The sequence below is a fragment of the Salmo salar genome, chromosome 04 (genome assembly GCF_965601325.2).
Source record: "Salmo salar chromosome 04, fSalSal1, whole genome shotgun sequence".
Lineage (NCBI taxonomy): Eukaryota > Metazoa > Chordata > Actinopteri > Salmoniformes > Salmonidae > Salmo > Salmo salar.
Genome location: NC_138294.1, coordinates 6,675,136 through 6,819,314, shown reverse-complemented (window position 1 = coordinate 6,819,314; position 144,179 = coordinate 6,675,136). Strand labels below are relative to the sequence as shown.

The 144,179-nt window shown below is 42.0% G+C and overlaps 2 protein-coding genes and 1 long non-coding RNA gene across 6 annotated transcripts; 2 read left to right on the top strand and 1 right to left on the bottom strand.

The window, feature by feature from the left end:
• The first annotated feature begins 33,759 nt into the window (after positions 1-33,759).
• Positions 33,760-55,237, top strand: LOC106570622 (CD5 antigen-like). Its single transcript, XM_014143087.3, has 8 exons — positions 33,760-34,200; positions 45,017-45,046; positions 45,278-45,586; positions 46,045-46,074; positions 46,306-46,608; positions 47,036-47,341; positions 47,467-47,745; positions 54,463-55,237. The coding sequence occupies exons 1-8, from the start codon at positions 33,894-33,896 to the stop codon at positions 54,480-54,482; spliced, it is 1,584 nt and encodes a 527-aa protein (XP_013998562.3). The 5' UTR covers positions 33,760-33,893; the 3' UTR covers positions 54,483-55,237.
• A 12,127-nt stretch (positions 55,238-67,364) lies between these two features.
• On the top strand, positions 67,365-125,340 carry LOC106594469 (uncharacterized). 4 transcript variants are annotated; one of them, XR_014392048.1, is made up of 6 exons: positions 67,365-67,689; positions 71,815-71,890; positions 72,837-72,951; positions 73,048-73,157; positions 73,733-73,795; positions 125,311-125,340. It is a non-coding gene; the product is annotated as an uncharacterized LOC106594469 (long non-coding RNA). The 4 variants fall into 4 exon arrangements; XR_006762888.2 differs by lacking the exon at positions 125,311-125,340 and adding an exon at positions 74,047-77,983 and having other exon boundaries at positions 67,366-67,689; XR_014392049.1 differs by lacking the exon at positions 125,311-125,340 and having other exon boundaries at positions 67,366-67,689; positions 71,815-71,913; positions 73,733-74,035.
• Positions 125,341-130,875: 5,535 nt separating this feature from the next.
• LOC123731870 (cysteine-rich protein 1) lies at positions 130,876-135,798 on the bottom strand. Its single transcript, XM_045711260.2, has 4 exons — positions 135,580-135,798; positions 131,859-131,953; positions 131,397-131,451; positions 130,876-131,211 (listed from the first exon to the last, which is right to left on the bottom strand). Exons 1-4 carry the CDS (start codon positions 135,620-135,622, stop codon positions 131,147-131,149), a joined length of 258 nt encoding a protein of 85 aa, XP_045567216.1. The 5' UTR covers positions 135,623-135,798; the 3' UTR covers positions 130,876-131,146.
• Between the last annotated feature and the right edge of the window lie 8,381 nt (positions 135,799-144,179).

Here is a 144,179-nt window from a genome sequence, read left to right as displayed (position 1 = left end):
TTTACTTTCCTCTGTTTAGCTAAATGGACATTCCCGGTCGGAATATTATCGCTTTTTTACGAGAAAAATGGCATAAAAATGGATTTTAAACAGCGTTTGACATGCTTCGAAGTACGGTAATGGAATATTTAGATTTTTTTTGTCACGAATTGCGCCATGCGCACGACCCTTATTTACCCTTTCAGATAGTGTCTGGAACGCACGAACAAAACGCCGCAATTTGGATATAACGATGGATTATTTTGGACCAAACCAACATTTGTTATTGAAGTAGCAGTCCTGGGAGTGCATTCTGACGAAGACAACAAAAGGTAATCAAACTTTTATAATAGTAAATCTGATATTGGTGAGTGCTAAACTTGCCGTGTGTCTAAATAGCTAGCCCTGTGATGCCGGGCTATGTACTTAGAATATTGCAAAATGTGCTTTCACCAAAAAGCTATTTTAAAATCGGACATATCGAGTGCATAGAGGAGTTCTGTATCTATAATTCTTAAAATAATTGTTATGCTTTTTGTGAACGTTTATCGTGAGTAATTTAGTAAATTGTTAGCAAATTCCTCCGGAAGTTTGCGGGGGGTATGCTAGTTCTGAACGTCACATGCTAATGTAAAAAGCTGTTTTTTGATATAAATATGAACTTGATTGAACAAAACATGCATGTATTGTATAACATAATGTCCTAGGTGTGTCATCTGATGAAGATCATAAAAGGTTAGTGCTGCATTTAGCTGTCTTCTGGGTTTATGTGACATTATATGCTAGCTTGAAAAATGGGTGTCTGATTATTTCTGGCTTTTTGAAATCGGACAGTGTGGTTAGATAAAGGAGAGTCTTGTCTTTGAAATGCTGTGAAATAGTCATATGTTTGAAAAATTGAAGTTTTTGTATTTTTGAGGAATTTGTAATTCGCGCCACGCCTATCATTGGATATTGGAGCAGGTGTTCCGCTAGCGGAACGTCTAGATGTAAGAGGTTAAACTGGTACCAGGAGACCTTCAGACGAGTCTTGTAAAGCTTGTTGATGTCCTAGATCATAACAACCTGTACGTGTTCCTGAGAGACTCACCTTTCCATAGTGGGGTCATGTTAGTGTGTCCTAGATCATAACAACCTGTACGTGTTCCTGAGAGACTCACCTGCTGTGGTCTACATTTTGTTCATCATCAAGCAGACCAGATCATTAGAGATGGTGGGAGAGCCTGTTAGGCTGTTTAAAATGGAAGAATATCATTTATATACTGTAGCATGAGACTAATACCTCTATATACATTTTAACAGGATTTGAGTGACGTTTTCTAAATTGTTTTCATAATTAAAATATAAATATATATATAATACATTTTTCACTGAGACATCATGGTGTGTACATCAATTTAAATCCCAACTTGTAAGGAAAGTATGAATAATAAAAAATCAACAATGTATTGGACAGGCCTATGAGGTCTAAAGGTCTGTCTTTCCAAGAGATTCTGTTAATCTGCAAGCAGACCTGGTGATTCTAGATGGTGGGAGAGCCTGTTATTTATTCTGTTGTTTTTCCACTGAAAACCTATCGACCATATAAGTGGATAGGACCCAGATTGCAGTTCCTATGGCTTCCACTAGATGTCAACAGTCTTTAGACATTGTTTCAGGCTTGTATTCTGAGAAATGAAGAAGAATGAGAGCCTTTCATGAGGGTCGGTCGAATGAACCAGAGCTTTTTGGCGCGCGACCGGGAGTGTGCCCTCCGTTCTTTTTCCTTTGTATTGAATACTCTATTGTCTGGTTGAAATATTATCGATTATAAAGACAATAGACAATCTGAGGATTAATAAAAAAGATTGTTTGACGTTTCCACGAACTTTACCGGTACTATTAGGATGTATTCTACTGTTGTAACCGCCTTTGAGCCAGTGGATTACTGAACAAAACACGCCAACAAAACTGAGTTTTTTGGACATAAAGAGGGACTTTATCGAACAAAACAAACATTTATTGTGTAACAGGGACTCTTGTGAGTGCAACCAAATGAAGTTCATCAAAGGTAAGTTATTCATTTTATCGCTATTTCTGACTTTCGTTACTCCTCTACTTGGCTTGAAATTGTTTGTATGCTTTTGTAGTCGGGGCGCTGTCCTCAGATAATCGCATGGTATGCTTTCGCCGTAAAGCCTTTTTGAAATCTGATACAGCGGCTGGATTAACAAGAAGTTAATGTCAAACGCTGTTTAAAATCAATTTTTATGCGATTTTCCTCGTAAAACAGCGATAATATTCCAACCGGACAACCTTGTATTCATTCAAACAGGTGAAGAAAAACATGGTGGTCTCTCGTGCCCGTGCATCTCCTGTCTCTGAGCCACTAGGCTGACCACTCACAAACAGAGTTTCTGGACCTTGCCCAGAGACAGCAGAGATCCCATTACACTTTCTGGCGCCTCCAAAGAGCCAATGGAATCCTTAGAAATTGTCACGTAACAGCAGAGATACTGTAATTTCGATAGAGAGGCAACAGAAGGACCAGAAATTGTCAGACAGGCCACTTCCTGTATGGAATCTTCTCAGGTTTTGGCCTGCCATATGAGTTCTGTTATACTCACAGACATCATGCAAACAGTTTTAGAAACTTTCGAGTGTTTTCTATCCAAATATACTAATTGTATGCATATTCTAGTTTCTGGGCAGGAGTAGTAACCAGATTAAATCGGGTACGTTTTTCATCCAGATGTGAAAATACTGCCCCCTACCCAAGAGAGGTTAAAATGACTGTTGACATCTAGTGGAAGCCTTAGGAAGTGCAAGTTGACCCCACAGACACTGTAGTTTCAATAGAACATAATTTGAAATGACTACAACCCTCAGAGTGCCCACTTCCTGACTGGATACCTCTCAGGTTGTTGCCTGCCATATGAGTTCTGTTATACTCACAGACATCATGCAAACAGTTTTAGAAACTTCAGAGTGTTTTCTATCCAAATCTACTAATAATATGCAAATATTTGACTCTGGGCCCGAGTAGTAGGCTGTTTAATTTGGGTACGTTTTTTATCCAAACTACTCAATACTGCCCCCGGTCCCAGAAAGGTTAACAAGAAGTTAATCTTTATTTGATGTATAACACTTGTATCTTCATGAAAGTTTATTGTGACTATTTCTGTAATTTGTATTTCGCGCTCTGCAATTTCGCCGGATGTTGGCCAGATGGGACGCTAAAAGGTTAAATGTTAAAACAAATCAGGATGCTTGGTGGATGGATTCAGTGTAGATGTTCTGCTGTGTATCGAGGGGTTCATATGAAAGTGGTAGATTTGTAATTCTTTACAAGAGAAAGTTCTGGATTACTTTTCTGTGGGTGACCTCAGGCTTCGGTCTTGGACAATTCAGCTACTTTGTTAACAGTCCTACAACTGTCACCTTATGTAACAACTGATTTACTCTGATTGGACTAGATCCATGTTGAGGTGAGACACATCTGATTGGACTAGATCCATGTTGAGGAGAGGGAGAGAGAGGAGAAGACAGGGTGAGAGAAGAGGAGAGGAGAGGGAGAGAAGAGGAGTAGAGAGGGGAGAGGAGGAGAGGAGGAGAGGGAGAGAAGAGGAGAAGAGTAGAGGAGAGGGGGAGGAGAGGAGAGGGGAGAAGAAGGGTGGGAGAGGAGAGGGGGAGAAGAGGGTGAGAAGAGGAGAGGAGAGGGGGAGAAGAGAAGAGGAGAGGGGTAGAAGAGGAAAGGGGAGAGAGAAGAGAGGAGAGAAGGGGGAGAAGAGTAGAGGAGAGGGGGAGAAGAGGAGAAGAGAGGGAGAAGAGGAGAGGGGGAGAAGGGGAGAAGAGAGGAGAAGAGGGGGGAAGAGGAGTGGAGAGGGGGAGAACAGGAGAGGGGCGGAGGGAGAGAAGGGTAGATGAGAGGGGGAGAAGAGATTGAGAGAAGAGGAGAGGGGGAGAAGAGGAGAGGAGAGGGAGAGAAGAAGAGAGAGGGAGAAGAGAGAGGAGAGGGGAGAAGAAGGGTGGAGAGAGAGGGGAGAAGAGGGTTAGAGAGGAGAGGAGAGGTGGAGAAGAAGAGAAGAGAGGAGAGGAGAGGAGAGGGAGAGAAGAAGAGAGGGGAGAGGGGAGAGGGGAAGAAGAGGGGAGGGAGAAGGGGGGAGAGAGAGAGGAGAAGGGTAGGAGAGGAGAGGGAGAGAAGAGGAGAGGGGAGAAGATGGGTGGGAGAGAGAGGGGGAGAAGAGGGTGAGAAGAGGAGAGGGGGAGAAGAGGAGAGAGAGGGGGAGAAGAGGAGAAGAGTAGAGGAGAGGGGGAGGAGAGGAGAGGGGAGAAGAAGGGTGGGAGAGGAGAGGGGGAGAAGAGGGTGAGAAGAGGAGAGGAGAGGGGGAGAAGAGTAGAGGAGAGAGGGAGAGAGAGGAGAGGGGAGAAGGGGAGAAGAGAGGGGGAGAAGACGGGAGAAGAGGAGTGGAGAGGGAGAGAAGCAGGAGAGGGGCGGAAGGGGAGAAGAGTAGAGGAGAGGGGGGTGAAGAGATTGAGAGAAGAGGAGAGGGGGAGAAGAGAGGGAGAAAGAAGGGGAGAAGAGAGGGAGAAGAGGAGAGGAGAGGGGGAGAAGAGAAGAGGAGAGGGAGAGAAGAAGAGAGGGGGAGGAGGGAGAAGAGAGGGTGAGAAGAGGAGAGGAGAAGAGAAGAGGAGAGGAGAGGGTGAGAGGGAGCGAAGACGGGAGGGGGAGAAGGGGAGAAGAGTAGAGGAGAAGGGTAGAAGAAGTGTTTGAGAAGAGAGGGGGAGAAGAGGGTGAGAAGAGTGGAGGAGAGGGGGAGAAGAGTAGAGGAGAGGGGTAGAAGTGGAAAGGGGAGAAGAGGAGAGGGAAGAAGGGGAGAAGAGGAGAGGGAAGAAGGGGAGAAGATTAGAGGAGAGGGGGAGAGAAGAGGAGAAGGGAGAGGGGGAGAAGAGGAGAGGGGGAGAAGGGGAGAAGAGAGGGGGAGAAGAGGGGGGGAGGAGGAGTGGAGAGGGGGAGAACAGGAGAGGGGCGGAAGGGGAGAAGGGTAGAGGAGAAGGGTAGGAGAGGAGAGGGAGAGAAGAGGAGAGGGGGAGAATAAGGGTGGGAGTAGAGACGGGGGAGAAGAGGGTGAGAAGAGGAGAGGAGAGGGGGAGAAGAGGAGAAGAGAGGGGGAGAACAGGAGGGGGGCAGAATAGGAGAAGAGTAGAGGAGAGGGGGAGAAGAGGAGAGGGAGAGAAGAGGAGAGGGGGAGAAGAAGGGGAGAAGAGGAGAGGGGGAGAAGAGGAGAGGAGAGGGGGAGAAGAGGAGAGGAGAGGGGAGAAGAGGAGAGGAGAGGGGAGAAGAGGAGAGGAGAGGGAGAGAAGAAGAGAGGGGGAGAAGAGGAGAGGAGAGGGAGAGAAGAGGAGAATAGAGAGGGAGAAGAGGGGGAGAGGGAGAGAAGAGGGGAGGGGTAGAAGGGGAGAAGAGTAGAGGGAGAAGGGTAGGAGAGGAGAGGGAGAGAAGAGGAGAGGGGGAGAAGAAGGGTGGGAGTAGAGAGGGGGAGAAGAGGAGAAGAGAGGGGGAGAAGAGGAGAAGAGAGGGGGAGAAGAGGAGTAGAGGGGGGAGAAGAGGAGAAGAGTAGAGGAGAGGAGAAGAGAGGGGAGAGAAGAGGAGAGGGGGAGAAGGGGAGAAGGGAGGGGGAGAAGAGGGGAGAAGAGGAGTGGAGAGGGGGAGAACAGGAGAGGGGCAGAAGGGGAGAAGAGTAGAGGAGAGGGGGGAGAAGAGATTGAGAGAAGAGGAGAGGGGGAGAAGCGAGTGGTAGAAGAGGAGAGGGGGAGAAGAGAGGGGGAGAAGAAGGGGAGAGGAGAGGAGAGGAGAGGAGAGGGGGAGGAGAGGAGAGGGAGAGAAGAAGAAAGGGGGAGAAGAAGGGGGGAAGTAGAGAGGGGGAGACGAGGGTTAGAAGTGGAGAGGAGAGGTGGAGAAGAGGAGAAGAGAGGGGGAGAAGAGGAGAGGGGCAGAAGTGGAGAAGAGTAGAGGGGAGGGGAAGGAGAGGAGAGGGAGAGAAGAGGACAGGAGAGGGGGGAAGAGGAGAGGAGAGGAGAGGGGAGAAGAGGAGAGGAGAGGGAGAGAAGAAGAGAGGGGGAGAGGGGGAGAAGAGGAGAGGAGAGGGATAGAAGAGGAGAATAGAGAGGGAGAAGAGGAGAGGAGAGGGATAGAAGAGGAGAATAGAGAGGGAGAAGAGGGGGAGAGGGAGAGAAGAGGGGAGGGGTAGAAGGGGAGAAGAGTAGAGGAGAAGGGTAGGAGAGGAGAGGGAGAGAAGAGGAGAGGGGGAGAAGAAGGGTGGGAGTAGAGAGGGGGAGGAGAGGGTGAGAAGAGGAGAGGAGAGGGGGAGAAGATGAGAAGAGAGGGGGAGAAGAGGAGAGGTGGAGCAGGGGAGAAGAGAGGGGGAGAAGAGGGGGAGAAGAGCAGAGGAGAGGGGGAGAACAGGAGAGGGGCAGAAGGGTAGAAGAGGAGCGGAGAGGGGGAGGAGAGGAGAGGGAGAGATGAGGAGAGGAGAGGAGAGACGAGGAGAGGGGGAGAAGGGGAGAAGACAGGGTGAGAAGAGGAGAGGGAGAGAAGAGGAGTAGAGAGGGGAGAGGAGGATAGGAGGAGAGGGGGAGAAGAGGAGAAGAGTAGAGGAGAGGGGGAGGAGAGGAGAGGGGGAGAAGAGGGGGAGAAGAGGAGTGGAGAGGGGGAGAAGAGATTGAGAGAAAAGGAGAGGGGGAGAAGAGAGTGGTAGAAGATGGGTGGGAGAAGAGAGGGGGAGAAGAGAGGAGGAGAAGAGGAGAGGAGAGTGGGAGAAGAGGAAAAGAGAGGGGGAAGAGAAGAGGAGAGGAGAGGGGGAGAAGAGAGGGGGAGAAGAGGAAAAGAGAGGGGGGAAGAGAAGGGGAGAGGGGGAGAAGAGGAGAGGGGAGAAATAGAGAAGAGAGGGTGAGAATAGAAGGAGAGGGGGAGATGAGGAGAAGAGAGGGGGAGAAAAGAGAGAAGATGAGAGGGGGAGAAGAGAGGAGAGAAGAGAAGAGGAGAGGGGGAGAAGAGGAAAAGAGAGGGGGAGAAGAGGGAGAGAATACGAGAGGGGGAGTAGAAGAGAGGGGGAGAAGAGGAGAGGAGAGGGGGGAAGGGGAGAAGAGGAGAAGAGAGGGAGGGAAGAGGAGAGGGGGAGAAGAGGGGTTGGAAGAGAGGGGTGAAAAGAAGAGAGGAGAGGGGGAGAAGAGAGGGGGAGAAGAAGTGGAGAAGAGAGGGGGAGAAGAGAAGAGGAGAAGGGGAAAAGAGAGTTGGAGAAGAGGAGAGGAAGGATGGGAGGGGAAGAATAGGAGAGGGGGAGAATAGGAGAGGGGGATAAGAGAGGGGAGCAGAAAGATAGAAGAGAGGGGGAGAAGAGGAGAGGGTGAGAGGGGGAGAAGAGGGGGAGAAGAGGAGTGGAGAGGGGGGAGAAGAGATTGAGAGAAAATGAAAGGGGGAGAAGAGAGGGGGAGAAGAGGGGTGGGAGAAGAGAGGGAGAGAAGAGGAAAAGAGGGGGGGAAGAGAAGGGGAGAGGGGGAGAAGGAGAGAAGAGAGGGTGAGAATAGAAGGAGAGGGGGAGATGAGGAGAAGAGAGGGAGAGAAGAGAGAGGAGAAGAGAAGATGAGAGGGGAGAATAGAAGAGGAGTGGGGGAGAAGAGGGATAGGAGAAGAAAAGGGGAGAAGAAAAGAGGAGAGGTGGGAAGGGGAGAAGAGGAGAAGAGAGGGAGGGAAGAGGAGAGGGGGAGAAGAAGGGGTTGAAGAGAGGGGTGAAAAGAGGAGAGTGGGAGAAGGGGAGAAGAGGAGAGGGGGAGAAGATGAGAAGAGAGGGGGAGAAGGGGAGAAGAGAGGGGGAGAGGAGAAGAGAGGGGGGAAGAGGAGAGGGGGAGAGGTGGAGAAGAGAGGGGGAGAAAAGTAGGGGAGAGGGGGAGAAGAGGAGAGTGGCAGAAGGGGAGAAGAGTAGAGGAGAGGGAGAGAAGCGGAGAGGAGGAGAAGAGGAGAGGGGGAGAAGAAGGGGAGAAGAGGAGAGGGGGAGAAGAGGAGAGGAGAGGGGGAGAAGAGGAGAGGAGAGGGGAGAAGAGGAGAGGAGAGGGGAGAAGAGGAGAGGAGAGGGAGAGAAGAAGAGAGGGGGAGAAGAGGAGAGGAGAGGGAGAGAAGAGGAGAATAGAGAGGGAGAAGAGGGGGAGAGGGAGAGAAGAGGGGAGGGGTAGAAGGGGAGAAGAGTAGAGGAGAAGGGTAGGAGAGGAGAGGGAGAGAAGAGGAGAGGGGAGAAGAAGGGTGGGAGTAGAGAGGGGGAGAAGAGGAGAAGAGAGGGGGAGAAGAGGAGAAGAGAGGGGGAGAAGAGGAGTAGAGGGGGGAGAAGAGGAGAAGAGTAGAGGAGAGGAGAAGAGAGGGGGAGAAGAGGAGAGGGGGAGAATAGGATGACTATAGACAGTTCCCCATCCATCCTGTACTGTCTAAACAGAATTACTAAAGACAGTACAGGATGGGGAACTATCTAAACAGAATTACTAACGACAGTACAGGATGGGGAACTATCTAAACAGGATGACTAAAGACAGTACAGGATGGGGAACTATCTAAACAGGATGACTATAGACAGTACAGGATGGGGAACTATCTAAACAGGATGACTATAGACAGTACAGGATGGGGAACAGGATGACTAAAGACAGTACAGGATGGGGAACTATCTAAACAGGATGACTATAGACAGTACAGGATGGGGAACAGGATGACTAAAGACAGTACAGGATGGGGAACTATCTAAACAGAATTACTACAGACAGTACAGGATGGGGAACTATCTAAACAGGATGACTATAGACAGTACAGGATGGGGAACTATCTAAACAGAATGACTAAAGACAGTACAGGATGGGGAACTATCTAAACAGAATTACTAAAGACAGTACAGGATGGGGAACTATCTAAACAGGATGACTATAGACAGTACAGGATGGGGAACTATCTAAACAGGATGACTATAGACAGTACAGGATGGGGAACTATCTAAACAGGATGACTAAAGACAGTACAGGATGGGGAACTATCTAAACAGGATGACTATAGACAGTACAGGATGGGGAACTATCTAAACAGGATGACTATAGACAGTACAGGATGGGGAACTATCTAAACAGGATGACTATAGACAGTACAGGATGGGGAACTATCTAAACAGGATGACTAAAGACAGTACAGGATGGGGAACTATCTAAACAGGATGACTATAGACAGTACAGGATGGGGAACTATCTAAACAGGATGACTATAGACAGTACAGGATGGGGAACTATCTAAACAGGATGACTATAGACAGTACAGGATGGGGAACTATCTAAACAGGATGACTAAAGACAGTACAGGATGGGGAACTATCTAAACAGAATTACTAAAGACAGTACAGGATGGATGGGGAACTATCTAAACAGAATGACTAAAGACAGTACAGGATGGGGAACTATCTAAACAGAATTACTAAAGACAGTACAGGATGGGGGGGGGGGGGAACTATCTAAACAGGATGACTATAGACAGTACAGGATGGGGGGGGGAACTATCTAAACAGGATGACTATAGACAGTACAGGATGGATGGGGGGGGGGACTATCTAAACAGGATGACTAAAGACAGTACAGGATGGGGGGGGGGGGGAACTATCTAAACAGGATGACTATAGACAGTACAGGATGGGGGGGGGGGGGGACTATCTAAACAGGATGACTATAGACAGTACAGGATGGGGGGGGAACTATCTAAACAGGATGACTATAGACAGTACAGGATGGGGAACTATCTAAACAGGATGACTAAAGACAGTACAGGATGGGGAACTATCTAAACAGGATGACTAAAGACAGTACAGGATGGGGGGGGGGAACTATCTAAACAGGATGACTATAGACAGTACAGGATGGGGGGGGGAACTATCTAAACAGGATGACTATAGACAGTACAGGATGGGGGGGGGGAACTATCTAAACAGGATGACTATAGACAGTACAGGATGGGGGGGGGGGGGAAACTATCTAAACAGGATGACTATAGACAGTACAGGATGGGGGGGGGAACTATCTAAACAGAATTACTAAAGACAGTACAGGATGGATGGGGAACTATCTAAACAGAATGACTAAAGACAGTACAGGATGGGGAACTATCTAAACAGAATTACTAAAGACAGTACAGGATGGATGGGGAACTATCTAAACAGAATGACTAAAGACAGTACAGGATGGGGAAAACAAACACAACTGAAATATTTCATTATTTCATAGTCATTTCCTATTTTTCTATTGAGCACTACCCAATGTGGACCTGACATAGACAATGGAATATTTGACATGTTTTCGTAGTTGAATGTTCACTATTTCTGTCTTTGGATTTTCCATTAAAAATCTCTAAAATCATTGTAACACCAGCAGTAAATCACACAGAGACACCTTTTGATTGTCTTTTCAAAATAAAGGTTTGTTTTTAAATTAAAGACAGATAAGATGTTGTGGGTCATGAATTTTCATCTATACCAATGACATTAGTTCCTGTATTTATCTGTACAGTGACCTTGGTTTAGTCCCAAATGACCCTGGTTAAAGAGCCCCATGGACCCTGGTCAAAAGTAGTGGTGAACTATATAGGGAACAGGGCACCATGGAGTATAGGGGGAAGTTTTACCTAGACGCTGATCTTGGGTCAGTTTTTTATTTCACTCAATAATGGTTCATGTTAGGATTGGGGGAGGAGAAGCTGATCCTAGATCTGTACCTAGTGGAAACTTCACCCAGAGCCTACAGTCTTCACTGCAGTTACACCATGAACCAGACACTCTGGGAGAATCTCAGATAGTTACACCATGAACCAGACACTCTGGGAGAACATCACTTCCATTTCCTTGATTCCTCATTTCCTCTCTCCTTGTCTCCTTTTCAAATCCCATTGGAGGAGAAGGTTTGAGTGGATGGACCTCCTGATGTTGTTTTCCGATAGTGTGTAGGTTAGGTTGAACCCCAAATTACACAATATTCTCTTTAAATTGCATACCTACCCTAAATATAATTGTATTTGTCACATTGTTTGAATACAACTGGTGCAGACTATACTGTTTCACTATACTGTGATATGCTTGATTATGAGCCTCTTTCCAACAACGAAGAGTTAAACAAATTATAATAATAGTAACAGAAGAGGAATAAAATAACACACACAACAATAGAGATACATACATGGAGTACCAGATCAATGTACAGCTATATACAGGAAGTACCAGATCAATGTAGAGCTATATACAGGAAGTACCAGATCAATGTGGAGCTATATACAGGAAGTACCAGATCAATGTGGAGCTATATACAGGAAGTACCAGATCAATGTGGAGCTATATACAGGAAGTACCAGATCAATGTGGAGCTATATACAGGAAGTACCAGATCAATGTAGAGCTATATACAGGAAGTACCAGATCAATGTAGAGCTATATACAGGAAGTACCAGATCAATGTGGAGCTATATACAGGAAGTACCAGATCAATGTGGAGCTATATACAGGAAGTACCAGATCAATGTGGAGCTATATACAGGAAGTACCAGATCAATGTGGAGCTATATACAGGAAGTACCAGATCAATGTGGAGCTATATACAGGAAGTACCAGATCAATGTGGAGCTATATACAGGAAGTACCAGATCAATGTACAGCTATATACAGGAAGTACCAGATCAATGTGGAGCTATATACAGGAAGTACCAGATCAATGTGGAGCTATATACAGGAAGTACCAGATCAATGTGGAGCTATATACAGGAAGTACCAGATCAATGTGGAGCTATATACAGGAAGTACCAGATCAATGTGGAGCTATATACAGGAAGTACCAGATCAATGTACAGCTATATACAGGAAGTACCAGATCAATGTAGAGCTATATACAGGAAGTACCAGATCAATGTGGAGCTATATACAGGAAGTACCAGATCAATGTAGAGCTATATACAGGAAGTACCAGATCAATGTAGAGCTATATACAGGAAGTACCAGATCAATGTGGAGCTATATACAGGAAGTACCAGATCAATGTGGAGCTATATACAGGAAGTACCAGATCAATGTGGAGCTATATACAGGAAGTACCAGATCAATGTGGAGCTATATACAGGAAGTACCAGATCAATGTACAGCTATATACAGGAAGTACCAGATCAATGTAGAGCTATATACAGGAAGTACCAGATCAATGTGGAGCTATATACAGGAAGTACCAGATCAATGTGGAGCTATATACAGGAAGTACCAGATCAATGTGGAGCTATATACAGGAAGTACCAGATCAATGTGGAGCTATATACAGGAAGTACCAGATCAATGTACAGCTATATACAGGAAGTACCAGATCAATGTGGAGCTATATACAGGAAGTACCAGATCAATGTGGAGCTATATACAGGAAGTACCAGATCAATGTGGAGCTATATACAGGAAGTACCAGATCAATGTGGAGCTATATACAGGAAGTACCAGATCAATGTACAGCTATATACAGGAAGTACCAGATCAATGTGGAGCTATATACAGGAAGTACCAGATCAATGTGGAGCTATATACAGGAAGTACCAGATCAATGTGGAGCTATATACAGGAAGTACCAGATCAATGTACAGCTATATACAGGAAGTACCAGATCAATGTGGAGCTATATACAGGAAGTACCAGATCAATGTGGAGCTATATACAGGAAGTACCAGATCAATGTGGAGCTATATACAGGAAGTACCAGATCAATGTACAGCTATATACAGGAAGTACCAGATCAATGTGGAGCTATATACAGGAAGTACCAGATCAATGTGGAGCTATATACATGGAGTACCAGATCAATGTGGAGCTATATACATGGAGTACCAGATCAATGTGGAGCTATATACATGTAGTACCAGATCAATGTAGAGCTATATATGTACATGTAGTACCAGATCAATGTGGAGCTATATACAGGAAGTACCAGATTGATGTGGAGCTATATACAGGAAGTACCAGATCAATGTGGAGCTGTATACAGGGAATACCAGATCAATGTGGAGCTATATACAGGAAGTACCAGATCAATCTGGGCTATATACATGTAGTACCAGATCAATGTGGAGCTATATACATGGAGTACCAGATCAATGTGGAGCTATATACATGTAGTACCAGATTAATGTGGAGTTATATACAGGGAGTACCAGTACCAGATCAATGTGGAGCTATATACAGGGAGTACCAGATCGATTTGTAGCTATATACAGGGAGTACCAGATCAATGTGGAGCTATATACAGGGAGAACCAGTACCAGATCAATATGAAGCTATATGCAGGTAATACTTGATTAATATGGCGATATAAACATGGAGAAGAATATCAATGTGGAGGTATAAACAGGGAGTATCAGTACCAGATCCATATGGAACTAAATACAGGGAGTACCTGATCAATGTGGAGCTATATACAGGTGAGGAATCAGCCCAGAACTACACGGGAGGATCTTGTCAATGATCTCAAGGCAGCTGGGACCATAGTCACCAAGAAAACAATTGGTAACACACTACGCCATGAAGGACTGAAAATCCTGCAGCGCCCGCAAGGTCCCCCTGCTCAAGAATACATATACATGCCCGTCTGAAGTTTGCCAATGAACATCTGAATGATTCAGAGGACAACTGGTGAAAGTGTTGTGGTCAGATGAGACCAAAATGGAGCTCTTTGACATCAACTCAACTCGCCGTGTTTGGAAGAGGAGGAATGCCGCCTATGACCCCAAGAACACCATCTCCACCGTCAAACATGGAGGTGGAAACATTAGGCTTTGGGGGTGTTTTTCTGCTAAGGGGACAGGACAACTTCACCGCATCAAGGATGGGGCCATGTACCGTCAAATCTTGGGTGAGGAGTGGGACAAAATCCCTCCTGAGATGTGTGCAAACCTGATGGCCAACTACAAGAAACGTCTGACCTCTGTGATTGCCAACAAGGGTTTTGCCACCAAGTACTAAGTCATGTTTTGCAGAGGGGTCAAATACTTATTTCCCTCATTAAAATAGGAATCATTTTCTAACATATTTGACATGCTTTTTTCTGGATTTTTTTGTTGTTATTCTGTCTCTCACTGTTAAAATAAACCTACTATTAAAATTATAGACTGATCATTTCTTTGTAAGTGGGCAAATGTACAAAATCAGCAGGGGATCAATGTGGAGCTATATACAGGGAGTACCAGATCAATGTGGAGCTATATACAGGGAGTAGCAGTACCATATCAATTTGGAGCTTTATGCAGGGAGTACCAGTACCTGATCAATGTGGAGCTAAATGTATATACAGAGAGTATCAGATCAATGTGGAGCTTTATACAGGGAGTACCAGTACCTGATCAATGTGGAGCTTTATACAGGGAGTATCAGTACCAGATCAATGTGGAGCTTTATACAGGGAGTACCAGTACCTGATCAATGTGGAGCTTTATACAGGGAGTACCAGTACCTGATCAATGTGGAGCTAAATGTATATACAGAGAGTACCAGATGAATTGGCAGTTATGGGGTTGGGGGGGATCGGATGGATGGCCAAATGAAGAAAAGTAATGGAAAATCTGATAGAAATGAAAGATCTGGTGTTCCTGAATAATGGCTGAGGAACCAGGATTGATTTAGCCATAGGGAAAGAGTCTGCCTTGGACCTCACTCTGGTATGTAGTGCCATAGGGAAAGAGTCTGCCTTGGACCTCACTCTGGTATGTAGTGCCATAGGGAAAGAGTCTGCCTTGGACCTCACTCTGGTATGTAGTGCCATAGGGAAAGAGTCTGCCTTGGACCTCACTCTGGTATGTAGTGCCACAGGGAAAGAGTCTGCCTTGGACCTCACTCTGGTATGTAGTGCCACAGGGAAAGAGTCTGCCTTGGACCTCACTCTGGTATGTAGTGCCACAGGGAAAGAGTCTGCCTTGGACCTCACTCTGGTATGTAGTGCCACAGGGAAAGAGTCTGCCTTGGACCTCACTCTGGTATGTAGTGCCATAGGGAAAGAGTCTGCCTTGGACCTCACTCTGGTATGTAGTGCCACAGGGAAATAGTCTGCCTTGGACCTCACTCTGGTATGTAGTGCCACAGGGAAAGAGTCTGCCTTGGCCCTCACTCTGGTATGTAGTGCCACAGGGAAAGAGTCTGCCTTGGACCTCACTCTGGTATGTAGTGCCACAGGGAAAGAGTCTGCCTTGGACCTCACTCTGGTATGTAGTGCCACAGGGAAAGAGTCTGCCTTGGCCCTCACTCTGGTATGTAGTGCCACAGGGAAAGAGTCTGCCTTGGACCTCACTCTGGTATGTAGTGCCACAGGGAAAGAGTCTGCCTTGGACCTCACTCTGGTATGTAGTGCCACAGGGAAAGAGTCTGCCTTGGACCTCACTCTGGTATGTAGTGCCACAGGGAAAGAGTCTGCCTTGGACCTCACTCTGGTATGTAGTGCCACAGGGAAAGAGTCTGCCTTGGACCTCACTCTGGTATCTAGTGTGACGACAGGAATCTGTGAGTGGGAGGTATGTGAGGAGTTGACAGTAGGGAGTGATAATTACCCAATAGTTTGCACAGTAGGCCTGAGGAAGGGGGAGGTGTCAGTGGATGGAGTAGGCAGGTGGGAGTTTGGAAGGGCAAAGTGGGATCGGTTTTATGAGCTGAGTGAACAGGTGATGGCTCGGGTGGATATGAGAGGGGATGTGGATAGTATGAATAACTGGGTGAGAACAGAGTTAGTGGGGGCAGCTAGAGGTTACACCTAAGAGTTCAGGGAGGAGGAGGAGGAAAGCAGTCCCATGGTGGACGGAGGAGTGTGGGGCAATGGTGAGGAGTAGGAACAGAGCATTTAGAGTACTGAAAAGGAACAGGGCATTTACAGTACTGAAAAGGAACAGGGCATTTAGAGTACTGATAAGGAACAGGGCATTTAGAGTACTGACAAGGAACAGGGCATTTAGAGTTCTGTAAAGGAACAGGCCATTCCGTGTACTATTAATGAACAGGGCATTTAGAGTTCTGTAAAGGAGCAGGCCATTTAGAGATCTGTAAAGGAACAAGGTATTAAGAGTAGTGAAAAGGAACACAGCATTTAGAATAGTGTAAAATAACAGGGCATTTAGTGTCTTGTAAAGGACATTAATTATGTTGAATGCACCATTTACCACGGCAGAGGTGAAAAGGGCAATAGGTAAGGCTGGGTTAACTTCACCTGGGAAAGATGAGGTATGCTATGTTATGTTGGCACATCCTAGTGATGAGGCACTGGATAAGGCATTGGTGTTGTACAACATAGTGTGGGAGGAGGGCAAACTACCAGGCAGCTGGAAGGAGGCAGTAGTGGTACCAATCAACTACCAGGCAGCTGGAAGGAGGCAGTAGTGGCACCAATCAAATACCAGGCAGCTGGAAGGAGGCAGTAGTGGTACCAATCAGCTACCAGGCAACTGGAATGAGGCAGTAGTGGTACCAATCAACTACCAGGCAGCTGGAAGGAGGCAGTAGTGGTACCAATCAAATACCAGGCAGCTGGATGTAGACAGTAGTGGTACCAATCAGCTACCAGGCAACTGGAATGAGGCAGTAGTGGTACCAATCAACTACCAGGCAACTGGAATGATGCAGTAGTGGTACCAATCAACTACCAGGCAACTGGAATGATGCAGTAGTGGTACCAATCAGCTACCAGACAGCTGGAAGGAGGCAGTAGTGGTACCAATCAACTACCAGACAGCTGGAAGGAGGCAGTAGTGGTACCAATCAACTACCAGGCAGCTGGAAGGAGGCAGTAGTGGTACCAATCAGCTACCAAGCAGATGGAAGGAGACAGTAGTGGTACCAATCAATACCAGACAGCTGAAAGGAGGCAGTAGTGGTACCAATCAATACCAGACAGCTGAAAGGAGGCAGTAGTGGTACCAATCAATACCAGACAGCTGAAAGGAGACAGTAGTGGTACCAATCAACTACCAGACAGCTGGAAGGAGGCAGTAGTGGTACCAATCAACTACCAGGCAGCTGGAAGGAGGCAGTAGTGGTACCAATCAACTACCAGACAGCTGGAAGGAGGCAGTAGTGGTACCAATCAACTACCAGGCAGCTGGAATGAGACAGTAGTGGTACCAATCAACTATCAGGCAGCTGGAATGAGGCAGTAGTGGTACCAATCAACTACCAGGCAGCTGGAATGAGGCAGTAGTGGTACCAATCAAATACCAGGCAGCTGGAATGAGGCAGTAGTGGTACCAATCAACTACCAGACAGCTGGAAGGAGGCAGTAGTGGTACCAATCAACTACCAGGCAGCTGGAATGAGGCAGTAGTGGTACCAATCAAATACCAGGCAGCTGGAATGAGGCAGTAGTGGTACCAATCAACTACCAGACAGCTGGAAGGAGGCAGTAGTGGTACCAATCAAATACCAGGCAGCTGGAATGAGGCAGTAGTGGTACCAATCAACTACCAGACAGCTGGAAGGAGGCAGTAGTGGTACCAATCAACTACCAGGCAGCTGGAATGAGGCAGTAGTGGTACCAATCAAATACCAGGCAGCTGGAATGAGGCAGTAGTGGTACCAATCAACTACCAGACAGCTGGAAGGAGGCAGTAGTGGTACCAATCAACTACCAGGCAGCTGGAATGAGGCAGTAGTGGTACCAATCAACTATCAGGCAGCTGGAATGAGGCAGTAGTGGTACCAATCAACTACCAGACAGCTGGAAGGAGACAGTAGTGGTACCAATCAACTATCAGACAGCTGGAAGGAGACAGTAGTGGTACCAATCAGGACGACAGGGAAGGACACAACGAGGCCAACAAGCATTTTGCCAATAGCTTTAACATCAAATGTATGTAAGATTATGGAACGTATGATTAAGGAGAGGCTAACTAACTTCCTGGAGAGCAGGGGGCTAGTATCACCACGTCAGAGTGGGTTCAAGAAGGGTAGGGTAACTGTGGACCCAGTGCTCTGCTTAGAAACAGAGGGCAGGAAGGCTCAGCTGAACAAGGAGACTATTGTAGCTGTATTTTTGATTTGGATAAAGTGTATGATATGATGTGGAAGGAGGGGTTGTTAATCAAGCTTGATAATATGGGGGTAGGAGGAAGAACGTACAACTGGATATAAAGCATTTCCTGTTTGGAAGGTCTATCCAGGTGAGGGTGAGGAAGTCTCTATCAGGCAGCTACCTGGTGGATAGTGGTACACCACTGTGGAGCGTGATTAGTCCTCTGTTGTTCTCAATCACGATCAATGATGTTTACAAGATATGGCTGAACATTGGGAGGTCGTTATTTGCAGAGGATGGGGCCTTGTGGAATAGGGGAAGAAATGTACCATAAATACTCAGGAAGGTACAGGAAGCAATTGATGAGGTAGAGTGGTGGGCATTAAAGTGGCGCTTCAGATTCTCTGTAGTGAACTCAGACAGTGTGGAGGAAGGTGGGAGGTTTTAATGGGAGAAACTTGGAGAGCGTGGGGGCCTTCAGGTTCCTTGGGGTATTCTTTGACACTAGACTGACCTGGGCAGAACACATTGAGAGAGAGGTGGGGGCCTTCAGGTTCCTTGGGGTATACTTTGACACTAGACTGACCTGGGCAGAACACATTGAGAGAGAGGTGGGGGCCTTCAGGTTCCTTGGGGTATACTTTGACACTAGACTGACCTGGGCAGAACACATTGAGAGAGTGGCGGGGGCCTTCAGGTTCCTTGGGGTATACTTTGACACTAGACTGACCTGGGCAGAACACATTGAGAGAGAGGTGGGGGCCTTCAGGTTCCTTGGGGTATACTTTGACACTAGACTGACCTGGGCAGAACACATTGAGAGAGTGGCGGGGGCCTTCAGGTTCCTTGGGGTATTCTTTGACAGTAGACTGACCTGGGCAGAACACATTGAGAGAGTGGCGGGGGCCTTCAGATTTCTTGGGGTATTCTTTGACACTAGACTGACCTGGGCAGAACACATTGAGAGAGTGGCGGGGGCCTTCAGATTTCTTGGGGTATACTTTGACACTAGACTGACCTGGGCAGAACACATTGAGAGAGAGGTGGGAAAGTGTAAGAAGGTACTAAATGTGATGCGCTGTCTGTCAGGGAAGGAGTGTGGGGGCTGGGCGTTCCTCAATGAGGACCATGTACAGTGGGGCAAAAAAAAAATTGTCAGCCACCAATTGTGCAAGTTCTCCCACTTAAAAAGATGAGAGAGGCCTGTCATTTTAATCATAGGTACACGTCAACTATGACAGACAAAATGAGAAAAAAAATCCATAAACTCACATTGTAGGATTTTTTATGAATTTATTTGCAAATTATGGTGGAAAATAAGTATTTGGTCACCTACAAACAAGCAAGATTTCTGGCTCTCACAGACCTGTAACTTCTTCTTTAACCTGTTAGGGCTAGGGGGCAGTATTTACACGGCCGGATAAAAAACGTACCCGATTTAATCTGGTTATTACTACTGCCCAGAAACTAGAATATGCATATAAGTATTGGCTTTGGATAGAAAACCCCCTAAAGTTTCTAAAACTGTTTGAATGGTGTCTGTGAGTATAACAGAACTCATATGTCAGGCAAAAACCTGAGAAGATTCCTTACAGGAAGTGGCCTGTCTGACAAGTTCTTGTTCTTCTTGACTCTCTTTATTGAAAACTGAGGATCTTTGCTGTAACGTGACACTTCCTACGGCTCCCATAGGCTCTCAGAACCCGGGAAAAAGCTGAATGATGTAATTCCAGCCCCTGGCTGAAAAACATTAGCGCCTTTGGTAAGTGGTCTATCAGAGGACAATAAGACTGAGGCGCATGCACGAGGGGATCCCATGTTTTTATTTAATCTCTCTTTGTACTAAAACACAGATTCCCGGTCGGAATATTATCGCTTTTTTAGAAGAAAAATGGCATAAACATTGATTTTAAACAGCGGTTGACATGCTTCGAAGTACGGTAATGGAATATTTAGATTTTTTTTGTCACAAATGCGTCGGGCGCGTCACCCTTCTTTACCCTTTCGGATAGTGTCTTGAACGCACGAACAAAACACCGCTATTTGGATATAACTATGGATTATTTTGAACCAAACCAACATTTGTCATTTAAGTAGAAATCCTGGGAGTGCATTCTGACCAAGAACAGCAAAGGTAATAACATTTTTCTTATAGTAAATCTGACTTTGGTGAGGGCTAAACTTGGTGGGTGTCTAAATAGCTAGCCCTGTGATATCGGGCTATCTACTTAGAATATTGCAAAATGTGCTTTCACCGAAAAGCTATTTTAAAATCGGACATAGCGAGTGCATAGAGGAGTTCTGTATCTATAATTCTTAAAATAATTGTTATGTTTTTTGTGAACGTTTATCGTGAGTAATTTAGTAAATTCACCGGAAGTTTGCGGGGGGTATGCTAGTTCTGAACGTCACATGCTAATGTAAAAAGCTGTTTTTTTATATAAATATGAACTTGATTGAACAAAACATGCATGTATTGTATAACATAATGTCCTAAGATTGTCATCTGATGAAGATCATCAAAGGTTAGTGCTGCATTTAGCTGTGGTTTGGGTTTATGTGACATTATATGCTAGCTTGAAAAATTGGTGTCTGATTATTTCTGGCTGGGTACTCTGCTGACATAATCTAATGTTTTGCTTTCGTTGTAAAGCCTTTTTGAAATCGGACAGTGTGGTTAGATTAACGAGAGTCTTGTATTTAAAATGGTGTAAAATAGTCATATGTTTGAGAAATTGAAGTAATAGCATTTCTAAGGTATTTGAATAACGCGCCACAGGATTCCACTGGCTGTTACGTAGGTGGGACGATTTCGTCCCACCTTCCCTAGAGAGGTTAAGAGGCTCCTCTGTCCTCCACTCGTTACCTGTATTAATGGCACCTGTTTGAACTTGTTATCAGTATAAAAGACACCTGTCCACAACCTCAAACAGTCACACTCCAAACTCCACTATGGCCAAGACCAAAGAGCTGTCAAAGGACACCAGAAACAAAATTGTAGACCTGCACCAGGCTGGGAAGACTGAATCTGCAATAGGTAAGCAGCTTGATTTGAAGAAATCAACTGTGGGAGCAATTATTAGGAAATGGAAGACATACAAGACCACTGATAATCTCCCTCGATCTGGGGCTCCACGCAAGATCTCACCCCGTGGGGTCAAAATGATCACAAGAACGGTGAGCAAAAATCCCAGAACCACACGGGGGGGGGGGGGGGGCCTAGTGAATGACCTGCAGAGAGCTGGGACCAAAGTAACAAAGCCTACCATCAGTAACACACTACGCCGCCAGGGACTCAAATCCTGCAGTGCCAGACGTGTCCCCCTGCTTAAACAATGATTTAAAAAAATAGTACCGCCACAAAATTCTTTTTTTCTCTCAGGTTTTCTCAGGTTTTTGCCTGCCATATGAGTTTTGTTATACTTACAGACACCATTCAAACAGTTTTAGAAAATTCAGAGTGTTTTCTATCCAAATCTGGTAATAATATGCATATCCTAGCTTCTGAGTTGGTGTAGGTGGCAGTTAAAAATGGGCACATATTTTTTTCAAAATTCTCAATACTGCCCCCTAGCCCCAACAGGTTTTAAGCCAGTACATGTCCAGGCCCATCTGAAGTTTGCTAGAGAGCTCTTGGATGATCCCGAAGAGGATTGGGAGAATGTCATATGGTCAAATGAAAACAAAATATAACTTTTTCGTAAAAACTCAACTCGTCGTGTTTGGAGGACAAAGAATGCTGAGTTGCATCCAAAGAACACCATACCTACTGTGAAGCATGGGGGTGGAAACATCATGCTTTGGGGCTGTTTTTCTGCAAAGGGACCAGGACGACTGATCCGTGTAAAGGAAAGAATGAATGGGGCCGTGTATCGTGAGATCTTGAGTGAAAACCTCCTTCCATCAGTAAGGGCATTGAAGATGAAACGTGGCTGGGTCTTTCAGCATGACAATGATCCCAAACACACCGCCCAGGCAACGAAGGAGTGGCTTCGTAAGAAGCATTTCAAGGTCCTGGAGTGGCCTAGCCCGTCTCCAGATCTCAACCCCATAGAAAATCTTTGGAGGGAGTTGAAAGTCCCCAAAACATCATTGCTCTAGAGGAGATCTGCATGGAGGAATGGGCCAAAATACCAGCAACAGTGTGTGAAAACCTTGTGAAGACTTACAGAAAACATTTGACCTGTGTCATTGCCAACAAAGGATATATAACAAAGTATTGAGATAAACTTTTGTTATTGACCAAATACTTAATTTCCACCATAATTTGCAAATAAATTCATTAAAAATCCTACAATGTGATTTTCTGGATTTTTTTCTTCTCATTTTGTCTGTCATAGTTGAAGTGTACCTATGATGAAAATTACAGGCCTCTCTCATCTTTTTAAGTGGGAGAACCTGCACAATTGGTGGCTGACTAAATACTTTTTTGCCCCACTGTATGTTGTATTGATCTGATCTTTAATAGACTATGGCAGTATAGCATATGGTTCAGCAGCCCAGACTTCATCTGTAATAGACTATGGAAGTATAGCGTTATTTAATTAAATAAAGATGGGCATCGAGAGCATCCTGACCGGTTGCATCACTGCCTGGTATGGCAATTGCTCGGCCTCTGACCACAAGGCACTACAAAGGGTAGTGCGTTCGGCCCAGTACATCACTGGGGCTAAGCTGCCTGCCATCCAGGACCTCTACACCAGGCGGTGTCAGAGGAATGCCCTAAAAATTGTCAAAGACCCCAGCCACCCCAGTCATAGACTGTTCTCTCTACTACCGCATGGCAAGCGGAACCGGAGTGCCAAGTCTAGGACAAAAAGGCTTCTCAACAGTTTTTACCCCCAAGCCATAAGACTCCTGAACAGGTAATCAAACGGCTACCCAGACTATTTGCATTGTGAGCCCCCCCGCCCCCAACCCCTCTTTTTACGCTGCTGCTACTCTCTGTTTATCATATATGCATAGTCACTATAACTATACACTCATGTACATACTACCTCAATTGGGCCGACCAACCACTGCTCCCGCACATTGGCTAACCGGACTATCTGCATTGTGTCCCACCCACCAACTCCTCTTTTAAGCTACTGTTACTCTCTGTTCATCATATATGCATAGTCACTTTAACCATATCTACATGTACATACTACCTCAATCAGCCTGACTAACCGGTGTCTGTATATAGCCTCGCTACTGTATATAGCCTGTCTTTTTACTGTTGTTTTTATTTCTTTACTTACCTATTGTTAACCTAATACCTTTTTTGCACTATTGGTTGGAGCCTGCAAGTAAGCATTTCACTGTAAGGTCTACACCTGTTGTATTCGGCGCACGTGACAAATACACTTTGATTTGATTTGATTTGATTCTGCTGCCCTAGCTTCAGGGAGAAGCTGGTTCCACCATTGGGGTTCCAGGACAGAAAAGAGCTTGGACTGGGCTGAGTGGGAGCTGCCCTCCCTCCAAAGTGTTCTTGGTTGAAAAAAATCAGGAAGTGTACGTCACTTTCTCTTCACCAGAGCTCAGATTGTGTCATTGTTAAAGCTGCCCTCCTTCGGGCTTACGAGTTGGTTCCAGAGGCATACAGACAACAGTTCCATAAATTAGGAAAGACAGAATCACAAATCCATGTTGATTTTGCAAGAAAACAAGCATTTCTTTTTGATCGTTGGGGTGGTTCTCAAGAGGTCAAGCACCTTGAGGATTTGGAGGCTCCTACTGCTCAAGCAGTTCAAGAATTACTTTCACAAAGGGGTTTCTACCTACATTCATGAGCACAAGGATCTCACTCTTGAGAAAGCTGCAGTCCTTGAAGATGAGTTTGTGTTGACACATTAATTAAACTAGCTTCACAAACAACTCACCCAGTAGTTATCCCTAGACAAAAGCAATCCAGAGAAGACACCTCCTACTGCGAGGTTTCAGTCTATTTCTACAGTGCCCAAAGACAAGGATGGGCAGAAAACTGGTTCTTTGTATCCGCCAGTTTGTTATTTCCACCATAATAAAGAACGCGTTGTCTCTCAGTGTCCTAAACTGAATCAGAAAAATTAAAATGAGAGAAAAAGTTTGTTCTTGTGGGAGCACTCCAGCCTGTCAAGACCCTGGTTGGGACACCATCATGTTCATTAGTGTCATTTTTATCAATAGAGGGGTCATAGTAGTTTGTAACCATTCGGACCCAACAGATGAGTTTGTGAGAATAGTGATTTTTGGGATGTCTCATGGTCTGACAAACATCGCTCTAGCGAGGTTACTTTGTTTTAACTCCTAAAAAGGTTTTGTATCAGATTTGTATGGTTTTGGATCAGATTTGTAGGGTTTGGATCAGATATGTATGGTTTTGGACCAGATTTGTTTCAAACATGTTTGTGTCTCTGCAGAGTGGCGATGCTGTTAAGCAGCCGGTGAAGATACTGCGAGACACTGGGGCAGCCAAATCCTTCATTTCGGAAGGTGTTTTGCCTTTGTCTGACAAGTCACCAACTGGTTACAGTGTGTTAGTACAAGGCCTGGAGATGGGTTGCATGGAAGTTCCTTTGTGTAATGTGGAACTCGAATCTGATCTTGTTTCAGGTTCCCCTATCATTGGGGTGAAGTCTAGCCTACTAGTGAACGGGATCTCATTAATTTTGGGCAACGATTTCTGTTGTTTGTAAGAAACCCAGAGTAGAGGGACTTAAAACCTCTTGGAACGCTCGTCCCGTATGCGGGATCAACATCCAGCGTAAAATCATTTCGCCATATTCATCACCGAACAATAGAAAAATGTCATTTTTTTTTTCAAATATAGGACTATTTTATATCGTTTTATAGATACACCTCTCCTGAATCGAACCACGTTGTCCGATTTCAAAAAGGCTTTACAGAAAAAGCAAAACATTAGATAATGTTAGAGGAGTATATCGTCAAACTATTCACATAGCCATTTTCCGACCAACCACATGCATCACAAATAACCAAAAAACAGCTAAATGCAGCACTAACCTTTGACAATCTTCATCAGATGACACTCCTAGGACATCATGTTACACAATACATGCATTCTTTTGTTCGATAAAGTTCATATTTATATATAAAAACAGCATTTTACATCGGCGCGTGATGTTGAGAAACTATTTGCCCTCAAATGCATCCGGTGAATCAGCGCTACAATTTACTAAATTACTATTCGAAAACATTTTTAAAATGTAATATTGTCATTCAAAGAATTACAGATGAACATCTCGTGAAAGCACCTGCATTGCCAGATTTAAAAATAACTTTACTGGGAAATCACACTTTGCAATAAAAGGGGACGCTATGCTCAGAAAAATAGGCTAGCAATACAGGTCAGCGCCATCTTGGAACAATCGAATATCAAATCTACTCTTGTATACTATTGTAAATATTCCCTTACCTTTGTTTATCCTGTTAGGGCTAGGGGGCAGTATTGACACGGCTGGATAAAAAACGTACCCGATTTAATCTGGTTACTACTCCTGCCCAGTAACTAGAATATGCATATAATTATTGCCTTTGGATAGAAAACACTCCAAAGTTTCTAAAACTGTTTGAATGGTGTCTGTGAGTATAACAGAACTCAAATGGCAGGTCAAAACCTGAGAGATTCCTTTACAGGAAGTGGCCTGTCTGACCATTTATTGTCTTTCTTTGACATCTCATTCCAAAACAAAGGATCTCTGCGGTAACGTGACACTTCCCACGGCTCCAATAGGCTCTCAGAGCCCGGGAAAAACCTGAATGTCGTCATTCCAGCCCCAGGCTGAAACACATTATCGCCTTTGTCAAGTGGCCGATCAAGGGACTGTGGGCTTAGGCGCGTGCACTGGCCGCCCCCGTCTTTGTGTTTTTTCCTCTGTTTACCGAAAAGGAGATTCCCGGTCGGAATATTATCGCTTTTTTACGAGATAAATTGCATAAAAATTGATTTTAAACAGCGGTTGACATGCTTCGAAGTACGGTAATGGAATATTTAGATTTTTTTTGTCACGAATTGCGCCATGCTCGTAACCCTGATTTACCCTTTAGGATAGTGTCTGGAACGCACAAACAAAACGCCGCTCTTTGGATATAACGATGGATTATTTTGAACCAAACCAACATTTGTTATTGAATGAGAAGTCCTCGGAGTGCATTCTGACGAGGACAACAAAGGTAATAACATTTTTGTTATAGTAAATCTGATTTTGGTGAAGGCTAAACTTGCCGGGTGTCTAAATAGCTAGCCTGTGATGGCTGGGCTATGTACTTAGAATATTGCAAAATGTGCTTTCACCAAAAAGCTATTTTAAAATCGGACATATCGAGTGCATAGAGGAGTTCTGTATCTATAATTCTTAAAATAATTGTTATGCTTTTTGTGAACGTTTATCGTGAGTAATTTAGTAAATTGTTAGTAAATTCCCCGGAAGTGCGGGGGGATGATAGTTCTGAACGTCACATGCTAATGTAAAAGCTGTTTTTTGATATAAATATGAACTTGATTGAACAAAACATGCATGTATTGTATAACATAATGTCCTAGGGTTGTCATCTGATGAAGATCATCAAAGGTTAGTGCTGCATTTAGCTGTCTTCTGGGTTTTTGTGACATTATATGCTAGCTTGAAAAATGGGTGTCTGATTATTTCTGGCTTGGTACTCTGCTGACATAATCTAATGTTTTGCTTTCGTTGTAAAGCCTTTTTGAAATCGGACAGTGTGGTTAGATTAACGAGAGTCTTGTCTTTAAATAGCTGTAAAATAGTCATATGTTTGAGAAATTGAAGTAATAGGATTTAAGGTATTTGAAAATCGCGCCACTGGATTACACTGGCTGTTGCGTAGGTGGGACGAATTCGTCCCGCCTAGCCCAGAGAGGTTAACTTCATCAGAAGGCACTTCCAGGGATCCCAGGTCCCCAACAAATGTAGTTTTGTTCGAAAAAGTTAATAATTTATGTCCCAATAGCTTCTTCTTGTTAGCGCGTTCCGAAGGCACCTCAAAATGTTCCGTCGTGCGCGGGACTTCTCCTCACGAAAGCCCCCCCCCCCAAATATTTAAGTTCGTTCAAACATGTCAAACGTTGTATAACATAAATCTTTAGGGCCTTTTTCAACCAGAGCTTCAATAATATTCCATGGGGACGGTTGCATTGTCTTTCAAAACGTTTCGAAAGGGGAGGGTAGCAAGGGGCGCCCGCATCATAATGGTGATGGCCCTCCCCATGTGACCAAGATCAACAGCCACTCATTCGGTCAGTTTTCACAGTAGAAGACTCAAACCTCTTTGTAAAGACTGGGGACATCTAGTGGAAGCCATAGGAAGTGCTCAATGAATCCTAACTCACGGTGTGATTTATAGGCAAAGTGCTGAAGTTGAGTCCGCAAATCAGATTTCCACATCCTGTTAGAAACTGTCTCGGGGTTTTGACTGCCATATGAGTTCTGTTAACCTCTATGGGCTAGGCGGGACGAATTCGTCCCACCTACGTAACAGCCACTTGAAGCCTGTGGCGCGATTTTCAAAACCTTAAAAATCATATTACTTCAATTTCTCAAACATATGACTATTTTACAGCTATTTAAAGACAAGACTCTCGTTAACCTGTTAGGGCTAGGGGGCAGTATTTGCACGGCTGGATAAAAAAATGTACCCGATTTAATCTGGTTACTAATCCTACCCAGTAACTAGAATATGCATATACTTATTATATATGGATAGAAAACACCCTAAAGTTTCTAAAACTGTTTGAATGGTGTCTGTGAGTATAACAGAACTCATTTGGCAGGCAAAACCCTGAGACAGATTCTGACAGGAAGTGGATATCTGATGTGTTGTATTACCTTTAAACCTATGCCATTGAAAAACACAGGGGCTGAGGAATATTTTGGCACTTCCTATTGCTTCCACTAGATGTCACCAGCCTTTACAAAGTGTTTTGAGTCTTCTGGAGGGAGATCTGACCGAACAAGAGCCATGGAACGAAGATGGCCCATTAGACACCTGGCGCGCGAGTTCATGTTGGGTACCCTCGTTCCAATACGTTATAAAAGAGAATGCATTCGTCCACCTTGAATATTATTCATGTTCTGGTTAAAAAAAGGCCCTAATGATTTATGCTATACAACGTTTGACATGTTTGAACGAACGTAAATATATTTTTTCCCCTCGTTCATGAAGTGAAGTCCGGCGGGCTTAGATCATGTGCTAACAAGACGGAGATTTTTGGACATAAATGATGAGCTTTTTTGAACAAAACTACATTCGTTATGGACCTGTGATACCTGGAAGTGACATCTGATGAAGAGAATCAAAGGTAATGGATTATTTACATAGTATTTTCGATTTTAGATCTCCCCAACATGGCGGCTAGTCTGTATCGCAACGCGTATTTTTCTGGGCGCAGTGCTCAGATTATTGCAAAGTGTGATTTCCCAGTAAGGTTATTTTTAAATCTGGCAAGTTGATTGCGTTCAAGAGATGTAAATCTATAATTCTTTAAATGACAATATAATATTTTACCAATGTTTTCTAATTTTAATTATTTAATTTGTGGTGCTGACTTGAATGCCGGTTATTGGAGGGAAACGATTTCCTGAACATCAACGCCACAGTAAAACGTTGTTTTTGGATATAAATATGAACTTGATAGAACTAAAAATGCATGCATTGTCTAACACAATGTCCTAGGAGTGTCATCTGTTGGAGATTGTAAAAGGTTAGTGCATAATTTCAGCTGATTTTATGTTTTTGGTGACGCCTGTCTTTGAATTGGCACAACATTACACACAACTCTTGTAAATGTACTGTCCTAACATACTCTAAATTTATGCTTTCGCCGTAAAACCTTTTTGAAATCGTAAAACGTGGTTAGATTAAGGAGATGTTTATCTTTCAAAGGGTGTAAAATAGTTGTATGTTTGAAAAATTTGAATTTTGACATTTATTTGGATTCAAATTTGCCGCTCTTGAAATGCACCTGCTGTTGATGGAGTGCACCACGGGTGGGACGCTTGCGTCCCACCTAGCCCATAGAGGTTCATCTAACCACACTGTCCGATTTCAAAAAGGCTTTACAACGAAAGCAAAACATTAGATTATGTCAGCAGAGTACCAAGCCAGAAATAATCAGACACCCATTTTTCAAGCTAGCATATGTCACAAAAACCCAGAAGACAGCTAAATGCAGTACTAACCTTTGATGATCTTCATCAGATGACAACCCTAGGACATTATGTTATACAATACATGCATGTTTTGTTCAATCAAGTTCATATTTATATCAAAAACCAGCTTTTTACATTAGCATGTGACGTTCAGAACTAGCATACCCCCCGCAAACTTCCGGAGGAATTCGCTAACATTTTACTAAATTACTCACGATAAACGTTCACAAAAAGCATAACAATTATTTTAAGAATTATAGATACAGACCTCCTCTATGCACTCGATATGTCCGATTTTAAAATAGCTTTTTGGTGAAAGCACATTTTGCAATATTCTAAGTACATAGCCCAGGCATCACGGGCTAGCTATTTAGACACCCGGCAAGTTTAGCACTCACCATAATCATATTTACTATTATAAAAGTTTGATTACCTTTTGTTGTCTTCGTCAGAATGCACTCCGAGGACTGCTACTTCAATAACAAATGTTGGTTTGGTCCAAAATAATCCATCGTTATATCCGAATAGCGGCGTTTTGTTCGTGCGTCCCAGACACTATCTGAAATGGTAAATCAGGGTCGTGCGCATGGCGCAATTCGTGACAAAAAAAATCTAAATATTCCATTACCGTACTTCGAAGCATGTCAACCGCTGTTTAAAATCCATTTTTATGCCATTTTTCTCGTACAAAAGCGATAATATTCCGACCGGGAATGTCCATTTAGCTAAACTGAGGAAAGTAAACAAAGCTTTCGGTCGACGCGGGCACGAGCCTGAGTCTCACAGTACTGTAACCAGCCACTACCCAAACGCGCTACTTTTTTTCAGCCAGAGCCTGCAAAGCCACGATTCAGCTTTTTGCCGCCTTCTGAGACCCTATGGCAGGCGTAGGAAGTATCACGGGACAGCTAAGATCCTCACTCTTCAATAAACAGAGACAAGAAGAACGACACCTTGTCAGACAGGCCACTTCCTGCCTGAAACCTTGTCAGGTTTTTGCCTGCCAAATGAGTTCTGTTATGCTCACAGACACCATTCAAACAGTTTTAGAAACTTTAGGGTGTTTTCTATCCATATGTAATAAGTATATGCATATTCTAGTTACTGGGTAGGAGTGGTAACCAGATTAAATCGGGTACGTTTTTTTATCCAGCCGTGTCAATACTGCCCCCTATCCTAAACAGGTTAAACTCACAGACACCATTCAAACAGTTTTAGAAACTTTAGGGTGTTTTCTATCCACATCTATTAATTATATGCATATCCTAGCTTCTGAGTTTGAGTAGGAGGCCGTTGAAAATGGGCACGTATTTTTTTCAAAAATTGCTGTAGCGCCCCCTATCCTGGGCGTGCGTCAAGAGGTTAATGGATTATCAGAAATGTACACTAGAGTTTTTCCAGTATGTGCCATTACGGGTGTTATGATTAAGAAAGTTCCCTGGTGCAAGTCTACTGTTGAACAGGATGTTGGATCTGTCTGAGATGTGTATGTGTGGTCCGGATTTCTGTAAAACTATTGAGATGATCTCTCCTTTAAAAACCCAAAGGTGAGTGAGTTTGTAGGACCACTGATGGACAAGAGGGCCCCTACAGTTGATGTCTAAAGATGTTTGTAGGACCACTGATGGACGAAAGGGCCCCTACAGTTTATGTCTAAAGATGTTTGTAGGACCACTGATGAAAGAGAGGGCCCCTACAGTTGATGTCTAAAGATGTTTGTAGGACCACTGATGGAAGAGAGGGCCTCTACAGTTGATGTCTAAAGCTGTTTGTAGGACGGCTGATGGAAGAGAGGGCCTCTACAGTTGATGTCTAAAGCTGTTTGTAGGACGGCTGATGGAAGAGAGGACCTCTACAGTTGTTGTCTAAAGATGTTTTCCTCTCCCCTCTTATTGGTCTCGTCCAGAGAAGAAGACTTTGTGGGATACTTTGACAGCGATGGTGTTCTGATTTTCACGGCAGTAATTCTGTTCTGTTTCTTCTGGGCAAGACGATTGGCCCAGTGTATCTTCAAATGTGGTTCCACTTACAGTTCAACAAGATACTGAGGTTGGCTCACGATGGTAGTATGACAGGCCATCTTGGGGTCAACAAGACGTACGACTGTATCTTGTGTAACTTCTTCTGGCCTCCTCTGAACAGGATGTTGTGGCTTACTGTCAATCCTTTCACGTTTGCCAGCGGATGGTTAAACCGAACCAAACAGTGCCCAAAGCAAAGAATGGTAACTAGTTTCTCTTAAACATCAGGTGCGCTGCCACTCATTTCCCTGAGGCCAGAAGAAGTTACACTCTGGAAAATCACTAGAGTACAGTCCAATCAAATCAAATTTAAAGTAACACAAGAAATGTACATAACAATAACGAGGATATATACATGGGGTACCGGTAGCAGCAGTGGGGGAGGGGTGGGGGTCAATGTAAATAGTACAGGTGGCCATATGATTAGTTTAGCTTTTAAGCAGTCTTATTGCTTGGGGGTAGAAGCTGTTAATGAGCCTTTTGGTCATAGACTTGGCACTCTGGTACCGCTTGCCGTGCGGGAGCAGAGAAACAGTCTATGACATGGGTGACTGGAGGCTTTGACAATTTTTTGGGCCTTCCTCTGGCACCGCCTAGTATATAGGTGCTGGATTTGAGGAAGCTTGGCCCCAGTATTGGTCCGTACGCATTACCCTCTGTAGCGCCTTACGGTCAGATGCTGAGCAGTTGCCATACCAAGCAGTAATGCAACCGGTCAGGATGCTCTCGATGGTGCAGCTGTATACGTTTTTGAGGATCTGGGGACCCATGCCAAATCCTTTCAGTCTCCTGACGGGGAAATGGGTTGTCGTGCCCTCTTCAGGACTGTCTTGGTGTGTTTGGACCATGATAGTTTGTTGGTGATGTGGACACCAAGGAACTTAAAACTCTCAACCCGCTCCACTTCAGTCCTCCTCCCTATAGGCTGTCTCATCATTGTCGGTGATCAGGCCTACCACTGTTTTGTCATCAGCAAACTTAATGATGGTGTTGGACTTGTACTTGGCTGCGCAGTTGTTTGTGAACAGGGAATACAGGAGGGGACTAAACACGCACCCTTGAGGGGCCTCAGTGTTGAGGATCAGCGTGGCGGATGTGTTGTTACCTACCCTTACCACCTGGGGGCGGCCCATCAGGAATTCCAGGATCCAGTTGCAGAGGGGGGTGTTTAGTCCCAAGGTCCTCAGCTTAGTGATGAGCTTTGAGGGCACTATGGTGTTGAACGCTGAGCTGTTGTCAATGAACAGCATTCTCACATAGGGGTTAATTTTATCCAGGTGGGAAAGGGCTGTGTGATTGAGATTGCATCATCTTTGGATCTGTTGGGGCGGTATGTGATTTGGAGTGGGTCTAGTGTTTCAGGCATGATGGTGTTGATGTGAGCCATGACCAGCCTTTCAAAGCACTTCACGGCTACAGAGGTGAGTGCTACGGGTTGGTATTCACTTAGGCACAGAGACTATGGTGGTGTGTTTGAAACATGTAGGTATTACAGACTCGGCCAGGGAGAGGTTAAAAATGTCAGTGAAGACACTTGCCAGTTGGTCAGCGCATGCTTTGTGTACACATCCTGTTAATCCTTCTGGCCCCTCTGCTTTGTGAATGTTGACTTGTTTAAAGGTCTTGCTCACATCGGCTTCGGAGAGCGGGATCAAACATGTCCGTGGTAAGGACAACTTGGTTTATGATTGTCTTTCAAGGTTGGGCAGTCATGTGTTAGCCAGTGTGTGGCCCTGGCACACATTTTGTTTTAACTGCATGTTTTTCCGTATTGAAGATGAGTTTTCTTTTAGTTGGGCTCGTCCCAAGAGGATGAGTTACAGAAATGTACAAAGATTTTTCAATTTACCTTGGTTTTTCCAAAACTTCAGAGTTTTAGGTAACTATAAGAAAGAAAAGCTAAGACAACTTTTAAGAGAATATATATATATATATATTCTCTTAAAAGTTGTCTTAATAAACAAAAACAGTTGAATAAATAAACAAAAACAGTTGTTTTGTCTTATGAGAGAACACAAGTCTCCCAACATTACTGGACAAAAACAAAGTGGACTGGGTTCAACTGAGTTCAACTCAATAACTGCCAGTAAAACTGTCATGGCCCTGATCCAACCAGTTCCCATCAACATGACTGTCTGGGTGCGCCCACAATGGAGCCCTATTCCTTATATAAGTCACTGTTTCTAGAAGTAGTGCACTATGTAGGGAATAGAGTGCCATGTTGACCAGAGATTCAGTTTACTTAACTTGACCCTGTTCCTGCACCCCACTCACTCCTCACTCTCAGTTAAACAAATAGAGACGTCCGTTCACTATCAGTTCATTGGTAAACACCACCATGAGTGTCCTCAGCTACGTGTCCAGAAATACATATTCAGAACTTTGTTATTCCTCCTCCTCAGACGCCTCCCCTTATTCTGGACCACTCCTTGGTCTGAACTGGTTTTGATCATGTGTGTCATCCCAGTGATTGAGAAGTGAACAGGAGTTTTATTTACCCAAAGATCCTGATGAAATGTGGGATGATTCATTAAGTGGGAAGCAACCAAGTGGTGAGGGGTGAGGAGGAGGAGTGAGGCTTGACTAGGTTACTGTTGCAACATGACTAGGGGGATGGGTGATTTCTGAATCAGTGTGTATATAAGAGTAAGCAATATTCAAACCTCCAGTTCCATTAGCAAGCTGTGATTGTGATATGAAGATGCAGAAGTCTGTCTCTGTCGTTCCTCTGCTGTTGCTCCTCTGTCTGTCTGGGGTAGGGGTCACCAAAGGTCAAGGTGTAGAGGTCACTAAAGCTAAAGCTGTAGATTTCAAGACAGAATTCGAGGTCAAAACACCAGCAGACGGAAAGACAGATGGACAGAGAGACTCTGAGCCGGACCTCTGGGCTGAGCTGAGAGCGCTGAGAGACATGGTGGTGGAACAGAGAGTGGAAAAAAGAGTGGAAAAGAGTGAGGCTGTCACGCAAAGTCAACTGGAGGAGGTGAAGACACAGAATTCAGGTAATAAGAGTTGCCACAATGCAAAAAAAATTACATATTTCCTAGAGTTACAAAGTTAAAATGACTTGTTTTGAGTCACTCTCACTTACCCAGAAAACATATTTACTTGTATTGAGTCACTTTCACTTACCCAGAAAACATATTTACTTGTTTTGAGTCATTCTCACTTACCCAGAAAACATATTTACTTGTTTTGAGTCACTCTCACTTACCCAGAAAACGTATTTACTTGTTTTTAGTTGTCTGGGCTTTCAGAAGGATCGGACCAATACGCAGCATGATCGTAGTTCCACATCTTTTATTTCATCGTGAAAATAAATGCCATATACAATAAACTTGAAAATACGAAAACAATAAAGCCGTGACGCAGAGCAGGCATTCACTACTCACAAAATTAACAACCCACGGCATACAATTGGAAAACCCCCTACATAAATATGGTCTCCAATCAGAAGCAATAAGAAGCAGCTGCCTCCAATTGGAGATCAACCCAAACAAAACCCGACATAGAAACAGAAAACCTAGAACCCAAAACATAGAAATAACAACCCAGACTGTCAACCAAACACCCCCTGGCACGCCCTGACCCCTCTACTATAGAAAATGACCTCTTACACTGGTCAGGACGTGACATTAGTTAATTTTTCTTACCCAGAAAACGTATTTACTTGTTTTTAGTTCATTTTTCTTACCCAGAAAATCAAGTTGATTTGTTTTAAACAAACACCGTTGTAAATCAGTTTTCGCTCTCCTGCGCCAGACTTCTCTGCCGCCAGTACGCACCATGCTACACAGCAGACTGATCTGTTTTGAAAAACTCAGGAAACTGCTCAAAGGGCAGCAACGCTTCACATAATGTGTCCTATAATAAAAGGGTATATTAGACAACTTTAATAATGTCTGGATGCCTTATATGGAATACTGTGCAACAAAAGGAGTCTCTATTTAAAACATGCCCACTTCATGTTTTCAATAGCTGTTGGGTTGTTCAGTCCTGCCCTGGTGGTCTGCTGTCCTGTGGATTGTCCCTCTGGCCTTGACCTAACACACCTGAAACCAATAATGAATGCTTCACTAAAACCCTAAAGCTGAGTGGGATGTGTTGGGTTGGGGTACGGCAGGGCAGTGGACACATAGGGACAGGACAGGGAGACCCAGCTATATTGTGTGGAAGTTAAGAGCTCTACAGTACTACTAGGTCATATGAGATTAATTGTGTTGTTTGTGTTAATGTATGTGTAGGTGTTTCCAAACCTTTCTCTTGGGATAAAAACATCAATAAAAGGTGGGAAGGAAATTGTGTTGGAGAGAGAATTGAGTTATGTTCTAGACTGGTGGGGGTCAGGGAGAGAGTTGAGTTAAGACTCGTGCAGCAGTGGAGAAAGTACTCAATTGTCATACTTCAGTAAAAGTAAAGATACCTTAATAGAAAATGACACAGTAAAATATTACTTGATTTAAAGTCTAAAAGTATTTGGATTTAAATATACTTATTAAGTATCAAAAGTAAATGGAATTGTTAAAATGAACTTAAGTATCAAATGTAAAAGTATAAACCATTTCAAAATCTTAATTTTAAGCAAAGCAGACGTCACAATTTTCTAGTTAAAAAGAAATTTGACAGCCCGGTGCAAGCTCCAACACTCAGACATAATTTACAAATTAAGCATTTGTGTTTAGTGAGTGTTTGTGTTCTGCCAGATCAGAGGCATAAGGGATGACCAGAGATGTTATCTTGATAAGTGTGTGAATTAGACCATTTTCCTTTAAAAATGTAACGAATACTTTTGGCAGTCAAGAAAAATGTATGGAGTAAAAAGTACTTCAGGAAGGTAGTGAAGTAAAAGTAAAAGTTGGCAAAAATATGCATAGTAAAGTACAGATACCCCAAAAAACGACTTAAGAAGTACTTTAAATTAATTTTACTTAAGTACTTTACACCACTGGACTGGTGGAGGTTGGGGAGTGAGTTGAGTTATGTACTGGACTGGTGGGGGTCAGGGAGAGTTGAGTTATGTACTAGACTGGTGGGGGTCGGGGAGAGAGTTGAGTTATGTACTAGACTGGTGGGGGTCAGGGAGAGAGTTGAGTTATGTACTAGACTGGTGGGGGTCGGGGAGTGAGTTGAGTTATGTACTAGACTGGTGGGGGTCAGGGAGTGAGATGAGTTATGTACTAGACTGCTACGGGTTGGACAGTGAGTTGAGTTATGTACTAGACTGGTAGGGGTCGGGGAGTGAGTTGAGTTATATACTAGACTGGTAGGGGTCGGGGAGTGAGTTGAGTTATATACTAGACTGGTAGGGGTCGGGGAGTGAGTTGAGTTATGTACTAGACTGGTAGGGGTCGGGGAGAGAGTTGAGTTATATACTAGACTGGTAGGGGTCAGGGAGTGAGTTGAGTTATGTACTAGACTGGTGGGGGTCTGTCGTCCAGGCGGCCCTGTTAGCAGTAGTGGGTTCTGGGTAAAATCTCTGGGGAAGCCAATCCAGAAAAAAATGTATTGTGATAATTGCGTTGTTTGCTCTATAACCTGTTAGTTTATATGCCTTGCGAAGGTGATATATAAGCCTAAAGGCCGAGACAGTAAGAAGACACTGCGGCAGAAGAAATTTGTCACCATTGTTTCATCACAAAACCAGAGAGCAACATCTGTCCTGTGAAGTCCACACAACATATTACATGTAACAAACAGTTACATGACCTACAGCATGGGGTAATGCAAGGTAATGTTTCTGACATTTTCTGACTACTAAACAACTATTGATTTAGAACCACAGAGATACCGCAAGTCACAAAGAAAACAGGATCTGCCTCCACTATTCCAGCACCATTTACACTTTAACATTTCAACATCATCAAATCACCTCTGCTTAGTCTAATACAGTGACAACTAAACAGTTCCGAAAATGATTTAGTCCAATGCCATCCAATGCCATCCTCTTTCATGTGTCATACACGGTCTATGACTCTATCATACAGTACACGATTTTAGTTGTTGTTGTCCTAGGCTATCTAAAATGCTTTCTCGCTAGCCCAACTTCCTTTCATGGGCTAGTTAACATTAGCATACTACATCTATCTACATGTTGAACTTCCATCCTCTCAGCCAATTGATGAATTTATGGTTGGATCAGAATCGCTGTTATAATCATTGGCCTGTATGGAGAATTAAGTAAAACTCAAGTCCAAATCCCTATCTCCATCTATGGCTAATTTAGTAAAGGGACGATATTAGCTCGCTAGACAACAACACAACAAGATGCATTCATTAATGATGTTTTGGCTTGTGATGTGATTGGTCTGAAGCCAAATCCAAACTTGCTTCCCTTGACACTTTTTTTGTTGTTGAGCCAGGACCATTCACAGCTGAGCTCACTCAGTTTAGCTCAACGCTGATTGGCTATTAATTTATTAATTTTTTATAAAGGGAGGCCAAATGCTCGTTGGCTTCTCTTGCATTCAATGCTATGGTCGACAACAATGTCATACTCTTTCTGACCAGACAGCATCAGATCGATACGCTACACAAACTGAGAGTGGCGCTGTTTTGTTCGCTCAGATGCTTTTTCCGGTGAGATACATCCAGCATCTTTAGAATTGAAGGACATTTTTGAAACACAGAGTAACAAAATATAAAATAAATAAAAAATCTTTCCTCTGCATCCTGTTCTGGATTTAATTTGACACAGAGGATGTCTTAATAAAGACAATCAAAAGTTCAAGGGATACTTCTGGATTTTGGTGATAAGGCCCTTTTGCTACTTCCCAGAGTCAGATGAACTTGTGGATATCATTTCTATGTCCCTGTGTCCAGTATCAAGGTAGTTTAGATAAAGGGCCTCATTGCCAACATCCTGAAGTATTCCTTTAAGTCTTTGTCCTATATTTGTAAGAGTTGTTCATTTGTTAGACTACTGGTTAAAGATGCAACGCAATATTGATTATTGAATTACCCTTTGATCTAGTTCAGTCTTATCAATCACTTAAACATAAAGTATGTAATAATGATCTCTTACATAGCTTGATGACTGTGGGCATTTTAGCTTATTTTTTGTTGTTCTATGTGCTAGAAGGGTCATGGGTCATTAGATTGTTGTTCTATGTAGAGACGCCTAGAAGGATCATGGGTCATATTAGATTGTTGTTATATATAGAGATGGCTAGAAGGGTCATGGGTCATATTAGATTGTTGTTATATGTAGAGATGGCTAGAAGGATCATGGGTCATATTAGATTGTTGTTATATATAGAGATGGCTAGAAGGGTCATAGGTCATATTAGATTGTTGTTATATATAGAGACGGCTAGAAGGGTCATATTAGATTGTTCTATATCGAGATGGCCAGAAGGGTCATAGGTCATATTAGATTGTTGTTCTGTATAGAGACGGCTAGAAGGGTCATGGGTCATATTAGATTGTTGTTGTAAATAGAGACTGCTAGAAGGGTCATAGGTCATATTAGATTGTTTGGAAATGTAGGAAATGAGCTTTCAATTCCCCAAAACATTCTAAGGTTATGTAAAACCAAAGTTGCTCCCCTGGATGGAGGCATACACTAGTGCACCCCTTGGGGTCCCGAGGACCAAGTTTGGGAATCCTTGTTCTAGTCATGCGTCTGTGACACAAGTTTACCACCTAGTGGCCATACGAGGAACAGTCCTGTCAGTGTGTTTTTACTGCTGGCTCAAAACAACACGTGACCTGCATACATGATATGATTAATGTGTGATCATTTTGCAGATAATTTTGCTTATTTTAGCCTAAAGACTCGATACAATTGGGGTAAGATAAATTAATAAGATGTCTAACCAAGACAAATTGTCTAGTGCACTGGCAAATAATGGCAGATCATGTTGCTGACTTTAACATAAAAAAGGCTTGAAACAGGTCAGAATATCATAATGACACGGCTGGATAAAATCTGATTTTGGTGAAGGCTAAACTTGCCGGGTGTCTAAATAGCTAGCCCGTGATGGCTGGGCTATGTACTTAGAATATTGCAAAATGTGCTTTCACCAAAAAGGTATTTTAAAATCGGACATATCGAGTGCATAGAGGAGTTCTGTATCTATAATTCTTAAAATAATTGTTATGCTTTTTGTGAACGTTTATCGTGAGTAATTTAGTAAATTGTTAGTGAATTCGCCGGAAGTTTGCGGGGGGTATGCTAGTTCTGAACGTCACATGCTAATGTAAAAAGCTGTTTTTTGATATAAATATGAACTTGATTGAACAAAACATGCATGTATTGTATAACATAATGTCCTAGGGTTGTCATCTGATGAAGATCATCAAAGGTTAGTGCTGCATTTAGCTGTCTTCTGGGTTTTTGTGACATTATATGCTAGCTTGAAAAATGGGTGTCTGATTATTTCTGGCTGGGTACTCTGCTGACATAATCTAATGTTTTGCTTTCGTTGTAAAGCCTTTTTGAAATCGGACAGTGTGGTTAGATTAACGAGAGTCTTGTCTTTAAATAGCTGTAAAATAGTCATATATTTGAGAAATTGAAGTAATAGGATTTTTAAGGTATTTGAAAATCGCGCCACTGGATTACACTGGCTGTTACGTAGGTGGGACGATTACGTCCCGCCTAGCCCATAGAGGTTTTAAACAGCGGTTGACATGCTTCGAAGTACGGTAATGGAATATTTAGAATTTTTTTGTCACGAAACGCGTCGGGCGCGTCACCCTTCTTTACCCTTCGGATAGTGTCTTGAACGCACGAACAAAACAGAGGATATTTGAACATAACTATGGATTATTTTGAACCAAACCAACATTTGTTATTGAAGTAGAAGTCCTGGGAATGCATTCTGACGAAGAACAACAAAGGTAATCCAATTTTTCTTATAGTAAATCTGACTTTGGTGAGGGCTAAACTTGGTGGGTGTCTAAATAGCTAGCCCGTGATGGCTGGGCTATCTACTCAGAATATTGCAAAATGTGCTTTCACCGAAAAGCTATTTTAAAATCGGACATAGCGATTGCATAAAGGAGTTCTGTATCTATAATTCTTAAAATAATTATGTTTTTTGTGAACGTTTATCGTGAGTAATTTAGTAAATTCACCGGAAGTTTGCGGTGGGTATGCTAGTTCTGAACGTCACATGCTAATGTAAAAAGATGGTTTTTGATATAAATATGAACTTGATTGAACAAAACATGCATGTATTGTATAACATAATGTCCTAGGATTGTCATCTAATGAAGATCATCAAAGGTTAGTGCTGCATTTAGCTGTGGTTTGGGTTGATGTGACATTATATGCTAGCTTGAAAAATGGGTGTCTGATTATTTCTGGCTGGGTACTCTGCTGACATAATCTAATGTTTTGCTTTTGTTGTAAAGCCTTTTTGAAATCGGACAGTGTGGTTAGATTAACGAGAGTCTTGTCTTTAAAATGGTGTAAAATAGTCATATGTTTGAAAAATTGAAGTTTTCGGATTTTAACCTCTATGGGAGTTTTCGGATATTACCCTCTATGGGCTCAACAGCCAGTGTAATCCCGTGGCGCGATATTCAAATACCTCAAAAATGCAAAACTTCAAATAATAATAATAATAATAATAATAATCAGACACCCATTTTTCAAGCTAGCATATAATGTCACATAAACCCAAACCACAGCTAAATGCAGCACTAACCTTTGATGATCTTCATCAGATGACAACCCTAGGACATTATGTTATACAATAAATGCATGTTTTGTTCAATCAAGTTCATATTTATATCAAAAACCAGCTTTTTACATTAGCATGTGACTAGCATGTGACTAGCATTCCCACCGAACACTGCCGGTGAATTTACTAAATTACTCATGATAAACGTTCACAAAAAACATAACAATTATTTTAAGAATTATAGATACAGAACTCCTCTATGCACTCGATATGTCCGATTTTAAAATAGCTTTTCGGTGAAAGCACATTTTGCAATATTCTCAGTAGATAGCCCAGCATCACAGGGCTAGCTATTTAGACACCCAGCAAGTTTAGCACTCACCAAAGTCAGATTTACTATAAGAAAAATGTTATTACCTTTGCTGTTCTTCGTCAGAATGCACTCCCAGGACTTCTACTTCAATAACAAATGTTGGTTTGGTCCCAAATAATCCATTGTTATATCCAAATAGCGGCGTTTTGTTCGTGCGTTCAAGACACTATCCGAAAGGGTAAATAAGGGTGACGAGCATGGCGCATTTCGCGACAAAAAAATTCTAAATATTCCATTACCGTACTTCGAAGCATGTCAACCGCTGTTTAAAATCAATTTTTATGCCATTTTTCTCGTAAAAAAGCGATAATATTCTGACCGGGAAATCGTTTTTTAGTACAAAGAGAGTGAAAGTAAAAGCATGCTATCCCCTCATGCACGAGCCTCAGTCTAATGGCCCTCTGATAGAGCACTTGCCAAACGCGCTAATGTGTTTCAGCCTGGGGATGGAATTACATCGTTCAGCTTTTTCACGCCTTCTGGGAGCCCATGGGAGCCGTAGGAAGTGTCACGTCATGCCAGAGATCCCCTGTATTTGTTAGAGATGATCAAGGAGGGAAAGAAATTGTCAGACAGGCCACTTCCTGTAAGGAATCTTCTCAGGTTTTGGCCTGCCAAATGAGTTCTGTTATACTCACAGACACCATTCAAACAGTTTTAGAAACTTTAGGGTGCTTTCTATCCAAAGCCAATAATTATATGCATATTCTAGTTACTGGGCAGGAGTAGTAACCAGATTAAATCGGGTACGTTTTTTATCCGGCCGTGCAAATACTGCCCCCTAGCCCCAACAGGTTAAATCGGGTACGTTTTTTATCCGGCCGTGAAAATACGGCCTCCTATCCATAACAAGTTAAGTTAGCACAGTTGAAAACTGTTGTTCTGATTAAAGAAGCAATAAAACTGGCCATCTTTAGACTTGTTGAGTATCTGGAGCGTCAGCATTTGTGGGTTCGATTACAGGCTCAAAATGGCAAAAAACAAAGAACTTTCTTCTGAAACTCATCAGTCTATTCTTGTTCTGAGAAATGAAGGCTATTCCATGCGAGAAATTGCCAAGAAACTGAAGATCTCGTACAACGCTGTGTACTACTCCCTTCACAGAACAGCGCAAACTGTCTCTATCCAGAACCGATAGAGGAGTGGGAGGCCCCGGTGCACAACCGAGCAAGAGGACAAGTACATTAGAGTGTCTAGTTTGAGAAACAGACACCTCACAAGTCCTCAACTGACAGCTTCATTAAATAGTACCCCCAAAACACCAGTCTCAACGTCAACAGTGAAGAGGCGACTCCGGGATGCTGGCCATCTAGGCAGAGTTGCAAAGAAAAATACATACCTCAGACTGGCCAATTAAAAGAAAAGATTAAGATGGGCAAAAGAACACAGACACTGGACAGAGAAACTCTGCCCAGAAGGCCATCATCCTTGAGTCGCCTTTTCACTGTTGACGTTGAGACTGGTGTTTTGTGGGTACTATTTCATGAAGCTGCCAGTTGATGACTTGTGAGGCGTCTGTTCTTGTTGACCATTCATGCTAATGTTGGGTGTTTGAGCTAGTGCCCAATAGACTCCCATTCAATCCTTGAAAGAGTGCTCTCCTTGTCCCAGAATCACCCAGAATGCACAATGCGGCCCATGGATGTTTTACAGGCACCGTTTCCCATCTCCTCAAAACTATATCTGCAGTTGCGAATGTTAGAATCCACTCTGTGAGGCACATCAATCTGTAGGTTGAATATGGTGAGATTGTGGACTCCTAAATTGATAGTGCAGTTCGTTTAGGTGATTTAACAGCTAGTTAGCTACTTCACATGCTGATATTGTCTTTGGTATTATTGTGTGTAGATACGTTTAGCTACCAGCCAGCCAGCCCATACAGAGAGCATTGCATTGTGGATTTTGTAGTCGACTTGAGCTGCAACAGATTTCCTCAACGATTTTCCATCTTGCTACCAACCTTATAACGCCAAAATGAAAAATTTGTTTACAAAAAGTATTGTTCTCACATACTAGCATTATTTAACAATATCAAGTAAAGGAATGATTGGTGTAGATTTTCATCTTGTATTTCATGACTATCTTTATTCTTAGGTTGAGTCAGTTTGTCGTTATGCGTCCTTGTCGATTGATGGCCTAATTAATTATTTTGATGCCTTTTATTTCAATACATATACAGGATTTATCTGGCATAGTTTACATTCACATTCAGCTGTTTTATGCTCCGGTGTCTTTCACATTGATGTGGGTATTTGAAGTCGGCCTTTGAAGTGTGTATTATACATCTATTTCATTGTACTGTTCCAACAGTAGACTAAATGTGTCAATGTAGCCTATATATGATGAGGTTGAGTAGTACATTCTACACTCCATTCCACAGACCTTTAAACCTAATATAAACCTAATATTGCAGTGATAATGTCTGGGGGCATTTTTGTTAATTTTGCATTTCTCCAAATAGTATTGTAGAGTTTTTAAGTACAGTAAATTATCTGGTGTGGGAATTTCTACACACCCCATTTAGCAATACCCTAGGTTGAGCAGTATTTCTACACACCCCATTTAGCCATACCCTAGGTTTAGCTGTATTTCTACACACCCCATTTAGCCATACCCTAGGTTTAGCTGTATTTATACACACCCCATTTAGCCATACCCTAGGTTTAGCTGTATTTATACACACCCCATTTAGCCATACCCTAGGTTTATCTGTATTTATACACACCCCATTTAGCCATACCCTAGGTTTAGCTGTATTTCTACACACCCCATTTAGCCATACCCTAGGTTTAGCTGTATTTCTACACACCCCATTTAGCCATACCCTAGGTTTAGCTGTATTTCTACACACTCCATTTAGCCATACCCTAGGTTTAGCTGTATATCTACACACCCCATTTAGCCATACCCTAGGTTTAGCTGTATTTATACACACCCCATTTAGCCATACCCTAGGTTTAGCTGTATTTCTACACACCCCATTTAGCCATACCCTAGGTTTAGCTGTATTTCTACACACCCCATTTAGCCATACCCTAGGTTTAGCTGTATTTCTACACACTCCATTTAGCCATACCCTAGGTTTAGCTGTATATCTACACACCCCATTTAGCCATACCCTAGGTTTAGCTGTATTTATACACACCCCATTTAGCCATACCCTAGGTTTAGCTGTATTTCTACAGCCCCCATTTAGCCATACCCTAGGTTTAGCTGTATTTATACACACCCCATTTAGCCATACCCTAGGTTTAGCTGTATTTCTACACACCCCATTTAGCCATACCCTAGGTTTAGATGTATTTATACACACCCAAACAACTTCAAGTGGCTATGGGACACAGAAGAAGAGGGAAGAAGAGTGAGAGAGAAGGGGAGGAGAGAGAGGGAGATGTTAACAGAGAGAGTGCTGACAGACTAACATGCTGTGATCTGAATATCTTTTCAGAACTGACTTCTCACCAGTGATGTCATCATAACCTGTAACCTTTTCCACTCTTGGTTCGGCTCAGCTTGACCCTGACCTCTGAAACTAATGATTGAAAAACAGACGAAATCAAATGTATTAAATGATATATAAACCAATCTGCAAAGAGAGGTTCACCTTTCCATGGAACGGGAATGTGTGTACACATGGGTGTTGTTGCACCATACCAACGATAAGCCTGTCTTCCCCATCACATCATGAAAGGTCATGTTGATGTTCATTTAACCTCTGTCTCTCTCTTCCTCTGACTCATCCCTTTCTCCTTTGTTTCTCTCTATCTCTCTGTCTCTTTCTCTCTCTTTCTCCTCTTTCTCTCTCTTTCTCCTCAGATCTCCAGGCTCAAAGCGTCAGTCCACCAGGTAGGTAGAGTATAAATTTACCGGGATTATAGCAGTTCAATATTAGTCAACTTTATTATCCCACATGGAAAAATTCATGTTTCCATACAAACCATTCTAAACCCCAATAACAAGTACTGTTTTATGGAACTACTAATACTTGTCAACCACAAAGCACTACTGCTGTTAGAATAACAGAATCACTGTCATCATCTGTCCTCACCACTGTGTTTTCCTCTCTGCTGTTTACAGCTGAACTCTCAGTCAGACTGGTGAATGGGACCACTTCCTGTTCTGGGACAGTGGAAGTCTTCTACAGAGGAGAGTGGTCAGGTGTATGTACTGGGTGGTGGAGCATGAGAGATGTTATGGTTGTGTGTAGAGAGCTGCACTGTGGGGATGCTGTAGCTGTATCTACAGGAGGTCTGGTTGAAGACGGAAGACGAGGAGTCTCCATAAAGAGTTGCAGGGGACATGAGTCTACTATTACAGAGTGTGGCTTCAGAGAAGGAGGACCTGGTTACTGTGATGGTAGAAATTATCATTATGTGATCTGTTCAGGTAAGAGACATGTATTATTCAAGAAACATTTGTACATTATTTTGCATGTAGAATGTTTTATCCTTTTCAAAAGAGAGTGGGCTGACAGACTAACATGCAGTTAACTGAATATCTGACTTCTCATCAGGGATGTCATCATAACCAGTAACCTTTTCCACTCTTCCACTTTTGGTTCAGCTCAGCTCAGCTTGACCCTGACCTCTGAAATTAAGAAAAAAAAAAACAGACAAAACCAAATGTATTAATTAAAAATAAACTAATCTGCAAAGAGTTGGAAGGGGAATGTGTTTACACATGGGTGTTGTTGCACCATACCAACGATAAGCCTGTCTTCTCCATCACATCATGAAAGGTCATGTTGATGTTCATTTAACCTCTGTCTCTCTCTTCCTCTGACTCATTCCTTTCTCCTTTGTTTCTCTCTATCTCTCTGTCTCTTTCTCTCTCTTTCTCCTCAGATCTCCAGGCTCAAAGCGTCAGTCCACCAGGTAGGTAGAGTATAAATCTACAGTGGTTATAGCAGTTCAATATTAGTCAACTTTATTATCCCACATGGAGAGATTCATGTTTCCATACAAACCATTCTAAACCCCAATAACAAGTAGTGTTGTATGGAACTACTAATACTTGTCAACCACAAAGCACTACTGCTGTTAGAATAACAGAATCACTGTCATCATCTGTCCTCACCACTGTGTTTTCCTCTCTGCTGTTTACAGCTGAAGACTCAGTCAGACTGGTGAATGGGACCACTTCCTGTTCTGGGACAGTGGAAGTCTTCTCCAGAGGAGAGTGGTTCGGTCTATGTCCTGGGTGGTGGGGCATGAAAGAGGCTAAGGTTGTGTGTAGAGAGCTGGACTGTGGGAATTTTGTAGATGTATCTAGAGGACCTCTGGTCGAAGATGGAAGAACAATATATGTCAGCTGCAGTTTATATGGAGATGAGTCTATTGGACAATGTTACAAAAATGAAGGAAGTAAAAACTGTAATGGTGGATATTATCATCATGTGACCTGTTCAGGTAAGAGACTGGTCATATTGAGAGATTTATTTATACATTATACAATATTACCATGTATCATGTTTTATGTGTTTTTATTTCATTTAAATAGAGGGAGAGATGTCAGATGTATTTAAACATTATATTTGTGTTTGTCATATTGGTTTATGGGAGATGTTCATGGGCAGATCATTGTAGTTCAGATGGTACTGAAGTGAAGCTGCCTGATGGATGTCCAGCTGTTTATTTTCTATAAAGTGAAGTGAACTTATTCCTGTCTCCTGCCTGCATTATTCCCAACCCTATCCTGAGTGACTAAGAACCCATTTCTACCTCTTACAGTATCAAACATAGCAAACTACAATATTTTATCCAACATATTTGTGTTTGTCCTTGACAGTGTCATCAACAAAACTGATTGAATGTTCAACCAACTCTTTTTCTCCAGAGTCTGTGCGGCTTGTGGGTGGAGCTGGTCTCTGCTCTGGGAGAGTGGAGGTGAAGTCCAATCAGTCCTGGGCCTCAGTGTGTGAAGCTGACTTTGACTGGCGAGATGCAGAGGTAGTCTGTGGGGAGCTTGGCTGTGGGGCTCCTGCAGCTCTACAGGGGGGGCTCTATGGAGAAGGTAAGGGTCAGACCTGGGATAAAGAGTTCCAGTGTAAAGGCAAAGAGTCCCTTCTCCTGGACTGTGACACCTCAGACAGAGAAAACAACACCTGTCTACCTGGTAATGCTGTTGGACTCACCTGCTCAGGTAAGAAACAGTTTTTCTCTCAATCAACTTTGTTTCTCACCTGGAGTGAAGAATATGAGAGACAATATAGGTGTGTTTTAGTGAGAAAATAGTAAGATTACTGTCTCTCTCTTTTCTTTTCTCAGAGCCTGATGATGTGAGGCTGGTGGGAGGAGGCAGTCGCTATGCTGGTGGAGTGGAGCGGTACGACCAGGGAGAGTGGAAGATTGTGGGAGCTGAAGACTGGGACCAGGAGGATGTAGCTGCAGTAGTGTGTAGACAGCTGGGTTGTGGCTCCACTGTTTCAGTTCTACCTGGAAACACCACTGGAGTGTATGGAGTTTCCTGTTATGGGTCAGAGTCTGCGCTGAGGGAGTGTTCCAGAACGTCTGGTCGCCTTTCTGGATTCACAGTGATCTGCTCAGGTAATTACAAGGTACACTACATGGCCAAAAGTATGTGGGCAGTGGTGGATTTGGCTATTTCAGCACAGCTGTTGCTGACAGGTATATTAAATCAAGCACACAGCGGTACAATCTCCATAGATTGGCAGTAGAATGGCCTTACTGAAGAGCTCAGTGACTTTCAACGTGGCGCATCGAGGAGGAACAGCGATTCAGCCGCAAAATGGAAGGCCACACAAGCACATGGAACAGAACCAGCAAGTGCTGAAGCGCGTAGAGCGTAAGAATCATGTGTCCTCTTTTGAAAAACTCACTACAGATACCCACATTCTTTTGGCCTTGTATTATATCTCCTTCCTGGACTCACAGGGATCTGCTCAGGAAATATCAAGATATTATAATTATATTGAACTGATTTCCTTCATTCATACAACTTCCTCTGCACCTCTCATAATGACTGTTTAGCTTGTCAGTCTGCTTTGCTAAATAGATCACTCAGTCAAATAGGAATCAAATACAACTTAAATATCCCAGAATGCTTTTGTATTTGAGTGTTATCTCAGTGAACGTCTCTACTCAATACCACTGTTACATGTCATGTTATTGTCATATCTACAGTAAATGAGGCAAGTAGATAAGTAGCTACGTTTTATGTTCCCTCATAACTTCTCCTCTGAGAGTGAGTTCCTCTCACCGTCACAGGTAACTGAACCTGGGGTGAGACATTCTCACTAATCTGCTAGAGAACCAGTACGGATTTGAATATAACTTTTGTATGACTGAAGCCTTTAGTGAGAGGTCTAACGCTTTAATAGTTAATCATTTCTGCCCTCTGAATTCATATTCATTATATAAATAGGCTTGTTAAATTTTGTCTGGCTTGCCATTACAAATCAAATGGAATATTATTTTCTCATTTAATTTAAAAAACAGGTCGCCACGTGTAGGCAAGACCATAAGCAAATAGGTAAACTGGGATATGACTAAAGAGTTAATCAGGGTAAACTGGGATATGACTAAAGAGTTAATCAGGGTAAACTGGGATATGACTAAAGAGTTAATCAGGGTAAACTGGGATATGACTGAAGAGTTCATCAGGGTAAACTGGGATATGACTAAAGAGTTAATCAGGGTGATTTTTCCACAAATATACAGGTCGTTTCCTTTCCATGGTAGCAAGATCTTATCTATTTTTGCTAAATATCTATTAAAATGTATTAGAGTGAGTTCATTTGTTTCTTTCTGGATATGTATACCGAGTATGTCAACATCACCCTCAGACCATTTTATTGGTAAACTACACGGTAATGTAAAAGTTGTATTCTTATCATCATTTGGTTGTAATCCAGAGAGGTTATAAAAAGTATCTAGATCCTCTATGATGATGTGGAGGGATCCAAAATGTGGATTTAAAGGAACATGAATCATCTGTGTACAATGACACCTTTGTTTTTAAGCCCTGGATTTCTAACCCCTTGATATTTTTATTGGATCTGGTTTTAATAGCTAACATTTTGATGGCCACAATAAATAGATTTGCCGATATTGGACAACCTTGTTTTACTCCTCCTGACAGTTTAATAATACTTTCTGAGAAGTAGCCATTATTTACTATTTTACACCTAGGGTTACCATACATAACTTTAACCTGTTGTATAAGTATTCTCCAAAATGTAAATATTCCAGGCATTTATATATAAATTCCAGTCGTACTTTATCAAAAGCCTTTTCAAAGTCAGCTATGAATCCCAGGCCTGGTTTCCCAGATTCTTCATAGCTTTCTATTGTTTCCAGTACTTGTCTTATATTATCTCCAATGTATCGTCCATGAAAAAAACCTGTCTGATTAGGATGAATAATATCCGACAAAACCTTTTTAATTCTCTGCGCTACACATTTTGCTAGAATCTTTTTCCATCACAGCACTGAAGTGTAAGAGGCCTCCAATTTTTTTAATGGACTGGATCTTTATATTTACCACTTGGATCCTGTTTCAGTAATAATGAAATCAGACCTTCTTGTTGCGTGTCTGATAATCTACCATTTATATAGGAGTGGTTAAAACATGCTAATAACGGTCCTCTGAGTAGATCTAAAAAGGTTTGTTATAACCTCCACTGGTATGGCCTCCAGCCCTGGAGTTTTCCTGGACTTAAAGGCTTTATATGTATCAAGAAGTTCCTCCTCTGTACTTTGGCCTTCATTAAATTATTTTTGGTAGGATTCTATGGTGAAGCTTTTTATAATATGTTACACTGGATCTTTCTTGAATAAGTTCCTCCATTTCTTTTTGTTTTTCCTCTTAACTTACTCTGAGCCTCTACGGGACAGTTCTTATTGCTACCTAACTGTACTGTTAGTCCTGCCATTTTCTTTGTTAATATGGACTATTTTGACCTAAATTGCTTTTGTTTTAGAGATTACTGAATTGCATTGCCTCTGAAGGCACATTTAAAAGTGTCCCATACAATAAGGGGATCTGCTGTACCTATGTTATGTCTGAAAAAGTAGGTTATAAATGATTCTGTTCTAGTTAAAAACAAGTTATCATCCAATAGGCTTTGATAAAATTTCCAATATCCTCACCCACGTGGAAATTCTGTAAGAGTAATATATATGCCAATATATGTCCCCTATCAACACTATTTTATCTTTTGGTGCCAGAGAGAACGACATAAGAAAGTAGTAAAGACGACTAGCTTGATTAAGTCTCCTCCATGTATATCTCACTAGGTCAGGATATTAAACCTCCTCCATGTGTATCTCACTAGGGCAGGATATTAAACCTCCTCCATGTATATCTCACTAGGTCAGGATATTAAACCTCCTCCATGTATATCTCACTAGGTCAGGGTATTAAACTTCCTCCATGTATATCTTACTAGGTCAGGATATTAAACCTCCTCCGTGTATATCTCACTAGGTCAGGATATTAAACCTCCTCCATGTATATCTCACTAGGTCAGGATATTAAACCTCCTCCATGTATATCTCACTAGGTCAGGATAATAAACCTCCATGTATATCTCACTAGGTCAGGATATTAAACCTCCTCCATGTATATCTCACTAGGTCAGGATATTAAACCTCCTCCATGTATATCTCACTAGGTCAGGATATTAAACCTCCTCCATGTATATCTCACTAGGTCAGGATAATAAACCTCCATGTATATCTCACTAGGTCAGGATATTAAACCTCCTCCATGTATATCTCACTAGGTCAGGATATTAAACCTCCTCCATGTATATCTCACTAGGTCAGGATATTAAACCTCCTCCATGTATATCTCACTAGGTCAGGATATTAAACCTCCTCCATGTATATCTCACTAGGTCAGGATATTAAACCTCCTCCATGTGTATCTCACTAGGTCAGGATATTAAACCTCCTCCATGTATATCTCACTAGGTCAGGATATTAAACCTCCTCCATGTATATCTCACTAGGTCAGGATATTAAACCTCCATATATCCTCTAGTTCCAATATATAGTTTGTAGTGTGATTTCCTTTAGTGAATGAGGGTGATAGTTTGTAGTGTGATTTCCTTTAGTGAATGAGGGTGATAGTTTGTAGTGTGATTTCCTTTAGTGAATGAGGGTGATAGTTTGTAGTGTGATTTCCTTTAGTGAATGAGGGTGATAGTTTGTAGTGTGATTTCCTTTAGTGAATGAGGGTGATAGTTTGTAGTGTGATTTCCTTTAGTGAATGAGGGTGATAGTTTGTAGTGTGATTTCCTTTAGTGAATGAGGGTAATAGTTTGCAGTGTGATTTCCTTTAGTGAATGAGGGTGATAGTTTGCAGTGTGATTTCCTTTAGTGAATGAGTGTGATAGTTTGCAGTGTGATTTCCTTTAGTGAATGAGGGTGATAGTTTGTAGTGTGATTTCCTTTAGTGAATGAGGGTAATAGTTTGCAGTGTGATTTCCTTTAGTGAATGAGGGTGATAGTTTGCAGTGTGATTTCCTTTAGTGAATGAGTGTGATAGTTTGCAGTGTGATTTCCTTAACGTTCCATAGAGATATTTAAAACCGGATTATAATCTGACACCATAATAATAGAGTCTTGTGTTGCTTGTACGGTTGATAAATGATTCTATATATTTTCAAAGAAGCCTGGATCATCATTATTTGGACTATATAGGTTACAGTTTCTCAGTCGCTTTGGTGCATTTTTCACATCATCCCTAACATGTGCAAAATAATAAGTGCATTTCTCAGAACAATTTGTACAAACTGCAATATACAATAGATGTGTTTCTAAAGCTAGTCAGTCACTAAAAATCCTTAGTACATCTCTCAAAAGTAAATATTCATGCCAATGATCATGTCAGTGTCATCAGAATGATAAGTCATTGAGTCATTGTTCACGAACAAGGTCGTCAAAATGTTTAGGCATGTTGTCAATGGAACTGTGTACTTTGACAGTATTACCTGATGTAAACTTAGGCTACAGTTTGGATGACAGTTACTGTATTGAAAATGCACAAGGCTGCACTTCTATGGCATATATCAATTTCAACCGTACTATTTACATATTACTGTATGTGGGTTATTGATTGAAAGAGACTGGACAACCCAAGGGGCACAAAGGGAAAAAAAACGAAATTAGAAAGAAACACTTTGCCCGCAGCGCTGTTCTAGTGCTGTCTCTACACATCCAGACGTTCCTGTCTGTCGGCCCACATATTCTCATCCACATCACACCGGATATTTTACCTTCCAATGCAACGTGGAAAGAATCTTTTGGAATGCCTTATCCATCCTCTGCAGGCGTCTACTGTGATGTCCTCACATGCTGCATCCATTGCAGCCAGCAGGGTCATCTGTGTGTGTGGCTGACGATCGTACACCTTCCACCTCTATGCTGAAAAGAACTCCTCAATTGGGTTAAGGAATGGTGAATAAGGTGGGAGGAATTCTATGAGCGTCCTCGGGTGGGTCACAAACCATTGCCTTATGATGTTTGATCGATGGAAACTCACATTATCACAAATGACCACATACTTTGGCAAATCCTGTCTAAACAGACCCCTCTCATCATCAGGGATGAGAGCCCTGTAGAGAGTCTCTAAAAAGTTGAGTAGATGCTGGGTGTTGTATGGCCCTATAAGGGGGATATGGGTTAGGACACCATGCTCCGAAATAGCAGCACACATGGTGATATTTCCTCCCCGTTGGCCTGGCAAATCCACAGTAGCTCTGTTACCGATGATATTCCGACCCCGCCTTCTGCATCTGGTCAGGTTGAAGCCAGCCTCATCCACGTAGACAAAGTTGTGAGAGGGTTCACTTGATTCCAACTCCATTATACGCTATATCCCAGAACACACAGTTGAATTTGTTTTGGTAAGGAAGAGTGACATAAAATGTACATATATTGCATGTTCCTTCCACAGCAATGGAAATGTGTGCAGTTTATGCTTACTGTACTATGTATCACTATAAAATGTTGCTGTAAAGTAGTTACATAGATATATGTTTTACCTGTACATACTGGTACCGTAGCTCCTTAACTCTGTCCTCATTCCTTTGGAATGGTACACGGTACAGCTGTTTCATACTCGTCTGGTTTCTATGCAGCACCCGGTCGATGGTTGAGATGCTAACCGTATGGATGTTTTCAAAGACATCGTTGTCTTCTATAATGGTCCTTTGTATTTCCCTGAGTCTCATGGCATTGTTTGCTTGGCTGTTGACCCTGTTCGTTTCCTGGTCCATCCATTATTGGAAAATTGCAACTCTGTGTTGTGGTCTGTCTATATATGCTTGCCAATTGATTCTTCATGAGATGCACCTTTGAGCAATTTAGACAACTGGTTGATTGTTGGTTGAACTAACACTTTACATTCCTTCATGAGTGAGGGTCAATTTCACCTGCACCATTCATCAATTCACGTTTTTGTACAAAAGGTCTAATAGAAATGTGTAAAACTATGCTTGACAGTTTATGACAAATAGTTCAACAATTGTGCATGTAATGGCTTATGCAAGGAACTAATGCCTAGATGTTTTGAGGGGTAAGACTATTCAACAGAGAACCATCTACTATATTTTGATCAACATGACATGAGTAATTGAAAATGTGGAAAAAAGCTGACACTTGTACATTATCAATTGCAATATGTACAAAAGCAATTGCAATTTGTTCAAAGGAATAAGAAATTGCTTTAATGATGTGCACAAGTGACTAGATGATTTGGAATTTGTACAAGTAGTATCAAGAATGGCACTTTTGATCTAAGAAATGCACCAAAGCGACTGAGAAAACTGTAATAAGCCCTGTTGTTTATGTCCCAATAACATATAAAAAATGATCCATCTACCTTCATCCATCTACCAAAATGACTGTAAATTAATATCACCTCTTTGGAATTTCTTTGCCTATGGGAGAAATATATTTCACCCCCCCCCCCAGTCCTTTTCCCACGCAACTTCATCTTAAACGGTTGAATGAGTTTCCTGTAAATAATAGATGTTATATTCCTTCTCTTTCAACCAGGTAAATACAGATCGTCTTTTCTTATTATCAGCTAAGCCATTACAATTATAACTGGCTATACTTATTTCACCATTTACCATAATGAGACACAACTTTCAATTATATTTATCAAAATATGTTTGTAAACTCACTGTTAAAAAGTACCATAGTGATTGAGTGTTCATATAGCTGTACCATGATATTTGCATTGCTACTAAGTAACCCTCCAATTGTTCTCCACTATTCCATCCTCTAAAGCCCCTCCCCATCCCAAGTAGGGTTGTCATCCCAGTGACCGGCAGACCCCCCCGTCCCCCCGGATCCCAGGGCCCCTGAGAGACTGGGACCCATCCTTTGAAAAGACCCCACTGTGAAACACACAGAACAGAAGCAGATCAGCAGACAAAAGCATTTCCATCACCCTCACATCGATTAGCATTATTCTACAGCTATAAAAAATATATATAAATAAAATGTCCTGCTTATCTTAATTTCCATAATTAACAAATAATATGCGTAATAATGTAGGCAGTTCCTGCCATGTTATGTTGTCAGTAATATATAGATAATGATGTTATTGATTATAAATGTTATGCTATTGATTATGATGTAGATTGTTCTGTTGTTAGTAGTATATAGATAATGATGTTATTGATTATAAATGTTATGCTATTGATTATGATGTAGATTGTTATGTTGTTAGTAGAATATAGATAATGATGTTATTGATTATAAATGTTATGATATTGATTATGATGTAGATTATTGTTATGATGTTGTTAGTAGAATATAGATAATGATGTTATTGATTATAAATGTTGTAATATTGATTATGATGCAGATTGTTATGATGTTAGTAGTATATAGAACATGATGCTATTCTCTTATGATCTGTGTGTTACAGAGAAAGTATAGTATTTAGTGCAGGTCTGATATACATTAGATTGTGTGGATATGTTCCAGATAAAGACCTGTTGTTCTCTAAACTGCCATGTAATCAACTGAATGCTTTTAATAAACTCCCAGGCTGTCAGTCTTGTGTGATTTCCCCTCCAGTTTTTTATTTCCCAGTGGTCAAGGAGTTATTGATCATTAGTTATTCCCTCAGTGACACCAGACATCAGCTCAGCCCAGAGGTCCAGCTCAGCACCTTGACCCTTAGTGACCTCTCGACAGACAGACAGACAGACAGACAGACAGACAGACAGACAGACAGACAGACAGACAGACAGACATGACTCCCATTGTTACAACACTACACACACACACACTGCCATTGTTACAACACTACACACACACACACACTGCCATTGTTACAACACTACACACACACACACTGCCATTGTTACAACACTACACACACACACACACACACACACCTGCCATTGTTACAACACTACACACACACACACCCATTGTTACAACACTACACACACAAACACACCCATTGTTACAACACTACACACACACACACACACACACTCCCATTGATACAACACTACACACACACACACTCCCATTGTTACAACACTACACACACACACTCCCATTGATACAACACTACACACACACACACACACACACAGACATTGTTACAACACTACACACACACACACACATACACACACACACTCCCATTGTTACAACACTACACACACACACACTCCCATTGTTACAACACTACACACACACACACACACACTCCCATTGTTACAACACTACACACACACACACACACACTCCCATTGTTACAACACTACACACACACACACACTGCCATTGTTACAACACTCCACACACACACACACACACACACTCCCATTGTTACACCACTACACACACACACACACACACACACTCCCATTGTTACAACACTACACACACACACTCTGCCATTGTTACAACACTACACACACACACTCCCATTGTTACAACACTACACACACACACACACCCTCCCATTTTTACAACACTACAAACAAAGAATACAGAATACATGTTAGGAATATACTGTATATACTAGACCTATATAGTGCACCACCAGAACCCTGTGAGGCCTGGTCAAAAGTAGTGCACTACAATGGGCCCAGCGTCTTCTGGGTTTGGCCGGTGTAGGCCGTCATTGTAAATAAGATTTTGTTCTTAACTGACTCGCCTACTTAAATAAAGGTTAAATAAAATACAATTAAATGGAAATAGGGTTCCATTTGTGACATATTTTGTCTTCCTGTCATACAGTTAAATGGCCACTAGATGTCAGTGTTCAGCCAGTCTGGACCAGGGTGGCAGCAGAGAACTAACACTGATGAACCAGGCCTATGATGTAAAACAGTCCTTTATCAAGGTTATGATCCATTCATATCTAGTTCTGTATTCATGAAGAGTTTCAGAGTAGGAGTGCTGATCTAGGACCAGTTCAGTCTGTTAGATCATAATGAATAAGAGAGGAGGGCTGATCTAGGACCAGTTCAGTCTGTTAGATCATAATGAATAAGAGAGGAGGGCTGATCTAGGACCAGTTCAGTCTGTTAGATCATAATGAATAAGAGAGGAGGGCTGATCTAGGACCAGTTTAGTCTGGTAGATCATAATGAATAAGAGAGGAGTGCTGATCTAGGACCAGTTCAGTCTGTTAGATCATAATGAATAAGAGAGGAGTGCTGATCTAGGACCAGTTCAGTCTGTTAGATCATAATGAATAACAGAGGAGTGCTGATCTAGGACCAGTTCAGTCTGTTAGATCATTATGAATAAAGAGAGGAGTGCTGATCTAGGACCAGTTCAGTCTGTTAGATCATTATGAATAAGAGAGGAGTGCTGATCTAGGACCAGTTCAGTCTGTTAGATCATAATGAATAAGATGCATTGACAGGGGAGGGAACTGACCCCAGATCAGCACTCTGATGCTTGTTGAACACAGGGCACTGACTCTATATCAGTGGAGGAAACTTCTCCCTATTTCATACTGAAAGTTATGTGATGCTCAATGTGAGTTGTTCATTGAATGCAGATTTTTACATCTTAATAGATGCCATTTAACAGACACTTCAGCCAAAGCAACTAAGAGTCATGCATTTTACCTTCAGGTTGGTATCAGGAACTGAACCCACAATCCTGGCATTGTAAGCACCATGCAGTACCATCTGAGATACAGAGAACCAGCTATACACTGTTACACAATACACACATTAGTTTATACCATCTGAGATACAGAGAACCAGCTATACACTGTTACACAATACACACATTAGTTTATACCATCTGAGATACAGAGAACCAGCTATACACTGTTACACAATACACACATTAGTTTATACCATCTGAGATACAGAGAACCAGCTATACACTGTTACACAATACACACATTAGTTTATACCATCTGAGATACAGAGAACCAGCTATAAACTGTTACACAATACACACATTAGTTTATACCATCTGAGATACAGAGAACCAGCTATAAACTGTTACACAATACACATATTAGTTTATACCATCTGAGATACAGAGAACCAGCTATAAACTGTTACACAATACACACATTAGTTTATACCATCTGAGATACAGAGAACCAGCTATAAACTGTTACACAATACACACATTAGTTTATACCATCTGAGATACAGAGAACCAGCTATACACTGTTACACAATACACACATTAGTTTATACCATCTGAGATACAGAGAACCAGCTATACACTGTTACACAATACACACATTAGTTTATACCATCTGAGATACAGAGAACCAGCTATAAACTGTTACACAATACACACATTAGTTTATACCATCTGAGATACAGAGAACCAGCTATACACTGTTACACAATACACACATTAGTTTATACCATCTGAGATACAGAGAACCAGCTATACACTGTTACACAATACACACATTAGTTTATACCATCTGAGATACAGAGAACCAGCTATAAACTGTTACACAATACACACATTAGTTTATACCATCTGAGATACAGAGAACCAGCTATACACTGTTACACAATACACACATTAGTTTATACCATCTGAGATACAGAGAACCAGCTATACACTGTTACACAATACACACATTAGTTTATACCATCTGAGATACAGAGAACCAGCTATAAACTGTTACACAATACACACATTAGTTTATACCATCTGAGATACAGAGAACCAGCTATACACTGTTACACAATACACACATTAGTTTATACCATCTGAGATACAGAGAACCAGCTATAAACTGTTACACAATACACACATTAGTTTATACCATCTGAGATACAGAGAACCAGCTATAAACTGTTACACAATACACACATTAGTTTATACCATCTGAGATACAGAGAACCAGCTATAAACTGTTACACAATACACACATTAGTTTATACCATCTGAGATACAGAGAACCAGCTATAAACTGTTACACAATACACACATTAGTTTATACCATCTGAGATACAGAGAACCAGCTATAAACTGTTACACAATACACACATTAGTTTTACCATCTGAGATACAGAGAACCAGCTATACACTGTTACACAATACACACATTAGTTTATACCATCTGAGATACAGAGAACCAGCTATACACTGTTACACAATACACACATTAGTTTTACCATCTGAGATACAGAGAACCAGCTATAAACTGTTACACAATACACACATTAGTTTATACCATCTGAGATACAGAGAACCAGCTATACACTGTTACACAATACACACATTAGTTTATACCATCTGAGATACAGAGAACCAGCTATACACTGTTACACAATACACACATTAGTTTATACCATCTGAGATACAGAGAACCAGCTATACACTGTTACACAATACACACATTAGTTTATACCATCTGAGATACAGAGAACCAGCTATACACTGTTACACAATACACACATTAGTTTATACCATCTGAGATACAGAGAACCAGCTATACACTGTTACACAATACACACATTAGTTTATACCATCTGAGATACAGAGAACCAGCTATACACTGTTACACAATACACACATTAGTTTATACCATCTGAGATACAGAGAACCAGCTATAAACTGTTACACAATACACACATTAGTTTATACCATCTGAGATACAGAGAACCAGCTATAAACTGTTACACAATACACACATTAGTTTATACCATCTGAGATACAGAGAACCAGCTATACACTGTTACACAATACACACATTAGTTTATACCATCTGAGATACAGAGAACCAGCTATACACTGTTACACAATACACACATTAGTTTATACCATCTGAGATACAGAGAACCAGCTATACACTGTTACACAATACACACATTAGTTTATACCATCTGAGATACAGAGAACCAGCTATACACTGTTACACAATACACACATTAGTTTATACCATCTGAGATACAGAGAACCAGCTATACACTGTTACACAATACACACATTAGTTTATACCATCTGAGATACAGAGAACCAGCTATAAACTGTTACACAATACACACATTAGTTTATACCATCTGAGATACAGAGAACCAGCTATAAACTGTTACACAATACACACATTAGTTTATACCATCTGAGATACAGAGAACCAGCTATAAACTGTTGCACAATACACACATTAGTTTATACCATCTGAGATACAGAGAACCAGCTATAAACTGTTACACAATACACACATTAGTTTATACCATCTGAGATACAGAGAACCAGCTATACACTGTTACACAATACACACATTAGTTTATACCATCTGAGATACAGAGAACCAGCTATAAACTGTTACACAATACACACATTAGTTTATACCATCTGAGATACAGAGAACCAGCTATACACTGTTACACAATACACACATTAGTTTATACCATCTGAGATACAGAGAACCAGCTATAAACTGTTACACAATACACACATTAGTTTTACCATCTGAGATACAGAGAACCAGCTATACACTGTTACACAATACACACATTAGTTTATACCATCTGAGATACAGAGAACCAGCTATAAACTGTTACACAATACACACATTAGTTTTACCATCTGAGATACAGAGAACCAGCTATAAACTGTTACACAATACACACATTAGTTTATACCATCTGAGATACAGAGAACCAGCTATAAACTGTTACACAATACACACATTAGTTTATACCATCTGAGATACAGAGAACCAGCTATAAACTGTTACACAATACACACATTAGTTTTACCATCTGAGATACAGAGAACCAGCTATAAACTGTTACACAATACACACATTAGTTTTACCATCTGAGATACAGAGAACCAGCTATAAACTGTTACACAATACACACATTAGTTTTACCATCTGAGATACAGAGAACCAGCTATAAACTGTTACACAATACACACATTAGTTTTACCATCTGAGATACAGAGAACCAGCTATAAACTGTTACACAATACACACATTAGTTTTACCATCTGAGATACAGAGAACCAGCTATAAACTGTTACACAATACACACATTAGTTTTTACCATCTGAGATACAGAGAACCAGCTATAAACTGTTACACAATACACACATTAGTTTTACCATCTGAGATACAGAGAACCAGCTATAAACTGTTACACAATACACACATTAGTTTTACCATCTGAGATACAGAGAACCAGCTATAAACTGTTACACAATACACACATTAGTTTTACCATCTGAGATACAGAGAACCAGCTATAAACTGTTACACAATACACACATTAGTTTTACCATCTGAGATACAGAGAACCAGCTATAAACTGTTACACAATACACACATTAGTTTTACCATCTGAGATACAGAGAACCAGCTATAAACTGTTACACAATACACACATTAGTTTATACCATCTGAGATACAGAGAACCAGCTATAAACTGTTACACAATACACACATTAGTTTATACCATCTGAGATACAGAGAACCAGCTATAAACTGTTACACAATACACACATTAGTTTATACCATCTGAGATACAGAGAACCAGCTATACGCTGTTACACAATACACACATTCGTTTTACCATCTGAGATACAGAGAACCAGCTATAAACTGTTACACAATACACACATTAGTTTTTACCAACTTGTGTGACCAGACTAAAAAGAGAATTAATGTAATTCTAATGCCACTATAGTGGAGAGAATATCAACTAAATGTAGTACTGTATCTTTACATAGTTCACATGGAGAGAATATCAACTAAATGTAGTACTGTATCTTTATATAGTTCACATGGAGAGAATATCAACTAAATGTAGTACTGTATCTTTATATAGTTCACATGGAGAGAATATCAACTAAATGTAGTACTGTATCTTTATATAGTTCACATGGAGAGAATATCAACTAAATGTAGTACTGTGTCTTTATATAGTTCACATGGAGAGAATATCAACTAAATGTAGTACTGTATCTTTATATAGTTCACATGGAGAGAATATCAACTAAATGTAGTACTGTATCTTTACATAGTTCACATGGAGAGAACATCAACTAAATGTAGTACTGTATCTTTATATAGTTCACATGGTGAAGAGACTTGCAGGACAACAGGCCCAGGTATCCTGCCAGCTAGTGGAAACCTGTTGTCTTTTCCAATATCACACTGGCCAGAATCCTCAGGGTCCATCCCTGACTATAACCAATCTGTGTTGTCATGTAAAACTACTGTCCTGGCCTTTATAATGAGCAGCCTCTTCTCCTACAAGCAGCCAGCATCTGTTTCTCCAACACGGGAGGGTGTTCCACCCCTCCACCCCCCTGCCTGTCCCGTCAGAAAACTGTCAGAAACCGTTTCAGGGAAGCTCATCTGCCTGCTCGTCATCCTCACCAGGGTCTTGACCTGACTGCAGTTTGGCGTCGTAACCGACTTCAGTGGTAAATGCTCACCTTCCATGTCCACTGGAGAAGTGTTCTCTTCATGGATGAATCCCGACTTCAACTGTACCGGGCAGATGGCAGACAGCGTGAATGGTGTTGGTGGCGGTGGGGTTGTGGTGCCAACCAACACGATAGTATTGTCGTGCCATTCATCCACCACCGTCACCTCGTGTTTCAGCATGATAATGCATGACCCCATGTCTCAATAGTCTGTACACAATTCCTGGAAGTTGAAAATATCCCAGTTCTTCCATGGAGAGAAAGAGAGAGAGAGAGAGAGAGAGAGAGAGAGAGAGAGAGGCAGAGACAGAGAGGAGGAGTAGTTTTACCTTGAAGAATGGGCAAACATGCCAGTGGCTGGATGTGCCAAGCTTATAGAAACATACCCCAAGAGACTTGCAGCTGTAATTGCTGCAAAAGGTGTCTCTACAATGTATTGACTTTGGGGGGTGAATAGTTTTGCACGCTCAAGTTTTCTGTTTTTTTGTCTTATTTCTTGTTTGTTTCTTAATAAAAAATATTTTGCAACTTCCAAGTGGTAGGCATGTTGTGTAAATCAAATGATACAACCCCCCAAAACATCAATTTTAATTCCAGGTTGTAATGCAACAAAATAGGAAAAATGCCAAGGGGATGAATACTTTTGCAAGGCACTGTAAGCCATACAACTTTACAACCGGTCTAATTTCTGCCAAACAAAATGTTAAACATGGCGATGTTGCTCTCATGGTCTCAATAAAGGTGTTCAATAATTAGTTACATGTCATGATTTATGCACTTCTTCATTCTGTTACAGTTCACCCCAAACACTGTTACAACTAACCCAGAACATGGGGTTTATTGTAACACATTGTAACACATTGTAACACTCCTTGTATTTAAGACAACACCAAGCACTGTTACAACTAACCCAGAACATGGGGTTTATTGTAACACATTGTAACACATTGTAACACTCCTTGTATTTAAGACAACACCAAGCACTGTTACAACTAACCCAGAACATGGGGTTTATTGTAACACATTGTAACACTCCTTGTAGTTAAGACAACACCAAGCATTTCCAGTCTGATTTACATACATAATAACCACCTCCATTTGGAAAGGACAGATGGAGGTTGTTTGTATCGAGGTGAAAGTGTAACAACCATCCCCGGTCTCCCCTAAACCTCCACTACAGTACTAAGATATGTATCAGTGGGGATTAAGAAGTGACTATACGCAATGCCCACTGAAAAACATGTGGTTAAACAGAGTATACCTGAGTATACCTTCCACTACACCACTGGTGTAGGCTACATTTAAAGAAATATACTTTTAATAAAATACAAATATATGTTATTGGAATTAGTAAATATAGTCTCAAAACTTAAATGTGTCTCTTGTGCAGGGCAACGTGTTTAATACAGAGTACTGATGACTCCTTACTCAACCCTCTCCATTCACTGTAATGTAATACACAGTATATGGGAAACTGATTGGCTGGTAGAGAGACAGCTTTTCTACCTGTCTCAGCTAAGGTGGGATGGAAATACTCAGTAGGGTCTCTACTAACCAGATATGGTTAGTTTTGGAGTAGAGACCGGTAGGAGCACCAGATTCAGCTGCCCTGCGAGCGGGAAAAGCCATACTGTTGCCATTTTGAAGCATTTCATGTGTCTGAATGTACAAACTGCCTCCCTGTTGGACCAGAGAGCAAATCAAGTGCACTATAGTTTCACCGCTGGCCAATGGGATGGCTCAGATTACTGTAACGGCATAAAACAAAGGTTTAAAACCAGGACAAGGGGAAACTGTCAACAATACAGCAAATAGCTGCTGTTTTTATGAGGAAGTTCATGTTCAAGGTAGCCTAGTGGTTAAAGCATAGGACTATTAACTGAAAGGTTGCAAGATCAAATCCCTGAGCTGACAAGGTAAAAATCTGTCGTTCTTCCCCTGAACAAGGCAGTTAGCCCACTGTTCCTAGGCTGTCATTGAAAATAAGATTTTGTTCTTATCTGACTTGCCTAGTTAAATAAAGGTTAAAAAAACCTACTCAGTCAACAGTTTTAGAAGCCATAAAATGAGCGTTCTTCCTATTTCCCCTCAGCGCTACAACAATGAGCAGGAAAGTGTCTCTATAGGCTTCTGACCATCAGATGCAGGCACCATCAGCCCTGTAAAATAAAAATAAAAAGCTAATTATTTAAATGTATGCTCACTCAGCTGTGCCTCACAAGTAATACAACTAATACTGGTGTAATCATATAGCCTACCTCAACTTTAAAATATGGCATGAACAATGTATCGGCAGAGTAATTCAAGCTAAGCTAATATGTGGTGTGTGGTGTAGAGTAGGTCAGAAGGCTAAACTGGACAACCTTTACTGAAACTTCAGCCTGTATTAAACTGAAACTACCTAATAAAACTATGGTGGAGCCTCAAACACACTTCAGTGCAGGATGTTTATTTACATAGTGATTCAGAAAGAAAACTGTACTGCCACTAAAGTATACATTATGGGGACAGCTAAACAGTGCTTCCCCATCAACAGCTCAATGAAAAAGGTTCCCCCTTGAACTGAGAGGCTCCCCACTGTTCCCCGGGCACCGAAGGGGCTCCGCACCTCTCTGATTCAGAGGGGTTAAATGCAGAAGACACATTTCAGTTGAATGCATTCAGTTGTACTGACTAGGTATCCCCCTTTCCCTTTTGCAGGGGAAGCCCCCTCCCATCAGAACATACAAAACTCATGAAATAAGCCATTACAAACATGAAAGACTACATTTCCACTCAGCTAAACATATCATGAATTATCTTAAATTAACCTTTGCAATCGGTTTATCATAATACTATATAGCACAATATAATACATTTGCATAAACCCATCATTACTAACATGGTGTCTTCCAATACAGCCATTCACATGAACGCGCAATTCTGGACAGGCACTACAAAGCCAGCCTGACTGTGGTAGCTCTGGTCCTTGGTGTGGAAAAGGGAGAGGAGGACCGTGTGATGACAGAAGCAGAAATGTCATTTGAAGTTGAAAGCGCGTCGAGTACAGTTAGCGAGAAAGATGAGTGGACAACAGTGAAGTCCATGAATGGAACAAAAAGGACTAACATATTGTGTAAAATGAGTCTGATGAATCGTTGCTTGTTGGAGAACGTTCCTCATTGGATAAGGATGTTTAGTTGGTAAACCCTTTTGAAGTCAGGAGGATGGTGAAGAAGGTGCTGGGAATTGTGGATGCAGTCAAAGTAACCAGGAGTGGTATGGTGTTGATATGGTGTAGTCATAGTAACCAGGAGTGGTATGGTGTTGATATTGTGTAGTCATAGTAACCAGGAGTGGTATGGTGTTGATATTGTGTAGTCATAGTAACCAGGAGTGGTATGGTGTTGATATTGTGTAGTCATAGTAACCAGGAGTGGTATGGTGTTGATATGGTGTAGTCATAGTAACCAGGAGTGGAATGGTGTTGATATGGTGTAGTCATAGTAACCAGGAGTGGTATGGTGTAAATATTGTGTATATATAAAAAGCAAAAGGAACATGCATTGTGGCTCGTGAGTTTATCGACACATGAAGTGAACAGTTTGATATTCGGAGCAGCCACCGGTAAAAGGTGTTTCTCTGGCGTCCCGTTGGACATTGATGATTAATATCTGAGACATTAAATTCCAGGAGTAGTTAATGTACGTCTCTTGACCCGTATGGAGAATGTAGCTGTTTATCTGTATTATTAACCTCTATGGAGAATGTAGCTGTTTATCTGTATTATTGACCCTATGGTGAATGTAGCTGTTTATCTGTATTATTGACCCCAATGGTGAATGTAGCTGTTTATCTGTATTATTGACCTCTATGGAGAATGTAGCTGTTTATCTGTATTATTGACCCCTATGGAGAATGTAGCTGTTTATCTGTATTATTGACCCCAATGGTGAATGTAGCTGTTTATCTGTAATATTGACCCTATGGAGAATGTAGCTGTTTATCTGTATTATTGACCCCTATGGAGAATGTAGCTGTTTATCTGTATTATTGACCCTATGGAGAATGTAGCTGTTTATCTGTGTTATTGACCCTTATGGAGAATGTAGCTGTTTATCTGTATTATTGACCCGTATGGATAATGGGGAAAAGGAGCAGAGTTTATCTGTATTATTGACCCCTATGGAGAATGTAGCTGTTTATCTGTATTATTGACCCCTATGGAGAATGTAGCTGTTTATCTGTATTATTGACCCGTATGGAGAATGTAGCTGTTTATCTGTATTATTGACCCCTATGGAGAATGTAGCTGTTTATCTGTATTATTGACCCCTATGGAGAATGTAGCTGTTTATCTGTATTATTGACCCCTATGGAGAATGTAGCTGTTTATCTGTATTATTGACCCTATGGAGAATGTAGCTGTTTATCTGTATTATTGACCCCTATGGAGAATGTAGCTGTTTATCTGTATTATTGACCCCTATGGAGAATGTAGCTGTTTATCTGTAATATTGACCCCTATGGAGAATGGGGGAAAAGGAGCAGAGTTTATCTGTATTATTGGTGTTTGATGAGTATTTACCACCCTATGATAAGTTGGGATATATAAGATATGCCATAAGAGCGTTTGTGTAAAAAGTGAAAGCAGTTGGTCTGTGTCAAGTGTTTTCAGACTGAAGGAATATGTTCTAGAAGTGTCTGTGAATGTAAAATGTTGTAACTGTGGTAGGGATCATATTTCTGAATTCCCAGAATGCCCTGTGAGGGTGAAAGAGGTTGAGGAGTCAAGGATCAGGGCTGTACAGCAAGTCTCCTATGTGGAGGTGGTGAAGAGAGTTGAAGGGAAAAGAGGCCACAGTTCTGAAGAAGATATGGAGGTGGATGTACCACAACCAGTTGTAAATGTTATACGTCAATCAAGTGATCTGGATACACTTATTGAGGAAAAGGTGGATTTTGTAGCATTTACAGCCACAGTTATTCATTGTACTGTACATTATTATAACTGCAGCAGAGAAGTTTTTGGGCCTCCAAGACTTACGGCAGAAGCACTTCAAGGACTACTGTCACCAGGAAATGTCCCTCCATCACAGGATCCCTCTGAGCCTGTGTAGGGACCTGATTAAAATAGAAAAGCAGGCTGATTTAGTTTAATTAACATGATACTTTGTATGGAATTTGTTATTTTATTTATATGATTACATGTTTATCCTTTTTGGAGACGTATTATCCACCTGAACAGTAGGTGGCGGAATGCACATATAATTGTTGCGAACGTAATTATACCATAGAAGAAGAAGCTCGCGTCCTTATTCCAGCAAACCCGGAAGTTACAGAGACGGAGAGGGACAGAAACAATCAAACAGCGCTACTCCACAACATTACTAAGTACAATAAACATCACATGAATCAAACATGAATGCTTGTCTGCCTATTCCTTATACCATATTGTTACTGAAGGATGGTAATAATAATGTGTGTATTGTATGAACTGAGATGCTAAATGAACTGTGTCGACACATTGCTAACGGAGCTGAAAACGGAGCAGGGAGGAGGTGTGTTAGTTTACCAAATGCTGTCCGCGGCCAGTGACTGACTTCTCCGGCAGACGGTGACAGTCAGGTAAATAGCTTTTTTTGTCTTAAAGGGACAGTGTTGTATTTTGGGACACACTTGCGTAAGCTTGCATCAAACACAACAGCATTTTCAGTCACCTCCTTGCCTGAAGGAGAAGTGGATAAACAAGTTAATGTCAAGCCCTGCATGTTTCTTTCAGAAGTCTCATGGAATGTAGGCCTATATTAAACACCACACATTGGCTGCTACTGTAGGCTGAATGATAGAACAACTGTTTCCATGTTAAAATGTTATGGGAAGCATTTTCTCCATTGTTTTTGATGGTAGGTCACTCTGGTAGGCCTACATTATGATCAAATAGCCACAGTAGCCTACTTGTCCACTGTTAACTGTAACTTAAAGGGGGTACAGCCTCAGTGTTCACAGTAAACGCACACTGGAAGTTGCACAGAATTTTCACAATGTTCAAGTTTGCGCTCAGCAGACCTGAAATCTGCTCAGTCCCGGAAAAAGTTAGAGGAACATTGGTGATGGTGTCATGCATCTGACTGTTGTATATTCAGTGTGTCAATGATTGATTGTATCTGTCTCTATGTAAATGAATGAGAGTATATATTATATATTATATTGGTGTTATGTTAGAGTAGGAGAAGGGAGGGGTGTAGAAGCTAGAGGTCTGTGATCTGAGTCAAGATCAACAGGTCCTCAACACTATATGTCAGGAAGAGAGAGAGAGAGAGAATGAGAGAGAGAGAGATGGAAGAGAGAATGAGAGAGAGGGAGATGGAAGAGAGAGAGATGAGCAGAGGGACAGGGAGGAGAGGAGGGGTGGGGAGAGAGAGAGGAGGGGGTGGGGAGGGTGAGAGATAAAGGGAGGGAGGTGTCAAAAGAGATGGACTGACATAGTAACATACAGTCAACTGAATATAGTCAACCAGTAACGTCTTCCACTATTTGCCCAGCTCAGCTTGACCCTGACCTATGGAACTGAATGATTGAGAAAACAAAAATAGATGAAAGCAAATATATTAAATTATACACTGCTCAAAAAAATAAAGGGAACACTTAAACAACACATCCTAGATCTAAATGAAAGAAATAATCTTATTAAATACTTTTTTCTTTACATAGTTGAATGTGCTGATGTAACAGTATAGGTTCCGTCCCTCTCTTCGCCCCAACCCGGGCTCGAACCAGGGACCCTTGCACACATCAACAACTGACACCCCACGAAGCATCGTTACCCATCGCGCCACAAAAGCCGCGGCCCTTGCGACGCAAGCGGAAACCCTACTTCAAGTCTCAGAGCGAGTGACGTGACCGATTGAAATGCTACTAGCGCGCACCACCGCTAACTAACTAGCCATTTCACATCGGTTACACTGACAACAAAATCACACAAAAATAATCAATGGAAATCCAATTTTTCAACCCATGGAGGTCTGGATTTGGAGTCACACTCAAAATTAAAGTGGAAAACCACACTACAGGCTGATCCAACTTTGATGTAATGTCCTTAAAACAAGTCAAAATGAGGCTCAGTAGTGTGTGTGGCCTCCACGTGCCTGTATGACCTCCCTACAACGCCTGGGCATGCTCCTGATGAGGTGGCGGATGGTCTCCTGAGGGATCTCCTGCAAGACCTGGACTAAAGCATCCGCCAACTCCTGGACAGTCTGTGGTGCAACGTGGCGTTGGTGGATGGAGCGAGACATGATGTCCCAGATGTGCTCAATTGGATTCAGGTCTGGGGAACGGGCGGGCCAGTCCATAGCATCAATGCCTTCCTCTTGCAGGAACTGCTGACACACTCCAGCCACATGAGGTCTAGCATTGTCTTGCATTAGGAGGAACCCAGGGCCAACCGCACCAGCATATGGTCTCACAAGGGGTCTGAGGATCTCATCTCGGTACCTAATGGCAGTCAGGCTACCTCTGGCGAGCACATGGAGGGCTGTGCGGCCCCCCAAAGAAATGCCACCCCACACCATGACTGACCCACCGCCAAACCGGTCATGCTGGAGGATGTTGCAGGCAGCAGAATGTTCTCCACGGCGTCTCCAGACTCTGTCACGTCTGTCACATGTGCTCAGTGTGAACCTGCTTTCATCTGTGAAGAGCACAGGGCGCCAGCGGCGAATTTGCCAATCTTGGTGTTCTCTGGCAAATGCCAAACGTCCTGCACGGTGTTGGGCTGTAAGCACAACCCCCACCTGTGGACATCGGGCCCTCATACCACCCTCATGGAGTCTGTTTCTGACCGTTTGATCAGACACATGTACATTTGTGGCCTGCTGGAGGTTATTTTGCAGGGCTCTGGCAGTGCTCCTCCTGCTCCTCCTTGCACAAAGGCGGAGGTAGCGGTCCTGCTGCTGGGTTGTTGCCCTCCTACAGCCTCCTCCACGTCTCCTGATGTACTGGCCTGTCTCCTGGTAGCGCCTCCATGCTCTGGACACTACGCTGACAGACACAGCAAACCTTCTTGCCACAGCTCGCATTGATGTGACATCCTGGATGAGCTGCACTACCTGAGCCACTTGTGTGGGTTGTAGACTCCGTCTCATGCTACCACTATAGTGAAAGCACCGCCAGCATTCAAAAGTGACCAAAACATCAGCCAGGAAGCATAGGAACTGAGAAGTGGTCTTTGGTCCCCACCTGCAGAACCACTCCTTTATTGGGGGTGTCTTGCTAATTGCCTATAATTTCCACCTGTTGTCTATTCCATTTGCACAACAGCATGTGAAATTTATTGTCAATCAGTGTTGCTTCCTAAGTGGACAGTTTGATTTCACAGAAGTGTGATTGACTTGGAGTTACATTGTGTTGTTTAAGTGTTCCCTTTATTTTTTTGAGCAGTATATATAAACTCATCTGTAAAGAGATGTTCATCTTTCCACATTGTAACTTTTGTGGTGAGGTCTTGTTGAGAAATGTCACACCATTTCTCAGTGCTCAATGTCACAACACTGTTTCTCAAAAGAACCACAACCATTTGTCCTGTTCATCTCTCACAGCTTAGTTCAGTCTACTAAATAACAGGATATGGAGAAACAGCATTTGGCTGTGAGTCCAGAACCATGAGTCAGTCATGTAGACAAAGGGGAAGTGTTCTAGCAGAGGGAGCAGGTCTCATCAGTACATCATGTGACTTTAGTTAAATACATAGATACACTGGATAAACATTATAACAGACTTTAATTAAATACATAGATTCACTGGATAAACATTATAACAGACTTTAATTAAATATATAGATACACTGGATAAACATTATAACAGACTAATTAAATACATAGTTACACTGGATAAACATTGTTTCAGACTAATTAAATACATAGTTACACTGGATAAACATTATAACAGACTAATTAAATACATAGATACACTGGATAAACATTATAACAGACTAATTAAATACATAGATACACTGGATAAACATTATAACAGACTTTAATTAAATACATAGATTCACTGGATAAACATTATAACAGACTAATTAAATACATAGTTACACTGGATAAACATTGTTTCAGACTAATTAAATACATAGTTACACTGGATAAACATTATAACAGACTAATTAAATACATAGATACACTGGATAAACATTATTACAGAATAATTAAATACATAGATACACTGGATAAACATTATTACAGACTAATTAAATACATAGATACACTGGATAAACATTATAACAGACTTGAATGAAATACATAGATACACTGGATAATCATTATAACAGACTAATTAAATACATAGATACACTGGATAAACATTATAACAGACTAATTAAATACATAGATACACTGGATAAACATTATTACAGACTAATTGCATTAGACTACAGTACAACATTACTAAATGATAACAACGTAGCCTTGTGACCAGCTAGTAGTTGGTTGATATGGGGTGCAGTTAACTAGCGTCGTTGTTATTTGTTGGGTCCCTTGACTAAATCATGTTATTTTTGACTTGGTAAAATAAGCTAATGGTTTTGTACTCTCTCACTAGATAGAATTATGTGGTTTGGTGGCAGATTTTCAACAGAAAATAGACAGATACAGTATATCATCAGCAATTGTCAATCAGATGAGATGCACAGCGAACCCATATTGAATTTCATTCATTTATAAATGTGTAGACTAATTATTGTTAATATTCCAGGTTTCAGGCCGTCCAATCACAACCCTGAAGCCCCCTGTCCCCAGCAGGAAAGACCAGGAAAAAGTGTTAGCTGAAGGTACAACTTCCTATTGAGGAAATGTAAGACAACTCAATGTCATATTTAGAGTTACTGACATGAATAGAAGCATATACAAACAATCTATCACATGTATTTTATAAAGCCCCTTTTACATCAGCAGTTGTCACAAAGAGCTTATACAGATACCCAGCCTATAACCCCAAAGAGCAAGCAATGCAGACGTAGAAGCACAGTGGCTAGGAAAGTCTCCCTAGAAAGGCAGGAACCTAGGAAGAAACCTAGAGAGGAACCAGGCTCTGAGGGGTGGCCAGTCTTCTGGCTGTGCTGGTGGAGATGATAAAAGACTACAGCCATTTAGACAGATGACCAGCAGTGTCAAATAATAGAGGTTTATAGAGGGTGCAATAGTTCAGCACCTCAGGAGTAAATGCCAGTTGGCTCTTCATAGCTGAGCGTTTAGAGGTTGAGACAGTAGGTCAGGTAGCGAGAGACAGGATCAAACAGCGGGTCTGGGACAAGGTAGTACCTCTGGTGAGCCTTGAGCAGGTCAGGGTTCCATAGCTGCAGACAGAAACAGCAGAGACTGGATCAGCAGCACGACCAGGTGGACTGGAGACAGGGACAGACAGGAGTCGTCAGGCCAGGTAGTCCTGAGGCAGGGTCCTAGATCTCATGTCATTCAGTAATACATGTCCTTTGATCTCCTTTTTACTGGACACTGTTGATAGCCAATTTTCCCAAGCTAATCACTGATTGGCCGACTACAAGGATGTGGTCAGGTTGAGACTTCTGAGTCATAATAACACAGAACACACACATCAGATTGCAAGGGCAAGTACAATACGTGAGTTACTTGATGTGGAATAGAGTTCCATGTAGTCATGGCTCTATGTAGTACTGTGCTCCTCCCATAGTCTGTTCTGTTTAGGTTGGTGTGTAGTCAAGGCTTTGTCATTAAAATGATATTGTGCCTATTTTTCAGATCTGCCCACCTGCTCAGTGGGTGACAGGTCTTTCCACCAAGCTGTTCCAGGCCTGGAGTGGCATGCTGGAACTTCCAGAGGCTTCTACACCTGAAGCATTGTGATGTGGTCCAGGTAATTATCAAACACACGTATACACACTCACTCAATCACTCTCTGTTTTGTTGTATAATTATTTTAACTTGTGAAAATTGTGCCTCTCTCTTTTAGATCTGCCAGCCCCAGCAGTTCAGCTGCAGTCTCAGCAGTCCTCTGCTGTGGTCTTTCATTTGGGTGGCTGACAAGGAAAAATAAAACACAACACACACATTATCCACAATGTAAATACATTGTAATTACTTGTTTATTTCATGTTTGCTGCATTTTATTTGAGGATTAGAGAGATCTACTCCTTCATATCCATTCTTAATATCTACATAATTACTCTCCATATCTATCAAATCAAAGGGTGATTGATAATATTGTAAAAGACTATGGCTTAATGTTTACAGTCTGAGGAAATTCTGTGCTTTTTTCTGAGTTGAAAACATGTGTTGGTTCCACTTTTCTGGGCTCCGTTATTTACAAATAAGGAAAACTTCAAATGTGAATATATAAAATGAAGATATTAGAATACAGCCGTAGACAGAAGTCAAAGATCAACATACAACTGATGTCTCTCCTGAGTTCTGCCCCGAACAAAAGAAAGACAGGATCTTATATAGATCACCCCTTATGGTGTCAAACCCTGTATGTGCAGCTAAAATAACAAGTTATTCTTAACACAAGGTTTCTGAGAACCGGTCTCAGCAGTATGTAAATCTGCCCTTGTTTCAGAGAAAAACAGAAGCTGTCTCTCTGTGTCTCTCTGTGTCTCGCTGTCATCCACAGTCCCTTTTCTCACCTCTTCTCACAGACGCAGGGCTGCGGGTTTTGGCAGAGAGCTACACACAGAGAGGCCTCAATATTCAGCTATACAGTGAGTATAAGTACAATGGCACGTCAGCAAATGAATAACAACATAATCAATGGTGGGGGTCTTTAGAAGACCCCCAAATCAACTTTAACCCTTCACATGCCTCCCTCTCACACACACATTAGACCCAATGTAAATAAATTGTAATAACTTGTTTATTTTATTTGAGGAAAATATCTGTAGTAAAGTACAATCACAGTAAAAGCAATGTCTTTGGTTTATTGGATATTTCTCTGAATACAATGTGTGACCAGAAGGAAGTCGGCAGACCTGCAACCCCTGGACTGTGTGGGTTTTGTCATCTGGAGCTGAAAAATAGAGAGATGGGAGGAAGAGTGGAGTTTAAAGGTTTATCATTAATAACAGACACAATTCTAGAATTAATTCATATTAGAATATATTACATAATGTTTCTGGAACATGCTTAATCCTGACATTGTCAAGGCCATACAAATATTGTATACCAAACAATTTAAAATTTAAAATTTTACATGACATATCCATTTATATGATATCCACATTTGTGGCTATTGATGATATCTGTGTTTTCTGTGAAAAAGAAGGTGAGAATCTGTCCCACTTGTTCTTTAATGTAAATTTGTGTCAGAATTCTGGGAAAACTTTGCAAAATACTTATTTACCATTATGAACACGACCCATGTTTTTGACATGAAAGATATATGTTCCTATTGCAATGATAACAAGACCATTGAAATGATTGTGAATTTTTTTATTCTTGTTGCCAAATAGTTTATACACAGACAAAAATTCTATACCAAAATTACACATTTTTCTGATTGAATTTAACTATTTTATTAAAACATTAACCCCAGTGAATAACAACAAGAATAACATTTTCCTGAATCATTCTAGATTTTTCAGAGTGATTACAATAGCACTAGAATTGTTTATTTTTTTATTACTTCATTGATATTGTTTGTATGTTTTAGTATTTTCTCGTTAATAGCTGCGTTCTGTTTTATATGATGTGTCGTGTCTTTGGGGTACGATTAAACTGAAGACAGGTTTATCAATTAACTCCCTGTAATTATTATCACGCAATTAAACTGATTAATCGTTTAATTGTAATTAACTAGGAGATCGGGGCACCAAGGACAATATTCAGATAACAAAGTTATAATTTTCCTAATATAACTTTCCTGTATTATAATATTATATTCTATTATAGTATAGGCCGATTATCTTCTGGTTTAAATGGTGTATTTTACCTCGAGTCCAGTCTCATTCCAAACGTCGTAAATTGTTGTATCTGCACGAATCCAGTCTTTACTAAAATCATCCATACATCAATTGTCTTAAAATCATTTATTTACTACACTAAGTAATTAACAGAAAACATACAAACAGTAATTATTGTCACAAAGGATTGGTATAGTAATGTGCCCTAATGGCTAACAGGCATGGCAGGTCTGTTAGACAATGGGTCATAAACGGTCAGCTGAGAAGGTACACAGAGTTCATTAATATTAACAATTGACAATTGAAGGCTCGCTCATTCGGGAACAATTGCAATCAATATATATTTACGCTCATGTGTCGTCGTTCTTTGTTGGAACGTCGTTCTGTGGAGAGTTTTGTCTCTCTCTCTCTCTCTCTCGGTTAGAATGGATCTTTCAGAGCGACATTCATTAATGTGGTCATAGAATGGATGTTTCGTTGGTCTTCGCGTTCGATGATATAATTTACTTAGCTGCAGACTAATAATTAATATCAAAGACTTGTTCTTATTCTGTCGGTCTCGATAGTCTAAAAGTTAACCATGTGGTGTAGTTCACTTTCAGTAGAGGAATTGGATGGTAAAACCTATTGGCCATGGAGTGGAGGCCTGGTCTAAAGAAATGTAAATCAGGGAGTGTTTTATAGTGCCCATAGAACAGCTTGTCAAATGACGCCTGGTCCTGTATGTGTCCCTGGGGGCGTGCCTATGACTGAGTTAGACTTGGTTACAGAAATACAATTCTATCACATTAACATCAGTACATAGCATCTCAATGTATTACAAAAGCTTTATCCTTATTAATACATTCTATACAACCATTATGATGCAAGTCTCAAGCTGAGGCTATTATATAAACAGTTTTATGGTAATATGGCTATATTGTCTCTTCTGAGTATCACAAAATTGTACCAAGCGGACCAGTTCATAGCTGGATTCTTCACCAATCTTCCACACCTTCTCCAGAACACAAATGTCGCTTGGCTCCCCAATTCTGTGCGTTGGAAGAATTTCCTGTGTCTCTCTATGGGCCATGTGGCCAGAGACTCTCCTGGAATTTTACCACTCCTTCACACAGGGACTGGGTGGGGGAAGGTAGGTTGGGAGATGGTGCAAAAGGGGAGGGGGTCAACTGTCCTCCCTGTACCAAAAGAGGCCAACGTCATGACATACCACCCCTGGTGGTTTGGATCTTGTTTATCCTGCAAGTTACAAATCAACATAAAATCATGACCACGTGATGTCCCATTGGTAGATCATCGTTGCAGTCCTCTCTGGTAGTTGAACTTGGTAGGCTCTCTGAAAGCGGAGCCGTCCACCACAAGGATGGGCAGTTGATGTCCGGTTGGTGATCGCCGTTGCGGTCTCCTCTAGTGGTGTACCTTGGTAGGTTCCCTGGAAGCTGTAAAGTACCCCAGGAAGGGCCAGGGGATGTCCTGGTTGGTGATCGCCGTTACGGTCCCCCCCTCTGGTGGTTTACCTTGGTAGTCTCTCTGACAGCGGGCATGCCGCCACAAGGATAGGCCGTGGGTGGCCGGATTTGGGGTCACCGTTGCGGACCCGTCGTCCAGACTGGAAGATCTGGGCAGTAACTTAGGTAGATGTTAACAACGCACACACACTCATGAACTATATATAATTACATTCATTCCCCAATGAGCGGCGTTGTGGCACTAAGTGATGGTTGTATGGGGACTTTGTTTAACCTCTATGGGCTAGGTGGGACGCAAGCGTCCCACCCGTGGTGCACTCCATCAACAGCAGGTGCATTTCAAGAGCGGCAAATTTGAATCCAAATAAATGTCAAAATTCAAATTTTTCAAACATACAACTATTTTACACCCTTTGAAAGATAAACATCTCCTTAATCTAACCACGTTTTACGATTTCAAAAAGGTTTTACGGCGAAAGCATAAATTTAGAGTATGTTAGGACAGTACATTTACAAGAGTTGTGTGTAATGTTTTGTCAATTCAAAGACAGGGTCACCAAAACCATAAAACCAGCTAAAATGATGCACTAACCTTTTACAATCTCCATCAGATGACACTCCTAGGACATTATGTTAGACAATGCATGAATTTTTAGTTCTATCAAGTTCATATTTATATCCAAAAAGAGCGTTTTACTATGGCATTGATGTTGAGGAAATCGTTTCCCTCCAATAACCGGCAGTCAAGTCAGCACCACAAATTAAATAATTAAAATTAGAAAACATTGGTAAAATATTATATTGTCATTTAAAGAATTATAGATTTATTTTTTTATCCAGCCGTGCAAATACTGCCCCCTAGCCCCAACAGGTTAAGGCTCTATCACTTCCTAAGTGTCAAAGGAACTGAACCGAAAAGGAATGAAAGCATAAACAAAAATTATACAAAATATAGTTCTCACACAAGAAAAATCATCTAATTGGACTGTATTCTATATACGTCCAATGTTCTGGCAAAATGATTATCATGGCATTGTCTCTAATGCCATATCTAGGGTTTTTCCTACTTGGTGTGTTGCTTAGGCGCTATCCTAAGTTTAACTATATGATAAGTCTACAGCTGTAATGCATTAGTTTTGGGCAGTCTACAGGGATGACCTATGGACTTCTGGGAAGAAAACTGGTGAGTGCTGTAGAGTCAAAGGCCTAGAAGTAAATGTTCAACTTTACTAAGGCTGGTATATTGCTTGGGCCCTTAAGTGGTCCTAGCATAAATCCTAATTGGATATTCCGTTGTGCATGTGCGCTTATGCTTACACAAGCGCGCATGTCAAGGGAAGAAAACCAAGTATCCGGGCAGATTACAACTTGTTCAGAATGAGTCTGACGTAGTCAGGTAATTTTCAGGTCAATGCCTGGAGGTCAGTCAGAATTGGTGTCAAGGGAGTCTGTAGTAGTTTTTCTACAAGTCACTGTCTTCCACTATTGTAGTGGCGATAGGTATGAAGCCTATTTCATAGCTATGTTATCCACAGAGGAGCTAACCTCACGACGGAAGTACTCTTTAAGTATTGGACCAGTCATACGTGGTGTGATCATGGTTCATGACTTCTAATAATTTTCCTCCTGAATGGAGGATCCTATTTATTAGTGACGTGTGTTAACCATTGGAAGAGTGCACTGGAGATTCCCCTCCACGTGTTGCACTCTGAGTGACTCCTATGTCGCTGTTGTCAATGGTAATTTGATTGGTTAAATCTCTAACCTTCTTACTGATTGTAGCTGGACTGACTGTTGCTAGTATTGGTACTGGTACTCAAGGGGACCAGTTATCCTACCGATTTATTCGGAAATATTATCTACCGGAACACATGATTGGAGCATTTTACTAGTTGTATTGTAGTTGAACCTACACATGGCAAAGAATGATTATTGATGCCATTAGTTTTGGAGGTGGACAAGTCCACTGGACTTCCTTTACGACCAGTGTGGTACACCTCAGTACTATCTTAGATGTCTTCTAAGATAATCCCCGTCTAGGGGCCTGTCTGCTCCTCACTGTTCTCATAGGAGAGTTTACAACTAGATTTGATTTATGCTCTGGCGGCCTCGTACGGTGTTGTCCGTAGTCTTGACCCCCCCCCACTGGCCTCGATGAAGCTCATCATGGGTCTGGGCTACTATTCCCCCCCTTTGTGCCTCGGGACCCCCCCACCAGCGGGTGGTGTTGGTGTCCGATGCGCAAATGAAAAGGTCGGACCCTATGTACGAGTTGTCAGCGGCCGCGTTGTTATGAGAATGGCTGTAACCTTTCAACCAAATCTCCTGGTGTTTGTGCTTCAAAACGTTCAGTGGCTGTCGAGGCATGTCAGTCACCACCGCGTCCGCGTGTGGCAACCTCTTCAGTACCTGCGAACTGAGACGAGGATATCGGTCTGTGATATCGCAAAGTGTTTCACCAGTGGGAGTCATCGGGTCAGTTGCTGGACTGACGCCATTAGTGTCATTGTAAGGGGTGACAGTCCCCAACAAAGCGGAAGGTGTATCATCGGAAGCAGAGTATACTCTGCGCATCAATGTTTTTCTTGCTGGGACGGCCGCAGTGCTTGCGGAAGTGTCCAAAGGGAAAGAGAAGTTCATCTCAACTACCGTATTGCATGACTGCAAGGAGGAGGAAGTTGCTCATTCACAGAGACAGCTGGCTCGAAATCATGAAAAGAATGGTCAATCAGGTTGGCTGATGGAATGTGTCGAGATATCGTACTCTCTCCGTGGATCGGATTTTGTACCAAGAGGTTTCTAAACGTCTTTTTCCCAAGGGGTGCTTTCGACAGATACCCCTCGTGAATGACTGCGTTGCAGCTAGCATTAGGGGGAGACAGTGTGTTCAGTGGAGAAGGCACTGTGGCCTGTGACCATACCTGGTTGGTTTTCCAATCCATCAATGGGAGTAACCGATCCATCAAGTCTGCTCCAAGTAGCAGGGTTACAGTTTCGAGGCTGGTAACATACACAGGGTGAACGAGCGATACGTCCTGGAAATTGTAGTTTCAGCATGACTCTCAATGTGAAAGGCGAGGTAGTCTGAGTGACCCCTCAAAGTTTATTGTCGCATCGTTCCACTTTTAACCAACGTTTAGTTGGCTTCAAAGCCCTTTTGAGATCATCAAACAATGTTTGAGAGATGAGTGATATTGTCGCACCCAAATCAATTAGCGCATGACAAGCTAAGCAGTCCTCCAGGACTGTTTCCAGGTATGGCCGTTTAGATTCGTGGTTAGTGGACATATTCCCCACAAAGTGGAGTGGTCGTTCGCAACGACGTGATGTGCCATGTCTGTTCAAGATGGAAGCAGATTGACTTTTCCGATTTTGAGTGGGCTTGGCTTTAACGAAGCGCTTGACCTTTTTCTTCGCAACTTTTGTATCAGAGTCTATAGACAAAGCCCGGGGGCTTGTTTCTTGATCAAGCGGGCCCTGGATAGGGTCTTGAATGAGAGCGGGAGAAATTTGAACTTTAACCTCTATGGGCTAGGTGGGACGCGTCCCACCTACTCAACAGCCAGTTGAATCCTGTGGCGCGTTATTCAAATCCTTAGATATGCTATTACTTAAATTTTTCTAAAATATGACTATTTTACACCATTTTAAAGATAAGACTCTCGTTAATCTAACCACACTGTCCGATTTGAAAAAAGGCTTTACAACGAAAGCAAAACATTAGATTATGTCAGCAGACTACCCAGCCAGAAATAATCAGACACCCATTTTTCAAGCTAGCATATAATGTCACATAAACCCAAACCACAGCTAAATGTAGAACTAACCTTTGATGATCTTCATCAGATGACAACCCTAGGACATTATGTTATACAATACATGCATGTTTTGTTCAATCAAGTTCATATTTATATCAAAAACCAGCTTTTTACATTAGCATGTGACGAGCATGTGACTAGCATTCCCACCGAACACTGCCTGTGAATTTACTAAATTACTCACGATAAACGTTCACAAAAAGCATAACAATTGTTTTAAGAATTATAGATACAGAACTCCTCTATGCACTCGATATGTCCGATTTTAAAATAGCTTTTCGGTGAATGCACATTTTGCAATATTCTCAGTAGATAGCCCGGCATCACAGGGCTAGCTATTTAGACACCCAGCAGGTTTAGCACTCATCAAAGTCAGATTTACTATAAGAAAAATGTTCTTACCTTTGTTGTCTTCGTCAGAATGCACTCCCAGGACTTCTACTTCAATAACAAATGTTGGTTTGGTCCAAAATAATCCATCGTTATATCCAAACAGCGCCGTTTTGTTTGTGCGTTCTAGACACTATCCTAAAGGCTAAATAAGGGTGACGAGCATGGTGCAATTCGTGACAAAAGAATTCTAAATATTCCATTACCGTACTTCGAAGCATGTCAACCGCTGTTTAAAATCAATTTTTATGCCATTTTTCTCATAAAAAAGTGATAATATTCCGACCGGGAATCTGCGTTTAGATAAACAGACAAAGGAAAAGAAACCATTCGGTCGAAGTGGGCACGCGCCTAAGCCCATAGTACTCTGAGTGACCACTTGCCAAAAGCGATAAAGTGTTTCAGCCAGAGCCTGCCTCGATATCGTTCAACGTTTTCCCAGGCTCTGAGACCCTATGGACGACGTAGGAAGTGTCACGTTATTGCACAGATCCTGAGTCTTCAATAAAAAGAGCCAAGATGAAACACTACTTCTCAGACAGGCCACTTCCTGCTTGAAATCTTCTCAGGTTTTGGCCTGCCATAGGAATTCTGTTATACTCACAGACACCATTCAAACAGTTTTAGAAACTTTAGGGTGTTTTCTATCCAAAGCCAATAATTATATGCATATTCTAGTTACTGGGCAGGTGTAGTAACCAGATTAAATCGGGTACGTTTTTTATCCAGCCGTGCAAATACTGCCCCCTATCCCCAACAGGTTAATGTCCTTGCTATGGGTGTTAATTCCTGCGGACCTGGTGTCCGGTAATTCCCCGTCTAGTCCTTGTGACTTATCTTTTACCCTTTTCTCAAATTGTTCTCGCTTAAGTTCTTCCCGTAGTGGGACTTCTGGAGAACATTGGTCTACGTTTTGATCGTCCTTGAACCCTTTGTTACTCTTGTGCTCTGACACTTTTTGTGGGTTGGGTGCAGGAACGTAGCGAACGGGTCGATTGTAGCGGTAGTCATGTTGATGGCTACGTACTTTACAGTTATTTCGACCGCGGAGGTTATTGGAATCATGGTTTCGTGGTAGAAACTGTTGTTGTGCGTCATCTCTCGACGCTCCAATACCTGATAATGTACCCTTTAACTGGAGTGAGTGCTCCTGGTCAAACTTCAAAACTGAGTGGTCAGGGATCTTAGCATTGTGAACTTTTGATGCCTCAAAAGCTGTGCTTGCAAGCTCTCTGAGTTGTAAGATAGGCAAACCAACGTGGGCGGCAGGGCCCAAGTAGGTAATGAAGGTGGGATACATGTTCGACAGAAACATTTGTTTGAATGGTAACAGCTCTTCCATTCCTGTTTCAGTGAGTAGGCCAAAGTAAGCTGAACGAAGCCTATGATCGTAAGCTTGTGTGTTTTCTTTCTGAGCTTGTTTGACGGTGTTAGCCAGTGAGCTATCGTGTTTGCGAGTCGCCGAACCACTGAATTCTAATTTCAAAGCTGTGGCAAGTTTAGCGTAGTCATTTAGCACGTGTTCCTGTTGTAGGCGAATGAACCTTGTCACGTGTCTATTTGACGTTCGCTTCAACAGGTAAACCCTGTCAGAACCCGTAGCGTTCGAGTAGCCATCCAACGCGTCCTCTATGTCAGCTAGGAACGTCTCCGTATCGTTTGGCTGACCTGGAACGGGGTCAAAGGTGGGGAAATTCTTGACGAGTTTGTCAAGGTATTCCGCGCCAAGCGGGCGGAGAGGGTTGGCTTCATCCTGTGGAGAAATTGGGGCCGAAAGGCCAAGAGAGGAAGCCAAGCCTTGTTGTTGTTGGCCAAGAGGCGCCATATTACTCAGTGCCGAAGGGCAAAGAGGAGAAGACTGAGGGGACACATGAGGGAGGCAAGGTCTGAAACCTATTGTCTTTACTCCTGTGAGTACAGGGCTCCGGTTGCTTGGATTTCCTCCAGATGGTACCTAATGGTGGAATTCTGCTGCATTGCAGAGTCCACTTGAGCGCTTAGAGTACCGATTTTGGACACGTGAGTGTCACACCTGCTCCTTTCGATCTCAAAATTATCTGTCATGTTTTGCAGATAGAGGTCCTGAGTACGGAGCGAGAGATTCAGTGATGACATTTCCTCTGCTTGCTTAGAAATCAATATTTCCAACCTCATCACCTGAGTTCTCTCATCATTCATTTGGTCAGCGACTTCAATAAGTTCTGCTGATTTATCATCCAACTTTGTCACTGTGTTCATTAACTGATCGTCTTTGGTCTGCAGCGCTTTGAGGAGAACCGTGTTATTTTGAGTAACATTCAACAAAACAGCATGCATGTTGTCAAGTTGAGCGCTCCTGTTTGTAGATAACTCTTCAGATTTATCTAGTTTGGCGTGGACATCATCGTATTTAGTTTTGGCTAAATCGAGTTGTTCCTGTAGCATATGATTTTGTTCCTGTAGAAAACAATTTTGTTGAAGAGCTTGTGCTTGTTCATCGTCGTACGTTTTTGCAATTACATTTAATTGTTCAGTTTTCGAACGCAGTTCCATAGCTAGCAGAATTTTTCCCTTGTCTGCATTGGTCATTGGTTTCCCGGTTCTCTCCACCTGTCCCTTTATGTCTACCGTTACCTGCTCGTGCTTCAGCTGTGCACTGCGATATTGGACAGATGGCAATCTCGGATGGCAAGACATCAGAGCTAGACTGGAGAGAACCTTTACGAGGCCTGCGCCCGATGGTTGATTTTGGAAAACATTGTTGTCTGCTTTTCCACTAATGGCATAATTAGGGTTGTTATCGCTGCTGAGGTCAGAGATCAATCCATTTACAGGTGGAGGTTCACTAATTACCGGGCGAGTGGGGACCACCCCCTCTGATAGCTTGCACATTATTAGAACATTTGAAAGGAAAAAATATTTTTCCTAATTTTCCAAAATTTGGTTTTGGAATGTGGAAAACTGCAAAGACGATTTTAATCTATTTATAGACGTTAATGAACCATCAGTACTGTACAGTACTGTGGAAGTTGGACGTGAATGAATTTGCCAAAGCAAATTGAATTAATCAATGCCAATGATTAGTCCTACCTGGGTAGGCTATCTGGGTATTGAACTTGAATTACCTGAGAGGTTGCTTCATCCAGGTTAATATGCAAAGTTTAAGTTGTCTCATTTAATTGGAAGAACCTAGAAAGGTATGTTCAACAATTTAACTTATTAAATTGAATGAGACGATAATCCATACAATCACCATTGATTGGATATCATAAGTGTAAACCGTAGGTCAAATGTTGGGACCCTTCACCACTAGGGTACGCTCCTCCCTGGGGCTGAAGCCACATGGGATTCACTCCCGTCAGTAATGGGTTTGGTGAATGTGCTTTGCTAAAGCAGATTTTACTGATTAATCTATTTATGATATATCAAACCTGTATAGGCTATCTGGGAATTAACTTTGAATTACCTGAGAGGTTGCTTCATCAAGGTTAATATGCAAAGTTTAAGTTGTCTCATTTAGTTGGAAGAACCTAGAAAGGTATGTTCGACAATTTAACTAAATAAATTGAATGAGGCAATGATACCCAAGCAATTCAGATTGTGGGGTTATCATAACAGTAATGTAGTTTAAATGTTTAGGGTACATTCACCACTATACTTTCCCTTAAGGCCGAAGCCACATGGGGTTCACTCCCGTGAGTAATGGGTTTTACTGATTAATCTATTTATGATATATCAAACCTGTATAGGCTATCTGGGAATTAACTTTCAATTAACCTGAGAGCATTGCTTCTTCTAAGTTAAGTTTGGAAAAAGTTAATCATGTATCATTATGGACGCCCAATCAATTTTAGATATTTTTTTAAAAGATCCACTTGAAAAGGTAAATCTGCCAATTTCACTTGTTAGTTAAATTGAATGAGACGTCATATCCAGTCAATTGTGATTGTCTGGATATGTTACCGTGCTCCACATTTGAATTTCCCCTAGAGATGTACTGGCAATTCTTCACCACCAGGGTGCAGAATGCTGAAATTAAATGGAAGTACAAAGGTCGGACTTCCGTCGCGCTAGCGGAGGAATTTTAAACGTGTTACGGGGAGGGTAAAATGTTCCCTCTCTGTTAGCTTCCCCGTAATGCTAAGCTATTACTACTTGGTTCAGGAGTATCACTTCCAAGCACCAAAATAGGATCCTTTCACTATGGAAAGGGTGGGTTTTCTAGTGACGTCTCACCTTAACCCCATTCAGCATATTCTGCTAGCGTTTATGCTGACCGGAGCGACACGGTACTTAAATACAGACACGCATACGGTCTGCCCACACTGTCTTAGTGCAGTAGGCAAATTATTCGGCTCAGTTACCGGACAGTTAACTTCTAATTTCTAACCTTACTCTAGAAGTTGATATTGACCGACAGAAATAGTACCGTTTGGCCTAACGGACTAAAACTGGAATTTATCCCTCACTGCTATCGACATAAGACCGGAACTACTCTAAATAGCTTCTCTCAATGGGAAATGCACAATCACTTTGTTTAGATAGCAGGCTGTTTGTACAATTCTGTTTGCACAATTGATATATAGAATTTCACAGCAAAGTCCAATTCTATCTTAGATTCCTCACACGGGGCACCATATATGCCGTGTCTTTGGGGTACCATTAAACTGAAGACAGGTTTATCAATTAACTCCCTGTAATTATTATCACGCGATTAAACTGATTAATCGTTTAATTGTAATTAACTAGGAGATCGGGGCACCAAGGAGAATATTTAGATTACAAAGTTATAATTTTCCTAATATAACTTTCCTGTATTATAATATTATATTCTATTATAGTATAGGCCGATTATCTTCTGGTTTAAATGGTGTATTTTACCTCGAGTCCAGTCTCATTCCAAACGTCGTAAATTGTTGTATCTGCACGAACCCAGTCTTTACTAAAATCATCCATACATCAATTGTCTTAAAATCATTTATTTACTACACTAAGTAATTAACAGAAAACATACAAACAGTAATTATCGTCACAAAGGATTGGTATAGTAATGTGCCCTAATGGCTAACAGGCATGGCTGGTCTGTTAGACAATGGGTCATAAACGGTCAGCTGAGAAGGTACACAGAGTTCAATAATACTAACAATTGACAATTGAAGGCTCGCTCATTCGGGAACAATTGCAATCAATATATATTTACGCTCATGTGTCGTCGTGATCCTTGTTCGAGCGTCGTTCTGATGGAGAGTTCTCTCTCTCTCTCTCTCTCTCTCGGTTAGAATGAATCTTTCAAAGCGACATTCATTAATGTCGTTATAGAATGGATGTTTCGTTGGTCTTCGCGTTCGATGATATAATTTACTTAGCTGCAGACTAATAATTAATATCAAAGACTTGTTCTTATTCTGTCGGTCTCGATAGTCTAAAAGTTAACCACGTGGTGTAGTTCACTTTCAGTAGAGGAATTGGATGGTAAAACCTATTGGCCATGGAGTGGAGGCCTGGTCTAAAGAAATGTAAATCAGGGTGGGTTTTATAGTGACCCTTGAACAGGCTTGTCAAATGACGCCTGGTCCTGTATGTGACCCTGGGGGCGTGCCTATTACTGAGTTAGACTTGGTTACAGAAATACAATTCTATCACATTAACATCAGTACATAGCATCTCAATGTATTACAAAAGCTTTATCCTTATTAATACATTCTATACAACCATTATGATGCAAGTCTCAAGCTGAGGCTATTATATAAACAGTTTTATGGTAATATGGCTATATTGTCTCTTCTGAGTATCACAAAATTGTACCAAGCGGACCAGTTCGTAGCTGGATTTTTCACCAATCCTCCATACCTTCTCCAGAACACAAATGTCGCTTGGCTCCCCAATTCTGTGCGTTGGAAGAATTTCCTGTGTCTCTCTATGGGCCATGTGGCCAGAGACTCTCCTGGAATTTTACCACTCCTTCACACAGGGAATGGGTGGGGGAAGGTAGGTTGGGAGATGGTGCAAAAGGGGAGGGGGTCAACTGTCCTCCCTGTACCAAAAGAGGCCAACGTCATGACAGATGTAACAATGTAAATTGTTGATCTGTATTTTGAATAAAAACAATTATATTAACTAAATTAAATAAAAAATAAAAAGACGCACATCGCCTTCTGCTGACTGGAGTGGGCAACGCAGTTATTACAGAATGAAAACACCTTCTCTTTCGTCGGCATGGCAACCTGTAAACATGTCAGTGGTGTCACAATGTTGCACAACAGCAGCAGAACATTCCATGGAGGGTCATTGTATCATTACACAGTGTCACTGTCAATTCTACTGTATTGGTACATGTGGTATTACAATACATTAGAAGATCTGTAGACGGCAGCATTGAAACAATTTACAACACATAGTCAACTAGCAACCTGCTCTGTTTCTGTGCTGTTTAAATATCCCACTTATTTTATTCTGTTGTTTTATCCAGCCGGCATAGGCTTAAAGGTAATTCAACACATCAGGTATCCACTTCCTGTCAGAAAATGTCTCAGGGTTTTGCCTGCCAAATGAGTTCTGTTATACTCACAGACACCATTCAAACAGTTTTAGAAACTTTAGGGTGTTTTCTATCCATATATAATACGTATATGCATATTCTAGTTACTGGGTAGGATTAGTAACCAGATTAAATCGGGTACGTTTTTTTATCCAGCCGTGAAAATATTGCCCCCTAGCCCCAACAGGTTAATGTCTCCACCATGGATGTTTAAGCTAGGTGGGACGCTAGCGTGCCACCCGTGGTGCACTCCATCAACAGCAGGTGCATTTCAAGAGCGGCAAATTTGAATCCAAATAAATGTCAAAATTCAAATTTTTCAAAAATACAACTATGTTACACCATTTGAAAGATAAACATCTCCTTAATCTAACCACGTTTTACGATTTCAAAAAGGTTTTACGGCGAAAGCATAAATTTAGAGTATGTTAGGACAGTACATTTACAAGAGTTGTGTGTAATGTTTTGTCAAGTCAAAGACAGGGTCACCAAAACCATAAAACCAGCTAAAATGATACACTAACCTTTTACAATCTCCATCAGATGACACTCCTAGGACATTATGTTAGACAATGCATGCATTTTTAGTTCTATCAAGTTGATATTTATATCCAAAAACAGCGTTTTACTATGGCATTGATGTTGAGGAAATCGTTTCCCTCCAATAACCGGCAGTCAAGTCAGCGTCACAAATTAAATAATTAAAATTAGAAAACATTGGTAAAATATTATATTGTCATTTAAAGAATTATAGATTTACATCTTTGAACGCAATCAACTTGCCAGATTTAAAAATAACCTTACTGGGAAATCACACTTTGCAATAATCTGAGCACTGTGCCCAGAAAAATACGCGTTGCGATACAGACTAGACGTCATGTTGGGGAGATCTAAAATCGAAAATACTATGTAAATAATCCATTACCTTTGATTCTCTTCATCAGATGTCACTTCCAGGTATCACAGGTCCATAACGAATGTAGTTTTGTTCAAAAAAGCTCATCATTTATGTCCAAAAATCTCCGTCTCGTTAGCACATGATGTAAGCCAGCCGGACTTCTCGTCATGAACGAGGGGAAAAAATATATTTCCGTTCGTTCAAACATGTCAAACGTTGTATAGCATAAATCATTAGGGCCTTTTTTAACCAGAACATGAATAATATTCAAGGTGGACGAATGCATAGTCTTTTATAACGTATTGGAACGAGGGTACCCAACATGAAGTAGCGCGCCAGGTGTCTAATGGGACATCACCGTTCCATGGCTCTTGTTCGGTCAGATCTCCCTCCAGAAGACTCAAAACACTTTGTAAAGGCTGGTGACATCTAGTGGAAGCAATAGGAAGTGCCAAAATATTCCTAAACCCCTGTGTTTTTCAATGGGATAGGTTTAAAGTCAATACAACACATCAGGTATCCACTTCCTGTCAGAAAATGTCTCAGGGTTTTGCCTGCCAAATGAGTTCTGTTATACTCACAGACACCATTCAAACAGTTTTGGAAACTTTAGAGTGTTTTCTATCCATATATAATAAGTATATGCATATTCTAGTTACTGGGTAGGATTAGTAACCAGATTAAATCGGGTACATTTTTTTTATCCAGACGTGCAAATGCTGCCCCCTAGACCCAACAGGTTAAGTTATATAGTCTACCAAGTGTTAATGTCTCCACCATGGATGTTTAAGTTATATAGTCTACCAAGTGTTAACCTGTTTAGGATCTCCATTCACTGAAATGACTAGTATACTAAATATACTAAATATGGTGGAAACGCCCACTTGATAACAGAAGGTAGAGTTCTCTGAGTGGAACGGTGGGAGACAAACAGTACCTCCTCTCCCCTTCTACCATCCTCTTCTTTCCCCTCTCCTCTTCTCCCCATCTTATTTTCTCCCACCTCTCCTCTTCTCCCCCTCACCTCTTCTCTCCCCTTCTCCTCTCCTCTCCTCTTCTCCCATCCTCTCCTTTCCCCTCTCCTCTTCTCCCCCCTCTCCTCTCCCCTTCTCCCCCCTCTCCTCTTCTCCCCCTCTTCTCCTCCCTCTCCTCTCCCCTTCTCCCCCTCTCCTCTTCTCCCCCTCTTCTCCCCCCCTCTCCTCTTCGCGCCCCTCTCCTCTTCTCCCATCCTGTCCTCTCCACTCTCCTCTTCTCTCTCCTCTCCTCTCCTCTCCTCTCCTCTCCTCTCCTCTCCTCTCCTCTCCTCTCCTCTCCTCTCCTCTCCTCTCCTCTCCTCTCCTCTCCTCTCCTCTCCTCTCCTCTCCTCTTCCTCTTCTCTTCTCTTCTCTTCTCTTCCCTCTCCTCTTCTCCCCATCTCCTATTCTCTCCCCTTCTCCTCTCCTCTTCTCCCCCTCAACTCTTCTCCCCCTCACGTCTTCCCTCCCCTCTCCTCTTCTCCCATCCTCTCCCGTCTCCTCTTCTCCCCCCTCCTCTTCTCATGCCCTCTCCTCTCCCCTCTCCTATCCTATTCTTCCCCCTCTCCTCTTCTCCCCCTCTTCTCCCCCCTCTACTCTACTCTTCGCTCCCCTCTCCTCTTCTCCCATCCTCTCCCCTCTCCTCTCCTCCCCCTCTCCTCTCCTCCCCCCTCTCCTCTTCTCTCCCCCTCTCCTCTCCTCTCCCCTTCTCCCCCTCTTCTCCCCCTCTCCCTCTTCGCTCCCCTCTTCTCCCATCCTCTCCCCTCTCCTCTTCTCTCCCTCTCCCCTCTCCTCTCTCCTCTCCCCTCTCCTCTTCTCTCCCCCTCTCCTCTCCCCTCTCCTCTTTTCCCATCCTCTCCCCTCTCCTCTTCTCCCCCTCTCCTCTCCCCTCTCCTCTTCTCTCCCCCTCTCCCCTATCCTCTTCTCCCCCTCTCCTTTCCCCTCTCCTCTTCATCTTTTTATCACTGACTTCTCACCAGTGATGTCATCATTATGTAAAACGTTGCTGCTCTGTCAGCAGTTTCCTGTGGAGTTTTTTTAACAGATCAGTTTGCTGTAGTGTGTTCAACCACTGATCCAAGATAAGTTGCTAAGAAGTTTATCTCACATCAAAGACGTAATGAACTAATGACATAGAGGTCATATAGCCGAGCAGTATTTCCAACTCTTCAGTCCGCTCTTTATGACAGTAGACTGTATTGCTCAGTGGAGCCCCAGTTAGAGACAGATATGATACCTGCAGTGATGATCCTGTTCTGGACCACAGGTAGGATGCTGTTATACACTTGTGACAGTTACTGAGATATGTTTTAATATTGTAAGATATGTTACCATTTGCAGGGTTAGTAAAAGAACATGCAACTGGAAGCAGACAGTAAACATGTGTCTCAAAGCAGGACAATGATGTGATCACCTGTAAATGTACTTTACTGTAGTCTAACTGTCCATCTGGGGACAGGCACTAATGTCAGTTAAGTTGTGATGGTGTCATGCATCTGACTGTTGTATATTCAGTGTGTCAATGATTGATTGTATCTGTGTCTATGTAAATGAATGAGAGTATATATTATATTGGTGTTATGTTAGAGTAAGAGAAGGGAGGGCTGTAGATGCTAGAGGTCTATGAGCTGAGTCAAAATCAACAAGTCCAACACTATATGTCAGGAAGAGTGAGAGAGCGAAAGAGAGCAAGAGAGAGAGATAAATGAGCTGAGCACGATGGAAGAGAGAGGAGGGGAGAGAGATTTGAGGAGGAGGAGAGAGAGAGAAGGGGAGGGGAGAAAGGAGGGGAGGAGAGAGAGAAGGGGAGGGGAGAGAGAAGGGGAGGGGAGACGGTAGACGGGAGACAGGAGGGTAGGGCATAGAGAAGTATAGGTGAGAGAGAAAGGGAGGGGAGAGAGAATGTTTGAGGAGAGAGGAGAGGAGGGGAGACGGGAGACGGGAGGGTAGGGCATAGAGCAGGATAGGTGAGAGATGAGGGTAGGGCTGAGAGAGATTTGTGGAGGAGAGAGGGCGGTAAAGGAGAGAGGAAAGTAGGGGAGAGAGGATGGTAAGGGACAGAGGGTAGGGGGGAGAGAAGGGTAGAGGAGAGATGAGGGGAGGGGAGAGAGGAGGGTAGGGGTGAGAGAAGGAGGGAAGAGGAGAGGAGGGGCAGGGAGAGAGGATGGGAGGGGATAGAGGATGGGAGGGGATAGAGGAGGGTAGGGGAGAGAGAGATTTGTGAAGGAGAAAGGAGGGTAGGGGAGAGAGGAGGGTAGGAGAGAGAGAAGGTTAGAGGAGAGAGAAGGCGAGGGGAGAGAGGAGGGTTGGGGAGAGAGATGTAGGGGTGAGTAGGGTGAGGGGAGAGAGGATGGGAGGGGATAGAGGCTAAGGTAGAGAGAAGGGGAAGGTAGGGGAGAGAGAAGGGGAGAGGAGAGATGAGGGGAGGGGGAGAGAAGAGAGGGAAGGGTAGTAGAGAGAGAAGGGTAGAGGGGAGAGGAGGGTAGGGGTGAGAGAAGGGTAGAGGAGAGGGTAGGGTAGGGTATGGGATAGAGGGTAGGGGTAGAGAGAAGGGGAGGGGAGAAAGGAGGGTAAGAGAGAGGAGGGTAGGAGAGAATGAAGGGTAGAGGAGAGAGGCATGTAGGTGAGAAAGAAGGGTAGAGTAGAGAGGAGGGTAGGGTAGAGGAGAGGGTAGGGTAGGGTAGAGGGTAGGGTAGAGGAGAGGGTAGGGTATAGAGGATGGTAGTGGAGAGAGAAGGGTAGAGGAGAGGGGAGGGTAGAGGAGAGAGGAGGGTGGAGGAGAGAGGAGGGTAGAGGAGAGAGGAGGGTAGGGGAGAGAGGAGGGTGGAGTAGAGAGAATGGTAGAGGAGAAGGGAGGGTAGGGTATAGAGGATGGTAGGGGAGAGAGAATGGTAGAGGAGAGAGGAGGGGAGGGGAGAGAGGATGGTAGGGGAGAGAGAAGGGTAGAGGAGAGAGGAGGGGAGGGGAGAGAGGAGGGGAGAGAGGAGGCTATGGGAGAGATGTGAAGAGGAGAGAGGAGGGTAGAGGAGAGAGGAGGGTAGGGGAGAGAGATTTGTGGAGGAGAGAGGAGTGTATTTATTTAATGAACTGACTTGTTGGAAAGGTGGCATACTATGATGGTCACAATTTGAAATTCACTGAGTTCTTCAGTAAGCCCATTCTACAGCCATTATTTGTCTATGGAGATTGCATGGCTGTGTGCTCGATTTTATTCACAGGTCAGGAACAGGTGTGGCTGAAATAGCCAAATCCACTAATTAGAAGTGCTGTCCACATACTTTTGTATATACTGTAAGGTGTAGCTGGGTCGGCCTGTCCTCCACCAACCCAACACAATCCCACTCAGCTTTAGGATCTTAGTGAAACATTCATTATTGGTTTCAGGAGTGTTAGGTCAAGGCCAGAGTGACAACCCACAGGACAGCAGACCACCAGGACAGGACTGAACAACCCAGCAGCTATTGAAACATGAAGTGGTCATCTTTTAATACAGACTCCTTTTGTCGTACAGTATTCTCCGGTATCAAAATTTCAAAGCCAACAAACACAGGGAGAAGGAGAATCTGTAGACATTCTGAGATAAAAGAGCATCCTCTTTACCAGAATTCAGCCAGGCTTCACATGACCATAGCATCTGCAAATATGTATGGGGGGGGGGGGGGGTCTTTTAATCAACCACAAGGGCTACCTTGGTCCTAACTGTCACAGGTTACATTGGTCCAAATTGTCTCATATGTCCTCCTCCACACTCTCCTCTTCTCCCCTCTCCCCTTCTCCCCATCTCCGCTTCTCCCCCATCTCCTGATCTCATTCTCCCTGCCCTTTACATAATATGTATTAGAAGAGGGGAGGGAGGGAGGGAGGGAGGGAGGGAGGGATGGAGGGGAGAGTAATGGTCAGAACCAGAGAGAGGGGAGGGAAGGGGGAGGACAAGATGGAGGAGGGGTGGAGAGAGATGGGAGAGAGAGAATATAATTTTATCACTGACTTCTCACCTGTGATTTCATCATAACCAGTAACACATTCCACTCTTGGCCCAGCCCAGCCCAACTGACCCTGACATATGGCATCAGGCCTGTTGAGTTTACCTGGGTAACAGACCTCTAGCTTCTACACCACATCCCCCCTTCTCCTGCTCTAAAATCAGACCTCATCAGCACACATTTTGGGTGCTGGTACTGTTTATATTTAGGTTCTGGAACATTAATCCAATATTCTATAAGAGGTGAACTCAAGCAGTAGAAAGTTAGAGGTGATATTATAGGACACTATGTGAACTTCGCTGCTCGGTCAGCAGTTTCCTGTGGAGTTTTTATTTTTCTGTAGTGTGTACAACCACTGATCCAAGATTAGTTGCTAAGAAGTTTATCTCACATCATTGACCCAATGAACTAATGACACAGAAGTCATATAGCCTAGCAGTATGTTCCACTCTTCAGTCCACTCTTCATGACAGTGGACCTGTATAGCTCAGTGGAGCCCCAGTTAGAGACAGATATGATACCTGCTGTGATATTGATGATCCTGTTCTGGAGCACAGGTAGGATGCTCTTATACTGATATACACTTGCGACATATGTTTTAATATTGTTATATATATTATAATTTGCAGGGCTAATAAAATAAAAATCTGTCTCAAAGCAGGACAATAACGTGAACACCTGTAAATATAATTCTCCATCTGGGGACCTTTTTTCTGTTTGGTCCTCTCCTGTGTGAGTGATGAGGTCACAGAATCGGGTCTGTTCAAAAGCTAGAGGTCTGTGACCTGAGTCAAGCTCAACAGGCCTGATGCTATATTTTAAGAAGAGAGAGAGAGATGAGCAGAGAGAGAGGGAGGAGAGAGGGGGTGGGGATGGCAGAGGAGAGAGTAGTGGAGAAAGAGAGGAGAGGAAGAGACGGAGCATAGCCAGGGGAAGTAAAGGTGTTAATGGTACAGAGGATACTGGGGGTACTGGGGGTGCTGAGGGTGCGGAGGGTGCGGAGAGTACAGAGGGGGCTGACGGTGCTGAGGGGGCTGAGGGGGCTAAGGGTACTGAGGTTGATGAGGGTACTGCTTGGTGGTGGGGTGGGTGGTGGTGGGTGCTGGGTGCTCCCCCCTCCTTAGGTATGTGGATCTCAGTTATGTCCTGTATGACGAGGTCCGTGATAAAGTCACTCTCACTACACTGGAAATGTACTGGAATAGAACAACAAAAAAGCAAAAACATTTATTATACATGTTGTGTCTTTGGCTATTTTGGATTAAGTGATATGACATGCTATTCAATAAAATAATTTCTCTGTAATTAACCTGTCTGGGCTAGGGGGCAGTATTTTCACGGCTGGATAAAAAACTTACCCGATTTAAACTGGTTACTACTCTTGCCAAGAAACGAGAATATGCATATTATTAGTAGATTTGGATAGAAAACTCTGAAGTTTCTAAAACTGTTATTTTAAGAATGATATATAGAGAACTCCTTTATGCAATCGCTATGTCAGATTTTAAAATAGCTTTCGGCGAAAGCACATTTTGCAATATTCTGAGTACATAGCTCAGCCATCACGGCTAGCTATTTTGACACCCGCCAACTTCGGGACACACTAAACTCAGAATTAGTATTAGAAAAATGGTATTACCTTTGCTGATCTTCGTCAGAAGGCACTCCCAGGACTGCTACTCTCCACAAAAAAAATGTTGCTTTTTGTTCCAAATAATCCATAGTTATGTCTAAATACCTCAGTTTTTGTTCGTCGCGTTCAGGTCACTATCCAAAGGGTAACGCGCGAGCGCATTTTTGAGACAAAAAAAATCTTAGAAGCATGTCAAACGCTGTTTAAAATCAATTTTTATGGTATTTTTCTCGTAAAATAGCGATAATATTCCAATCAGACAATAGTGTATTCATTCAAAGAGGAAAAAAAAAAACAGCGTGGGTCTCGTGAACGCGCATATCCAATCTCTTTGCCACCAGGCAGACCACTGAGAAACTGAGCTACTGTAATCTGCCCAGAGACAGGAGACGCCTCAATCCACTTTCTGAAGGCTTTAGAGAGCCAATGGAAGCCTTAGAAAGTGCTACATAACCCTAGAGACACTGTAGTTTTGATAGAGAACCAAAAGAAGAACAACAAATTCTCAGACAGGCCACTTCCTGCTTGGAATTGTCTCAGGTTTTTGCCTGCCACATGAGTTCTGTTATACTCACAGACACCATTCAAACAGTTTTAGAAACTTCAGAGTATTTTCTATCCAAATCTACTAATAATATGCATATTCTCGTTTCTGGGCAAGAGTAGTAACCAGTTTAAATTGGGGTACATTTTTTATCCAGCCGTGAAAATACTGCCCCCTAGCCCAGACAGGTTAACCTTTGATGATCTTCATCAGATGGCACTCACAGGACTTCATGTTACACGAATAAATGTATGTTTGTTAGATAAAGTTAATCTTTATGTCCAAAAACCTCTTTTGAAATTGGCGTGTTATGTACAGTAATCATTGTCTCAAACAAACATCGGTGAAATTTAAGAGAGCCACATCAAATTTACAGAAATACTCATCATAAACATTGATGAAAAATACAAGTTTTATATATAGGATTAAAGATAAACATCTTGTAAATCAAGCCGCTGTGTCAGATTTCAAAAAGGCTTTACGGCGAAAGCACACCACGTGATTATGTTAGGTCAGCGCCCAGCAACAGAAAACCATACAGCCATTTTCCAACCAAGGAGAGGTGTCACAAAAGTCAGAAATAGCATTAAAATTAATTACTTACCATTGATGATCTTCATCTGGTGGCACTCCCAGGTCTCCATGTTAGACAATAAATGTTTGTTATGTTCGATAATGTCCCTCTTTATGTCCAAAAACCTCAGTTCTGTTGGTGCGTTTAGTTCAGTAATCGAAAGGCACAATGCACGCTCTCAAAATCCAGACGAAAAGTTAAAAAAGTACAATAGAAGTTTGTAGAAACATGTCAAACGATGTTTAAAATCAATCCTCAGGTTGTTTTTGTCATAAATAATCAAAAATATTTCAACCGGACAAAAGCTTTGTCAATAGAAAAGGAGAAACAAGAAAGGCGCGCTCCCGATCACGCGCTGGACTCATGTCTGGAAATGTCCACTGTCCTCTCATTGAAAGTGCTGTATCTCCCTCATTTTTCAGAGTAAAAGCCTGAAACAATGCTTAAAGACTGGCCACATGTAGAAGAAGCCATAGAGATCGTGAACTGGGTCCTAAGTCTTTGTATGGTGGATAGGCTTTCAATGGAAAAACAGCTTTTCAAAATAATAGTACTTCCAGAATGGATTTTCCTCAGGTTAATGCCTGCCATATCAGTTCTGTTATACTCACAGACATTATTTTAACAGTTTTGGAAACGTTAGAGTGTTTTCTATCCAAATATATTAATTATATGCATATCCTAGCTTCTGGGCCTGAGTAGCAGGCAGTTTAATTTGGGCACGCTTTTCATCCAAAATTCAGAATGCTGCCCCCTACCCTAGTGAAGTTAACGGAGAGTCTAGCACCTTTCTCCTATTTGTTTTCCTCTTTAGTCCAGGGTGTTTTGCATGGTGCCTTTGCCAGAGAAATTATAGAAAGGAATCCAATGAATAATGGAATGTTTAACCTCTTGGGGCTATGTGGGACGCTAGCGTGCCACCCGTGGTGCACCCTATCAACAGCAGGTGCATTTCAAGAGCGGCAAATTTGAAACCAAATAAATGTCAAAATTCAAATTTTTCAAACATACAACTATCTTACACCCTTTGAAAGATAAACATCTCCTTAATCTAACCGCGTTGTCCGATTTCAAAAAGGTTTTACAGCGAAAGCATAAAGTTAGATTATGTTAGGAGAGTACATTGACAATAGCTGTGTGTAATGTTTTGTCAATTCAAAGACAGGCGTCACCAAAACCATAAAACCAGCTAAAATGATGCACTAACCTTTGACAATCTCCATCAGATGACACTCCTAGGACATTATGTTAGACAATGCATGCATTTTTAGTTCTATCAAGTTCATATTTATATCCAAAAACAGCGTTTTACTATGGCGTTGATGTTCAGGAAATCGTTTCCCTCCAATAACCGGCAGTCAAATCAGCGTCACAAATTAAATAATTAAAATTAGAAAACATTGGTAAAATATTATATTGTCATTTAAAGAATTATAGATTTACATCTCTTGAACGCAATCAACTTGCCAGATTTAAAAATAACCTTACTGGGAAATCACACTTTGCAATAATCTGAGCACTGCGCCCAGAAAAATACGCGTTGCGATACAGACTAGACGTCATGTTGGGGAGATCTAAAATCGAAAATACTATGTAAATAATCCATTACCTTTGATTCTCTTCATCAGATGTCACTTCCAGGTATCACAGGTCCATAACGAATGTAGTTTTGTTCAAAAAAGCTCATCATTTATGTCCAAAAATCTCCGTCTTGTTAGCACATGATCTAAGCCAGCCGGACTTCTCGTCATGAACGAGGGGAAAAAATATATTTACGTTCGTTCAAACATGTCAAACGTTGTATAGCATAAATCATTAGGGCCTTTTTTAACCAGAACATGAATAATATTCAAGGTGGACGAATGCATACTCTTTTATAACGTATTGGAACGAGGGTACCCAACATGAACTCGCGCGCCAGGTGTCTAATGGGACATCATCGTTCCATGGCTCTTGTTCGGTCAGATCTCCCTCCAGAAGACTCAAAACACTTTGTAAAGGCTGGTGACATCTAGTGGAAGCAATAGGAAGTGCCAAAATATTCCTCAGCCCCTGTGTTTTTCAATGGGATAGGTTGAAAGTCAATACAACACATCAGGTATCCACTTCCTGTCAGAAAATGTCTCAGGGTTTTGCCTGCCAAATGAGTTCTGTTATACTCACAGACACCATTCAAACAGTTTTAGAAACTTTAGAGTGTTTTCTATCCATATATAATAAGTATATGCATATTCTAGTTACTGGGTAGGATTAGTAACCAGATTAAATGGGGTACATTTTTTTTATCCAGACGTGCAAATGCTGCCCCCTAGCCCTAACAGGTTAAGTGATATGACATGCTATTCTATAAAATAATTTCTCTGTAATTAACCTGTCTGGGCTAGGGGGCAGTATTTTCACGGCTGGATAAAAAACTTACCCGATTTAAACTGGTTACTACTCTTGCCCAGAAACGAGAATATGCATATTATTAGTAGATTTGGATAGAAAACTCTGAAGTTTCTAAAACTGTTATTTTAAGAATGATATATAGAGATATATATATATATAACTCCTTTATGCAATCGCTATGTCAGATTTTAAAATAGCTTTCGGCGAAAGCACATTTTGCAATATTCTGAGTACATAGCTCAGCCATCACGGCTAGCTATTTTGACACCCGCCAACTTCGGGACACACTAAACTCAGAATTAGTATTAGAAAAATTGTATTACCTTTGCTGATCTTCGTCAGAATGCACTCCCAGGACTGCTACTTCCACAAAAAAAATGTTGTTTTTGTTCCAAATAATCCATAGTTATTTCCAAATACCTCCGTTTTGTTCGTGCGTTCAGGTCACTATCCAAAGGGTAACGCGCGAGCGCATTTTTGAGACCAAAAAATTCAAAATGTTCCATTACCGTACTTAGAAGCATGTCAAACGCTGTTTAAAATAAATTTTTATGGTATTTTTCTCGTAAAATAGCGATAATATTCCAATCAGACAATAGTGTATTCATTCAAAGAGGAAAAAAAAAACAGCGTGGTCTCGTGAATGCGCATATCCAATCTCTTTGCCACCAGGCAGACCACTGAGAAACTGAGCTACTGTAATCTGCCCAGAGACAGGAGACGCCTCAATCCACTTTCTGAAGGCTTTAGAGAGCCAATGGAAGCCTTAGAAAGTGCTACATAACCCCAGAGATACTGTAGTTTTGATAGAGAACCAAAAGAAAAACAACAAATTCTCAGACAGGCCACTTCCTGCTTGGAATTTTCTCAGGTTTTTGCCTGCCATATGAGTTCTGTTATACTCACAGACACCATTCAAACAGTTTTAGAAACTTCAGAGTGTTTTCTATCCAAATCTACTAATAATATGCATATTCTCGTTTCTGGGCAAGAGTAGTAACCAGTTTAAATTGGGTACGTTTTTTATCCAGCCGTGAAAATACTGCCCCCTAGCCCAGACAGGTTAACCTTTGATGATCTTCATCAGATGGCACTCACAGGACTTCATGTTACACAATAAATGTGTGTTTGTTAGATAAAGTTCATCTTTATGTCCAAAAACCTCTTTTGAAATTGGCGCGTTATGTATAGTAATCATTGTCTCAAACAAACATCGGTGAAATTTCAGAGAGCCACATCAAATTTACAGAAATACTCATCATAACCATTGATGAAAAATACAAGTTTTATATATAGGATTAAAGATAAACATCTTGCTAATCCAGCCGCTGTGTCAGATTTCAAAAAGGCTTTACGGCGAAAGCACACCACGTGATTATGTTAGGTCAGCGCCCAGCAACAGAAAACCATACAGCCATTTTCCAACCAAGGAGAGGTGTCACAAAAGTCAGAAATAGCATTAAAATGAATTACTTACCATTGATGATCTTCATCTGGTGGCACTCCCAGGTCTCCATGTTAGACAATAAATGTTTGTTTTGTTCGATAATGTCCCTCTTTATGTCCAAAAACCTCCGTTTTGTTGGTGCGTTTAGTTCAGTAATCGAAAGGCACAATGCACGCTCTCAACATCCAGACGAAAAGTTAAAAAAGTACAATAGAAGTTTGTAGAAACATGTCAAACGATGTTTAAAATCAATCCTCAGGTTGTTTTTGTCATAAATAATCAAAAATATTTCAACCGGACAAAAGCTTCGTCAATAGAAAAGGAGAAACAAGAAAGGCGCGCTCCCGATCACACGCTGGACTCATGTCTGGAAATGTCCACTGTCCACTCATTGAAATTGCTGTATCTCCCTAATTTTTCAGAGTAAAAGCCTGAAACAATGCTTAAAGACTGGCCACATGTAGAAGAAGCCATAGAGATCGTGAACTGGGTCCTAAGTCTTTGTATGGTGGATAGGCTTTCAATGGAAAATAGCTTTTCAAAATAATAGTACTTCCAGAATGGATTTTCCTCAGGTTAATGCCTGCCATATCAGTTCTGTTATACTCACAGACATTATTTTAACAGTTTTGGAAACGTTAGAGTGTTTTCTATCCAAATCTATTAATTATATGCATATCCTAGCTTCCGGGCCTGAGTAGCAGGCAGTTTAATTTGGGCATGCTTTTCATCCAAAATTCTGAATGCTGCTCCCTACCCTAGTGAAGTTAACGGAGAGTCTAGCACCTGTCTCCTATTTGTTTTCCTCTTTAGTCCAGGGTGTTTTGCATGGTGCCTTTGCCAGAGATATTATAGAAAGGAATCCAATGAATAATGGAATGTTTAACGCCCCATCGCGTTCACGTTGTCATTGTGCATCACGCGGTTGCTAAGCTAATCATCACGCAATCCCTTCTCAAATTCAGTTTATATGTCGAGAAACGTGCCAATTTTCTATTTTTCATTGTGAAATCTGTTGATTTCTGTTAATTTCACAAGAGATTTCACAACAATTTTCCATGTTGCTACCAACCTCATAACGTTAAAATTAAACATTTGTTTAAAAAAAATGTTTTTCTCAAATATCGACTACAAAATCCACAATGCAATGTTTTCTCTATGGGCAGATTTTACAACGATTTTCCATCTTGCTACCAACCTTATTATAATGCCAAAATGACACATTTGTTTACAAAAATCATTGTTCTGACATACTAGTGTTATTTAACACTGTAAAGTAAAGGAATGAGTAGTTTTGGGTGGATTTTTACTTTAATGTGCAGATTTTCCTTTTGTATTACATAATTTTCTTCGTTCTTTGGTTGAGTCTGTTTGTCGTTACGCGTCCTTGTCGATTGTAGTTCTAAGTAATTCCTTTGATATGTTCCTTTTAGTTCAATACATGTGTAGGATTTATCTGGCATAGTTTACATTCACAGTCAGCTGTTTTATGCTCCGGTTTCTTTCACATTGATATGGGTATTTGAAGTCAGCCTTTGAAGCGTGTATTATACCTCTATTTCAATGTACTGATCCACCAGTAGACTAAATGAGTCGATGTAGCCTATGTATGATGAGGTTGAGTAGTACATTGTACACTCCATTCCACAGACCTTCCTATATGGCAAAAAAGCGTCCTTCACTCATCCTGCCAAACATACCCTCGTAAAACAGACTTGTTTACGCTGCTGTGCGTTTTTGTTGCCGATCTTACTTTGATACCTGACGGTTTTTTACTTTTTCATTACCGTATATTTTTACTTTTTCCCTCACTCAACTTTTTTCATTCAACTTTTTCACCCCGGAGGTTTTATCTAGACATGGTTCGTCAGGACTTCAAACAGCCGAAGCTAAGTAACATTAACATGATGCCTTCTAATTGCAGTCGTTGTACTTATAATATACAGGAGAACGATCGCCTTACGGCAAGGATAGCTGTGCTGCAAGCCCAGCTTCAGACGCGATCGTTAGGCAAGGGTAATTTCAGTGTAGGAAAGGATGAAACAGCGTCTGTGCCACCAGTAAGTACAGATAGTAACGTTAGTATAAACCCCCTCGCACGGTCCCCGCAGCCGGACATCTTTCTCATGGCTTCTGGAGGGAAACGCTGTAGGAATGCTCAACCGGTGTCGCTTATTCAGCCGACAGAAACTTTCAACCGGTTCTCCCCATTAAGCGAGTCGGAGTCGGAGGCCGAGACTTCTCTGGTCTCTACTCCTCCCGTTGTGGGGTCTGAGACGCCGACGGCCCCTCTCCCTCTGCTTCCCTACACTGTTCCCTCAACACATTTCAGTCCCTCTCCCTCTGCTTCCCCACACTGTTTCCTCAACACATTTCAGTCCCTCTCCCTTTGCTTCCCTACACTGTTCCCTCAACACATTTCAGCCTCTCTCCCTCTGCTTCCCCACACTGTTTCCTCAACACATTTCAGCCCCTCTCCCTCTGCTTCCCCACACTGTTTCCTCAACACATTTCAGTCCCTCTCCCTCTGCTTCCTCACACTGTTTCCTCAACACATTTCAGTCCCTCTCCCTCTGCTTCCCCACACTGTTTCCTCAACACATTTCAGTCCCTCTCCCTCTGCTTCCCCACACAGTTTCCTCAACACATTTCAGCCCCTCTCCCTCTGCTTCCCTACACTGTTTCCTCAACACATTTCAGTCCCTCTCCCTCTGCTTCCTTATACTGTTTCCTCAACACATTTCAGTCCCTCTCCCTCTGCTTCCCTACACTGTTTCCTCAACACATTTCAGTCCCTCTCCCTCTGCTTCCCTACACTGTTTCCTCAACACATTTCAGCCCCTCTCCCTCTGCTTCCCTACACTGTTTCCTCAATGACATCACAACAATAACAAAGCAACAGTAAATATGTCGTCCCCCATGAATGATGCAGCGCCCCCTTTAGGCCAATCAGTGAAATTTAGTGAATTCTGGATCTCTATGGCAAGACTCATCATTCACCCACGTTTCATCAAAATGGAACCAGAGGTGTCTGAGATATCACCTGGGTTAGGTAGACTCATATCCCTGAGGCTGTGTCCCAAATGTCATCCCTCTGAGTCAAACAGATCAACAGAAAAAATGTTTGGCTGTTAACCTGTTATGGCTAGGGGGCAGTATTTTCACGATTTAATCTGGTTTCTAATCCTACCCAGTAACTAGAATATGCATATACTTATTATATATGGATAGAAAACACCCTAAAGTTTCTAAAACTGTTTGAATGGTGTCTGTGAGTATAACAGAACTCAAATGGCAGGTCAAAACCTGAGAGATTCCTTTACAGGAAGTGGCTTGTCTGACCATTTATTGAACTTCTTTGCCATCTCTATCTTTTACAAAGGATCTCTGCTCTAACGTGACACTTCCTACGTCTTCCATGGGCGCTCAGAGCCCGGGAAAAAACAGAATGTCGTCATCCCAGCCCCAGGCTGAAACACATTATCGCCTTTCTCAAGTGGCCGATCAAGGGACTGTGGGCTTAGGCGCGTGACCTGGCCGCACCCGTCTTTGTGATTTTTCCTCTGTTTGCCGAAAAGGAGATTCCCGGTCGGAATATTATCGCTTTTCTACGAGATAAATTGCATAAAAATTTATTTTAAACAGCGGTTGACATGCTTCGAAGTACGGTAATGGAATATTTAGAATTTTTTTGTCACGAATTGCGCCATGCGCACGACCCTGATTTACCATTTCGGATAGTGTCTAGAACGCACGAACAAAACGACGCTATTCGGATATAACGATGGATTATTTTGGACGAAACCAACATTTGTTATTGAAGTAGAAGTCCTGGGAGTGCATTCTGACGAAGAACAGGAAAGGTAAGACCATTTTTCTTATAGTAAATGTGATTATGGTGAAGGCTAAACTTGCTGGGTGTCTAAATAGCTAGCCCTGTGATGGCCGGGCTATGTACTTAGAATATTGCAAAATGTGCTTCATCCGAAAAGCTATTTTAAAATCGGACATATCGAGTGCATAGAGGGGTTCTGTATCTATAATTCTTAAAATAATTGTAATGCTTTTTGTGAACGTTTATCGTGAGTAATTTAGTAAATTGTTAGTAAATTCCCCGGAAGTTTGCGGGGGGTATGCTAGTTCTGAACGTCACATGCTAATGTAAAAAGCTGTTTTTTGATATAAATATGAACTTGATTGAACAAAACATGCATGCATTGTATAACATAATGTCCTAGGGTTGTCATCTGATGAAGATCATCAAAGGTTAGTGCTGCATTTAGCTGTCTTCTGGGTTTTTGTGACATTATATGCTAGCTTGAAAAATGGGTAGTCTGATTATTTCTGGCTGGGTAGTCTGCTGACATAATCTAATGTTTTGCTTTCGCTGTAAAGCCTTTTTGAAATCGGACAGTGTGGTTAGATTAATGAGAGTCTTGTCTTTAAAATGCTGTAAAATAGTCATATGTTTGAAAAAAGGAAGTTTTCGGATTTTATAGGAGTTTGAATTTGGCGCCACACCCATCATTGGATATTGGAGCAGGTGTTCCGCTAGCGGAACGTCTAGATGTAAGAGGTTAAGGAGCCACACTGTGGTCATTATGAATGTTATAGAGCCACCATGTGGTCATTATGAATGTTATAGAGCCACCATGTGGTCATTATGAATGTTATAGAGCCACCGTGTGGTCATTATGAATGTTATAGAGTAACATGTGGTCATTATGAATGTTATAGAGTAACATGTGGTCATTATGAATGTTATAGAGTAACATGTGGTCATTATGAATGTTATAGAGTAACATGTGGTCATTATGAATGTTATAGAGCCCCCATGTGGTCATTATGAATGTTATAGAGCCCCCATGTGGTCATTATGAATGTTATAGAGCCACCATGTGGTCATTATGAATGTTATAGAGCCACCGTGTGGTCATTATGAATGTTATAGAGCCACCATGTGGTCATTATGAATGTTATAGAGTAACATGTGGTCATTATGAATGTTATAGAGCCACCATGTGGTCATTATGAATGTTATAGAGCCACCGTGTGGTCATTATGAATGTTATAGAGTAACATGTGGTCATTATGAATGTTATAGAGTAACATGTGGTCATTATGAATGTTATAGAGCCACCATGTGGTCATTATGAATGTTATAGAGTAACATGTGGTCATTATGAATGTTATAGAGTAACATGTGGTCATTATGAATGTTATAGAGCCACCATGTGGTCATTATGAATGTTATAGAGCCACCGTGTGGTCATTATGAATGTTATAGAGTAACAGGTGGTCATTATGAATGTTATAGAGTAACATGTGGTCATTATGAATGTTATAGAGCCCCCATGTGGTCATTATGAATGTTATAGAGCCCCCATGTGGTCATTATGAATGTTACAGAGCCACCATGTGGTCATTATGAATGTTATAGAGTAACATGTGGTCATTATGAATGTTATAGAGCCACCATGTGGTCATTATGAATGTTATAGAGTAACATGTGGTCATTATGAATGTTATAGAGTAACATGTGGTCATTATGAATGTTATACAGTAACATGTGGTCATTATGAATGTTATAGAGCCCCCATGTGGTCATTATCGTTGTGGGCTATACTCGGCCTTGTCTTAGGACGGTAAGTTGGTGGTTGGAGACATCCCTCTAGTGGTGTGGGGGCTGTGCTTTGGTAAAGTGGGTGGGGTTATATCCTGCCTGTTTGGCCCTGTCCGGGGTATCATCGGATGGGGCCACAGTGTCTTCTGATCCCTCCTGTCTCAGCCTCCAGTATTTATGCTGCAGTAGTTTATGTGTCGGGGGGCTAGGGTCAGTCTGTTACATCTGGAGTATTTCTCTTGTCTTATCCGGTGTCCTGTGTGTATTTAAATATGCTCTCTCTAATTCTCTCTTTCTGTCTTTCTCTCGGAGGACCTGAGCCCTAGGACCATGACTCAGGACTACCTGGTATGATGACTCCTTGCTGTCCCCAGTCCACCTGGCCGTGCTGCTGCTCCAGTTTCAACTGTTCTGCCTGCGGCTATGGAACCCTGACCTGTTCACCGGACGTGCTTGTTGCACCCTCGACAACTACTATGATTATTATTATTTGACCATGCTGGTCATTTATGAACATTTTAACATTTTAACATCTTGACCATGTTCTGTTATAATATCCACCCTGCACAGCCAGAAGAGGACTGGCCACCCCTCATAGCCTGGTTCCTCTCTAGGTTTCTTCCTAGGTTTTTGGCCTTTCTAGGGAGTTTTTCCTAGGGAGTTTTTCCTAGCCACCGTGCTTCTTTCACATGCTTTGCTTGCTGTTTGGGGTTTTAGGCTGGGTTTCTGTACAGCACTTTGAGAATATCAGCTGATGTACGAAGGGCTATATAAAAATAAATTTGATTTGATTTTGACCATCCTACCGATCCTCGACTTCGGCGATGTCATTTACAAAATAGCTTCCAATACCCTACTCAACAAACTGGATGCAGTCTATCACAGTGCCATCCGTTTTGTCACCAAAGCCCCATATACTACCAACCACTGCGACCTGTACGCTCTCGTTGGCTGGCCTTCGCTTCATAATCGTCGCCAAACCCACTGGCTCCAGGTCATCTACAAGACCCTGCTAGGTAAAGTCCCCCCTTATCTCCGCTCACTGGTCACCATAGCAGCACCCACCTGTAGCACGCGCTCCAGCAGATATATCTCTCTGGTCACCCCCAAAGCCAATTCCCAATTCCTTTGGCCGTCTCTCCTTCCAGTACTCTGCTGCCAATGACTGGAAAGAACTACAAAAATCTCTGAAACTGGAAACACTTATCTCCCTCACCAGCTGTCAGAGCAGCTCACAGATCACTGCAGCTGTACATAGCCCATCTATAATTTAGTCCAAACAACTACCTCTTTCCCTACTGTATTTATTTATTTTGCTCCTCTCCACCCCATTATTTCTATTTCTACTTTGCACTTTCTTCCACTGCAAATCCACCATTCCAGTGTTTTACTTGCTATATTGTATTTACTTTGCCACCATGGCCTTTTTTCCCTTTACCTCCCTTATCTCACCTCATTTGCTCACATTGTATATAAACTTGTTTTTCTACTGTATTATTGATTTTGTGTTTGTTTTACTCCATGTGTAACTCTGTGTTGTTGTATGTTGTCGAACTGCTTTGCTTTATCTTGGCCAGGTCGCAATTGTAAATGAGAACTTGTTCTCAACTAGCCTACCTGGTTAAATAAAGGTGAAATAAAATAAAAAATAAAATAATATTAACCTAATATAAACCTACTATTGTAGTGATAATTAATGCCTGGGGGCATTTTGGTTAGTTTTTGCTGTTCTCCAAATTGTATTTTAGAGTTTTAAAGTACAGTAAATGATCTGGTGGGGGATTTCTACACACCCCATTTAGCCATAGCCTAGGTTTAGCTGTATTTCTACACACCCCATTTAGCCATACCCTAGGTTTAGCTGTATTTCTACACACCCCATTTAGCCATACCCTAGGTTTAGCTGTATTTATACACACCCCATTTAGCCATACCCTAGGTTTAGCTGTATTTCTACACACCCAAACTACTTTGTGTGGCTATTGGACATAGGAGGATGGGAGGGGAGATGGAGAGCAAGAGAGAAGGGAGGAGAGAAAGGGAGATGTCATCAGAGATAGGGCTGACAGACGAACATGCAGTCAACTCAATATCTTTTCATTACTGACTTCTCACCAGTGATGTCATCATAACCAGTAACCTGTTCCTCTCTTGTCCCAGCCCAGCCTGACCCTGACATATAGCATCAGGCCTGTTGACTTGGGTAACAGACCTCTATCTTCTACACCACATCCCACCTTCTCCTGCTCTAACATGAGACCTCATCAGAACTCATTTTGGGTGCTGGTACAGTTTATATTTAGGTGCTGGAACATTAAGCCAATATTCTATAAGCGGTGAACTCAAGCAGTAGAAAGTTAGAGGTGATATTATAGAACACTATGTGAAACGTTGCTGCTCTGTCAGCAGTTTCCTGTGGAGTTTTTTTAACAGATCAGTTTGCTGTAGTGTGTTCAACCACTGATCCAAGATAAGTTGCTAAGAAGTTTAAGGGGAGGTGAGAAGTGAGAAGGAGGGTAGAGGGTAGAGGAGAGAGGAGTGTAAGGGAAAGAGGAGGGTAGAGGAGAGTAGAGGAGAGACATTTGTGGAGGAGAGAGAAAGAGTAAAGGCTGGGAGATATATTTTTATAACTGACTTCTCACCAGCGATGTCATCCTAACCAGTAATCGTTTCCGCTATTGTCCCAGCTCACCTTGACCTCTGACCTCTGGAACTGAACTATAGATAAAAAAAAAACAGAAATCTGATGTATTAACTAGATAGACTGTAAACTCATCTGCAAAGAGAGGTTCACATGGAAGTGGAATGTGTGTTCACATGGGTGTTGTTGCACCATACCAACGATAAGCCTGTCTTCCCCTTCACATCATGAAAGGTCATGTTGATGTTCATTTCTTGTCCCCCCCCCCAACAATCACAAACATAGCTGTTTGAAACACAAAAGTTTCAAAAGAGAAATTATATTAAAAAAATATATATGTATTAACTACATAAAACAATTAAACACTCCACTAGGGCCCTCTCAGTCAGCTGCTCCACTTGGGCCCTCTCAGCCAGCTGTTCCAGTTGTGCCCTCTCAGCCATCTGGCTCCACTAGGGCCCTCCCATCCAACCGGCTCCACTAGGGCCCTCCCAGCCAGCTGCTCCACTTGGGCCCTCTCAGCCAGCCGGCTCCACTAGGGCCCTCCCAGCCAGCTGCTCCACTTGGGCCCTCTCAGCCAGCCGGCTCCACTAGGGCCCTCTCAGCCAGCTGCTCCACTTGTGCCCTCTCAGCCAGCTGCTCCCCTTGTGCCCTCTCAGCCAGCTGGCTCCAGTAGGGCCCTCCCATCCAGTCGGCTCCACTAGGGCCCTCTCAGCCAGCTGGCTCCATTAGGGCCCTCTCAGCTCTCACTAGGGCCCTCTCTTTATATGCTACAATCACAACTGCAGCTGGCTGAGTGGTCCCTAGTGGAACCAGCTGGCTGAGAGGGCCCTGATGGAGCCATAATGGGTTTTTTTCAGCCCAGGTGCAATTTAGATATTGGCCAATAGATGTCAGCGGTGTATGTGCAAAACTTTAGTCTCATCCAATGAACAGTTGTATTTCTGTTCATAATTTTGTATCAATGCTGCCCAAATGTGTCTAATTTGTTTATTAATAACTTTTCATGTTCAAAAGTGTGCACTCTCCTCAAACAATAGCATGATATTCTTTCACTGTAATAGCTCCTGAAAATTGGACAGTGCAGTTAGATTAACAAGAATTTACACGGCCGGATAAAAAACGTACCCGATTTAATCTGGTTACTACTCCTACCCAGTAACTAGAATATGCATATACTTATTAGATATGGATAGAAAACACCCTAAAGTTTCTAAAACTGTTTGAATGGTGTCTGTGAGTATAACAGAACTCATATGGCAGGCAAAAACCTGAGAGATTCCTTTACAGGATGTGGCCTGTCTGACCATTTATTGGCTTTCTTTGACATCTCTTTCCAAAACAAAGGATCTCTGCGGTAACGTGACACTTCCCACGGCTCCCATAGGCTCTCAGAGCCTGGGAAAAAGCTGAATGTCGTCATTCCAGCCCCAGGCTGAAACACATTATCGCCTTTGTCAAGTGGCCGATCAAGGGACAGTGGGCTTAGGCGCGTGCACTGGTCGCCCCCGTCTTTCTTTTTTTTCCTCTATTTACCGAAACGCAGATTCCCGGTCGGAATATTATCGCTTTTTTACGAGTTAAATTGCATAAAAATTTATTTTAAACAGCGGTTGACATGCTTCGAAGTACGGTAATGGAATATTTAGAATTTTTTTGTCACGAAATGCGCCATGCTCGTAACCCTGATTTACCATTTCGGATAGTTTCTTGAACGCACAAACAAAACGCAGCTGTTTGGATATAACGATGGATTATTTGGGACCAAACCAACATTTGTTATTGAAGTAGAAGTCCTGGGAGTGCATTCTGACGAAGAACATCAAAGGTAATCAAACTTTTGTAATAGTAAATCTGATTTTGGTGAAGGCTAAACTTGCTGGGTGTCTAAATAGCTAGCCCGTGATGGCTGGGCTATGTACTTAGAATATTGCAAAATGTGCTTTCACCAAAAAGCTATTTTAAAATCGGACATATCGAGTGCATAGAGGAGTTCTGTATCTATAATTCTTAAAATAATTGTTATGCTTTTTGTGAACGTTTATCGTGAGTAATTTAGTAAATTGTTAGTAAATTCCCCGGAAGTTTGCGGGCGGTATGCTAGTTCTGAACGTCACATGCTAATGTAAAAAGCTGTTTTTTTTATATAAATATGAACTTGATTGAACAAAACATGCATGTATTGTATAACATAATGTCCTAGGGTTGTCATCTGATGAAGATCATCAAAGGTTAGTACTACATTTAGCTGTGGTTTGGGTTTATGTGACATTATATGCTAGCTTGAAAAATGGGTGTCTGATTATTTCTGGCTGGGTACTCTGCTGACATAATCTAATGTTTTGCTTTCGTTGTAAAGCCTTTTTGAAATCGGAGAGTGTGGTTAGATTAACGAGAGTCTTGTCTTTAAATAGCTGTAAAATAGTCATATGTTTGAGAAATTGAAGTAATAGCATTTCTAAGGTATTTGAATATCGCGCCACAGGATTCAACTGGCTGTTGCGTAGGTGGGACGATTTGGTGCCACCTAGCCCAGAGAGGTTAAGCTTTCTGCAAATATCAGATACGTTTATGTCCTGGGAAATGTTCTTTTTACTTACAACCTCATGCTATTCGCATTAGCTTACGTTAGCTCAAATGTCCAGCAGGGGCCCCTCCAATCCTGAGATGTTAAATAAAAAAAGAAGCATAAATGTTTGGTGTTCACCAAAAGGCATGTGGGAGACTCCCCAAACATATGGAAGAAGGAATTCTGGTCAGATGAGACTAAAATTGAGCTTTTTAGCCATCAAGGAAAACGCTATTTCTGGCGCAATGCAAAATCCCAACACCTCTCATCACCCTGAGAACACCATCCCCACAGTGAAGCATGGTGGTGGCAGCATCATGCTGTGGGGATGTTTGTCATCGGCAGGGACTGGGAAACTGGTCAAAATTTAAGGAATGATGGATAGCGCTAAATACAAGGAAATTCTTGAGGGAAACCTGTTTCAGTCTTCCAGAGATTTGAGACTTGGACGGAGGTTCACCTTCCAGCAGGACAATGACTGTAAGCATACTGCTAAAGGAACACTCAAGTGATTTATGGGGAAACATTTAAATGTCCTTGAATGGCCTAGTCAAAGCCCAGACCTCAATCCAATTGAGAATCTGTGGTATGACTTAAAGATCGCTGTACACCAGCGGAACCCATCCAACTTGAAAGAGCTGGAGCAGTTTTGCCTTGGAGAATGGGCAAACATCTCAGTGGCTAGATGTGCCAAGCTTATAGAGACATACCCCAAAAGACTTGCAGCTGTAATTGCTGCAAAAGGTGGCTCTACAAAGTATTGACTTTGGGGGGGGCTGAAAAGTCATGAATGCTCAAGTTCTGTTTTTTTGTTTATTTCTTGTTTGTTTCACAATAAAACATATTTTGCATCTTCAAAGTGGTAGGCATGTTGTGTAAATGAAATGATACGAACCCCCCAAAAATCAATTTTAATTCCAGGTTCTAAGGCAACAAAATAGAAAAAATGCCAAGGGGGGTGAATACTTTTGCAAACCACTATCCTGTTTGGGCTAGGGGGCAGTATTGAGAATTTTGGAAAAAATATGTGCCCATTTTTAACTGCCTCCTACACCAACTCAGAAGCTAGAATATGCATATTATTGTTCAGGTTTGGATAGAAAAGACCCTAAAGTTTCTAAAACTGTTTGAATGGTGTCTGTGAGTATAACAGAACTCCTATGGCAGGCAAAAACCTGACAAGGTTTCATGCAGGAAGTGGCCTGTCTGACAAGGAGTCGTGCGTCTTGCATCTGTTTATTGAAAAGTAAGGATCTTAGCTGTAACGTGACAATTCCCAGGGCTCCAATAGGCTCTCAGGACGCGGGAAAATCATGAAGGTTGACGAGGCAGCCTCAGGCTGAAACAGATTATCATCTTATTCAAGTGTCCCATTAGGTGACAATGGAGTGAGGCGCGTGCGCGATTAGCCCCCGTGGAGTATTTTAATTCGGCTGTTTAGTTTATTGCAGATTCCCGGTCGGAATATTATCGCTTTTCTACGAGATAAATGGCATAAAAATTGGTTTTAAACAGCGGTTGACATGCTTCGAAGTACGGTAATGGAATATTTAGAATTTTATTGTCACGAATTGCGCCATGCGCGCGACACTTCTTTACCATTTCGGATAGTGTCTGGAACGCACGAACAAAACGCCGCTATTCGGATATAACGATGGATTATTTTGGACCAAACCAACATTTGTTATTGAAGTAGCAGTCCTGGGTGTGCATTCTGACGAAGACAACAAAAGGTAATCAAACTTTTATAATAGTAAATCTGATATTGGTGAGTGCTAAACTTGCCGGGTGTCTAAATAGCGAGCCCGTGATGCCTGGGTTATGTACTTAGAATATTGCAAAATGTGCTTTCACCAAAAAGCTATTTTAAAATCGGACATATCGAGTGCATAGAGGAGGTCTGTATCTATAATTCTTAAAATAATTGTTATGCTTTTTGTGAACGTTTATCGTGAGTAATTTAGTAAAATGTTAGCGAATTCCCCGGAAGTTTGCGGGGGTATGCTAGTTCTGAACGTCACATGCTAATGTAAAAAGCTGGTTTTTGATATAAATATGAACTTGATTGAACAAAACATGCATGTATTGTATAACATAATGTCCTAGGGTTGTCATCTGATGAAGATCATCAAAGGTGAGTGCTGCATTTAGCTGTCTTCTGGGTTTTGGTGACATTATATGCTGGCTTGAAAAATGGGTGTCTGATTATTTCTGGCTTGGTACTCTGCTGACATAATCTAATATTTTGCTTTCATTGTAAAGCCTTTTTGAAATCGGACAGTGTGGTTAGATTAACGAGAGTCTTGTCTTTAAATAGCTGTAAAATAGTCATATGTTTGAGAAATTGAAGTAATAGGATTTTTAAGGTTTTGAAAATCGCGCCACAGGCTGCAAGTGGCTGTTACGTAGGTGGGACGAATTCGTCCCGCCTAGCCCAGAGAGGCTATACATATTTCCCTGCCATATTACATAATTTATGCAGCAGCATACAATACATTTTTTGATTCACCTTGTTGTGCTGTGCTCACTTGAACAGGAAGGGGGCACAGCGGTCCTTCTTGGGTGTCACGGATCCCTCCGGTACTGTTGTTCATTCTGTGCACCAGTTTCGGAGGTCTACGTCACCGGCCTCTAGGCACTGAACTGTCTAATTTCGCACACCTGGTTCCTATTTCCCACTGATTGTATTGGTTTAAATGTGCCCTTTGTTTCACCATTGGGCTGTTGATTATTGTTCCATCATCTGTATATCGTGTGAGTTCCTGTGCCTTGTTGTTTTGGCTTTCGTGCCGCTTGTATTGTGCAGATGATTATGGGTCTTGTCCCATGTTGTGTCATTATGCGCTTGTGTTTTCGGGTCTTGTCCCGTGTATTTATTCGAGGGACTCCTCGTTCTTTTGTTTGGGTCTCAACCCTGTGTTTTGTGTACGTGTTTGTTTGGTCTTCGTCCCATTCCTTTATATGGCATGCTGTAATTTGGGTATAATAATAATCCATATCACACATTCCTGCGCCTGTCTCCCGACCCCTTCTACCAACGTGACAGTGAGCAAATGTTGTCATCAAAGTCTGGCATTCTCTGTATTTATGGTTCAAGACAACTGAGAAGTCTGAAACTAAACAAGGTTGAATCATGATGACGTCAGGTCGTTGCTCTAAAAAGAGGCCCGAATTCCCATCTTACAATGCTGAGTTGGATGACCATTCCAAAACGTATTATTCCAGTCGGAGCTCATTATTTCCAGAGTTCCCAGTTGTCTGGAACTCACTGAAGTCAGATTTCCCTGTTGTCATGACGTTGGCCTCTTTTGGTACAGGGAGGACAGTTGACCCCTCCCTTTTGCCTCCACTCATGGCTAATAGGTTTTACCTTCCAATTCCTCTACTGAAAGTGAACCATACCACGTGGTTAACTTTTAGACTATTGATACCGACAGAATAAGAACAAGTCTTTGATAATAATTATTAGTCTGCAGCTAAGTAAATTATATCATCGAACGCGAAGACCAACGAAACAACCATTCTATGACGACATTAATGAATGTCACTTTGAAAGATCCATTCTAACCGAGAGAGAGACTCTCCAACAGAACCGAACTCTCCAACAAAGAACGACGACACACTGAGCGTAAATATATATTGATTGCAATTGTTCCCGAATGAGTGAGCCTTCAATTGTCAATTGTTAATATTAATGAACTCTGTGTAACTTCTCAGCTGACCGTTTATGACCCATTGTTCAACAGGCCGACCTGCCTGTTTAGCCCACAAGGGCACATTCCTCTACCAATCCTTTGTGACGATAATGACTGTTTGTATGTTTTTCTGTTAATTACTTAGTGTAGTAAATAAATGATTTTAAGACAATTGATGTATGGATGATTTTAGTAAATACTGGGTTCGTGCAGATACAACAATTTACGACGTTTGGAATGAGACTGGACTAGAGGTAAAATACACCATTTAACCTGTTGGGGCTAGGGGGCAGTATTTTCACGGCTGGATAAAAAAAACGTACCCGATTTAATCTGGTTACTAATCCTACCCAGTAACTAGAATATGCATATACTTATTATATATGGATAGAAAACACCCTAAAGTTTCTAAAACTGTTTGAATGGTGTCTGTGAGTATAACAGAACTCATTTGGCAGGCAAAACCCTGAGACATTTTCTGACAGGAAGTGGATACCTGATGTGTTGAATTACCTTTAAGCCTATGCCATTGAAACACACAGGGGTTCATTAATGTTTTGGCACTTCCTATTGCTTCCACTAGATGTCACCAGCCTTTACAAAGTGTTTTGAGTCTTTTACTGTGAGATCTGACCGAACAAGAGCCATGGAACGGTGATGGCCGATTAGACTCTGGCGCGCGAGTTGATGTTGGGTACCCTCGTTCCAATACGTTATAAAAGAGAATGCATTCGTCCACCTTGAATATTATTCATGTTCTGGTTAAAAAAGGCACTAATGATTCATGCTATACAACGTTTGACATGTTTGAACGAACGTAAATAGATTTTTTCCCCTCGTTCATGACGAGAAGTCCGGCTGGCTTAGATCATGTGCTAACAACACGGAGCATTTTGGATATAAATGATGAGCTTTTTTGAACAAAACTACATTCGTTATGGACCTGGGATTCCTGGAAGTGACATCTGATGAAGAGAATCAAAGGTAATGGATTATTTACATAGTATTTTCGATTTTAGATCTCTCCAACATGGCCGTTTCTCTGTATAGCAAAGCGTATTTTTCTGGGCACAGTGCTCAGATTATTGCAAAGTGTGATTTCCCAGTAAGGTTATTTTTAAATCTGGCAAGTTGATTGCGTTCAAGAGATGTAAATCTATAATTCTTTAAATGACAATATAATATTTTACCAATGTTTTCTAATTTTAATTATTTAATTTGTGGTGCTGACTTGACTGCCTGTTATTGGAGGGAAACGATTTCCTGAACATCAACGCCATAGTAAACCGCTGTTTTTGGATATAAATATGAACTTGATAGAACTAAAAATGCATGTATTGTCTAACATAATGTCCTAGGAGTGTCATCTGATGCAGATTGTCAAAGGTTAGTGCATCATTTTAGCTGGTTTTATGGTTTTGGTGACGCCTGTCTTTGAATTGACAAAACATTACACACAGCTATTGTCAATGTACTCTCCTAACATAATCTAACTTTATGCTTTCGCCGTAAAACCTTTTTGAAATCGTAAAACGTGGTTAGATTAAGGAGATGTTTATCTTTCAAAGGGTGTAAAATAGCTGTATGTTTGAAAAATTTGAATTTTGACATTTATTTGGTTTCAAATTTGCCGCTCTTGAAATGCACCTGCTGTTGATAGGGTGCACCACGGGTGGCACGCTAGCGTCCCACATAGCCCCAAGAAGTTTTTAACCAGAAGATAATCGGCCTATACTATAATAGAATATAATATTATGGTACAGGAAAGTTATATTAGGAAAATTATAGCTTTGTAATCTGAATATTCTCCTTGGTGCCCCGATCTCCTAGTTAATTACAATTAAACGATTAATCAATTTAATCGCGTGATAATAATTACAGGGAGCTAATTGATAAACATACCTTCAGTTAATGGTACCCCCAAAGACACGACACTGTTCTGAGTTTTTTTGAGCGCAGCAGAAATCATGCTGGATTGACAGCATAGCCAATGTTGAATGTTTATCATTTAAAATTGGAAAGAGACCCTTAAACCCAGACCTGGACCACACCACCTAGCCACTGATTCCTTCCAAACAACTCATTGTTGAATTTAAGATTTCCAACTTTTTGTGTAATGTTAATATCCAATGGCCAATGAGCACCAACATGGCGTTGTATCTCTCCTTTCTCCTAAAGTGTGCACTTGTTCACTTCCCTTCATTGAAATGACTGGTATAATAAATATGGTGGAAACTCACACTAGTCCATGCCTCCACCAATCCAATGCTTCTAGATTTGTGGGAAGAAGTGAACAACTGCACACTTCAGGAGTAAGGAGATATCATTGGTAGAAAGTTAGAGGTGATATTATAGAACACTATGTGAAACGTTGCTGCTCTGTCAGCAGTTTCCTGTCAGGGTTTTCAGAACAGATCAGTGTGCTGTATTTAGCTGGGTTCAACCACTTCAACTATTGGGGCGACAGGGTAGACTAGTGGTTAGAGCTTTGGACTAGTAACCGAAAGGTTGCAAGTTCAAATCCCTGAGCTGACAAGGTACAAATCTGTTGTTCTACCCCTGAACAGGCAGTTAACCCACTGTTCCTAGGCTGTCATTGAAAATAAGAATTTGTTCTTAACTGACTTGCCTTGTTAAATAAAGATATATATAAACTGATCCAACATAAATTGCTAAGAAGTTTATGAACTAATGACATAGAAGGATGGCTGGAGTCTTTGTCAATGTTTGGGGCCTTCCTGTGACACCACCTGGTATAGAAGTCCTGGATGGCATAAGGCTGAGCCCTGGTGATGTACTGGGCAGTACCATACCAGTCAGGTCTGCAACCAGACAGGATGCTCTCGATGGTGCAGCTGTAGAACCTTTTGAGGATCTGAGGACCATTGCCAAATCTATTCAGTCTCCAGAGGGAGAACAGGTTTTGTACAGGAGGGTACAGGAGGGGGTTGAGCACGCACACACCACTGAGGAGCCCCTGTGTTGAGGATCAGCATTGCGGATGTGTTGTTACCTACCCTTACCACCTTGGGGCGGCCCGTCAGGAAGTCCAGGATCCTGTTGCTGAGGGAGGTGTATAGTCCCAGGGTCCTTAGGTTATTGATGAGATTTGAGGGCACTATGGTGTTGAACGCTGAGCTGTTGTCAAAGAATAGCATTCTCACAGGTGTTACTTTTGTCCAGGTGGGAAAGGGCAGTGTGGAGTGCAGTAGAGACTGCATCATCTGTGGATCGGTTAGGGCAGTACACATATTGGAGTGGGTCTAGGGTTTCTGGGATAATGGTGTTGATGTGAGCCATGACCAGCACTTCATGGCTACAGATGTGAGTGCTACTGGTCACAGATCTGCTTAAAACATGTTGGTATTACAGACTCAAACAGGGAGAGATTGAAAATGTAAGAGAATACACTTTCCAGTTGGTCATCGCATGCTCGCAGTACATGTCCTGGTATTCCGTCTTGACCTGCGGCCTTGTGAATGTTGACCTGTTTAAAGGTCTTACTCACATCGGCTGTGGAGAGTGTGATCACAGTCTTCCGGAACAGCTGGTGCTCTCATACATGTTTCAATGTTATTTGCTTCGAAGCGGGCATAGAAGTAGTTTAGCTTGTCTGGTAGGCTCGTGTCACTGGGCAGCTCTCGAGTGTGCTTCCCTTTGTAGTCTGTAATGGTTTGCAAGCCCTCCCACAACTGCCGAGCATAAGAGTCGGTGTAGTAGGATTCAATCTTAATCCTGTATTGACGCTTTGCTTCTTTGATGGTTCGTCTGAGGGCATAGTGGGATATTTTATAGGCGCCCGGATTAGTGTCCCTCTCTTTGAAAGCGATAGCTCTAGCCTTTAGCTCAATGCGGATGTTGTCTGTAATCCCTGGCTTCTGGTTGGGATATGTACATACGGTCACTGTGGGGACAACGTCATCGATGAACTTATTGATGACTGAGGTGGTATACTCCTCAATGCCATTGGATGAATCCCAGAACATATTCCAGTCTGTGCTAGCAAAACAGTCCTGTAGCGTATCATCCGCGTCATCTGACCACTTCCGTATTGAGCGAGTCAGTGGTACTTCGTGCTTTAGTTTTTGCTTGTAAGCAGGAATCAGGAGGATATTATTAGATTATGTCAGCAGAGTACCCAGCCAGAAATAATCAGACACCCATTTTTCAAGCTAGCATATAATGTCTCAAAAAACAAAACCACAGCTAAATGCAGCACTAACCTTTGATGATCTTCATCAGATGACAACCCTAGGACATTATGTTATACAATACATGCATGTTTTGTTCAATCAAGTTCATATTTATATCAAAAACCAGCTTTTTACATTAGCATGTGACGTTCAGAACTAGCATTCCCACCAAACACTTCCGGTGAATTTACTAAATTACTCACGATAAATGTACACAAAAAACATAACAATTATTTTAAGAATTATAGATACAGAACTCCTTTGTGCAATCGAGGTGTCCGATTTTAAAATAGCTTTTCGGTGAAAGCACATTTTGCAATATTCTGAGTACATAGCCCGGCATCACAGGGCTAGCTATTTAGACACCCGCAAGTTTAGCCTTCATCAAACTCCGATTTACTATTACAAAAGTTTGATTACCTTTGGTGTTCTTCGTCAGAATGCACTCCCAGGACTGCTACTTCAATAACAAATGTTGGTTTGGTTCAAAATAATCCATAGTTATATCCAAATAGCGGCGTTTTGTTCGTGCGTTCAAGACACTATCCGAAGTGTAAATAAGGGTCACGCGCATGACGCATTTCGTGACAAAAAAATTCTAAATATTCTATTACCGTACTTCGAAGCATGTCAACCGCTGTTTAAAATCAATTTTTTATGCAATTTTTCTCGTAAAAAAGCGCTAATATTCCGACCAGGAGTGGTGGTTTTCGTTCAAAGATAAAACATGGAGTCGACTCGTGCACGAGCCTGAGTCTCACAGTACTGTGACCAGCCACAATCCAAACGCGCTAATGTTTTTCAGCCAGAGCCTGCAAAGCCACGATTCAGCTTTTTGCCACCTTCTGAGAGCCCATGGGAGCCGTAGGAAGTGTCACGTAACAGCAGAGATCCCCTGTATTGGATAGAGATAATCAAGAAGGCCAAGAAATTGTCAGACAGGGCACTTCCTGCATGGAATCTTCTCAGGTTTTGGCCTGCCAAATGAGTTCTGTTATACTCACAGACACCATTTAAACAGTTTTAGAAACGTTGGAGTGTTTTCTATCCAAAGCTAATAATTATATGCATATTCTAGTTTCTGGGCAGGAGTAATAATCAGATTAAATCGGGTACGTTTTTTATCCGGCCGTGAAAATACTGCCCCCTAGCCATAACAGGTTAAATTCTAAATAAATCACAGACAGTGTCACCAGCAAAGCACCCCCACACGATCACACCTCCTCCTCCATGCTTCACAGTGGGAACCACTCTGCGTCTCACAAAGACATGGCGGTTGGAAGCAAAAATCTCATCAGATCAAAGGACAGATTTCCACTGGTCTAATGTCCATTGCTCATGTTTCTTGGCCCAAGCAAGTCTCTTCTTCTTATTGGTGTCCTTTAGTAGTGGTTTACTTGCAACAATTAGACCATGAAGGCCTGATTCACGCAGTCTCCTCTGAACAGTTGATGTTGAAATGTGTTTGTTACTTGAACACTGTGAAGCATTTATTTGGGCTGCAATCTGTGGCTGGTAACTCAACCTCTGCAGCAGAGATAACCCTGGGTCTTCCTTTCCTGTGGCGGTCCTCGTGAGAGCCAGTTTCATCATAGCACTTTTTTAAAATTTAACTAGGAATGTCAGTTAAGAACAAATTCTTATTTACAATGACAGCCTACACCGGCCAAACTCGGACATTGTGCACTGCCCTATGGGACACCCAATCACAGCCGGTTGTGATACAGTCTGGGTTTGAACCAGGTTGTCTGTAGCGATGCCTTAGACCACTGCACCACTTGTAAGCCCCAGTTTTTGCGACTGCACTAGATTCCCTATGTGTTATTTCATAGTTTTGATGTCTTCACTATTATTCTACAATGTAGAAAATAGTAAAATATAGAAAAACCCTTGAACAAGTAGGTGTGTCCAAACTTTTGACAGGTGCTGTATATATAAACTCCAGTCGTACTTTATCAAATGCCTTTTCAAAGTCAGCTATGAGTACCAGGCTTGCTTTCCCAGATTGATCATAGTGTTGTCGTGTCTTTGGGGCACCATTATCTTGAAGACATGTTATCAAATAACTCCCTGTAATTATTATTACGCGACTAACTGATTAATCGTTTAACTGTAATTAACTAGGAGCTCGGGGCACCAAGGAAAATATTCAGATTACAAAGTTATAATTTTCCTAATATAACCTTCCTATATTATAACATATATTATATTATAGTATCTGGTGGATTTGTCTCCTCATTAATGATGTGTTATTACCTCGCGTCCGTCTCATTCCAAACGTCGTACATTGTCGTATCTGCACGAATCCAGCCTTTACTAAAAGTCATCCATACATCAATTGTCTTAAAATCATTTATTTACTAAACTAAGTAATTCACAGAAAGCATACAAACAGTTGGTTATCGTCACAAAGCATTGGTGGAGTAATGTTCCCTAGTGGGCTAAACAGGCATGGCGGCCTGTTAAACAAATAAGGGGGGTGGGGGCAGTGGAGAAGACACACAGAGTTTATAAATATGAACAATTGATATGCTAATCCTTTGCACATGAACGCTCACTCATTCGGAAACAATTGCAATGAATATATATATTTATGCTCAGTGTGTCGTCGATCTTCGTTGGAAAGGTTGTTCTGTTGGAGAGTTCTCTCTCTCTCTCTCTCTTCATTAGAAAGGGTCTTTCAAAGCGACATTCATTAATGTTGTTATAGAATGGATGTTTCATCGGTCTTTGCGTTCGATGATATTGAGTACTTAGCTGCAGACTAATAATTAATATCAAAGACTTGTTCTTATTCTGTCGGTATCGATAGTCTGAAAGTTAACCACGTGGTGTAGTTAACTTTCAGTCGAGGAATTGGATGGTCAAGCCTATTGGCCAACTCGTAATGGAGTGGAGGCCTGGTCTAAAGAAATAACTTCTAGGTGGGGGTTTTATACGTGAACATAGAACAGGCTTGTCACATGACGCCTTGTCCTGTCCGTGTCCCTGGAGGGCGTGCCGATGACTGATTTAAGCTTTGAACAGAAATACATTCTATCGCATTAACATCAGTACATAGCATCTCAACGTATTCCAAATAGCTTTATCCTGGGGGTAGGGGGCAGTATTGACACGGCCGGATAAAAAACGTACCCGATTTAATCTGGTTACTACTCCTGCCCAGTAACTAGAATATGCATATAATTATTGGCTATGCATAGAAAACACCCTAAAGTTTCTAAAACTGTTTGAATGGTGTCTGTGAGTATAACAGAACTCATATGGCAGGCAAAAACCTGAGAAGATTCCTTACAGGAAGTGCCCTCTCTGACAAGATCTTGTTCTTCTTGTCTCTGTTTATTGAAGACTGAGGATCTTTGCTGTAACGTGACACTTCCTACGGCTCCCATAGGCTCTCAGAGCCCGGGAAAAAGCTGAATGATATCGAGGCAGCCTCTGGCTGAAACACATTATCGCGTTTGGCAAGTGGCCGATCAGAGGACAATGGGCTTAGGCGCGTGCACAAGTCGACCCCGTGCTTTATTTTATTTCCTCTTTTTACCTAAACGCAGATTCCCGGTCGGAATATTATCGCTTTTTTACGAGAAAAATGGCATAAAAATTGATTTTAAACAGCGGTTGACATGCTTCGAAGTACGGTAATGGAATATTTAGAATTTTTTTGTCACGAAATGCGCCGTGCTCGTCACCCTTCTTTACCCTTTCGGATAGTGTCTTGAACACACGAACAAAACACCGCTGTTTGGATAGAACTATAGATTATTTGGGACCAAACCAACATTTGTTATTGAAGTAGAAGTCCTGGGAGTGCATTCTGACGAAGAACACCAAAGGTAATAACATTTTTCTTATAGTAAATCTGACTTTGGTGAGTGCTAAACTTGCTGGGTGTCTAAATAGCTAGCCCTGTGATGCCGGGCTATCTACTGAGAATATTGCAAAATGTGCTTTCACCGAAAAGCTATTTTAAAATCGGACATATCGAGTGCATAGAGGAGTTCTGTATCTATAATTCTTAAAATAATTGTTATGCTTTTTGTGAACGTTTATTGTGAGTAATTTAGTACATTTTTTGTAAATTCACCGGAAGTTTGCGGGGGGTATGCTAGTTCTGAACGTCACATGCTAATGTAAAAAGCTGTTTTTTGATATAAATATGAACTTGATTGAACAAAACATGCATGTATTGTATAACATCATGTCCTAGGTGTGTCATCTGATGAAGATCATCAAAGGTTAGTGCTGCATTTAGCTGTCTTCTGGGTTTTTGTGACATTATATGCTAGCTTGAAAAATGGGTGTCTGATTATTTCTGGCTGGGTACTCTGCTGACATAATCTAATGTTTTGCTTTCGTTGTAAAGCCTTTTTGAAATCGGACAGTGTGGTTAGATTAACGAGAGTCTTGTCTTTAAAATGGTGTAAAATAGTCATATGTTTGAGAAATTGAAGTAATAGCATTTCTAAGGTATTTGAATAACGCGCCACAGGATTCCACTGGCTGTTACGTAGGTGGGACGATTTCGTCCCGCCGACCCTAGAGAGGTTAATACATTTTATACAACCATTTAGATGCAAGTCCCATAGCTGAGGCTATTATATAAACAGTATTATTGTAATATGGCTATATTATCTCTTCTGAGTATCACAAAATTCTACCAAGCGGACCAGTTCGTAGCTGAATTCTTCACCGATCTTTTATATCTTCTCCAGAACATAAATGTCGTTCGGTTCCCCAATTCTGTGAGTTGGAAGAATTTCTTTTGTCTCTCTATGAAACCCCTCTCTGTCTCAACTGGGCCATGCGGCAGGACATTCTCCTTTAGAATTTTACGACCGCCTTCACACAGGGCCTGGGTGAGGGGAGGTAGGTAGGGGGATGGTGCAAGGGGGAGGGGGTCAACTGTCCTTCCTGAACTCAAAGAGGGCAGTGTCATGACAGTGTTCTACTTGTCTTATATTACAAATAAATAATCAAATCACATTTTATTGGTCACATACACGTGTTTCGCAGATGTTTTTTGCGGGTGTAGCGAAATGCTTGTGTTTCTAGCTCCGACAGTGCAGTAATATCTAACAAGTAAGAGGCCTCCAATTTTTAAATGGACTGGATCTTTATATTAACCACTTGGATCCTTTTTCAGTAATAATGAAATCAGACCTTCTTGTTGAGTATCTGAAAAAGTAAAATTTTTACAGGAGTGGTTAAAACATGCTGATAATGGTCCTCTGAGTATATCTTAAAGGTTTGGTATACCTCCACTGGTATGCCCTCCAGCCCTGGAGATGTCCTCGACTTAAAGCCTTTAATTGCATCAAGAAGTTACTCCTCTGTAATTTGGTCTTCACAAGAGTCTTTCTGTACAGATGTCAGTTTTACATTATGAATAGAAAGAAAATGCAAACACTTAGCTTCGGTTAGTGGAGATATTGGAGACTGAAACGAAAACATCAAGTGCTTTACTTCCTCTTTCAAAATATTGTTTGGTGAATCATGGGTGACTCTGTCATGTGTAAAAAGTTTAATAAAATTATTTTTGGTAGCATGTTGAAGAGAAAAAAATAATTTGGTGCATTTTTCCCCATATTCATCCAGTTTGCTTTATTTTAAGTAATATATTACACTTGATCTGTCTAGAAAAAGTGATTTCCTTAAGTGTGTGAGGGTGACAGTTTGTAGTGTGATTACCTTTAAGTTCCATAGAGGTATTTAAAACCGTATTATAATCTCCCACCATAAAAATAGAGTCTTGTATTGCTTGTAGGGTTGATAAATTATTAGATATATTTTCAAAGAAGCGTGGATCATTATTATTTGGACTGTATAGGTTAATGAGCCATATCTGTTCATGGTCTAATAACATTTTTAAATTCAGCCATCAACCTTGAGGATCTGTTTGGACAATTTGCGCATTTGGATCAAAATTACTGCTAATTAATATCATAACCCCTTCTGAATTTTTTGCCCATGGGAGAAATATATTTCTAGCCCCAGTCCTTTTTCTTCATCTAAAATTGTTGAATGAGTTTCCTGTCAAATTGTGCCATCTGGTTTGCTTAATATAAGGAATTTAAAATGGTTTATAGTTTTACTTTTACTTTTGATACTTTTGAACATTTTAACAATTCCATTTACTTTTGATACTTAAGTATGTTTAAAACCAAATACTTTTAGACTTTTATTCAAGTAATATTTTACTGAATATTTTTTTATTAAGGTATCTTTACTTTTACTCAAGTATGACAATTGAGTACTTTTTCCACCACTGCACCAGTCTATCACATAACTCAACTCTCTCCCTGACCCCCACCAGTCTAGTACATAACTCAACTCTCTCCCTGACCCCCACCAGTCTAGTACATAACTCAACTCTCTCTCTGACCCCCACCTGTCTAGTATATAACTCAACTCTCTCCCTGACCCCCACCAGTCTAGTACATAACTCAACTCTCTCTCTGACCCCCACCTGTCTAGTATATAACTCAACTCTCTCCCTGACCCCCACCTGTCTAGTACATAACTCAACTCTCTACCTGACCCCCACCAGTCTAGTATATAACTTAACTCTCTCGCTGACCCCCACCAGTCTAGTACATAACTCAACTCTTTCCCTGACCCCCACCAGTCTAGTACATAACTCACCTCTCTCTCTGACCCCCACCAGTCTAGTATATAACTAATATATCAACTCGTCTGCAAAGAGAGGTTCACATGGAAGGGGAATGTGTGTACACATGGGTGTTGTTGCACCATACTAACGATAAGCCTGTCTTCCCCATCACATCATGAAAGGTCATGTTGATGTTCATTTAACCTCTGTCTCTCTCTTCCTCTGACTCCTCCCTTTCTCCTTTGTTTCTCTCTATCTCTCTGTCTCTTTCTCTCTCTTTCTCCTCTGTCTCTCTCTTTCTCCTCAGATCTCCAGGCTCAAAGCGTCAGTCCACCAGGTAGGTAGAGTATAAATCTACAGTGATTATAGCAGTTCAATATTAGTCAACTTTATTATCCCACATGGAGAAATTCATGTGTCCATACAAACCATTGTAAACCCCAATAACAAGTAGTGTTTTATGGAACTACTAATACTTGTCAACCACAAAGCACTACTGCTGTTAGAATAACAGAATCACTGTCATCATCTGTCCTCACCACTGTGTTTTCCTCTCTGCTGTTTACAGCTGAACTCTCAGTCAGACTGGTGGATGGGACCACTTCCTGTTCTGGGACAGTGGAAGTCTTCTACAGAGGAGAGTGGTCAGGTCTATGTCCTGGGTGGTGGTGGGACATGATGAGAGAGGTTAAGGTTGTGTGTAGAGAGCTGCACTGTGGCAATCCTGTAGCTGAATCTAGAGGACCTCTGATTGAATATGGAAGAAGAGGAGTCATACTATTTAGTTGTAGTGGGGATGAGTCTTCTATTAGACAGTGTAACATCATAGGAGGAGACCCTGGTTTCTGTTATGGTGAATATTATCATCATGTGACCTGTTCAGGTAAGAGACTGGTCATATTGAGAGATTTATTTATACATTATACAATATTACCATGTATCATGTTTTATGTGTTTTTATTTCATTTAAATAGAGGGAGAGATGTCAGATGTATTTAAACATTATATTTGTGTTTGTCATATTGGTTTATGGGAGATGTTCATGGACAGATCATTGTAGTTCAGATGGTACTGAAGTGAAGCTGCCTGATGGATGTCCAGCTGTTTATTTTCTATAAAGTGAAGTGAACTTATTCCTGTCTCCTGCCTGCATTATTCCCAACCCTATCCTGAGTGACTAAGAACCCATTTCTACCTCTTACAGTATCAAACATAGCAAACTACAATCTTTTATCCAACATATTTGTGTTTAGTCCTTGACAGTGTCATCAACAACACTGATTGAATGTTCAACCAAGTCTTTTTCTCCAGAGTCTGTGCGGCTTGTGGATGGAGCTGGTCTCTGCTCTGGGAGAGTCGAGGTGAAGTCCAATCAGTCCTGGGCCTCAGTGTGTGAAGCTGACTTTGACCGGCAGGATGCAGAGGTAGTCTGTGGGGAGCTTGGCTGTGGGGCTCCTGCAGCTCTACAGGGGGGGCTCTATGGAGAAGGTGAGGGTCAGACCTGGGATAAAGAGTTCCAGTGTAAAGGCAAAGAGTCCCTTCTCCTGGACTGTGACACCTCAGACAGAGAAAACAACACCTGTCTACCTGGTAATGCTGTTGGACTCACCTGCTCAGGTAAGAAACAGTTTGTCACTCAATCAACATTGTTTCTCACCTGGAGTGAAGAATATGAGAGACAATATAGGTTTGTTTTAGTGAGAAAATAGTAAGATTACTGTCTCTCTCTTTTCTTTTCTCAGAGCCTGATGATGTGAGGCTGGTGGGAGGAGGCAGTCGCTGTGCTGGTGGAGTGGAGTGGTACGACCAGGGAGAGTGGAGGACTGTGGGAGCTAGAGACTGGGAGGATGTAGCTGCAGTAGTGTGTAGACAGCTGGGTTGTGGCTCCACTGTTTCAGTTCTATCTGGAAACACCACTGGAGGGTTTGGAGTTGACTGTTATGGGGATGAGCCTGTACTGAAGGAGTGTAGGAGAATGTATGATCTCTATCCTGGACTCACAGTGATCTGCTCAGGTAATAACAAGATATTGTAATTATATTCAACTATTTCCTTCATCCATACAACTTCCTCTGCACCTCTCATGATGACTGCTTAGCTTGTAAGTCTGCTTTGCAAAATAGATCACTCAGTCAAGTAGGAATCAAATACAACTTAAATATCCCAGAATGCTTTTGTATTTGAGTGTTATCTCAGTGAACGTCTCTACTCACTACCACTGTCACATGTCATGTTATTGTCATATCTAAATGAGGAAAGTAGTTGAGGAGCTACGTTTTCTTTTTCTCTCCTCTTGTTCCAGATGTCCTGCTTAAGCCTGATATCAACATATGTTGTCTCAGTGACTGTAGGCCCACTACTCATGTTGCCCTGTGAGGGAGGGTGGCCAGCACTGTTACATGCTGATGTTATTGTCATATCTATAGGAAACTAGTTGAAGAGGTTTTTCTTGTTCTCTTTTATTGTTACAGATCTCCTGGTCCAGCATGATATCTCCCTGACTGACTCAATGGGAGGGGTCTCCAGGGGCCACCAGGGGCCCGAGGTGTTCAGGGGCTACAGCTTCACCATCACCTGCTCCACTCAGCCACAGTACCCAGGAGGCTCCTTCCTCCTCACGTTCACCGGCTCCAACAGAACCCAGACCCAGCCAGCTGTCAATCACTCTGCTGCCTTCCTCTTCCCTGCTGCAGATGACTCCCACCAAGGGAACTACAGATGTGTTTATGACAATTATGTTTTCTCTCATGACTTCTCCTCTGAGAGTGTGCTCCTCTCCCTCACCATCACAGGTAACTGAACATGAACCAGACTTATAACTTTGTCACTGACAGATTTCCCACAGATCTATGTGATGATGATCAGTCCCCTCATCAAAGGTGTTTCTGTTTGCAGCCTCTCCTCTGCCAGCCTTCATCATCAGACACGTTGTAGTGCTGCTGATCCTACTGACAGCCATCACCACCTCCTACCTGTACTACAAGGTAAAGACATTTACTCAGACGTTACAAGTCATTTAAACTAGAGGGAGAGGGTGAGGGGGAGAGAATGGAGATACTAGAGAGTAATTGTCTGACTGTTGGTGCTGTGTCTCCCTAGCCCACCAGGAGGCAGAAGAGAGTGAACAGGGTGAGCAGCATGGATCTTTATGTCAATGCCATGGAGATGGTCTCTCTGAGCTCCAGAGCTGAAGCTGGACCGGGAGAGGAGAGAGCAGCCCAGGGGACGGAGTAGGAGTAGAATGAAGCTGACCCTACATGCTGATCTTAGGTCAGTTTTGTGTTTTAAATGGATGGTCAGCAGTGGACTGGTGTTTAAAATGTGGTGACAAACCTGAAGTGGTTCTAATTTTAATAACAAGTTCAGAATTAGTTTATCTTTCTAGAACCTTGGAAGAAATCTAAAAGGAGTGACTGCAACCACCATTATTCCTTTTAGTTTGGTTTTTACCACCAGAGAAACATGGGGTTCTGGGTAACATGGGGTTCTGGTTAACATGGGGTTCTGGTTAACATGGGGTTCTGGTTAACATGGGGTTCTGGTTAACATGGGGTTCTGGGTAACATGGGGTTCTGGGTAACATGGGGTTCTGGGTAACATGGGGTTCTGGGTAACATGGGGTTTTGGGTAACATGGGGTTCTGGGTAACATGGGGTTCTGGGTAACATTGGGGTTTTGGTAACATGGGTTTGATTAATGTCTTAATGTCTTTATCTTATTTAGTGTCTCTTAGATTCTTTATCTTATTTAGTGTCTCTTAGATTCTTTATCTTATTTAGTGTCTCTTAGATTCTTTATCTTATTTAGTGTCTCTTAGATTCTTTATCTTATTTAGTGTCTCTTAGATTCTTTATCTTATTTAGTGTCTCTTAGATTCTTTATCTTATTTAGTGTCTCTTAGATTCTTTATCTTATTTAGTGTCTCTTAGATTCTTTATCTTATTTAGTGTCTCTTAGATTCTTTATCTTCTTTAGTGTCTCTTAGATTCTTTATCTTATTTAGTGTCTCTTAGATTCTTTATCTTATTTAGTGTCTCTTAGATTCTTTATCTTATTTAGTGTCTATTAGATTCTTTATCTTATTTAGTATCTCTTAGATTCTTTATCTTATTTAGTGTCTCTTAGATTCTTTATCTTATTTAGTGTCTCTTAGATTCTTTATCTTATTTAGTGTCTCTTAGATTCTTTATCTTATTTAGTGTCTCTTAGATTCTTTATCTTATTTAGTGTCTCTTAGATTCTTTATCTTATTTAGTGTCTATTAGATTCTTTATCTTATTTAGTATCTCTTAGATTCTTTATCTTATTTAGTGTCTCTTAGATTCTTTATCTTATTTAGTGTCTCTTAGATTCTTTATCTTATTTAGTGTCTCTTAGATTCTTTATCTTATTTAGTGTCTCTTAGATTCTTTATCTTGAAGTGTTTCCATTATTAGTCCATGTATTATTATAATCATCTGGTCATTCTTTGTAATTTTTTTTAAATTAAGGTGTCATCTTTTCCTCAAGTCGTTTTGGTTTGTTGTTTACCTCTCATGATGTTATTAATTATACATATATAAATGTATAAATATGTTATAAATATGTATAAAAATGTTATGATATTGATAATGATGTAGATAATTGTTATGATATTGTTAGTAGTATATAGATAATGATGTTATTGATTATAAATGTTATGATATTGATTATTGATTATGATGTAGATTATTGTTATGATGTTGTTAGTAGTCTAGAGATAATAATTTAATTGATTATAAATGTTATGATATTGATTATGATGTAGATTATTGTTATGATGTTGTTAGTAGTCTAGAGATAATAATTTAATTGATTATAAATGTTATGATATTGATTATGATGTTGATTATAAATGTTATGATGTTGTTAGTATTATATAGATGATGATGTTATTGATTATAAATGTTATGATATTGATTATTGATTATGATGTAGATTATTGTTATTATGTTGCTCTCTAAACTGCCATGTAATCAACTGAATGCTTTTAATAAAATGACAGGCTGTCAGTCTTGTGTGATTCCCCTCTTGGACAGACTACAACATACAGTAAGAATATCATGCTGAAACCCTCATAGCCAAGTGTGTGTGTGTGTGTGTGTGTGTGTGTGTGTGTGTGTGTTCAGAACTCTGGTGGTATTAAAACATGATCTGACTAGGGAGTGTCCACTCCAGTACATGTGTAGTGTAGGATGTGTGTCTGTCCACTCCAGTACATGTGTAGTGTAGGATGTGTGTCTGTGTACTCCAGTACATGTGTAGTGTAGGATGTGTGTCTGTGTACTCCAGTACATGTGTAGTGTAGGATGTGTGTCTGTGTACTCCAGTACATGTGTAGTGTAGGATGTGTGTCTGTGTACTCCAGTACATGTGTAGTGTAGGATGTGTGCCTGTGTACTCCAGTACATGTGTAGTGTAGGATGTGTGTCTGTGTACTCCAGTACATGTGTAGTGTAGGATGTGTGTCTGTGTACTCCAGTACATGTGTAGTGTAGGATGTGTGTCTGTGTACTCCAGTACATGTGTAGTGTAGGATGTGTGTCTGTGTACTCCAGTACATGTGTAGTGTAGGATGTGTGTCTGTGTACTCCAGTACATGTGTAGTGTAGGATGTGTGTCTGTGTACTCCAGTACATGTGTAGTGTAGGATGTGTGTCTGTGTACTCCAGTACATGTGTAGTGTAGGATGTGTGTCTGTGTACTCCAGTACATGTGTAGTGTAGGATGTGTGTCTGTGTACTCCAGTACATGTGTAGTGTAGGATGTGTGTCTGTGTACTCCAGTACATGTGTAGTGTAGGATGTGTGTTGATGCCTAAAGAGACTCTGTGTTTAACACACTTCAACCAGACGACTGTAGAAGCTTCTGTTTTATTGAAGAACAACCGTTGTCTCCATTGAACACAATGTTGTGGTCAAGGTAGTTGTTTTATGACTGACTGAAAGAGGGAGACTTTTAGAGTATTTCTTGGTTGGTAAAATTTTGGTTGGCTGAATGTTGGGTCTAGATGGTTGGTCGTTGGCTTGATGGCTGAATGTCAGGTTTGTTGAACATAGATCCTTGTTGATAGGCTGTTAGTTCTCATTAAGTTGTATTTTGGTGGTTTTTGGTTAGACTGGTTCCTAGGAGGAGGAAGAGGAAGAGGAGGCTGAGCTGTGACAGTTTGACATCAGTCTCCTGTTACCTGCTGAGAGAGAGAGAGAGAGAGAGAGAGAGAGAGATTTGCTGTACATAGCATCCTAAGACACGCACTGTTCCCTATTTAGTGTACTACTTTTGACCAAGTCTCTGGCCAAAGTAGTGTACAATGTAGGGAATAGGCTGCCATTTGGGACGCACCCCAGCTAAAGTACATCACCAAGCAGTATCTACCTCTGGTACCAAACATCCTCATGTAACAGTTAGTGCAGTAGGGTTTCTCATCATGCTGAAACACAAAGCACAGAAAACATCTTAGTTCATGAGATACATAGATACACACATACATGTGGACGGACGGACGGACAGACCTTCTCGACCCCACCTCCCTCACTCCCTCCCCACACTACCCCTCCATGTCTTCGTACCTCAGCATGTTGTCCTGGGGTCAGCTGTCTCTGACACTTGACACTATCTTTCCCTCCACTTCTCCATCTCTCCCCCCTCACTCCCCCTTCCCTTCCCTTCCCTCTCTCCCCTCCCCTTCTCTCCCTGACTCACTCTCTCTCCCCCTTCCCTCTCTCCCCTCTCCCTCCTATGTCTCCCCCCTCCGCTATACTCCTCTCCCTCTCAACCCCCTTTCCTCTCTCCCCCTTCTCTCCCTCCTCCTCTTCCCCCCTCCCTCTCTCTCCATACCTCAGCATGTTGTCCCGGGGTCAACTGTCTCTGACACTGTTGACACTTCAGACACAGAGGGTGGTAGTCCCGCCCCAATGACCTCTTCTTCTCACCTGGACCAATGGGGAGAGAGGATACCAAGGGTTACAGGTCAAATGTCTGTCATGGACCAATCTGGTTAGAGGATACCAGGGGTTAGAGGTCAAATATCTGGCATGGACCGTTGGGGTTGGAGGATACCAGGGGTTAAATAAAACATTTAATCAAATCAAATTGTATTTGTGACATGCGCCGAATACAACAGGTGTAGTAGACCTTACAGTGAAATGCTGAATACAACAGGTGTAGTAGACCTTACAGTGAAATACTTACTTACAAGCTCTTAACCAACATAGCTTTAAGAAGTTTTAAGAAAAAAATGTGTTAAATAAACATATATTTTTTTAAAGTTCTAAATAATTAAACAGCAGTAAAATAACAATAGTGAGGCTATATTGGGGTACCGTTACAGAGTCAATGTGAGGTGGCACCGGTTAGTGGAGGTAATTGAGGTAATATGTAGGGAGAGTTAAAGTGACTATGTATAGATAGTAAACAGAGAGTAGCAGCAGTGTAAAAGAGAGGTCTGGTGGTCATTTGATTAGATGTTCAGGAGTCTGATGGTTTGGGGGTAGAAGCTGATAAGGAGCCTTTTGGTCCTTGACTTGGTGATCCGGTACCACTTGCCGTGCGGTAGAAGAGAGAACAGTCTATGACTAGGGTGACTGGTGTCTTTCACAATTTGTAGGGCCTTGCTCTGACTCCGCCTGGTATAGAGGTCCTGGATGGCAGGAAGCTTGGCCCCGGTGATGTACTGGGCCGTACGCACTACCCTCTAGTGCCTTGCTGTCGGAGGCCGAGCAGTTGCCATACCAGGCAATGATGCAACCAGTCGGGATGCTCTCGATGGTGCAGCTGTAAAAGCTTTTGAGATTCTAAGGACCCATGCCAAATCTTTTCAGTCTCCTGAGGGGGAATAGACTTTTGTCATGCACTCTTCACGACTGTCTTGGTGTGCATGGACCATGTTAGTTTGTTGTTGATGTGGACACCAAGGAACTTGAAGCTCTCAACCTGCTCCACTACAGCCCCGTCGATGAGAATGGGGGCGTGCACGGTCCTCCTTTTCCTGTAGTCCACAATCATCTCCTTTGTTTTTATCACGTTGAGGGAGAGGTTGTTGTCCTGGCACCACATGGTCAGGTCTCTGACCTCCTCCCTATAGGCTGTCTCATCGTTGTCGGTGATCAGGCCTACCACTGTTGTGTCATCGGCAAACTTGATGGTGGTCTTGGAGTCGTGTCTGGCTATACAGTCATGAGTGAACAGGGAGTACAGAAGGGGTCTGAGCACGATCCCCTGAGGGGCCCCCGTTTAGAGGATCAGCATGGCGGATGTGTTGTTACCTACCCTTACCACCTGGGGGCGGCCCGTCAGGAAGTCCATGATCCAGTTGCAGAGGGAGGTGTTCAGTCCTAGGGTCCTTAGCTTAGTGATGAGCTTTGAGGGCACTATGGTGTTGAACGCTGAGCTGTAATCAATGAATAGCATTCTCACATAGGTGTTCTTTTGTCCCGGTGGGAAAGGGCAGTGTTGAGTGCAATAGAGATTGCGTGTCATGGACGAGTGGGGTTGGAAGATACCAAGGGTTAGAGAGCAAATGTCTGTCATGGACCAATGGGGTTAGAGGATAGTAGGGGTTAGAGGTCAAATGGTGTCTGCCATTCAGAGAGAGATCTGCACTTTGACTATAGAGTTAGCCACCGTGCTTCTACACCTGTTGGGGTTTTAGGCTGGGTTTCTGTACAGCACTTTGAGAATATCAGCTGATGTAAGAAGGGCTATATAAATACATTTGATTTGATTTGATTTACAAGTTAGGTTCCTGTTAGAGTTGCTAAGCTACCGGTAATTTACCAAAATTACTGGAATCTTCTATGGTAACTTTGGGAATTTATACTTGAGTAAAAATGTATTCCTATATATTGTGTCTGTGTCTATATTGTCCAATAGATAATTAATGAATAAATCATCTAATCAACAACAGCATTATTTTTATTAACTCCAACTATTGACTTATTTAACAACTGACATCAGTTTGGCTCCAACACATTTACAACAAAGACATTCTGACAGTAAAACAAATACAAGTGTAAAAACATATAAAGAATATGTCATGCTGAGACCCTCATATTAAACACCAATGATATTTACTGAGTTTATGGGATATATTAAGGTTAATGATTCAGCCTTGTAATATATACATATTTTTTAAAACAATCACAGAGGGCCAGAGATTATTACAGACTCATGTGATAAGGCCTCACAGAGGGCCAGAGATAATTACAGACTCATGTGATAAGACCACACAGAGGACCAGAGATAATTACAGACTCATGTGATAAGACCACACAGAGGACCAGAGATAATTACAGACTCATGTGATAAGACCACACAGAGGACCAGAGATAATTACAGACTCATGTGATAAGGACACACAGAGGACCAGAGATAATTACAGACTCATGTGATAAGACCACACAGAGGACCAGAGATAATTACAGACTCATGTGATAAGGACACACAGAGGACCAGAGATAATTACAGACTCATGTGATAAGACCTCACAGAGGACCAGAGATAATTACAGACTCATGTGATAAGGTCACACAGAGGGCCAGAGATAATTACAGACTCATGTGATAAGGACACACAGAGGGCCAGAGATAATTACAGACTCATGTGATAAGGTCACACAGAGGGCCAGAGATAATTACAGACTCATGTGATAAGGTCACACAGAGGACCAGAGATAATTACAGACTCATGTGATAAGGCCTCACAGAGGGCCAGAGATAATTACAGACTCATGTGATAAGGACACACAGAGGGCCAGAGATAATTACAGACTCATGTGATAATCTTAAGCACAAAAAGACCACCAGATGTAATTTGATAAAATTCCCCCTAAAATGTAAATGTTACCAAACTTCTGGTAGTTTCCTGGTAAACATAGACATTTTCCAATAATATACCTTTCATTTGCAACCCTAGTTCCTGTACCGGATATATGCAAATAATGCAAGTCCCTAAAGGAAAGGAAGGCAAGTTGGTATGTGAACAAAGCCGAAGTGTGAGAGACCAGTCTGATGTCTCATGTCAATTGAGGACTTAGGAAAGGAGCCCAGGTGAAAGGAAGCCAGGTTAGACTATAGGAACCCAGCCTCTAAAGGAAAGGAAGCCAGGTTAGACTATAGGAACCCGCCTCTGAAGGAAAGAAAGCCAGGTTAGACTATTGGAACCCAGCCTCTGAAGGAAAGGAAGCCAGGTTAGTCTATAGGAACCCAGCCAGTGAAGGAAAGGAAGCCAGGTTAGTCTATAGGAACCCAGCCAGTGAAGGAAAAGAGACTTATCCCAGGATGAAAAGAAAGCTGCTTAGAAAGGAAAGGACACCAGGTTAGAGTATTGGAGAGTAGCTGGTGTGTTACAGAACAGTCTGCTTCCTCAGAGAAGACACTTCCTGTTGTCTGTGTGTGAGTCATGACAGACTGTTCAGAGCATGGAGACACACACACACACACACACACACACACACACACACACACACACACACACACACACACACACACACACACACACACACACACACACACACACACACACACACACACACACACACACACACACACACTGCACTCACCAAAGTAGACGGGTTTCCCACAGATGGGACAGTAGCCCACCATGATAGATGATATTCCTGACACTGTTATTTAGCAGACAGGAAGTGTGTATGTAGAGAGTGTGAGATGGAGAAAGGGTGTGTAGAGAGAGAGAATGTGTGTGTGAGAGAGTGTGTAGAGAAAAGGTGTGTGTGTGTCAGAGAGATGTACAGGAAATAGGTTCAACTGTGTGAACATGGCGTGTTGTGATGACAAAACCAGGATGTGGTGAGAACCTTGTCACAGCAAGACAAAGAAACATCACTTCAAAAGAAAATACAATATGAACACATTGGTGTCACTGGTAAAACTAAATATACATAGATATATAGAACTAGAAGGATATGATAGATAGAACTAGAGAAAAATGATAGAAAGAACTAGAAAGATATGAAATATAGAACTAGAAAGATATGATAGATAGAACTAGACAGATATGATACATAGAACTAGACATATGTGATAGATAGAACTAGACAGATATGATACATAGAACTATAATAACCTTTAGATAGAAGATGAACAAAGATGTCTATTCTGGACTGTTATGACTGAACAGAACATCAGGTGGGACTAGATCTGGACTGTTATGTCTGAACAGAACATCAGGTGGGACTAGATCTGGGCTGTTATGGCTGAACAGAACATCAGGTGAGACTAGATCTGGGCTGTTACGACTGAACAGAACATCAGTCGTAACTGTGTAGTTTAGTAATTATCGAGGTTAGCTAGCCAGCTATTTCCGTCCCCCGCGACTGCATTTTTTTAATTTTTTTTTCCAAACCCAGCCAACTATTACCGACGAGCAGCATTGTAGAAACTAAATACATTACAAAGGAACGTCTTGATTGGTGTTATGTTAGCTAGCTACAAAGTTGCTTTTGTATCATGACAAGGTGTAGTACTGAAACTATCGAGGTTACCTAGCCAGCTACACGTTCAAAGTCAACAACGCAGCCACTGCTAGCTAGCCTACTCCACCAGCCAGCAGTACTGTATCATTTTCGTCATTTTAGTCAATAAGATTTTTGCAATGTGAGCTTAACTTTCTGAGCATTCGAGACGTGTAGTCCACTTGTCAATTCCAATCTACTTTGCATTAGCGTAGCCTCTTCTGTAGCTTGTCAACTATGTGTCTGTCTATCCCTGTTCTCTCCCCTCTGCACAGGCCATACAAACGCTCCACACCGCGTGGCCGCTGCCACTCTAACCTGGTGGTCCCAGCGCGCACGACCCACGTGGAGTTCCAGGTCTCCGGCAGCCTCTGGAACTGCCGGTCTGCGGCCAACAAGGCTGAGTTCATCTCAGCCTATGCTACCCTCCAGTCCCTAGACTTCCTGGCGCTGACGGAAACATGGATTACCACAGATAACACTGCTACTCCTACTGCTCTCTCCTCGTCTGCCCACGTGTTCTCGCATACCCCTAGAGCATCGAGCCAGCGGGGTGGTGGCACTGGAATCCTCATCTCTCCCAAGTGGACATTCTCTCTTTCTCCCCTGACCCATCTGTCTATCTCCTCATTTGAATTCCGTGCTGTCACAGTTACCAGCCCTTTCAAGCTTAACATCCTTATCATTTATCGCCCTCCAGGTTCCCTTGGAGAGTTCATCAATGAGCTTGACGCCTTGATAAGTTCCTTTCCTGAGGATGGCTCACCTCTCACAGTTCTGGGTGACTTTAACCTCCCCACGTCTACCTTTGACTCATTCCTCTCTGCCTCCTTCTTTCCACTCCTCTACTCTTTTGACCTCACCCTCTCACCTTCCCCCCCCTACTCACAAGGCAGGCAATACGCTTGACCTCATCTTTACTAGATGCTGTTCTTCCACTAATCTCATTGCAACTCCCCTCCAAGTCCCCGACCACTACCTTGTATCCTTTTCCCTCTCGCTCTCATCCAACACTTCTCACTCTGCCCCTACTCGGATGGTATTGCGCCGTCCCAACCTTCGCTCTCTCTCTCCCGCTACTCTCTCCTCTTCCATCTATCATCTCTTCCCTCTGCTCAAACCTTCTCCAACCTATCTCCTGATTCTGCCTCCTCAACCCTCCTCTCCTCCCTCTCTGCATCCTTTGATTTTCTCTGTCCCCTATCCTCCAGGCCGGCTCGGTCCTCCCCTCCTGCTCCGTGGCTCGACGACTCACTGCGAGCTCACAGAACAGGGCTCCGGGCAGCCGAGCGGAAATGGAGGAAAACTCGCCTCCCTGCGGACCTGGCATCCTTTCACTCCCTCCTCTCTACATTTTCCTCTTCTGTCTCTGCTGCTAAAGCCACTTTCTACCACTCTAAATTCCAAGCATCTGCCTCTAACCCTAGGAAGCTCTTTGCTACCTTCTCCTCCCTCCTGAATCCTCCTCCCCCTCCCCCCCCCTCCTCCCTCTCTGCGGATGACTTCGTCAACCATTTTGAAAAGAAGGTTGACGACATCCGATCCTCGTTTGCTAAGTCAAACGACACCGCTGGTCCTGCTCACACTGCCCTACCCTGTGCTTTGACCTCTTTCTCCCATCTCTCTCCAGATGAAATCTCGCGTCTTGTGACGGCCGGCCGCCCAACAACCTGCCCACTTGACCCTATCCCCTCCTCCCTTCTCCAGACCATTTCCGGAGACCTTCTCCCCTACCTCACCTCGCTCATCAACTCATCCTTGACCGCTGGCTACGTCCCTTCCGTCTTCAAGAGAGCGAGAGTTGCACCCCTTCTGAAAAAACCTACACTCGATCCCTCCGATGTCAACAACTACAGACCAGTATCCCTTCTTTCTTTTCTCTCCAAAACTCTTGAACGTGCCGACCTTGGCCAGCTCTCTTGCTATCTCTCTCAGAATGACCTTCTTGATCCTAATCAGTCAGGTTTCAAGACTGGGCATTCAACTGAGACTGCTCTTCTCTGTGTCACGGAGGCTCTCCGCACTGCTAAAGCTAACTCTCTCTCCTCTGCTCTCATCCTTCTAGACCTATCTGCTGCCTTTGATACTGTGAACCATCAGATCCTCCTCTCCACCCTCTCCGAGCTGGGCATTTCCGGCGCGGCCCACGCTTGGATTGCGTCCTACCTGACAGGTCGCTCCTACCAGGTGGCGTGGCGAGAATCTGTCTCCGCACCACGTGCTCTCACCACTGGTGTCCCCCAGGGCTCTGTTCTAGGCCCTCTCCTATTCTCGCTATACACCAAGTCACTTGGCTCTGTCATATCCTCACATGGTCTCTCCTATCATTGCTATGCAGACGACACACAATTAATCTTCTCCTTTCCCCCTTCTGACAACCAGGTGGCGAATCGCATCTCTGCATGTCTGGCAGACATATCAGTGTGGATGACGGATCACCACCTCAAGCTGAACCTCGGCAAGACGGAGCTGCTCTTCCTCCCAGGGAAGGACTGCCCGTTCCATGATCTCGCCATCACGGTTGACAACTCCCTTGTGTCCTCCTCCCAGAGTGCTAAGAGACTCGGCGTGACCCTGGACAACACCCTGTCGTTCTCCACTAACATCAAGGCGGTGACCCGATCCTGTAGGTTCATGCTCTACAACATTCGCAGAGTACGACCCTGCCTCACACAGGAAGCGGCGCAGGTCCTAATCCAGGCACTTGTCATCTCCCGTCTGGATTACTGCAACTCGCTGTTGGTTGGGCTCCCTGCCTGTGCCATTAAACCCCTACAACTCATCCAGAACGCCGCAGCCCGTCTGGTGTTCAACCTTCCCAAGTTCTCTCACGTCACCCCGCTCCTCCGCTCTCTCCACTGGCTTCCAGTTGAAGCTCGCATCCTCTACAAGACCATGGTGCTTGCCTACGGAGCTGTGAGGGGAACGGCACCTCCGTACCTTCAGGCTCTGATCAGGCCCTACACCCAAACAAGGGTACTGCGTTCATCCACCTCTGGCCTCCTCGCCTCCCTACCTCTGAGGAAGCACAGTTCCCGCTCAGCCCAGTCAAAACTGTTCGCTGCTCTGGCACCCCAATGGTGGAACAAGCTCCCTCACGACGCCAGGACAGCGGAGTCAATCACCACCTTCCGGAGACACCTGAAACCCCAACTCTTTAAGGAATACCTGGGATAGGATAAAGTAATCCTTCTACCCCCCCCCCCCCCCCCCCCCCCATTAAAAGATTTAGATGCACTATTGTAAAGTGGTTGTTCCACTGGATATTATAAGGTGAATGCACCAATTTGTAAGTCGCTCTGGATAAGAGCGTCTGCTAAATGACTTAAATGTAAATGTAAATGTACTAGATCTGGACTGTTATGTCTGAACAGAACATCAGGTGGGACTAGATCTGGACTGTTGAACAGAACATCAGGTGGGACTAGATCTGGGCTGTCATGTCTGAACAGAACATCAGGTGGGACTAGATCTGGACTGTTATGACTGAACAGAACATCAGGTGGGACTGATCTGGGCTGTTATGACTGAACAGAACATCAGGTGGGACTAGATCTGGACTGTTATGTCTGAACAGAACATCAGGTGGGACTAGATCTGGACTGTTGAACAGAACATCAGGTGGGACTAGATCTGTCAATGTTAAGGGTCACTCAGAAAACAGAAAATTAGGAGAAGAAATGGAGAGAGAGAGAGAGAGAAGGGTGAGGATGGATGGAGGGATGGATGAGTGAGACAGACGGGGAGAGAGAAGGGTGGGGATGAGGGAGACAAACTAGAGAGAGAGGGGTGAGGATGGATGGGGGAGGCAGAGGGGGGAGGGGGGGGTGGATGGACGGATGGTTTGAGGGGGAGGCAGAGGGGGGAGAGAGGGGGTGAGGATGGATGGATGGTTTGATGGGGGAGGCAGAGGGGGGAGAGAGTGGGTGAGGATGGTTGGATGGTTAGATGGGGGAGGCAGAGGGGGGAGAGAGGGGTGAGCATGGATGGAGAGAGATGGGGGAGACCGATGGGGGGAGAGAGAGTGGTGAGGATGGATGAAAGGTTGGAGGGATGGATGTCTGGTTAGATGGGGGAGACAGATGTGAGGATGGATGGATGAATGGATGGGGAGACAGACGGGGAGGGAATAATGGATGGATGGGTGGGGGAGACAAACGGGGGAGTGTGCACTTCTCCTCTCTTCTTCTCCTCTCCCTTCCTCTCATTTCCCTTCCTCTCCTCTCACTTCCTCTCCTCTCCCTTCCTCTCCTGAATCAGTCAAGGATATTTGTATTGCAACAATATTTGGTTCACATGTTACTCTATAACATTCATAATGACCACATGTTACTCTATAACATTCATAATGACCACATGTTACTCTATAACATTCATAATGACCACACGGTGGCTCTATAACATTCATAATGACCACATGGTGGCTCTATAACATTCATAATGACCACATGTTACTCTATAACATTCATAATGACCACATGGTGGCTCTATAACATTCATAATGACCACATGGTGGCTCTATAACATTCATAATGACCACATGTTACTCTATAACATTCATAATGACCACATGTTACTCTATAACATTCATAATGACCACATGGTGGCTCTATAACATTCATAATGACCACATGTTACTCTATAACATTCATAATGACCACATGGTGGCTCTATAACATTCATAATGACCACATGTTACTCTATAACATTCATAATGACCACATGGTGGCTCTATAACATTCATAATGACCACATGGTGGCTCTATAACATTCATAATGACCACACGGTGGCTCTATAACATTCATAATGACCACATGTTACTCTATAACATTCATAATGACCACATGGTGGCTCTATAACATTCATAATGACCACATGGTGGCTCTATAACATTCATAATGACCACATGTTACTCTATAACATTCATAATGACCACATGGTGGCTCTATAACATTCATAATGACCACATGTTACTCTATAACATTCATAATGACCACATGTTACTCTATAACATTCATATTGACCACATGTTACTCTATAACATTCATAATGACCACATGTTACTGTATAACATTCATAATGACCACATGTTACTCTATAATATTCATAATGACCACATGTTACTGTATAACATTCATAATGACCACATGTTACTCTATAACATTCATAATGACCACATGTTACTCTATAACATTCATAATGACCACATGTTACTCTATAACATTCATAATGACCACACGGTGGCTCTATAACATTCATAATGACCACATGGTGGCTCTATAACATTCATAATGACCACGTTATTCGATAACATTCATAATGACCACATGTTACTGTATAACATTCATAATGACCACATGTTACTCTATAACATTCATAATCAAATCAATCAAATCAAATGTATTTTTATATAGCCCTTCGTATATCAGCTGATATCTCAAAGTGCTGTACAGAAACCCAGCCTAAAACCCCAAACAGCAAGCAAAGCATGTGAAAGAAGCACGGTGGCTAGGAAAAACTCCCTAGGAAAAACTCCCTAGAAAGGCCAAAAACCTAGGAAGAAACCTAGAGAGGAACCAGGCTATGAGGGGTGGCCAGTCCTCTTCTGGCTGTGCAGGGTGGATATTATAACAGAACATGGTCAAGATGTTAAAATGTTAAAATGTTCATAAATGACCAGCATGGTCAAATAATAATAATCATAGTAGTTGTCGAGGGTGCAACAAGCACGTCCGGTGAACAGGTCAGGGTTCCATAGCCGCAGGCAGAACAGTTGAAACTGGAGCAGCAGCACGGCCAGGTGGACTGGGGACAGCAAGGAGTCATCATACCAGGTAGTCCTGAGTCATGGTCCTAGGGCTCAGGTCCTCCGAGAGAAAGACAGAAAGAGAGAATTAGAGAGAGCATATTTAAATACACACAGGACACCGGATAAGACAAGAGAAATACTCCAGATGTAACAGACTGACCCTAGCCCCCCGACACATAAACTACTGCAGCATAAATACTGGAGGCTGAGACAGGAGGGATCAGAAGACACTGTGGCCCCATCCGATGATACCCCGGACAGGGCCAAACAGGCAGGATATAACCCCACCCACTTTACCAAAGCACAGCCCCCACACCACTAGAGGGATGTCTCCAACCACCAACTTACCGTCCTAAGACAAGGCCGAGTATAGCCCACAACGATAATGACCACATGGGGGCTCTATAACATTCATAATGACCACATGTTACTGTATAACATTCATAATGACCACATGTTACTCTATAACATTCATAATGACCACATGTTACTCTATAACATTCATAATGACCACATGGTGGCTCTATAACATTCATAATGACCACATGTTACTCTATAACATTCATAATGACCACATGGTGGCTCTGTAACATTCATAATGACCACATGGGGGCTCTATAACATTCATAATGACCACATGGGGGCTCTATAACATTCATAATGACCACATGTTACTCTATAACATTCATAATGACCACCTGTTACTCTATAACATTCATAATGACCACACGGTGGCTCTATAACATTCATAATGACCACATGGTGGCTCTATAACATTCATAATGACCACATGTTACTCTATAACATTCATAATGACCACATGTTACTCTATAACATTCATAATGACCACATGGTGGCTCTATAACATTCATAATGACCACATGTTACTCTATAACATTCATAATGACCACATGTTACTCTATAACATTCATAATGACCACACGGTGGCTCTATAACATTCATAATGACCACATGGTGGCTCTATAACATTCATAATGACCACATGTTACTCTATAACATTCATAATGACCACATGGTGGCTCTATAACATTCATAATGACCACACGGTGGCTCTATAACATTCATAATGACCACATGGTGGCTCTATAACATTCATAATGACCACATGGGGGCTCTATAACATTCATAATGACCACATGGGGGCTCTATAACATTCATAATGACCACATGTTACTCTATAACATTCATAATGACCACATGTTACTCTATAACATTCATAATGACCACATGTTACTCTATAACATTCATAATGACCACATGTTACTCTATAACATTCATAATGACCACACGGTGGCTCTATAACATTCATAATGACCACATGGTGGCTCTATAACATTCATAATGACCACATGGTGGCTCTATAACATTCATAATGACCACAGTGTGGCTCCTTAACCTCTTACATCTAGACGTTCCGCTAGCGGAACACCTGCTCCAATATCCAATGATGGGCGTGGCGCCAAATTCAAACTCCTATAAAATCCGAAAACTTCCTTTTTTCAAACATATGACTATTTTACAGCATTTTAAAGACAAGACTCTCATTAATCTAACCACACTGTCCGATTTCAAAAAGGCTTTACAGCGAAAGCAAAACATTAGATTATGTCAGCAGACTACCCAGCCAGAAATAATCAGACTACCCATTTTTCAAGCTAGCATATAATGTCACAAAAACCCAGAAGACAGCTAAATGCAGCACTAACCTTTGATGATCTTCATCAGATGACAACCCTAGGACATTATGTTATACAATGCATGCATGTTTTGTTCAATCAAGTTCATATTTATATCAAAAAACAGCTTTTTACATTAGCATGTGACGTTCAGAACTAGCATACCCCCCGCAAACTTCCG

Excerpts from the sequence above, each read along its gene's own strand:
- LOC106570622 (XM_014143087.3), top strand. The coding sequence starts at position 33,894 with ATGAAGATGCAGAAGTCTGTCTCTGTCGTTCCTCTGCTGTTGCTCCTC. Across the intron at positions 45,047-45,277 it reads TCAAAGCGTCAGTCCACCAG|CTGAACTCTCAGTCAGACTG; the intron begins GTAGGTAGAGTA and ends TGCTGTTTACAG. Across the intron at positions 46,609-47,035 it reads TCATCATGTGACCTGTTCAG|AGTCTGTGCGGCTTGTGGGT; the intron begins GTAAGAGACTGG and ends CTTTTTCTCCAG.
- LOC123731870 (XM_045711260.2), bottom strand. The coding sequence starts at position 135,622 with ATGGTGGGCTACTGTCCCATCTGTGGGAAACCCGTCTACTTTG. Across the intron at positions 131,452-131,858 it reads CCCCGGGACAACATGCTGAG|CATGATGAGAAACCCTACTG; the intron begins GTATGGAGAGAG and ends TTTGTGTTTCAG. Across the intron at positions 131,212-131,396 it reads GAGGATGTTTGGTACCAGAG|CAGGTAACAGGAGACTGATG; the intron begins GTAGATACTGCT and ends TCTCTCTCTCAG.